This window comes from Lithobates pipiens, unplaced genomic scaffold (genome assembly GCF_037356315.1).
Source record: "Lithobates pipiens isolate NorthernLeopardFrog02 unplaced genomic scaffold, aLitPip1_a1.2 Scaffold_8, whole genome shotgun sequence".
NCBI classification, from domain to species: domain Eukaryota; kingdom Metazoa; phylum Chordata; class Amphibia; order Anura; family Ranidae; genus Lithobates; species Lithobates pipiens.
Genome location: NW_027507903.1, coordinates 16362713 through 16469790, shown reverse-complemented (window position 1 = coordinate 16469790; position 107078 = coordinate 16362713). Strand labels below are relative to the sequence as shown.

General features: G+C 45.2%; 1 protein-coding gene across 1 annotated transcript; it reads left to right on the top strand.

Annotated features, from left to right (window-relative positions):
- The first annotated feature begins 34572 nt into the window (after positions 1 to 34572).
- On the top strand, positions 34573 to 106181 carry LOC143964253 (ceramide synthase 2-like). Its single transcript, XM_077473952.1, has 9 exons — positions 34573 to 34694; positions 52930 to 53048; positions 63216 to 63273; positions 67998 to 68048; positions 76748 to 76840; positions 80164 to 80292; positions 86872 to 86978; positions 89755 to 89908; positions 101420 to 106181. The coding sequence occupies exons 1-9, from the start codon at positions 34605 to 34607 to the stop codon at positions 101534 to 101536; spliced, it is 918 nt and encodes a 305-aa protein (XP_077330078.1). The 5' UTR covers positions 34573 to 34604; the 3' UTR covers positions 101537 to 106181.
- Positions 106182 to 107078: the final 897 nt, after the last annotated feature.

The window sequence follows — 107078 nt, the reverse complement described above, 5'->3', positions numbered from 1 at the left end:
TCGCCAACGGTTTTGCATAAAACAGCTCGGATCCTCCTCTTCTCGGTTGCCTCTTCACCGCTCTTGGCTCCTCCCTCCCGTTGAGTGCCCCCACAGCAAGCAGCATCCTATGGGGGCACCCGAGCCGTGCTGCATCCCCATGTGTCTATTCAGACACGGAGATGCCGTTCGGCCCTGCCCCCTCTCTGATTGGCTAACTGACTTTGACAGCCGCTGGAGCCAATGGAGACACTTTTTGCGACCAGTGATATTATTACAGCGATCAGAGCTAAAAAATAGCCACGGATTACTGTATAAATTACACTGTCAGGGAAGGGGTTAACATTAGGGGGCGGTCAAGGGGTTAAGTGTGTCCCTTGGGAGGGAGGTGTTTCTAATTGTGTGGGGGAGAGGACTGACGGGGAGTAGAGAGAGATCTCCATTCCTGATCTCTAGGCACAGCAGATCTCTCTCTCTCTCTACTGTAAGAACAGGGATCTGCTTTGTTTACACTAGCAGATCCCCCCATTCTGGCTCTTGGGGGAGGGATCACGGGTGGCTGGCGGCCACGTGCGTCGGCGGGAGTGCGCCTGCTATAACTATTACACAAAGCGCTAAACCAGAGCCGCCTTGCCACAGTATTTCTGCGATGTCTGGTCGGCAAGTGGTTAAAAGCACTTCTCCAGTACTTCTGCCTCACTTCCTGGTCAGACTTTTAGGTCATGACACAGGAAGGAGTTGACCAGCTGAGGGTGGATGATGCTAATGAGGTCAGCTGGTCAACTCCTTCCTGTGCCATGACCTAAAGTCTGCCCAGGAAGTAAGGTAATGGAGAAGGTTTTTTTTTTTTTTAACAGCCATAAAGACAGTGAGGTAAGCATGTGTAGAATTCATGGAAAGCAGTTTTATTTTTGCAAGAGACGTATAATAATTCTATATTAGTACACAGGGGAGCTGGAATTTGGAGGGGGGGGGGGGGGGGGTGGAGGAGAGGAAAGTGAACTTTGCCTTTTAAAGAGGAACTGCAGTCTGCTCACATAATTTGTAATAAAAACATCTTTGCCATTCTGAAGCTTCCCTCCAACCAATTTGCATATTATTTTATATATAGAGTGATTCTGTACTTGCCAAATACACTGCAGCTATCTCCCCCCCCCCCCCCCCCAACTGAGTCTGTCTGCATCCATTTTAACTGTGGGCAGCTGAAGCTGCTGCCTGTTCACTTCCTGGATTTACACAGAGGCACACCTCCAGCTCTGCAGATCTCATTGGCCCTCTTATGACTCACCCCCCCCCCCCCCCCAATCCTGGAAAACTATCAGGAGAGAGAGAGAGAGATATGTGCATGATGTCATAAGCTAAGGGCAGCAATGGTGAACCTTGGCACCCCAGATGTTTTGGAACTACATTTCCCATGATGCTCATGCACTCTGCAGTGTAGTTGGGCATCATGGGAAATAAAGTTCCAAAACATCTGGGGTGCCAAGGTTCGCCATCACTGGTCTAGGCTAATGACTAGACAGGAAATAGGAAGTGGGCTGTGTAAGGTATTTACTGGCAAAAAAAATTTTTTTTTGCTATCCAAAGTTAAAGGGGTTGTAAACCTTCGTGTTTTTCCACCTTCATGCATCCTGTGTCCTGCCCAGCAGCATCTTTGGAGCGGCGCTCCTAAACCGCTCCTGCCCATTGAAATCAATGGGGCAGCTCGGCTATACCGCCGGCGTAGCGCTGCTGTAGCAGTGCTTTGCGCTGGTTTTTAACCCTTTCTGGGTCGATAGTGGGGGGTTAAAACCGCCCCGCTAGCGGCCGAATAGCGGCGCTAAAAAATAGCCTGGGCGCCGCCAGTGTGAAAGGGGCTTTAATAGATGGAAAGATGAAAAAAAAAAAATGACCGAAGTTCCGCTTTAAGGCAATAAATTGATTGGACAATGATCATAATCTGAGTCCAATCCAAGCTTTCCATTGTCACCCCGAAAATGATCATTTGGGGTGTCCTGTGTTACTCATAATCACACACATAGGTTGGACTTGATGGACTTGTGCCTTTTTTTCTTTTTTTTTTTTTTTTTGACCTCACCTAGTGTGTCACTATATATGTAACTATTGTCATCCTATGTAGCCGAAATGATCTGGTTGAGGAGACGTTCGTCTCATTTCTGTGGGAACCCCCCCCTCTATATTGTCTGAACACTGAGCTATGTATGAGAAGAGACAGCATGGAATGACGGATCGTTTTGTAGGTGACAATCGTCCTGGCTCTCTATGCAGGTTGTTTGGCGTGTCTGTGTGCCGGGACTCTGTATCGGCTTGTCTGCATGCTCAGCACACAGGGCTTGGCGTTTGGAAGCCTCCGGCCGTGTCTCATGGGGTATCATGAGTCACAGTTGACTTCCGTGTGCTGCTCACCAGATCAGACACAGGCAATCCGGAAGCACGGGGTGTGGAGCAAGAAGTGCCAGTTATTTAGGCTGCTTATAAAACTGCAGTGTGCCCAGTGTGCCCAGTCCTATACAGAACCTTTTTGGAATATTTACAGAGAGGTGATGCCTTGTCAAAAAATAAAACTTCAAATGGGAGGGATGGATGGCGCCGGTGTCTCTTATCCCAAAAGCAAACATTAGCAATCGGCACAGGTTATCTGAGCGGTCTGATGTCACCCCCACCTTACCCAAGAGGGGTCAGCGACCTGCTGACGTGAGCCTGCACCCTCCACATGAGCTCGTCACCTCATCTCACCGTCACCTCATGTCTTCACTTCCTCCGCCGTGCATTTATTTTATTTTTAACTCCTTTTACCTGTTAGGCTTCATTCACACATGCAACCAAGTGTCAGTAAAACCATAGCTCCTGACTGTCCCTGCTTTGATGGGGCTGTCCCTGCTTTGGCGGGGCTGTCCCTGCTTTGGCGGGGCTGTCCCTGCTTTGGCGGGGCTGTCCCTGCTTTGGCGGGGCTGTCTCTGCTTTGGCGGGGCTGTCTCTGCTTTGGCGGGGCTGTCTCTGCTTTGGCGGGGCTGTCTCTGCTTTGGCGGGGCTGTCTCTGCTTTGGCGGGGCTGTCTCTGCTTTGGCGGGGCTGTCTCTGCTTTGGCGGGGCTGTCTCTGCTTTGGCGGGGCTGTCTCTGCTTTGGCGGGGCTGTCTCTGCTTTGGCGGGGCTGTCCCTGCTTTGGCGGGGCTGTCCCTGATTTGGCTGTCTCTGATTTGGCGGGGCTGTCCCTGATTTGGCTGTCTCTGATTTGGCGGGGCTGTCCCTGATTTGGCTGTCTCTGATTTGGCGGGGCTGTCCCTGATTTGGCTGTCTCTGATTTGGCGGGGCTGTCCCTGATTTGGCTGTCTCTGATTTGGCGGGGCTGTCCCTGATTTGGCTGTCTCTGATTTGGCGGGGCTGTCCCTGATTTGGCTGTCTCTGATTTGGCGGGGCTGTCCCTGATTTGGCTGTCTCTGATTTGGCGGGGCTGTCCCTGCTTTGGCTGTCTCTGATTTGGCGGGGCTGTCCCTGCTTTGGCTGTCTCTGATTTGGCGGGGCTGTCCCTGATTTGGCTGTCTCTGATTTGGCGGGGCTGTCTCTGCTTTGGGGCTAAAACTAGCATTGATCTGCACTATTCTCCCCCCAAAAATATATAAATTTTCCCTCAAAGCCAATATGCTTTCTAAGAATGCAAGCAATCCCCCTCCCAATGTAACACCCCCCCCCCCACTCCTAGCACAAATCCCCCATCTCCCCCCCCCCCCCAATAAAACCTCTCCTCCTAGTACAAATGGTCTCCTTTTCAAACTTCCCCTTCTAGCACAAATCTCTCCTCCTATCACAGATAACGCTCCCCCACATCCCCCCTCCCATCACAAACGCACCCCCCCCCCATTCTTTCCTTCTAGCACACACGCTGTCCCTTCCAAATGTTCCCTTCTTGTGCACAAATCTCCCCTTCCAAATTCCCCCCTCCTAGCACAGATTCTATCCCCTCCTCAAATCCCCCATCCCAGCACAAATCATTCCTCCTCCTAGAAAAATAATTCACCTCATCACCGCCTGGTAAATGCCTCTTTTTTTAGAGAGGAACTGCAGTCTGCTCACATAATTTGTAATAAACACATCTGTGCCATTCTGAAGCTTCCCTCCAACCACTTTGCATATTATTTTATATATACTGTGATTCTGTACTTGCCAATTCTCCCTCCACTGAGTCTGTCTGCAGCCATTTTAACTATGGGCAGTTGAAGCTGCTGCCTGTTAACTTCCTGGATTTACACAGAGGCACACCTCCAGCTCTGCAGCTCTCAAGCTCTCTTAAGATTTAACAGATGGAAAGATGAAAAAAATGACTGAAGGTCCAATTTAAATCCTCCCCCCCCCCAACAGTGTCCTCAGTACAATGCCACCCCCCCCCCGAAACTTGCAGGGGTGTGAACTCCCCATGTGGCACCCCCTCCCTCACGTGAGTTCACTGCGCCAGGGGCAGCAGCCCTTCTTGCCAACCCCTTGTTCCAGCCCTGCTGCCCCCTGACCACCCACCTGAACGGTGAATGCAGCTGCTCACTGCTGTACACACGGCGTTTTCGTGATGTCATAAAAATAAAAGCGCATGTCGCTTTCATGCAGCTGTTGCTGGTACCACATGCGACTAATACAAGGCCAAACTGCACCCTCCCCGCAATCGCATGCTTTCTACAAGATTGCAATGTGATAGTACAGCATTTAAAGGGTTAAATCATGCAATCAGGAGACAACTTATCACCCCCTCACCCACCGCCGGTCAAACGTCTCCAAGACCCCTTTCACTCTGGGGGGCGATTTGCAGGCGCAACAGCGCTAAAAATAGGGCCTGCAAAGTGCCCTGAAAGAGCTGCTGCTGTGTAAAATTGACTGCGCTATATAAATACAGTGGAACCTTGGTTAACGAGTAACGCAGTTAACAAGCGTTTTTGAAAGGCGAGCAACTTTTATTTTTTGACTCGGTTTGCGAGTGTTGTCTCGCAAAATGAGCAGACTTCAAGCTAATGGGGTGTGCAGTACCGCATTTGGCCAGAGGTGTGTGGGGCACCGGTGACACTCAGAACGGTTCAGAGCCGTTTGGAAATACTCGGAAGCACTCGGAAATACTCGAACACTAGGACACACTCTGTTCCCGAGTGTTTCCGGGCCTTTCCGAGGCTTTCCAAGTTCAGCCGAGCTGTCCCCGAGGCTCTCCGGTGCCCCCCACCTCTGGCCACATGCGGTATTGCATGCAATAGAAAAACGAATTATCTTTGTTTCTGTCGACTTCTATGGGGAAAGTCGCTTTGATATGCCAGTGTTTTGGATTACAAGCATTCTCCTGGAACGGGTTATGCTTGTAATCCAAGGTTCCAACGTACCTGTAATAAACCAATCGGCAAAAAAAAAAGTGGGGCTTTCTCAGAGTACGGTGGGGGGGGGGGCGCAAGTGAGGAAGCCAGGGAGGTAGGCTTGCCAGGGCAGGTGAAGGTCCGCTATATAATGTCTCTCCAGGCAGAATAAAGAAAAAAAAGTCATATACGTTGACTCTCATTGCTTTTATGCCAATTGTTATAAGTTTTAATGTAAATAAATGACCTCAAGATCCTGTGCTGGGTCAACAATGCTATTTAGCCGCCATTTAAATGGCTGATGCTTGAGATGATTCATGTAGTATTTACTTCCTGGAATCCATCTGCCCTTAGCTCAGGCAGTAGGGTGTGCTTAGCTGAGAAAGCCCCTCCTCCCATGAAGACTCCTGGGATGTATGACATCTGTTTTGGCCTAGGCCAGAAACAAGGAAGCAACTGAAGAAATAAAAATACTTTAAAAAAAAATTGAAAACGAGTAAATATCATTCACCTTTCTATCTATTTGCTATGCTGGTAGCATTAGGATTAAAAAAAAGTTTGTAATAGTTGAGAGAGTTTAGTTTCTCTTGAACACTGGCAAGCGGTGGGGGATGCAGATTGCAGGCAGTGGGGTGCAGTGCAGAGATCCACTCTTAAAGTGGTTGTATAGTCCTTTTTGGGACTTTTACCTACAGGAAAGTCTATAATAAGGCCTATAATAAGGCTTACCTGTAGGTAAAAAAAATATCTCCTAAACCTGTACGGTTTAGGAGATATTCCCCTCGCAATGCGCCGCTGACTGCAGCAGCGCATGCGCACAGGGGATTCCTGGCTGAAAGCCCGGCAGACGACGGACCCTGCCTGCGTCCCATCATATAAGGTCCCCCATCAGATAGTGTCCGCTGTGTACTGCGCATGCGCAGTACACAGCAATACAGATTCCAAAAATAGCTGAGGATGAACGGCGCCTGCGCCGTGAGTCCAAGTTCTAGCCCTACCATCCAAGTGGACATAGAGTAGGAATAAAAAAGAGCCAAGCGCAGCGAGGCCGAGCCCGAAGCGTGGCGAGCGAAGTTTGCCCGCGAGGGGCCATCTAATTTTCACAACCCTATGTCCGCTTGGATGGTGGGGCTACCACCTCCACTCACGGCGCAGGCGCCATTCAGCTTCGGAGATTTTCCGAAGCTTCTTCTGCCCCGTACTGCGCATGCGCAGTACTGGGCGGACGCTATATGATGGCAGGACACCATCTACCAGAACACCGGGAAGAAATCTCCCACACGCATGCGCGGGAGTGACGATATCGCGGCTCCGGCCACTCACAGCGCCGGAGCCGCGATACCCAGAAGATACGCCGAGGGAGAATGTCAGCTCCCTCGGGGTGGATCGGACCAGATGTCGGGGCCTCGTTCTAAGGTAAGTATTTCATAATGAGCTAGTATGCGGTGCATACTAGCTCATTATGCCTTTTCCTTTGCAGGTAGAAAAAAAAACACATCAGCGGGTATACAACCGCTTTAAAGATGAACTCTGAGATAAGAAAACATTGTCTAAATCCATCCATCATGTGTATTCTTCATTGATAATTGGGGTGCTTTGTGTATTTCTTCCTGAGCAAGATTCTGGGAGGGCGTCCGTGGTCGTCCTCCCAGAAAAAACACGACCGCGCAGTAGCCGTTTTTCGGCTATGGCCCGGTCGGCAAGTGGTAGCGATACACTGAAATGTTAGTGACTAAAAATAGGGTTTTCAGCGTTGTGCCAATAATGGTTGCCAAAAACTCCTGCGATTTTTTTTTTTTTTTTATTTTTTTTTATTTTTTTTATTTTTTGTTTATTTTATTTATTTATTTTTTTGTTTTTTTGTTGCTGCGATTTTTGCCTTTCTTATGATGTGTTTTTCATAGGTCATGTGACTCAAACAAATGCATCAAAATTGCAGCACAATGCGTTTTTAATGCATTCTTGCTGCGTTTGCAGTGCATTTCAATGGGGAAAGTGTATTTTTTGGTTGCGGTTTGCCAAATATGCACCAAAGTGCCGATAATGGGCAATAATAAATTCATAGTCACTATAACTGATGATATTAATTTTAAAAGTCGAATATAATGTATTTATAAATAATAATATACATATTTTTAAAACCGTCAATTTCTGTCTCGGCCAAGTGCATCCTAAATTTTTGGTTTTCGGCACCAAAATTAGCATTTCGGCGCATCGCTAATTTAAACCATATCTCAAAAAAAATTGCTAAAAAAAAAAAAGCATATCGATTGTGACACGTACTGTAATTGAATGTTCTTAAAAACGACCTTTTTGCTTTTCAATCTGCAGCTCTCTAATTTCCTGTAAAATGCAATATGGCAACCTGGAGGCGTTCTGTACACAGATGGTGTAGAATGCCCCCCCCCACCCACCCCCTGCCAGGTATGTCATTTCCTGCTTGTGTGATTGGCTCAGTGATAATTTCCCAGAAGGCTGCCCTAAGATACAAGTCAGATTTTTGGCATCCCCTGCAACAAAAATGTAATTTTTTGGTGAAATACTCCTAGTAGGAAATCGCGTCTGAAGGGATGCAGACCCTGCCACAGTGCAGAGCAGCAGCAGATTGATAATTCTATACTAATGCCCATACAGATACACTCTGGCACATGGACACAGACAATCAAGAGGCTTTTGACTGCCTCCTCACTGCCCGCTTTAACCCCCTTGACTCCGGCACTGGCGCAGTTGTGGGGCGCTTGGAGAGCGGCCCTATAAACTTGTAGCGCCCACCGATAGCGGTGCAGCTGCAGCATGTGTACACTCACAACCTCTGCTTCTGCAGATGTTGGGGGGTGGTAAAAATGCATCTCAACTACAGGGTTTTACTGACCCCCCCTGGACCTCACGTGTGCACGAGCCCTATGGAAATGGAAGCCGAGTCCAAGCAGGCACAACTCTACAGAAGTGAATGAGGTGACCTATGACACCTTTCATGTTCCTGGAAAAAAACAAGCAGCGAGGAATAATAAGGTCTCTGTATGCCAGCAGTTTGCATAAAGTAAAACAATAAGCAAAACCAAACACAAGCAATAACAATGACTAATGGTGTTGGAGGATATGTATCGCAGACTTGTGAGGATCAGGGCTACAAAGCCGCCGGCAGGAACGTCCTTCTCCAACGTCTATCCGGATCAGGTGACGAGGTGATGGCGGGGTAGATGCCCACCTGTTCTTCCAGCATCCGCCTGCCCCGTGCCCACCTGTTCTCCTCTCCATGCCACCTTACATGTTCCAGCTCCGCAGAGACAACCTTGGAAGTTTATGGAGTGCTTCCCGGCCCTGATAAGATTTATTGCTCTCGGGGCAATTAGATTGTGTCTGAGCATCTGGCTGTCCTCCAGAACTTATCAGCAGCCTTAGGTCAGCCATAGAGGGAGATGTCTCCTCAAGAACAATCGCTGCCCATTCTTTCCGGCTCAGCCATTGTTTGTGTGTTTTGCCTTAAAGTGACAGTAAACTCATGAAATTCTATGGAAGCGTGTATTCCTGCCCCCCCCCCCCCCCCCCCAGGCCTTTTCTGGCATTTTTTGTTTACAATCAGATTTATTTTTTTTTTTTGCTAGAAACTTTCTTAGAACCCCCAAACCTTATATATTTTATTTTGAAGCAGAGGCCCTAGAGAATAAATTGATGGGTGTTGCAATATTTTTTTTTGTTCATTTCAAAGTATTTTATTATTGATTAAAACAAAGGAACAAAGTTTGACAAAGGCGTTCCGTACAACCAACTGTCATACAATAACAATTGGAATATACAATGTATCCATAACAATGAGGATGGTGCCATCATGAAAACCTATATATGGATTAGTTTAGGACCATCCCAAGATGAAAGGGGTGTAATTGAGGGTTCCCAGTGGCGTGGCGGGAGGGCTCCACCCCCCCCTCCGGCACCCCGAGTGGGATCAATCTGTGTCCGGTGGGAGGAGCCCAGACCCCACACCCCCCCCAGTCACCCTGCTCCTTATACAGGTAAACGATCCTCTCCTATGGAGGCATAAAACTCAATACATTAACGGTGAGGAAAAACGCATCACCCTCCACACATCTGTCAACATATGGGGGGGATCCCCAATCATTATACCAGGCCCTTTGGGGTGCGCAAGCACCCCCTAGTGGCCATTTGTGCTACTGATGTAGCATAACGGCGATTTGCGCAGCCGAGCCATGCTGCCGCAGTACAATTGAAGGTGGCACTGATGGGGAGCCACTGATATGCCTCACTGATGGGCACTGATTAGGTGGCACTGATGGGGAGGCACTAATATGCCTCACTGATGGGCACTGATTAAGTGGCACTGATGGGGAGGCACTAATATGCCTCACTGATGGGCACTGATTAGGTGGCACTGATGAGGAGGCACTAACGTGCCTCACTGAAGGGCACTGATGGGGAGGCACTAACGTGCCTCACTGATGGGCACTGATGGGGAGGCACTAACATGCCTCACTGATGGGCACTGATTAGGTGGCACTGATGGGGAGGCACTAACATGCCTCACTGATGGGCACTGATTAGGTGGCACTGATGGGGAGGCACTAATATGCCCCACTGATGGGCACTGATTAGGTGGCACTGATGGGGAGGCACTAATATGCCTCACTGATGGGCACTGATTGGGTGTCACTGATGAGCAAAGATGGGTGGCACTGACTGGCATCACTGATGGACACTGATTGTTGTCACTGCTGGGGCTGCACTGATGGTCAGTGCCCTGATTACCCTGTGAGGAAATGCTGTCAGTGTTAGGCGAGGAGAGCCGCCTAAAGAAACTTCCGTGTTTACATGTGATCAGCTGTGATTGGACACAGCCGATCACGTGGGTAAAGAGCTGTGTCATCGGACGGAGGGCGGGAGGTAGTTAAATGAGTAAACAAGCGAGTAAATGACTGCGCTCCAATGTAAAATGTTGTATTGACGCTTTACTGCTCTGTACTCATCGCCGTATTACTGATCTTTCCTCATCTATGTGCAATGTGTCCCATAGACTACAATGCATCTCATTTCCCATCAATTGTTACTCCCGTGTGCAACAGGCCTAAGGGCTCGTGCACACAGGACGTTTTTACAGCTGCTGTTAGGTGAGTCTGACGTGGTTTTTTTTTTTTTTTCTTTAATTGCCTCCATGTTGGCCTGTGTGTCCATGCACACACAAACTTTCAGAGGCGTTTGGAGACAGTAGAAAAAAGAAGTTAGCCTGTGTGTCTAGTAGCAGAGGTTGTCAAGTTGTAAAAGCGAAAAACACCCAGAAACGCTGTAGCAAGCGTTTAGGCGCATTTTGGTGTTTTGGTATTTTTTTTGTTTACGTTATAGTGAGGTTTTTTTTTTTTTTGGTGAAAAAAATCCACAAAAACGCCTACAAACGCTTATCAAAACAAAAACACGGCTGACAGGGAGTTTTTAATGCAGCTTTTTCCTGGCAGCAGCGCTGGCGTTGTTGTTTTTTTTTTTTTTTTTTTCTTTTTTTAAAACATCCTGCGTGCATGAGGCCTAATGGTTCTAACTTTTCATACTTTATCGTAAACATTCCCGAGATCGCCGTACACATAACCTAGTGGCAGACTGAGTGCAAATCCTCTGTAACCTGAACAAAACAAACTTTCTCGGTTTTCGCAAGAGATTTGGAATCACTTAATAGATTAGAAGAGATTAACCCCTTGTTGGCCATTTCTTCGTGCAGCACGTTGGTTGCAGTGATTTGCAGATAAGTGGGTTGTGAAGAATCGGTTAATCCTCAATGCCGGGTAGTTCAGGGTGACCTGTGACGTAGGCTGCCTTTAACACTTTAGCTCAGGGCTCGACAAACCCCACAGGCTGCCTGGGCTGCCACCCGAATGCTCCCGGTGTTTCGGCGGATTTTGTAACAGAAGTGACGTTCTGTCGCCGCCATCTTGGTACACCCCGTACTCGGCCACACTAAGCCTACTTAGTATTTAGAAGTCCGCGACACTGTTTTGATGTTTAATTTTAAAAGCAGAGGGTCTTCCGTCAGATTATCAAACCTGTGAGATCAGCAGGCTTGCCGCCGCTTTTAAAATTCAACCTCAAAACCGCGTCACAGACTTCTAAATACCACATTTCATGACATAAGCCCAGTTTAGTGGTAAAAATAAGTGCGAAATGCGAGATTTACGGTGGGTGTAAAAAGATGTCCGCTTGGCGACTTCAGACTGTAGGCTTAGCGTAGAGTATGGGGTGTACCAAGATGGCCGCGATGGAACATCTCTTCCGCTGCATGATTCTCACGGGTTGCCTAATCTGACAGAACACCCGCACTGTTTATCTCAAGCTCTGCTTGCCCATCTGCCGGCCTGGGAACCGGTATAGCGAGTGCCGCCGCATAGAGGCGGCGGGGGGGGGGGTGAGGGAGGAGAGAGAATGCCCCCCATGTGAAAAAAAAGGAGGCCTGATGATTATTATTATTATTATACAGGATTTATATAGCGCCAACAGTTTGCGCAGCGCTTAACAAAATTAAGGCAGACATTAGAGTTACATTACAGTTTGGTGCAGGAGGAATCGGAGGGTCCTGCTCATTAGAGCTTACAATCTAGGGGGGAGGGTCAGTTGATACAAAAGGTAATAGCTGTGGGGGGTGAGCTGATGGAGATAGTAAAATGATTAGTTAGAAGCTGCCATAACCCTGGTATCCTCTTCTTCGGCCGGCGGTCCGCTACAAGATAAAAGTGGTCTCTGCGGTGCGTTTGCCGCAAGATCACTTTTATCGGAGGCGGGAGAGGGCCCTCGCCTCCCGCCGCCCTCTGGTGGTGTCCTCCGCTGCTTACTGGAGCCGTCGGCAGTGGCGGAGGCGATCGGGTCCTCTCTGTGGCTGCGCATGGAGACCACCGAGGGGAAGATGGCCCCCACCCGTCTCCATGACATTGCAGTGCGGAAGCGACGTCATAACGTCACTTCCACCCACATAAAGGGCCATTTTTTTTAAATCCCCTTTTTAACTTGCCGACCGCCGGACAGCCATCGTGTGCGCGCTGGTCGGGACCTCCGTGAGTCTGATCAGCATTTCCCCGTTCTGCCTAGTGACAGTGTCGCTGATCTCTGCTCTCTGTGATCGGGAGCGGTGATCAGTGACGTGTCACACACATCCCCTCCCCCCCACAATTAGAATCACTCCCTAGGACACACTTAACCCCTACACTGCCCCTTAGTGGTTAACCCCTTCACTTGCCAGTGTCATTTACACAGGAATCAATGCATTTGTATAGCACTGATGGCTGTATAAATGACAATGGTCCCAAAAATAGCCAATGTTTTCGCCATAATGTCGCAGTCATGATAAAAACCGCAGATCGTCACCATTACTAGTAAATAAACACTTGGCAGGGTGCCTACGCCTGAAAATGTTGATTGCAAAGCACATGTTTTTATATATCGCCGGATAAACCGGAATGAGAGCAATAATTATAGCACCAGACCTCCTTCTTATAGGGGGCTTTTAAAGTGTCGCCTATGAAAAATATAGGGTACCTCGCTGCCACCTGTTGGTTTAATGGCTTTTGAGGCATTGGCTCAGTCCATATATACGCTGCATTTACATCTGCTCCTGAAGAAGCGAGCAGCGACTTGCGAAACGCGACGAGTTAAACGATGCATGTGTATTACTGTACATCAACAATTCTAAATATATATGCATGTGTCTGCTTGGTATTGTTGTTTTATCCCCGCCAAGTGGTTTGGCACCTCTGCTCATGCATTTATTTTATATATACGATGAATGTTATAGATTTTTAAAGAGGAAGTAAACCCTGATGGGGTTCTATAGCACCGATCGCTGTATAAATGACAATGGTCCTGAAATAGTGTCAAAAGCGTCCAATGTGTCCGCCATAATGTTACAGTCATGATAAAAATCGCAGATCGCCGCCATTACTAGTAAAAAAAAATAATAAAAATGCCATAAATCTATCCCCTATTTTATAGAAACTATAACTTTTGCGCAAACCAATCAATATACAACTTATTGCAATATATTTTTTTTTTTTTTACCAAAAAATATGTAGAAGAATACATATTGGCCTAAACTGTGGAAGAATTTTTTTTATATATATATTTTTTGGGGATATTTATTATAGCGTAAAAAATATTGCTTTTTTTTTTTTTTAAATTTACGGCCTTTTTATGTTTATAGCGCAAAAAATAAAAATCGCAGAGGTGATCAAATACCACCAAAAAGAAAGCTCTATTTGGGGGGGGGGGGGAAAGGACGTCAAATTTGTTTGGGTACAACGCCGCATGACCGCGCAATTGTCAGCTTAAACAACGCAGTGCCAAACCGCAAAAAAAAAAAAAGCTCTGGTCAGGAAGGGGGGTAAAATCTTCCGGGGCTGAAGTGCTTAAAACGAGTAAATTTACTTTTTTTTCCTATCTCTTTATTAGGCTGCATTCACACCTAAGCGTAGCGTCTTCGAGTGGTTTTGACGCACTTTTGCGTGACTTGCGTGTTTGTATGCAGCGTTTTTGGGCTTTGCTGTTTTTTTTTTTTTTTTTTTATTTGTTGCTAGGTATTTCAGCTTTTTTAGCTTTTGCATTGGCTTTTATTTCCTATTTTATTATTATTAATTTATTATAATTTTTTTTTCGTTAGGGTAAGGGGTTCGAGTTCAGTTAGGATTAGGAGTTGGGGTTAGGGTTGTTTTTTTTTTTTTTTTTTATTTATTTTTAATTTTTTTTTTATTATATTATATTTTATATAATTATAATAATGTTGTAAAAAATAAATAAATAACCTTTCATTATCAAAGCAGTGCTGTCATTTTCTGTAAAATGCAACTTGGCAACCACCATCTGTGTAACGAACGCCCCCCAGAAATTGAATTTCCTGCTTGTATGATTGGCTCACTAATTTTCCGATTTAGGGCATCTCCTGCAACAAAAATGTCAAAGGAAATCACGTCTAAGGCTTGAAAAAGCTCGGTACTGCTTTTTTTTTTTTTTTTTTTTTTACACTACAGCCCATTCGTTGTAATGTGCCTATGCACACAGGTGCGTAAATGAGCGCTATGTATTCTTTAAAAAAATAGTAATAGAAAAATCTGCATTTTTGGTCAGTAAATGACTCCTTCATTCACATAAATGGACACGATTGTGCACAAATGTGCGCTAATGGGGATTATTTGTAATCTGCAGGACAACGTGAGAATGAGTTTGCGGAAAAATGTGTGGAAAAAAAAATAAAAATCTGAAAAAGTAGATGCTCCAAACAGGAGTATCGTGTGCAAGAGGCCTAAAGGGTTGCAAACCCTGCAAGGTTCCTCGTGAGAGCCCTGCATGTGCATCAGCTGATTGATAATTATAAAACCACCCTCGTACAGATTCACTCGGCACATAGACACAGACAAACAGCTATTTCTTAAGAATAACAATAGGTAGGAAACTGCAACAAAGTTTAAAATCCCGGCAATGTACATAGATCACCCAGAGGGGAATGTTGTTTTTTTGTTTGTTTTTTTTGTTTTGGAGTTACTCTTTAACCACATGTTTACTGGCCACTTAAACACCCTCCTGTCCAGACCAATTTTCAGCTTTCAGCGCTGTCGCACTTTGAATGACAATTGCGCGGTCATACAACACTGTACCCAAATTATAATTTTTTTCCCCCCACAAATAGAGCTTTATTTTGGTGGTATTTGATCACCGCTGCAGTTTTTTTTTTTTGTTAAAGACCACATTTTTAAAACATTTAAAAAAAAAATTTTTTTATATTTTGTTATAAAATTTTAAAACGGGTCATTTTTCTCCTTCATTGATGTATGCTGATGAGGTGGCAGTGATGGGCATTAATCGGTTACACTGATAGGCAGCACTGCTGATTTACGCTGATGAGGGGGCAGCGATGGGCACTGATGGGTGGTAGTGATGGGCACTGCTAGGTGGCAGCGATGGGCACTGATGGGTGGCAGTGATGAGCACTGATCAGTTACACTGATAGGCAGCACTGCTGATGTACGCTGATGAGGTGGCACTGATGGGTGGCAGTGATGGGCATTAATCGGTTACACTGATAGGCAGCACTGCTGATTTACGCTGATGAGGTGGCAGCGATGGGCACTGATGGGTGGCAGTGATGGGCACTGATCAGTTACACTGATAGGCAGCACTACTGATGTACGCTGATGAGGTGGCACTGATGGGCACTGATAGGTGGCAGCGATGGGCAGTGATGGACACTGATCGGTTACACTGATAGGCAGCCCTGCTGATGTACGCTGATGAGGTGGCACTGATGGGTGGCAATAATGGGCACTGATCGGTTACACTAATAGGCAGCACTGCTAGGTAGCGCTGATTGGCACCACTGGTGGGCATTGAGAGGTGGCACTCATGGGCATTGATAGGTGGCACTGGCAGGTGGTACTGGCAGGGGGTACTCGTGTGCACAGATGAGGCATCATTTCCTCTCCCTCTTCGGGACCGATGTCCCTTGCAGATTAGCCGGTGATCAGCTTTTTTTTCAGCACGAGGAGAAAAAAAAAACTGATTACTGAGCTTTTGTTTACATCATGTGATCAGCTGTCATTGGCTAACAGCTGATCACATGGTAAGGGGCCGGGACCAGCCCCCTTACTTGGATGGGTGATCACCCGAGTCTCAGTGACTCTGTGATAACAGCGCGCTCCGTGTGCGCCCAGCAGGAGCGTGCACAGGAGAGGCCGTCGTATGGAAATTCAGGTCCGCGCTGTGTCCGTCATTCAGCTATAGTGCGGACGTTAAGTGGTTAAACTGAAAAAATATATATATCTTTTCATTACGGTGAAGGATGGGGGTAAATACCATTAGAGCATGAATACATGGAGGATGAAGGTCTGCTTTTAATTAGCACATTTAACTTGGAAGGCTCAATTCACCGAACCGATAATGATCATTGTTTGCTATATTTATCATTCTCCTCCGCAATAAGAGCCGAATTTCGCTCACACTGCTGATAATAATGATCATTATGGCAGAGCTACACGTGCAATTAGTTGAATCGAGCTAATTATGCTAACAAGTAAGAATTAAATATACACTAGAAAACCCTTCTTATAACAGCAGTACATGAAGATGATGAAGGTTTGAGAATAATCCTGGCCATTTCACATTTGTACTCAGTGCGGTTCATTGGGGTGCCATTCAGTGTGTCTGCTCTGTACAGTACAGGCCAACGCAGAATACACCGCGGTGTACCCCCCAACGCACAGGGGGCTGTACCCCCCAACGCACAGGGGGCTGTACCCCCCAACGCACAGGGGGCTGTACCCCCCAACGCACAGGGGGCTGTACCCCCCAACGCACTGGGGGCTGTACCCCAACGCACTGGGGGCTGTACCCCAACGCACTGGGGGCTGTACCCCCCAACCCGGGGCTTTACCCATACACACAGGACGCTGTAACAGACAAGCTGCCGCTCCAGGTGGGCTAACTGCCAACATCCTCTCCACTTTTCCTGTGTTCATGTGCCAGCCCAGTGAGTGTACAGTCCAAAGGTCCAGGCGGCTGCAGTCTGACAAAAATCCAACTTTATTGGACTTCAACCGCTGATCTCCCGAGCGAATTCTGACAAATTCCTTCATACATGTAAACAATCAGCATCGTGTTTTGTTGCCTCACAACCTGGAACTAACATGGATTGTTTGAGGATTTTCATCATTTCATTTACAGAACATGCCCACAACTTTGAAGATTTATTTTTTTGTATTGTGAAGCAATTAGGACAAAATAACAAAATAACAAAATGCACATGTTCTGTGCATAACTATTCACCCCCCCCCTAAAGTCAATATTTTGTAGAGCCGCCTTGTGCGGCTATCTCAGCTCCGAGTCGCTTTGGATAAGTCTCTATGAATCTTGCCACATCTTACCACTGGGATTTCTGCCCATTCCTTCTTGCAAAACTGCTCCAGCTCCTTCAAGTTGGATGTTTTTGCGCTTGTGAACAGCAATCTCTAACTCTGACCACAGATTTTCTATTGGATTGAGGTCTGGGCTTTGACTAGGCCATTCCAACACATGTACATGTTTCCCCTTAAACCACTCAAGTGTTGTTTTAGCAGTGTGTTTGGGGTCATTGTCCTGCTGGAAGGTGAACCTCCGTCCTAGCCTCAAATCACACACAGAGTGGGACAGGTTCTGCTCAAGAATATCCCTGTATTTAGCACCATCCATCGTTCCCTCAACTCTGACCAGTTTCCCAGTCCTGACTGCTGAAAAACATCCCCCCAGCATGATGCTGCCACCACCATGTTTCACGGTGGGGATGTTGTTTGGGTAACGTGATGTGTTGGGTTTGCACCAGACATAGCGTTTTCTTTGATGGCCAAATTGTTAATTTTTACTCTCATCAGACCAGAGCTCCATACATTTTGGGAGTCTCCCACATGGCTTTTCGCAAACTCAAAATGTGCATTTTGTTTTTTGCTGAAAGTAATGGCTTTCTTCTGGCCACTCTGCCATAAAGCCCAACTCTATGGAGCGTACGGCTCATTGTCGTCCTATGTACAGATACTCCAGTCTCTGCTGTGGAACTCTGCAGCTCCTCCAGGGTTACCTTAGGTCTCTGTGCTCCTCTCTGATTAATGTCTTCCTTGCCCGGTCTGTGAGTTTTGGTGTGCGCCCGTCTCTTGGCAGGTTTGCTGTTGTGCCATGTTCTTTCCATGTGGTTATGATAGATTTGATGGGGCTCCTAGGGATCATCAAAGATTTTCATATTTTTTTTATAACTTAACCCTGACTTGTACTTCTCAACAACATTGTCCCTTACTAGTTTGGAGAGTTCCTTGGTCTTCATGGCAGTGTTTGGTTAGTGGTGCCTCTTGCTTAGGTGTTGCAGCCTCTGGGGCCTTTCAAAAAGGTGTGTATATGTCAGTGATGGTGAACCTTGGCACCCCAGATGTTTTGGAACTACATTTCCCATGATGCTCTGGCACTCTGCAGTGTAGTGGAGCATCATGGGAAATGTAGTTCCAAAACTTCTGGGGTGCCAAGGTTCGCCATCACTGGTATATGTAATGACAGATCATGTGACAATTAGATTGCACACAGGTTGACATCATTTCACTAATTATGTGACTTCTGAAGGTAATTGGTTGCACCAGAGCTTTTTATGGGCTTCATAACAAAGGGGGTGAATACATACGCACATGCCAATTATCAGTTTTTTTATTTCTGAAAAATAGTTTTATGTATATATTTTTTTGAATTCTGATCCATCACATATAATTCAGATATATAGATATAGATATATATATATATATATAGAGAGAGAGAGAGCGATATAAAAAAAAATATATATAGAGAGAGAGAGAGCGATATAAAAAAAAATATATATAAAATATATATATAGAGAGAGAGAGCGAGAGAGAGAGATAAAATATATATATATATATATATATATATATATATATATATATATATATATATATATATAATATAGAGAGAGAGAGAGAGAGAGATAAAAATATATATAGAGAGAAATAAAATATATATATATATATATATATATATATATATATATAAAATATATATATATATATATAGAGAGAGATAAAAATATATATATAGAGAGAGAGATTAAAAAAAAAAAAATATATATATATATATATATATATATATATACATATATATATATATATATATATATATATATATATATATATATATATATATATATATAAAATATATCTATAGAGAGATAAAAAAATATATATAAATATATATATATATATATATATGTGTATGTATAGAGAGAGAAAAAAAATATATATATAAAATATATATAGAGAGAGATAAAAATATATATATAGAGAGAGAGATTAAAAAAAAAAAAATATACATATATATATATATATATATATATACATATATATATATATATATATATATATATATATATATATATAAAATATATCTATAGAGAGATAAAAAAATATATATAAATATATATATATATATATATGTGTATGTATAGAGAGAGAAAAAAAATATATATATAAAATATATATAGAGAGAGAGAGAAAATATATAAAATATATATATAGAGAGAGCGATATATATATATATAATCTTTTATTTTTTATTTTTTCTTGTGTTATTGTTTAATATTTGAATAAAAAAAATAATAATTTTTCGAACAACAAATGTTCTGAAAATTTTCGTACAAATTTTCCTTAGACTTTTCCTAATGCTGTGTACAGCAGTCTGTCCGACAACAATAGCAGGGCGGGGGAGAACGCCGTGACATTGCTTGTGTTGGTGTGGCGATCTGTCCATTTTTTTTTTTTTTTTTGTCGATCCGTCCACTGGGTTGAACAAAAAAACTAAAAATAAATTTGCAGTTTGTACCGGGCTTTCGAATTTTCATCAGAAATTCTTTGCACCTATAGATCGCTTTAGGCTGCTTGTTTAGAGGAATGAAAGAATTCTAAGCAGTTGATAGAACAAATACACAGAGATGTGTGACCTGAGGCCATAGGAATGTTAATATCCTCTGGGAACCTCTCCCAGGAGTACTTATCGGGGTCAAGTGGACCGGTTTAGAAGAATAACCCAAACGGAGCTTCGTATGAACACTTTTACATTTTTATAGAGTGGGACAGGAATGAGAGGTTTGTGTTGGGGAATGGAGAAGATTTTCAGGAATTTTTACACTGTTAAAAAAACAAAAAACAAATCGCCGGTTTAGCAGCAAAAAAAAGGTGCACAGAGGTAGAAGCTGATAAAACTGTGTTTTTCGCCTGGACTAGATAGTCATTTAAAATGGCCCCTCCTATACTTAACCACTGCAATACCGGGCACTTTCACCCCCTTTCTGCCCAGGCCAATTTTTAACTTACAGCGCTGATGCATTTTGAATGACAATTGCGCGGTCATGCAACAAATGATTTTTTTAAATCTTTTTCAGCACACAAATAGAGCTTTCTTTTGGTGGTATTTAATCACTGCTGGGATTTTTATTTAAAAAAAAAAAAAAAAAGACTGAATTTTGAAAAAAAAAAGTTTTTCTTTTCTGTCAGTAAATTTTGTAAATAAGTAATTTTTCTCCTTCACTGATGTGCGCTGATGAGGTGGCACTTATGGACACTGATGAGCAGCACTGGTGGGCACTGATAGGCGGCACTGGTGGGCGCTGATGGGCGGCACTGGTGGGCGCTGATGGGCGGCACTGGTGGGCGCTGATGAGCAGCACTGGTGGGCGCTGATGAGCAGCACTGGTGGGCGCTGATGAGCAGCACTGGTGGGCGCTGATGAGCAGCACTGGTGGGCGCTGATGAGCAGCACTGGTGGGCGCTGATAGGTGCCAGTGGTGGGCGCTGATAGGTGCCAGTGGTGGGCGCTGATAGGTGCCAGTGGTGGGCGCTGATCAGCACTGGTGGGCACTGATAGGTGGCAGTGGTGGGTGCTGATGAGCAGCACTGGTGGGCACTGATAGGTGGCAGTGGTGGGTGCTGATGAGCAGCACTGGTGGGCACTGATAGGTGGCAGTGGTGGGCGCTGATGAGCAGCACTGATGGGCATTGGTGGGTGGCACTGACTGGCATCACTTATGGGCACTGACTGGTGGCACTGCTGGGCCCTGATAGGCAGCAGTGGTGGGCACTGATAGGTGGCAGTGGTGGGCCCTGATGAGCAGCACTGAAGGGCATTAGTGGGCGGCATCACTTATGGACACTGGTGGCACTGCTGGGCACTCATAGGTGGCAGTGGTGGGCACTGATGAGCAGCACTGGTGGGCACAGGTAGGCGGCATGGATAGGCAGCACTGATGGGAATTTATGTGCAGAATTGATGGGCGGGACTGGCTGGCATCACTTATGGGCACTGATTGGTGGCACTGCTGGGGCTTTCCTGTAATCAGGGCACTGATGATCAGTGCCCTGATTACCTGCCCAGGTCTCTTGCAAGGAGATGCCACTGATCGGCTCTCCTCACCACACCCCCTGTCGGTGTGAGGAGAACCGATTCACGGCACTTCCGTATTTACATGTGACCGGCTCTGATTGAACACAGCTGATCACAAGGTTAAAGAGCACGGGGATCGTTACAGAGATCGGGGTCGTGCCATGTCCTAGCAACACAGAGCGACCACCATTGCACGATTGCCGCCGCTCTGGGCCACCGTCCTATGGCGTCCTCCCAGAACGAGAGCCGTACCGTCCTGCCATCGGTGGCTGGGCAGCAAGCATTAAAGTGGTTGTAAACCCTTACAACACACTTTGACCTACAGGTAAGCCTAGAGTAAGGCTTACCTGTAGGTCCAAGAAATATTTGCCGAAAGACAGGCACCGCTGTCTACGGCGCATGCGCACTGAGCGCGGCGCGGACAACGGCGATATGCCGCGAGTGGCGGCTCCCGTGCGCATGCGTGCGAGTGACATCATCGAGGCTTCGCCGAATGACCGCGGCGGAGCAGCGAGACCCACCGAGAAGATGGATGCGCCGGACTACAGGGGACAGCGGTAACTTCGCTGGCTCCTGTGTCAGGTAAGTGACACATAATGGACTACTATGCGATGCGATGCATAGTAGTCTATTATGCTTTACCTTTGCAGGGAATGAAAGAGGAAGTAAACTCATCAGGGTTTACTTCCTCTTTAAAGTGATGGTAAAGTCGCTGTGCCTAATTACTAGAATCCCCTCTGGTATATGAAGCCATGTTGCACATATAAACATTATGCAGTTCAGTACCTTATTTCAGAGTGCCGCTGACTTATTTTTTTGGTAGTTACTGGAGTTGGGCTTTTAGGCTCATCTCATACCCCTGCGATGTGAGAACCCATGCGAATACAGTACTGGTTCCCGCATCGCATACAACTCGCAGGCAGTTCACACTGCCCTATGCAGACCGCTGCGGGTGTCAATACAAAGTTAACAGTTGACACCCCCAGATCGGTTTGCATATCGCAGTGCGAACTGTCAATTCGAACAGGAATCGAATCGCATAGGTGTGAACACCCATGCAATCCGATTCTAATGATGACCAAAGAAAAATAAAAAATAAAAAAAAGGGTCCTGCATGACTTTGGTCCGAAAGCGATGCAAATTCAACAATACTATCTGTATGTCTGAATTTGCATCGCACAGGCATGGCATTTGATTTGCACAGCAGTGCGGTGCGAATCGCTTGCGATGTCTGACATCACAGCAGTGTGAACCGGGCTTATCTGTTCTTTCCTTGTTGTCCTGCATATGTTTTATAGCATCACAATGTAAACACAGTTTTTTAGGGGTTTTTGTTGTTGTAGTCACATGACCTCAAAGCCCGGTCCCTAGTGTTGTGTAATGTGGAGGGCTGACGATGGAGATGAATTCCGTAGGGCAGTGATGTCACCAGAGTGAGAGATTGGAACTTTGTGGTCACGTGACCACATAGAAAAAAAATGCTTCAGGCAACATGCACACTGGCTTATACAAAACTCTCCTGAGCATTTTTTTTTTCTGCTTCTAGAAAAAACGCTCCAAGAAACATTTTTTCTTTTTCTGCTCCTAGGTGTTTTTTGGGTGTTTTTCTGCTGTAAGCCTCAGCTCTAAAAACCGCCCAACAAGACAAATCCCATTCATTTCAATGGCTGCTGTTCACATCTGAGCGCTCTGTCGCCTGAAGCAAAACGCCCGTCGCTGCAAAAAAATACTGGAGCTTCTTTTTTGGCAGATTACAGACGTTTTCTGCTTTTTACGTTTGGTGACCTTTTTGACCCGTACAAAATCACGGCATAAATCACGCGACTTTCTGCCTGAAAACTGTACGCTTGGGTGTGAATGTAGTGTTCATAGACACATGGGGCACATAGGATAACACTAAGCTTCTAGGAGCAGAAACAAATGACAGCTTATAGGAGCTTTAACCACTTCAGCTCTGGAAGATTTACCCCCTTCATGACCAGGCCAATTTTTGCGATACGGCACTACGTTACTGTAACTGACAATTGTGCGGTCTTGCGACGCTGTACCCAAATAAAATGTCCTTTTTTTGTTTTCTTTTCACGATTAGTGTCTCCATTGGAAGATTTCCCCTCTATTATTTTTGTGGGGACAACCCAAAATTTGGGATTATCGTTTACTTTCCCTTTCAATGATAATGGTAAACCGGACAAACCGACAGCCCACTAATGGGGGCACAGACAGTAATAAAGACCTGCCAGGCAGTCCATCTCAAAACGAAAAAAAAAAAAAAAAAGTTTTGCCTTTTTAGGCATACTTTAATGAGCATTTAACACAGTGTGCCCGCTGTCGACTGGCATCACAGAGCCGGCCCAGGCTGGGAAAAGATTGTGACTATATGGTTGGGATCCACCCAGTAGCCTGTACCGGTACCTGGCAGGCTGCACCTGGGCCGTCCCCACTAAATGTCCGGCCTGTTAGTGCATGTTATGAATTCACATGCACCCGGCCATGGACATTTTAACCCCTTCACACTAGAGGTCGACCGATATGGGTTTTTCTCTGGCCGATGCCGATATTTAGAAATCATGGCGGCCGATAGCCGATATATGATGCCGATTTTTTTTTTTGGGCCGATATGTTAGGCCGATTTTATTTTAATTTATTTATTTGTTTCCTTTTTTATTTATTATTTTTTTTTAATCCCCCTTGATCTAACACACCTTTCCCATTGGGGCGTTTTTCAGGCGCTTTTGGGCTAAAAATAGCGCCTGTAAAGTGCCTGCAAAATGGCTCCCCTGCAGTCTGTGTGAAAGACAGAGTGCTTTCACACTGAGGCGATGCGCTGGCAGGATCTTAAAAAAGTCCTGCAAGCAGCACGTTTGGAGTGGAGTGGTTTGGACTCCTGCCCATTGATATGAATGGGCACCACTGCCGAAGCGCATGCAATGCGATTTGGCAGCAGTGCTTCATGGGCGCATTTAACCTCTTCCTTGGCCGCTAGCTGGGTTATATGTGCCCCACTAGCAGCCAAATAGCACCGCTAAAATGATGGTAAAGAGCCGCTAAAACTTGCGTTTTACCATCAACGCCTGCCCGCTCCAGTGTGAAAGCAGCCTTCATAAGTAATACAGAAAATTTCTTACATTTTAAACATTTATTAAACAAAACAAACCTCCAATCAGTTTACTTGTATGTATGATTTAGATTAAAAAAAAAAAAAAAACCTATATATTAAATAAAAACGGGTAGTCAAAACTTTTGGACGAAAAAAAAAAATGGGCTAACTTTACTGTTTTTATTTTATTTTTAAATAGTGTATTTTTTTCCCAAAAAAATGCATTTGAAAGACCTCTGTGCAAATGCCGTGTGACATAAAATATTGCAACAACCGCTATTTTATTCCCTAGGATCTCTGCTAAAAAAATATATATAATTTTTGGGGGGTCTAAGTGATTTTCTGGCAGAAAATACAGGATTTTTACTTGTAAGCAACAAGTGTCAGAAAAGATTTAGTCTTTAAATGGTTAAACTGAGAACTTCTACACACAGAGATGAATTCATTCATTCAAGTGTAAACATTGTATCATTTTGTTCTTTTCTTGGCAGCCTGCCCAGAGAGGAGGAAAGTGTTGCTATGACGACTCAGGCAACTCACACTGACTTCTATACAGAAGTCATTTCAAAGTCCCACTGCAGTTCTAAATCGGCTTTTTATCAGCACAATCGGCCGATGCCGATTATTTAAAAAACGGCAAATATCGGCCGATATATCGGTCGACCTCTACTTCACACCGACCGTATGCAAATATGCAGCCTCGGCTTGAAGGGGTTGTAGCGGGGTGATGCCTGCAACTGCAAGCATCACTCTGGTATCGTTCTTTAGAGCCGGTGTTTGGGTTTCCTGAGATAACCGATGCAGCTAAGCAGCCATTCGGCTGATATCTCAAGCAGCGGGAGGGTCCGTCCCCCTCCCGCCACCTTCTGAAGCTGGTCTGCCAGCTGGCCACACATCCGGATGAAGCTGGAATCTTCTTTGATAGGGTCTCGAAACTAGTAACCCGGAAGCAATGTCATGCAAGCTATAAAAGGGATCACATTTTCAAAGGCATAGTGTAAAAAAAAAAAAAAAAAAAAAGTAAAGTGCATCATCCCTCCGTGCTTACACGGCTGGGGGGGGGGGGGCTGTGTAATATGCAGAGAGGGCTGTGTAATGTAAAGGGGGCCAGAGGTGCAGAGGGCTGTGTAATGTAAAGGGGGCCAGAGGTGCAGGGGGCTGTGTAATGTAAATGGGGCCAGAGGTGCAGGGGGGCTGTGTAATGTAAAGGAGGCCAGGGGTGCAGGGGGCTGTGTAATGTAAAGGGGGCCAGAGGTGCAGGGGTCTGTGTAATGTAAAGGGGGCCAGAGGTGCAGGGGGGGCTGTGTAATGTAAAGGAGGCCAGGGGTGCAGGGGGCTGTGTAATGTAAAGGGGGCCAGAGGTGCAGGGGTCTGTGTAATGTAAAGGGGGCCAGAGGTGCAGGGGGCTGTGTAATGTAAAGGAGGCCAGGGGTGCAGGGGGATGTGTAATGTAAAGGGGGCCAGAGGTGCAGGGGGCTGTGTAATGTAAAGGGGGCCAGAAGTGCAGGGGGCTGTGTAATGTAAAGGGGGCCAGAGGTGTCTGTGTGTGTGGGGGGAGGGGGGGTGGCTGTGTAATGTTATCTTTTTTAGCAGGTGAATGTGGCCCTCCATGCATTCACATACATTGAATCAGGCCTTTAAGTGGAAAAAGGTTGCTGATCCCAGACTTAAGTCATCATTTGTGACAGACCTGAAGATAAATGATTGGAGGGTCTTTGCAAGTCGCCACACAGAATCTTAAAGCTGGTGATTTTGATAATTATAGGGATGTGGGTTTTGGAAAATGGATATTAAAAGTTTTTTCTTTATGTATGGACTCTTGGTGGGCCAAATTAAAGGGTGTGCTGATCTCTGTGATTATGCGTTACGGTTCTTTTCTAGCACATAAAACTGCCGAGAGGTACGTGGAAACCATTGTGGCAGCGAATTGTAAATTCTAACGGCTTGATTTTGGTGCCAAGCCATGTCACAAAGAAATGTGTTCACTCCCAGGGTGGCTTTTATACGCCTCGCGCTTTATGTTGGGCCAGAAAAGAGCAAAACGCAGCACTCTAGGAAAGGTTAAAGGATAAGCTCACCTTTAAAAAAAATTTTTTTTCACTTGGAGCCTGGAAAGCATTGCACCCCCCGATCAGTAGATCGCAGGTTCCATGCAGGACTCCTGCAGGCTTGTCGGTGAATCTGTCTGTTCGTACCTCGTACGGGCAGGCAGATGCACACTGACAGGAAGAGACGATGAAAAAAGACGGCTCTCTGGTAAATCACCATAAAATGTTATACTTTATTCTAAAATGGTGAAGAACAGCTGAGTAGAAGGCCAATGTATTTCGGCTGTTAGGCCTTAATCATGGCCGAAACGCGTTGGATGGCTGTACTTCACTGTTTTGTAACTTTTTATAACCTTTTATGCGGATTTACCTTTTTTTTCCTGTAAATTGTGTGATGGAGGTTATCAGAAAACCCTTGGCCTGAGTTCCCGGAGCTTTGGATCATGGAGGTGTTGTTTGTTGCACTGTCACACCTGTTCCAGTGGCATCACCTGCGCATGCACAGTTTTTCTACATGCATGGCACACTATCCATGCTGTGATCTTTAGGTCACCTTTTCACGATAATGTAATCCTCTCTGTCCATAGTAGTCCTTACTACTCCGTACTGCACAGAATTGTAGAAAGTCTATGAAGGGGGAGGCACAGTATATACACATGTATAAAACTTCAAATATGCACTTCCTTAAAAATCAACTGTAATATATAATATACACCCAACAAGCTTTTTTTTGTGTCTTACATACTTTTACATCCTTAGCCCTTGTACACACGGTCGGACATTCCGACAACCAAATCCGTCGGATTTTGGCCGAAACTGTTGCATACACACTGTCGAAAAAAAGTTGTCGGAAAATCCGATCGTTCGGAACGTGATGACGTTATTTCGTTACGACGGGACTACGTTCAGGCTAGTAGCCAATAGCTTTGATGTAGGAATTTGATCTGAGCATGCGTGGGACTTTGTCCGATCGGAATTCTCTACACATGATCCGAGTATGTCCGTTCGGAGCATTTTGCCGTAAAATTTTACCAACAAGTTGGAAAACTTGGTCCGTCGGATACTCCGACGGAAACGATATCCAACAAAACGGTCAAACACATTCCGTCGGAATCTCAGACCGTGTGTACACGGGCTAATACAGTTCAGTGAAGAGCTGTCAGCAGATCCCTAGCATGCCTTGCCAGATAATGAGCGCATGAGGTCAGCCAGGGAGCAGGCAATGCATGTTGGGACTTGTGGTATCACAGGAGCTCCTTGCTTATCACCAGAATTAAAGAGGAAGTAAACCCCAATGGGTTTTACTTCCTCTTTTGCTCCCCAAAAGGCCTGCATAGTAAAGGCATAAAAGGCTAGTATGCATCGCATACTAGCCCATTATGTGACACCTGCAAACGAAGCCCGAGCTGTCCCCTGTGCAGGCTGGGTCCATCTTCGCCCCTCTTCCTTCTGGGGTCGCGGACTCCGGCTCTGTGACTGGCCGGTGTTGCCACGCTGGCGGAAGAAATGGCATGATGGTGCGTTTCTTCACAGCGCATGTGCGATGACGACATTGGCGCAACTACAAGTGAATTATCTCCTAAACGGCGCATGTTTAGGAGATGTTTCCACTATCTATAGGTAAGCCTTATTCTAGGCTTACCTATAGATAAAAGACAAACAAAAGGGTTTACGAATACTTAAAGAGGAAGTAAACCCTGATGAGTTTACTTCCTCTTTGATTCCCTGCAAAGGTAAAGCATAATGGACTACTATGCATCGCATAGTAGCCCATTATGTGTCACTTACCTGACACAGGAGCCAGCGAAGTCGCCGCTGTCCCCTGTAGTCCGCCGCATCCATCTTGTTGGTGGGGTCTCGCAGCTCCGCCGCTGTCATTCGGCGAAGCCGCGATGACGTCACTCCCGCGCATGCGCACGGGAGCCGACACGCGCGGCAGCTCCGTTGCTGAGAATGCCGCACTCAGTGCGCCTGCGCGCCGCTGTCTACGGCGCATGCGCCGTAGACAGCGGTGCCTGTTTTCGGACAAATATCTCCTAAACCATATAGGTTTAGGAGATATTGCTTGGACCTACAAGTAAGCCTTAATCTAGGCTTACCTGTAGGTCAAAGTGGTTTGTAAGGGTTTACAACCACTTTAAAAGTGGATGTAAACTGGGTTGTTTTTTTAAATTAAGGCTCGCACCTTGTACAGTATAGGATTTCATGTCATCTGTGCCCAATCTTGCCACAAAGAGTTAATCCAGCTCTGAGCAATCCTCTTATATATATATTTTTTTTTTTCAGTAAGATAAAAACTGAGAGAGAAATACCAGTCAGTTCTTCCCCTTGCTGTGAGTGACAGTTGATTTACATATCTCATGCAGGCGTCATGTCTGACCGGCCAATTGCCAAGCACCATCAGTGCCATGTGCGAGGAGCATTCAGATGATGCGCAGCAGCCAGAAAAACACAATATTTCTTCTTGTTTGCAAGCTGAATGGGTCATTAGGGGATCCAAGGGAAGGTGTGTGTATACAGTATAGGAGGGGGGCTGGGCAAAGTGCACCGGTTTAAAAAAAAAAAAAAAAAAAAAATTAAATGTGCTGTGCTTCTATTAAACTCACCATGAAAAATAAAACAAATCCCTGTAAAAAAATAAATAATTAAAGAATCAAATCGAACTCTGAAATTCATATATACGGTACAATAAGTGATATATACAATTCTCAGTGACCATGCAATCAGAACACTGTGTGTGAAATAATGTGATAGGTCTGTGCAGTCCTTAATTCCTCATTGTCCTGCTGGCAATTTCCACTCCTCTGTGCGCTTCATTAAAGTGCTCAGTATTATGCAGCCGGTGACAACTCCCCACCCGTCCTTCTCCCCTCTGGGTGTATTCTCACCTTAATGCCGGTGACCTCACAATGGAAGTTTGGTGAACACTCACTTTAGTCCCATTTGGACTAAAATGTAAAGTTGTCCTGGTTCCCTTTTTGTCCTTTCAAGTGCCGCTATTTCTCACCATAAAATCTGCGCACGGTAATACCTTGATTTACGAGTAATGTGATATACAGGCATTTTGCAAGATGAGCAACGGGGGTTTTTTTTATTTTTTTTATTGTAACTTGAAATGTGAGCGCGGTCTTGCAAGACGAGCAGTAGACGGATCCGTTTCACTGTTTTAATGTATAAAAAAAAAAAAAAAAACAAAGTGGAATTACTCACAATGTATATCCCGCGTTAAGGAGTCTGGTGTTCATCCATGTAAAGCCGCTGATGTATACAGTAAAGTCATTGGTGTATACAGTAAAGCTGCTGTTGTATACAGTAAAGGTGCTGGTGTATACAGTAAAGTTGTTGGTGTATACAGTAAAGTTGTTTACAGTAAAGTCGCTGTTGTATACAGTAAAGTTGATGGTGTATACAGTAAAGTTGTTGGTGTATACAGTAAAAGCTGCTGTTGTATACAGTAAAGTCGTTGGTGTATACAGTAAAGTCGTTGGTGTATACAGGAAAGCTGCTTTTGTATACAGTAAAGTCGTATACAGTAAAATCATTTGTATACAGTAAAGCTGCTGTTGTATACAGTAAAGTCGTATACAGTAAAGCCGTTGGTGTATACAGTAAAGCTGCTGTTGTATACAGTAAAGTCGTTGATGTTTACAGTAAAGCTGCTGCTGTATACAGTAAAGTCTATGTATACAGTAAAGTCATTGGTGTATACAGTAAAGCTGCTGGTGTATACAGTAAAGTCATTGGTGTATACAGTAAAGCTGCTGTTGTATACAGTAAAGGTGCTGTTGTATACAGTAAAGTCGGTGTATACAGTAAAGTTTACAGTAAAGTTGATGGTGTATACAGTAAAGTTGTTGGTGTATACAGTAAAGCTGCTGGTGTATACAGTAAAGCTGCTGTTGTATACAGTAAAGTCATTGGTGTATACAGTAAAGTCGGTGTATACAATAAAGCTGCTCTTTTATACAGTACTGTATGGGAGCAGAGGTCCAGGAGCGTTGGTGGCTCTCAGCGATTCCTGGAGAACTCAGACACTCGGGAACTGTTGACACTTGCAGGTACTCTGCGCGTTATGCCCGCCCAGCTAGGAGTGTCTGAGTTCTCCAGGAAGCACTGGGAGCCACCAGCGCCCCCTGGACCTCTGGCCACATACAATACTGTATACATCAAAGTCATCGGTGTATACAGTAAAGCTGCTGGTGTATACAGTACTGTATGTGGCCAGAGGTCCAGGGGGCGCTGGTGGCTCTCAGTGCTTCCTGGAGAACTCAGACACTCTCAGCTGGGTGGGGCGGGCGCAACGCACATTCAGAGCACCCGCAAGTGTCAACGTTTCCCGAGTGTCTGAGTTCTCCAGGAATCGCTGGGAGCCACCAGCTCCCCCGGACCTCTGCTCACAGTAATGTATACACCACAGAAAATACATTTTTTGGGGACTTTTTAAGAGCATACATATACAAAAAGAGAAATTATATATATATATATATATATATATATATATATATATATATATATATATATATATATATATATATATATATATATATATATATATATATATATATATATAAAAATACATTTTATTCAATTAAAAAAATCTATAAACAAGATAAATTGATCAGTAACAGATACCACTATACGTGTAAATTGTTGTCTCTACATGGATACAGAGATAAACATTTACACGTATAGTAGTATCGGTTACTGATCAATTTATCCTTGTTTATAGATTTTTTAATTGAATAAAATGTATATTTTTCTGTATATATTTCTCCTTTTGTATATGTATGCGCTTAAAAAGTCCCAAAATATTTATTTTTCGGTGGTTTTTCTACTTTAAGAGGGATGTGGCGCTTTCAAATTGAGTTTTTCCTTTAGACTTGCTCTATAACTACATTTCTCCTTTTTGTAATACACCAGCAGCTTTACATGGATGAGCGCCACTCCTTAACGCAGGATATTGTTTTTAAAGGGATTGTAAACGTTTTATTTTTTTGTAAACAACAAACATGTTATACTTGCCTCCTCTGTGCAAGGGTTTTGCACAGAGGTTTCCCCCGATTCTCCTCTTCTGGGGTCCCCCAGCGGCGCTCCTGGCTCCTACTCTTCATCAGGTGCCCCCAGGGAGAGCTGCATTCCATGGGGGCACTCGCGTGGGCGTGCTCTCGAGTTCCGCTACTGCGGGGCTCGGCCTCGCCCCGCCTGGCTCCTGCATCATTGGATTTCTTTGACGGCAGTGGGAACCAATAGCTTCTGCTGCTATCCATCTATCCAATGAGGACCGGAGACTGGGCTGTGCTAGTCCCCATCACTGGAAAGATCGGGCTCGGGTAAAATGGGGGCTCTGGGGGGGGGGGCAGCTGCACTACAGAAGGTTTTTCACCTTAATACATAGAATTTATTAAGGTGAAAAACTTTGAGGGGTTACAACCCCTTTAATATTGTGAGTGTAATGACACTTCTTTTTACATGAAAACTGTGATCTTTCTACTGCTCGTATTGCCCCTGGACATCTGCCCGTGTAGTGTACACACCTTACACTTAATACTGTACTGTAGTTTGTATTGCCGTAATAATTTTTCTATGAATAAATGGTTGTGGAGCGAATCATCTGAGTTTCCATTATTTCTTATGGGGAAATTCGCTTTGATACAAAAGTGTTTTGGATTACAAGCATGTTTCTAGAGCGAATTAGGCTTGCAATCCAAGGTTTTTCCTGTATATTCAAAAATAAATCCTCTCCAATAGTGCTTATAACTTTTTTCAATTCTAAATGGTCTTTTATTAAAGTGCAGAACGATGACTCACGTTTTTCGGGGGGGGCTTGGAGCGCACCATTCTGACATCTGCTGTACAACGATCTGTAGTCCGTTATCTCCGTGACACGAGCTGCTGATGTACAAATCTTCCCGCCGGGTACAATCGCCGTACTGTCCTCTTTGCCTCTCCCCTACACGTTGCGCCACAGATGCAGACACGTGGCTTCTTCAGGGGGAAAATTGTTGGAGGGTTCACTTAAACCACTTGCCTACTGGCCACTCCCCCCCCCCCCTCCTTCCTGCCCAGGTTAATTTTCAGCTTTTGGTGCTCACTCTTTTTAAATGACAATTGTGCGATCATGCAACACTGTACCCAAATTCAATCTTTATCATTTTTTTCACACACATAGAACTTTCTTTTGGTGGTATTCACCCCTGGGTTTTTTATTTTTTGCTAAAAAAAAATAAATAAAAGACCAAAAATGTTGAAAAAAAAAGTTACTGGTTTCTGTCAGTAAATTTTGTAAATAAGTAATTTTTTTTTCTCCTTCACTGATGTGCGCTGATGAGGCGGAACTGATGGACACTGATAGGCAGCACTGATGAGGCAGCACTAAAGGGCACTGATTAGGAGGCACTAATATGCTGCTGCACTGGTGGGCAATTATAGGCGGCACAGATAGGCAGCATTGATGGACACTGATCGGCAGCACTGATGAGGCAGCACTAAAGGGCACTGATTAGGTGGCACTGATGAGGAGGCACTAATATGCTGCACTGGTAGGCAGTTATAGGCGGCACAGATAGGCAGCACTGATGGGCAGGCATTGATGGGCACTGAAAGGCAGCACTGACTGGCATCACTAATGGCCACTGGTGTCACTGATGGCCACTGCTGGGGCTGTACTGTAATCTGGGTACTGATGATCAGTGCCCTGATTACCTGTACAGGTCTCCCTCGCGAGGAGATGCTGTTGAACGGCTCTCCTCACACACTGCCAGTGCTCAGGCATGCAGGCAGGAGGGTGTGCTTAGCTGAGGAAGCCCTTCCGAAGACTCCTGGGATGTATGACATCATTCTGGCCTTGTGCATTACCAAAAATAATTGTAATAAAACTATTAGAGCAATGGGTGTACTCGCATAGAGACATACCATATTTATCGGTGTATAACACGCACTTTTTTTTCCCCTTAAAATCAGGGGGAAAACGTGGGTGCGTGTTATACGCCGATCACCCGCCGATTGCGAGCTCTTCTGCCTTTTCTGCCGGTCTCAGCAGCTTTTGGCTATTTTCGGCCGTTCTTGGCTATTTTCGGTTCTCTGCGGCTTTCAGAAGCTGCCGAGAACAGCCGAAAATAGGCGAGAATGTTTGTTTTTTTCTTTAAAATTCCCTCCTAAACTTGGGGTGCGTGTTATACGCCGATAAATATGGTAGTTAACAAGCATATCAAAGCATCAGCAATAGCATATGATATCTGTGGGTCTGTAGTGAGAGACGAGGATGTCCGAAGGACCAGACGGTATTGTGAGGAGGCTAACGCGTTTCGAGGGAGAACCCGCTTCTTCAGAGCCAAAGCGGTGAATGAATCTTCATTACTTTGGCCCTGAAGAAACGTGTTCTCCCTCGAAACGCGTTAGCCTCCTCGCAATACCGTCTGGTCCTTCCGACATCCTCGTCTCTCACTAAAGACCCACAGATACCGGTCGCTATTGCTGATGCTTTGATATGCTTCTTTTTTTTTGTTTTGTTTTTAGAATTTTATTTATTTTCTTTGATATGCTTGTTAACTACATCTCTATGTTAGCACAACCATTGCTGTAATATTTTTATTAAAATTATTTTTGGTAATGCACAAGGTTGGTGCCCCCCCCCCCCTTTCTTTTTTTTATATGTTTAGGCCAAAATGATGCCCTACATCCCAGGAGTCTTCAGAAGGGCTTCCTCAGCTAAGCACATCCTCCTGCCTGCATGCCTGAGCTAAGGGCAGGTGGAAGCCAAGAACCTTACTAAAGTTCCAAGGACACCCCATTGTTCTGAGGAGCGCAGCAAGGCTGTTGACATCCTACCTATAAGGGTTGACTACACCACACATCCCTAGACCCAGCACCCAAACACAGGAGGATTGTTTTGTGATTTTTTTTTTATTTTGGCCTAGGCCAGAAAACAGGAAGTAACTGAAGAAATTTAAAAGAATAAATAAAAAAATAAAATAATAAATAAATAAAATGAAAACAAGTCAATATAATACACCTTCTTATCTATTTACTCATTCTAGCAGCATAAGGATTAAAATAGTTCATGCTGATTGATTGAGAGCAAAGTTTTTCTTCAAAGTTATGCCAGTTCATGCGGAGTAAATAACATTGTTTGTTTTTTGTTTTGTTTTTTGTAATATTTCAAAGTCTGATTTTAGTTTTATGGATTTTTATTTTCACAGGGCCATTGCTACACCTGTGGCCAGAGCCATGGGGATAAAGAGCGAGGTGCGACTAAAAGCGCCATTTAATCCAATCCTGGAAGACTTTTATATCACCGCCTCCAAACACCCATCTCAAGTAAGTTTAGCTGTTTTTTGCCTTTTGTCTGTTTTTTTATGTTGTTGTACAATAAATGGCTTGTGCCAAAATGAGCATGACCTTTTTGTTTCTTACTGGTAAAGGTAAATAGAATGGTCACATTTCCGTCTCGGTATTAAAGAGCGCTCTCTATAAACTGGACACGGATTGGAGAAATTTCTGACCAAAACATCAGTGATTTTTTATTTATTTTTTTGTGTGCAAGTTCTTTGCTTAACCACTTAAGGACCAGGCCTCTTTTTCAGATTTGGCGTTTGTTGTGTTGTCATGTTTAACCACTTAGAGACCGGACCATTTTGCTGGTCAAAGACCAGACCACTTTTTTGCGATTCGGCACTGCGTCGCTTTAACTGACAATTGCGCGGTCGTGTGACGTGGCTCCCAAACAAAATTGACGTTCTTTTTTCCCCACAAATAGAGCTTTCTTTTGGTGGTATTTGATCACCCCTGCGGTTTTTATTTTTTGCGCTATAAACAAAAATAGAGCAACAATTTTGAAAAAAACGCATTATTTTTTACTTTTTGTTATAATAAATATCCCCCAAAAATATATAAAAAAACGTTTTTTGCCTCAGTTTAGGCCGATACGTATTCTTCTACATATTTTTGGTAAAAAAAATCGCAATAAGCGATTATTGATTGGTTTGCGCAAAAGTTATAGCGTTTACAAAATAGGGATAGTTTTATGGCATTTTTATTAATAATTTATTATTATTTTTTTTTTTTACTAGTAATGGCGGCGATCAGCGATTTTTTTTTTTTATTGTGACTGCGACATTGCGGCGGACACATCAGACATTTTTGACACATTTTTGGGACCATTGTCATTTATACAGCAATCACTGCTATATAAATGCAGTGATTCCTGTGTAAATGACACTGGCAGGGAAGGGGTTAACCAGTGAGTGGCAGTGTAGGGGTTAAGTGTTCCTAGGGGTGTGTTACTAACTGTGGGGGGGTTGGGCTTTCATTTAGTGAACACTGATCTCTGCTCCAATCACATGGAGCAGAGATCAGCGTCACTAATTGCTAGGCAGAATGGAGAAATGCTGTTTACACTGCATTTCCTCCATTCAGCCGTCCTGTGGAGCCGATCGCGGGTATGCCCGCGGCGATCGAGTCCGCGGGACCCGCGACCGGACTCACGGGGGTCCTGAGCGGCATGCGAGCGTGCCGCCAGCAGCGTGCTCGCGATGGCAGGGCGGCATTGAAGATTGGACGTACCTGTACGCCAATATGCTTGCCCGTGCCATTCTGCCGACGTACATTGGCGTGCGCTGGTCAGGAACCGGTTAAAACAGTTTTTTTTTTGCTAGTAAATTACTTAGAACCCCCAAACATTATATTTCGTTTTTTTTTTCTAACACCCTAGAGAATAAAATGGCGGTCATTGCAATACTTTTTTTCACACCGTATTTGCACAGCGGTCTTACAAGCGCACTTTTTTTTGGAAAAAAATTCACTTTTTTTAATAAAAAAATAAGACAACAGTAAAATTTAGCCCTTTTTTTTATTTTTTTTTATTGTGAAAGATAATGTTACGCCGAGTAAATTGATACCCAACATGTCACACTTCAAAATTGCGCCCGCTCGTGGAATGGCATCAAACTTTTACCCTCAAAAATCTCCATAAGCGACATTTAAAAAATTCTACAGGTTGCATGTTTTGCGTTAGAGAGGAGATCTAAGGCTAGAATTATTGCTCTCTCTCTACTGATCGTGGGGATACCTCACATGTGTGGTTTGACCACCGTTTTTATATGCAGGCGCTACTCACGTATGCGTTCGCTTCTGTGCGTGAGCTCGGCGGGACGGGGTGGTTTACATTTTTTTTTTATATTTTTTTTTGTTATTTATTTTACTTGATTTTATTTATTTTTACACTTTTAAAAAAATAAAAATAAATGGATCACTTTTATTCCTATTAGAAGGAATATAAACATCCCTTGTAATAGAAAAAATCATGACAGGTCCTCTTAAATATGAGATCTGGGGCCAAAAAGTCCTCAGATCTCATATTTGGACTTAAATGCAATAAAAAAAAAGTCATTTGAAAAAATGACATTGAAAAAAATATACGTTTAAGAGGTATGGGCGGAAGTGACGTTTTGACGTCGCTTCCGCCCCCCTATGGTATAGAGATGAGTGGGGGCCATCTTGGCCTCACTCGTCTCTATACCCAGTAATGGAAAGGACCCGATCGCCTCCGCCGCTACCGACGGCTCCGGTAAGCGGCGGAGGGCGGTGGGAGGGGGGGTGGCACCTCTCCCGCCACCGATAATGGTGATCTTGCGGTGAACCCGCCGCGGAGACCACTGTTATCGTACACAGGACCGCCTCCTGTAAAGAGGGATATCTCTGTTGTGGCAGCAGCTGCCTCCGTTGCCGAGATATCCCTCTTCAAAGTGCCGACGTATATATACAGGAGGCGGTCCTTAAGTGGTTATACGAGTAAAGAGACCTGTATACCTACACAGCCTGATAATCAGGGGGATTAGGTTGCTTTTGACTTAAAGTGATATTAAAGCCTTGATTTTTAATTTTTTTAATTTTTTTTAAATGAACAAACATGTTATACTTCCCTGCTCTGTGTAATGATTTTGCACAGAGCAGCCCCGATCCTCCTCCTCCTCCTCCTCCTCTGATCCCATGCCAGCGCTCCTGGCCCCTCCTTCCTGCCTGCGTGCCCCCCACAGCAAGCTGGACAATGCTAGTTATTAAGGATGAGCTCCGGCGTGTTCGCATACTCCCCGTGCAGAGCCCGCCAGGAAGTCGGCGCAGCACTGCGCTAATCACAGGCAGTGAGACATTGCCTGATCTGTGCAACCGCACATCGGGGCAATGTATCGCGGCCTGTGAGTAGTGGACAGCTGCGCCGACTTCCTGGCGGCTCTGCACGTGGACCATGCGAACACGCCTGAGCTCCTCCTTATTAGTTATATGGCTATCACGTTGACCCTCTGGCTTCAATACTTCACTGACCCAGAACAATATGATAATAAAGATTAAATGAGAAGTTCAGGAGCGAAAAAAAAACAAAACATACATACTAATCTAAATGCCTGTAGCATTGATCTGAAGCTGCATCTGCCCCCCTGCTGCCTCTAAAACCGAGAACTGAGTGATCAAAGATAGCTGATCGCTCAGTTCTCAGTCATCAGTGAGACTGTGACTTGTCAGTCTCCGATCTCTGCTCTGCACCCCCCCCCCCCCCACCCCGTGCTCACTGGCTTTGCAGGGGTAAGAGTTGCTGGCTCAGGCTCTCAGCCACGTGCTGAGAGGCTGTGCCAGCTCCCAGCCAGGCATCTAGGTGAATCCCGACATCAAAGTCGGGATTTTTCCAGAGTCTGAACCGGGTGAGTGACATCAGCTGACAGTGGACTAGCCTGCTAAATGTGGGTCACTGGAGTGCAGAACTTAATACTTCTCCTGTGACCCGCAGGAGAAGTATGGCCAAAAGAGCTTTGCACATACTTCTTCTTTAACACAGATTTACCAGAGACAGACTGTAGTTTGTTCCGCGTAATTACTAGTTTTATGTAACCACTGGGCTTACTGGTAAGCTGTGTGCCTCTTTAATGTCTCCCCCCCCCCCCCCACAAGACTAAAATGAACACGGATACCTGAAGTCCAAGCATTTACACAGCTAGCAAAGGATGATAATTAAGGCTATTTTAGTTAAAGAAACATATAATTAATGCCTAACTGCCACTTCTATTTCGGGTAAAATAAACTTTTCCCGAAATAAATATTGGGGATTCCATTGCTGCTTCAAAAAACAAAACAAAAAAAAAACGAATTCCCTGGATGATATAGCAGCCCGCTGACTTCAGTGCTCTTTGAATCATCAGTCTGGAACAAGTACACAGATCAAAAGAGTTAAAGTGGAGGGCCACCCTAAAAAAAAAAAAAAAAAAAAAATAGCATTAATATTCTTAAAAAAAATTATAATAATAATTAGAAATTTTTTTTTTTTAACTTGCCAGAAACCCCTGTTGCTAGGCAGTCTTCCTAATCTGCCTCTTCCTACTCTGCTGTGATCTTCAGTCTTCTCTCCTCCTCGTCTTCTGGGAAATGGGGCGCGCTGTGTTCTGGGAACTGTGTGTGTTCTAGAACACAGCGTGCCCCATTCACAAAGCGCCGCATGACTCGCGCATGCGCAGTAGGAAACGAGCAGTGAAGCCGCAAGGCTCCAATGCCTTTTTCCCTAAGTGAGGATGGCGGCGCCGGGACACGATATGAGGGGGGGGGGGGATACATCACGGGCGCCCTGGACAGGTAAGTGTCCTTATTAAAAGTCAGCAGTTACAATGCTGACTTTAAAAAAAAAACATTCAATAATTTAAATTTTTATGCTAGCAATAGTAAATAGATAGGAAAGTACATATTTTTTTTTACATTTCTTCAGTTACTTCCTGGTTTCTGGCCTAGGCAAATGTTGTCATACATCCCAGGAGTCTAAAGGGCACTTTCTCAACTGCCTGTATTCCTGAGCTAAGGGCAGATGGATTCCAGGAAGTGAATACTATGTGAATCATTTGCCCTTACTCAAGATGGCTGCTGCTGGGGGTGGGGGTTTCAAAGTGATTAGTCAACAAAATAAAGACATGGATGGATGGGGGAAGCTTGCTTTGAATCTTAACTGCTTCCCGTCCTCCTCACGCTGATATATACGTTGGCAGAAGGGCACATACAGGCAGAAAATTAGGTACCTGTATGTTGCCCTTTAAGAGGTGGGGCGTGGACTCGATCGCCGCAGGGATACCCGCAATCGCCTCATGGAGAGGAAGAACGGCGAGATGCTAAAGTAAACAAGCATCTCTCCGTTCTGCCTAGCAACAGTGTCACTGATCTCTGCTCCCTGTGATTGGATCAGAGATTAGTGATGTGTAAAACATAGCCACGCCCCCACAGTTAGCAACACGCCCCTAGGACACACTTAACCCCTTCACTGCCAGTGCCATTTACACAGGAATCTGTGCATTTGTATAGCACTGATTGCTGTAAAAATGACAATGGTGTCAAAAATGTCCGATGTGTCCGCCATGTCGCAGTCACGATAAAAATCGCTGATCGCCATCAATTAAAAAAAAAAAATGAATAAAAATGCCATATTTTGTTAACGCTATAACTTTTGAGAAAACCAATTAATAATCACTTATTGCGATTTTATTTTTATTTTTTTTAACCAAAAATATGTAGAAGAATACGTATCGGCCTAAACTGAGGAAAAAAATTTTTAAGAAAAAATTTTGGGGAATATTTATTATAGCAAAAAGTAAAAAATAATGCATTTTTTTTCTCCAAAATTGTCGCTCTTTTTTTGTTAGTTTTGTTTTGTAGCGCAAAAAATAAAAACCGCAGAGGTAATCAAATACCACCAAAAGAAAGCTCTATTTGTGGGGAAAAAAGGGACGTCAATTTTGTTTGGGAGCCACGTCACACGACCGCGCAATTGTCAGTTAAAGCGACGCAGTGCCGAATCGCAAAAAGTGCTCTGGTCAGGAAGGGGGGGTAAATTCTTCCGGGGCTGAAGTGGTTAAAAGAGAAATATGGGTTTAAAAAAAAACAAAAAAAAAACCTTATACTCGCCTAGGTGGATGCAGCATCAAATCCGCCTCTGCAGTGAGAATTGAGCGATCAAACATCACTGATCGCTCCCTCTGCTCTGAGCAAAGAGTCGTGTCTGCCGGTCAGCGGCTCTCTGCTCTGCCCCTCCAGCACATGTGCTGTGGATCCTGCCAAGTCCCCCCCCCCCCCCCGGCCTGTAAGGGGCGGAAGGGAGCGGGAATTGGAGGGGCATACAGAGCGTATCGCAGCTTCGGGGTATGGGATAACAAAAGGAGGCTCACAGTACCACAAAATGGCAAACGCCCTCATTCAGAGTCCCAAATTCCTTTTGCTATTACTCTGCACGGGAGAGCCGCCCTGTAGCAGTCTGTCTTCTGTGGGGCGGTCAGTAAGTGGTTAAAGACATTAATTGTTCTCAAACTGTTACGGGCAAAGTTCTGCTTTTTTAAGAAGCTTTTTTTATATATATATATATATATATATATATATATATATATATATATATATATTCTGTAGGTTTAGCAAAAGCAACATAAACAATATCACAACTATTAGAAACAGTTATGTTTTTGCCCCTACTTCCTGCATGTAAATTTAGCCACAACTATCGCATTGTAGTAAAACAGAGCATTGATATGCGGGAGCTTCCTCATCTGCTTTTCTTCCCATACCAAGTACAGTGAGACGCTGTTCACTTTGATCCGGACTGTAAAGTTGTGGTGAGAAGTGATCACATTTTTTGTTGAAAGTTGTGCATGATTGTGAAACCATCTGTAACGGTTGCAGTTCCTGTATGTGCAAACCGTCTCTCTGTGACACACCGCGTTATCCGGAGCCAAGTGAGTGCTGGTGCCAATGCGGAAAATCCATTCTCGGTCTTCTTTTGAATTTCTGAGACGGTCCAAGGCTTTCTAGATTAGTCTGAGACCCTCTAGAAATCTCTCAGTATGCGAAAAGTCCGTTATCTTTATCTACCAATATGTAGGAGCCTTTTAAAGTGATATTCATTGAAGACGTGCTTTGAAATCCCATCTCAAAATGTTGGGGGGTATGGGAATATAATAAGAGCCCTTTCACACGAGCCGCGTGGGGGGGTGGGGGGTGATATTTCAGCGGTAACGCAGCAATATTTTTAGCGCCTCTTTACCGTAGTTATTCGCCCGCTAGCGCCCCACTATAGGCTGAAAAAGGGGTTAAATCTGCCCACAAACCGCCACCGGTATCGCAGCGCTGCCCCATTGATTTCAATGGGGAGCAGCGGTGAGTTCACAGCTCAAAAAAAGCTGCTGGCAGGACTTTTTGTGGCGCCCTGCCAGCGCACCGCTCCAGTGTGAAAGCCTGTTATTTTTAGCACCACTTTACCGTCGTTTCAGTGGCGCTATAAAGGGGTTAGATCCGCCCGCGTTTTGCCAGCGGTATCACAGCGCTGCCCCATTGATTTCAATGGGGAGCAGCAGTGGAGGAACGGTGAGTTCACCGCTCCAAAGAAGCTGCTGGCAGGACTTTTTGTGATGCCCTGCCAGCGCACCGCTCCAGTGTGAAAGAAAAGGTGCCGCTTTTTTCAGGCGCTTTTTTTTAGCCCTGTAGCGCCTGAAAAACGCTAGCAGTGTGAAAGGGGGGTCTAAAACTGGAGCAGTTGTTCAAAGTATCCAATCAGCTTCTAGCATCAGCTTGCTCAGTTAAAGTGGTTATAAAGGCTTTGCATTCTGTACATTTAAAGCGGAGTTCCACCCAAAAATTTAACTTCCGCTTTTCCTGTTAATCCCCCCCCCCTCCGGTGTCACATTTGGCACCTTTCAGGGGAGAGGGAGGAACAGATACCTGTCTAATAGAGGTATTTGCTTCCACTTCCAATGATAGATCACCGCAGATTCCGTGGCAATCTACACCATGTTTCTACACCATGTTTGGCCCCTAATAAACCGCCCCCATACCCCCCCCCCCCCCGGGAGACACGCAGGTCCCAGAAGACAAGCAGGGACCAGTGAGGACGGCTTCATGCAGCTTCCCTTGCAGGCTACCCACTTGCTTACTGGGCTCTTATACCCCCTTCCTGCCCTGTGTCATTTACTGGTCCCTCCTTTGTCTTAAAGGGGAGTTCCACCCAAAAATGGAACATCCGCTCATTGTACACCTCCCCCCCTCCAGTGCCACATTTGCCACCTTTCGGGGAGGGGGGACAGGATACCTGTCTTTAACAGGTATCCTGACCCAACTTCCGGGAGCCTCAGCCGCGTATATTTGCATCACTGCTCGGGCTCCCTCCTCCTTCCCCCGCCGCCGGGCCAGTAGGAGAGAGGATCGGAGCCTCGCACATGCGCAGTAAGATTCCCGGCGTGAAGTCTTAAGGCTACATTTCCGGGTTCCCTTGCTCGCAATGGAGGCGGCATGCACCCGACAGCTGATGGAAACATCAGCTGCGGCGCCAACATCGCTGGACTCCAGGACAGGTAAGGCCCCTTTCACACATGCGGACAGTATGTCCGTATTTCATCCATCCATTTGCGGATAAAATACGGACATACATGCATTCCTATGGGATAAACATCCGCAGACACCCGCTATCGACCGCCTCCGCTAATGTCCGATTCTGCAGACAGAGGAAAATCCTATTTTTTCTATCCGTCTGCAGAGTGGATTGGATGAACACGGACAGACGGTCCGTGTTCATCCGATCCCCTATAGAGGAGAACGGAGAGCTGACAGGGCGGTCCCTGCACAGTGTGCGGAGACCGCCCTGTCCGCCGCTGGCTCAGCGGGGACAACGGAGCGATCCCCGCTGAGTGAGCGGATCATCACGGGGCGGACCATTACTGATCCCATCCCGTGTGAAAGGGGCCTTAGTGTCCGATTATTAAAAGTCAGCAGATGCAGTATGTGCAGCTGCTTGCTTTTATTTTTTTGCAGCGGTGGGCGCACCCCCGCTTTATTGAATAGAAGTCAGCGATTGGTACATTTTTTTTTTTTTTTTTATTTCATTCATAGCTGGAGCATAGTACACTGTGTGTGTGTTATTCCTGTTCATTCATTCTGTGCAGCCGAGGCCGAGATGAATCTGTGTCCTCAGTCCCTCTCTCTGTCTCAAAAGTGAGACAAACCACTGATATTTCACCAAAGCCAAAAGTGAGACATCAGGGGTCTGTTTAGACCCAATGGGGGTCCTAAAAAAAAAATATATATATATATATATATATATATATATATATATATATATATATATATATATATATATATATATATATATATATATATATATATATATATATATATATATATATATATATATATATATATATATATATATATATATATATATATATATATATATATAAAAATTAAAAATTTAATTGTAATAAAAAAAGTAAGAATATAAAACAAAAAAAAAATATTGACACCAGTGGACGGACTACCAAGGTCGCACTTGCGTCTGAGCTCTGGTTTTCCGCCACTGTGGGGGGGGGGGGGGGGGGCCCAAGAGGGCAGAAAGGTGGCCCACTGCAGGACAACAATAAAGGGTCCCATGATGGGAATAAATGGCCCCAGGATAAGTGGGCATGTCCCGGTCAGGGGACCCTTCATAGTTTCTTGCAACTGGGCCTTGATGGTTCTACTTACACCACTGCTGTGTAGTTAGCTGTTTTGGCCGGAGTCCAGCTTTACATAAAACATGCAAATCCACTTTAAATGTGTTTGTAGTGTACAGGATCACTTTTAACAGAAAATTAAATAAACATTTTGCTACATTTTCATATAGAGAACGTTTGATCGCCCGAATGATTTGTCTGTGAAAACACAACACGTAGCACACATTGTACAGACATGCAAATCCTGTATTGTTTCCTGGCACAGTGCGTTCCTGTAATCAGGATCCCCGGGGTCGGTATGTGGCACAAATTAAAAATGAAACCTTCACATATTTCCAGCAAGTAGTAGCTGTGATCTCAGCTGTGCCCTCTGTGGAATACGATCCGCCCTGGAGAAACACTCCAGATGCCACTGGGAATAGTTGAAGTACAAATGTGCTTCGTACTGATATGGTAGACCTACCCGTCCAGAACACTTCTTGTGTCAACTGTGAATAACACCGCCTCATGCCATTTTTTTGGCTTCCTGGCATCCAGTTCTGGCCATCATACTAACAGCAGGGCATGCATATGTATTAAAGAAGAATTATCACTTTTTTTTAGGGCTTGTTCACACTTGCAGTTTGAAGTTGGATCTCTTTTCACAAGCGGCTTCCAAGCAATTAGCAGGCGATACTGTGCCTCCTGAATGCCCACTTTTTTTGACAGCTGAATGGGCATTTTACTGTATATGCGGGGCTTTTTTTTTTACTCTGAGATTAGGTGCAGGAACTCTCTCTCCCCCATTCCAACTCCCCAACCCCGTCCCCAGTTCCACCATTCCTCTGGGAAGGTAAATAAAGTGATGCAAAATAAATGGTGTGGTCAGGGGATGTGTAGCAAGCATAGGACAGGACTGAGGAATACATAACATACAAAAAAAAAATAAAAAAAAATGGGGGACATGACTTACATTTACTGTCCCTGTGACAGGTTCCTTGGCTCCAAAAAAAAAAAACCCCTAAAACCCCCTGTATAACCTAAAAAAATCTGTCTGATCCTGCCTGGCTAGCCCCCCCCCCCCCGTACACTGACCACAGTTTATCATGGCTGCTGAACCCTGACACAGTGGTCAGTTTACGTACCTCCGTCATCCGCAGCTCTCCTTTAGTACAGTGCTGCACCCTTACCACATAGTGCTAAAAATATACACTTTCACTGTACTAAGGTCCGGGCATCCAGGACGATCAAAGGATTAAATGTGTGCCTAACCTGTGTTTGTGTCCTGTGTGAGGAGCTTTTACTAAGAGATGTGCTTTGCAGGGAAATAGAAACCCAACACATCCCTGCTGACAGGACAGAGCTCTGTATTGTTTACATTTACAGAGTTCCATCCTGTGTTCCTCCTCGCTGGTCAGCAGGTGCCAGCGGTCACCCATTGGCCGGCACCCGCTGATCAGCTTGTGCTGTAACTAATCGCAGCTCAAGCTGTGCGCTCGCGCTCTCTACCCGGAAGAGCAGGATCCCGTATGTATGCAGGTATATATACAGTTGTGCTCATAAGTTTACACACCCTGGAAGTTATGATTTCATGACCATTTTTCAGAGAATATGAATGATAACACAAAATTTTCTTTCACTCATGGTTAGTGTTTGGCTGAAGCTAAACTGTGTTTACTCTTTTTAAATCATAATGACAACAGAAATGACCCTGATCAAAAGTTTACATACCCCAGTTTTTAATACCCTGTATTGCCCCCTTAACATCAATGACAGCTCATGAAGTCTTTTGTGGTATTTGTGGATGAGGCTCTTCATCATCTTCTCAGATGGTAAAGCTGCCCATTCCTCTTGGCAAAAAGCCTCCAGTTCCTGTAAATTCTTGGGCTGTCTTGTATGAACGGTACGTTCGACATCTCCCCAGAGTGGCTCAATGATATTGAGGTCAGGAGACTGAGATGTCCTCTCCAGAACCTCCACTTTATTCTGCTGTAGCCAATGACAGGTGGACTTGGCCTTGTGTTTTGGATCATTGTCATGTTGGGATGTCCAAGTACGTCCCATGCGCAGCTTCCTGACTGATGAATACAAATGTTTCTCCAGTATTTTTTGATAACATACTGCATTCATCTTGCCATCAATTTTGACCAAATTTCCTGTGCCTTTGTATCTCACACATCCCCAAAACATCAGCGATTCACCTCCGTGTTTCACAGTAGGAATGGTGGACCTTTCATCATAGGCCTTGTTGTCTCCTCTCCAAATGTAGTGTTTATGGTTGTGGCCAAAAAGCTAAATTTTGGTCTCAGCAATCCTAATGACTTTGTGCCAGAAGGTTTGAGGCTTGTCTCTGTGCTGTTTGGTGTATTATAAGTGGGATATTTTGTGACATTCGTGTAGTAATGTCTTTCTTCTGGCGACTCGACCATGCAGCCCATCTTTCTTCAAGTGCCTCCTTATTGTGCATTTTGAAACCGCCACACCACATGTTATCAGAGAGTCCTGTATTTCACCTGAAGTTATTTGTGGGGTTTTATTTGCATCCTGAACAATTTTCCTGGCAGTTGTGGCTGAAATTTTAGTTGGTCTACCTGACCGTGGTTTGGTTTCAACAGAACCTCTAATTTTCCAATTCTTGATTAGAGTTTGAACACTGCTGATTGGCATTCTCAATTCCTTGGATATCTTTTTATATCTCTTTCCTGTTTATATTTTTCCCACAATTCTTTTGCTTTCCCCATGACTCAGAATCCAGAAATGTCAGTGCAGCACTGGATGAAAGATGCAAGGGTCTGTCAGGAGTCCAGAAACTCATTAACCTTTTTATACACACACACTAATTACAAGCAAACAGATTGCAGGTGAGGATGGTTACCTTTAACAGCCATTCAAACCCCTTTGTGTCAACTTGTGTGCATGTTCCATCAACAGACGTGAGGCACTTACCCTGGATGCCGGCACTAGCACACAGAAGCTGGTGAAGGAAGTGAGTGGTACAGAAAACATCCTCTTATATCTTTGATGTTAAATGACAGGCTGGTGAAGACTGGGCCGCTGGAGGTGGTGGAAAGGCATTCCAGCACGTTCAGACTGAAAAAAAATCACTGTGTAACAAGCACTTGTCTGCAACGTGGCCCCATTCGCTTGATTGGGTCACATTTGGTGATGCTCATGCTTTCCCAACGTGACAGGGAGGTATCATTTTTGTTGTGGCTTCAGAGTGTACAGCCCTGAGTGAATGCATGTTCTCTTTTTAGTTGGACGGTAAAACCATGGCTCAGCAGCTGGTTTTTACTGCTGCCCGTGTGAAAAAGACCTTTACAGTATTTAGTTCCTGATGGAACAAAGTACATGCAGTAATGTGTCCCATCTTCCTTGCTGGCCTGTAAGGCCACATTCGCACCTGTGAACGGGCCCGACAGCGTTTACATGCGACAACTCCTGAGTAGCTGCACTGCTGCTTAATGAACACAGGAGGTTGCTTGCTCAGCATGGGTGCCATTCATGGAGTGCTTTCCACTTTCTCAGTGACTGAAAAGCGTTCTCTGATTGGATGAGGTAGAGATCGTTATGTCACGGCCCCCCCACCCCTCCCCACCACTCCCCACCTCATCCAGTCAGTGATTGCTTTGTATGGGCAGAAGCAATATTGTAGAAGTATTTGGAAGGATTATTAAAAGGTGATGCCAACCTCCTCGGGAGCAGAAATAATAGAAAAAACAGTAGGCATAAGAATATACGGCGATGTGATTTTTAGGTGGCACGGTGAAGGGTTGAATTCCTCATTAACAAAACTTGCAACAGTTTCCTGTGTTTTTGTCGCCTCTGAGCCCATTATTGGCTGGATACAGCAGTTTTTCAAACATCTGTCAGATGTGTCATTGGTGATCGTATCCCACTTACAGGAAATACGGAGGCTGCCGGTGCTGATTCTGCAAATCCTAGTTTCCTGGTGTTAATGTGAACCTGCTCACCTCAGTCCTTTCTGTGTTACTCACACAAAATATGTATGTTGATTAGGGATGCACCGACGCATCAGCTGCAGAAATTTATCAGCCAAAAATAGGGTTATCGGCGCTTTGCCGATAAGAAAAAGAGAAAAGGTGCTGATAATGGCATGCTGCGTCCTATTGACTTCAATGCAAAATCCTGTCCCATTGGGTTCAATGCAAAATCCTGTCTCATTGACTTCATTGCATATACTCCCCCTATTGACTTCATTGCATAAACGCTCCCTATTGACTTCATTGCATAAAAGCTCCCTACTGACTTCAATGCAAAAGCTCCTTCCTATTGACTTCAAAGCAAAAGTTCTTCCCTATTGACTTCAATGGCAAAGCGTGCCCCTGTGGCCTTCAATGGCAAAGCGTGCCCCTGTGGCCTTCAATGGCAAAGCGGGCTCCCTGTGGCCTTCAATGGCAAAGCGCGCTCCCTGTGGCCTTCAATGGCAAAGCGCGCTCCCTGTGGCCTTCAATGGCAAAGCGCGCTCCCTGTGGCCTTCAGTGGCAAAGCGCGCTCCCTGTGGCCTTCAGTGGCAAAGCGCGCTCCCTGTGGCCTTCAGTGGCAAAGCGCGCTCCCTGTGGCCTTCAGTGGCAAAGCGCGCTCCCTGTGGCCTTCAGTGGCAAAGCGCGCTCCCTGTGGCCTTCAGTGGCAAAGCGCGCTCCCTGTGGCCTTCAGTGGCAAAGCGCGCTCCCTGTGGCCTTCAATGGCAAAGCGCGCTCCCTGTGGCCTTCAATGGCAAAGCGCGCTCCCTTCAATGGCAAAGACGCCATGTTCCTGGGACACGGCACAACCCCGATCTCATTAAAGAGACAATGACGTGGCTCTTACCCATGTGATCGGCTGTGTCCAATCACAGCTGATCACATGTAAACAAGGAAGTGCCGTTTATCAGGTGAGGTAAGGAGAGCCGATCAGCAGCATCTCCTCACGGAATATGCGAAAAGGTAATCTGTGCCCTGATTACAATGCAGCCCCAGCAGTGCCCGTTAGTGACACCCAGTCTGTGCCCATCAGTGCAGTGTATCAATGCTGCATATCTGTGCCCACCAGTGCCGCCTATCAGTGCGTATTAGTGCTGCATATCTGTGCCCACCAGTGCCACTCATCAGTGCCACATATCAGTACTGCATATCAGTGCCCACCAGTGCTGCATATCGGTGCCACCTCATCAGCCCACATCAGTGAAGGAGAAAAATTTCTTATTTACAAAATTTTCTGACAAAGTAAGAAACCCTTTTTTTATTTTTACTTTTTATTTTTTTTTCAAAATTTTTGGTATTTTGTTTTTGTTTTTTAGCAAAAAAATGAAACCCAGTGGTGGTTAAATACCACCAAAATAAAGCTCTATTTGTGTGAAGAAAATGATTAAAAATGTATTTGGGGTACAGTGCTGCACAACGGCACAATTGTCATTCAAAGTGGGACAGCGCTGAAAGCTGAAAATTGGCCTGGGCAGGAGAGGGGGGGGGGGGGTGTTAGTGCCCGGTATTGAAGTGGTTAAATAAATGTTAACATCTTCCAATCGTGTGCCAAGTGAGGTGCCCCTGATTTGGTCTTGTCTGCCCCCTGATCACTGCCAGCTACCAGATTCCCATTGCCCACAGACACAAGGACCCCGGCTGCCCCCAGACATTACACTGGATCAGCTGTTTAAAGGGACAGCTTTGTTAAGCTAACAATAGGAATGTGGATCTGTTGGATTATTGTGCCAGTGTTTTCTCTGTGGGTGACGCTCTCAACATCACATGTCGGGTTTACATCGCAGACAAAGGTGTAGATCAGATGTTACCTTTTACTAAGCCTGGATGTATCACATGACCTAAAATAATAACGTGTTGTGCTAAGAAAAAAGCAACATGTGTTCACAGTGCAAAATAAAAAAACAAACATATATTATTACATACACTATATCACTAAAAGTATTGGGACACCTTCCTTTACACGCACATGAACTTTAATGGCACCCAGTCTTAGTCCGTAGCGTTCAGTATTGAGTTGGCCCGCCCTTTGCAGCTATAGCAACTTCAGCTCTTCTGGGAAGGCCGTCTACAAGGTTTAGGAGTGTGTCTATGGGAATGTTTGACCATTCTCCCAGAAGAGCATTTGTGAGGTCAGGCACTGATGTTGGACGAATAGACCTGGCTCGCAGTCTCCGCTCTAATTCATCCCAAAGGTGTTCTATCAGGTTGAGGTCAGAACTCTGTGCAGGCCAGTCAAGTTCCTCCACCCCAAACTGGATCACCCATGTCTTTATGGACCTTGCTTGGTGCACTGGTGCGCAGTCATGTTGGAACAGAAAGGGTCCATCCCCAAAAACTGTTCCCACAAAGTTGGGAGCATGAAATTGTCCAAAATGGCTTGGTGTGCTGACGCCTTAAGAGTTCCCTTCACTGGAACTAGGGGGACAAGCCCAACCCCTGAGAAACCTTTTCAGTAATTTTGAGGTCCAGTAGGTCTTCTGTTGGATTGGACTGGCCTTCCATCCCCACCTCCATCAATGAGTCTTGGTTGCCCACGATCCTGTCACCGGTTGGCTACTTTTCCTTCCTTGGACTACTTCTGGTCGGTCCTGACCACCGCAGACCGGGAACATCCCACAAGAGCTGCCCTTTTGGCGTTGATCTGACCGAGTCGTCTAGCCATTGCAATTTGGCCCTACAAAGTCGCTCAAATCCTTAGGTTTGCCCATTTTGTCTGCTTTCAGCACATCAGCTTCAGGGACAACATGTTCACTTGCTGCCTAATAAATCCCACCCACTTTCAGATGCCATTGTAACAAGATAATCCAATGTTATTCGCGTTACCTGTCAGTGGTCATAATGTTATGGTTAATTGGTGTATATAGCACTAACAATATATTCTGCACTTTACATACGGTCCCTGCCACGTTCACATCCGTCTCTGCCCTCAATGAGCTTACAATCTAAGGTCCCTATCTTGTATACATACACATACTAGACAGGAGCCGGTTAACCTACCAGCATGTCTTCGGGGTGTGGGAGGAAACCCCCAACCAACGGAGGACCCCAGTGCTGCAAAGCAAATATGATGAGCTTTAAGCCAGGGCTGGAGAAATTTGCTTTTCAATCTTGGAGCCAAAAAAAGTCAGGAGATGTTTTTTTTTTTTGTTTTTTTTTTCCGGACGGCCCACCGTCGCTATACGTCGGCTGTTTGAAGAGGAATACCATTGTTATGGCAGCAGCTAGCTGCAGTTTCCCATAAGAGTGGTCTCTGCTGTAGATTCGCTGCGAGATCACTTTTATCGGCGGCGGTAGAGGCCCCCCCCCCCTCCCACCGCGCTTCGTCGCCCTCCAGCTGTTTGAAGAGGAATAACGTTGTTATGGCAGCAGCTAGCTGCAGTTTCCGATAAGAGTGGTCTCTGCTGCGGATTCGCCGTGAGATCACTTTTATCGGTGGTGGGAGAGAGCCCCCCTCCTGCCGCACTCCGGCGCCCTCCTTACTGTGGCCCATTGGCAGTGGCGGAGGCGTTCGGATCTTCACCCTTGCTGGGCATGGAGAGGAGTGAGGGGAAGATGGCCCCCCATCTATCTCCATAACGTTGCGGGGCGGAAGCGACGTCAAAACATCACTTCCACCCATAGCTCTTAAAGGGAAATGTTTTTTTTTTTATCTATTTTTTTTTTAATTACAAATATTTATTTTTGCATTTTGGTGTAAATGAGATGTGAGGTCATTTTGATCTCATATTTAAGAGGTCCTGTCATGCTTTTTTTTTCTATTACAAGGGATGTTTACATTCCTTGTAATAGGAATAAAAGTGACACAATTTTTTTTTTTAAACAGTATAAATATAAAAAACAAAAAGGTAAAATAAATGTAAAAAAAAAAAATTAAACACGCCCCGTCCCGACGAGCTTGCGTGCAGAAGCGAATACCTACGTGAGTAGCGCCCCGCATATGAAAACTGTGTTAAACCACGCATGTGAGGTATCGCCGCGATCGGTAGAGCGAGAGCAATAATTCTAGCCCTTAAACTCCTCTGTAACTCAAAACTTGCAACCGGTAGAATTTTTTTTTTAAATGTCACCTATGGATATTTTTAATGGTAAAAGTTTGTCGCCGTTCCACGAGCGGGCGCAATTTTCAAGCGTGGCATGTTGGGTATCAGTTTACTCGGCGTAACATTATCTTTCACAATATAAAAAAAAAGGGCTAACTTTACTGTTGTCTTATTTTTTAATTAAAAAAAAAAGTATTTTTTCCAAAAAGACGGCTGCGCAAATACGGTGTGACAAAGTATTGCACCGACCGCCATTTTATTCTCTAGAACAGCCTTTCTCAACCTTTTCAACACAGAGGAACCCTTGAAATAGTTCTCTGGTCTCGGGGAACCCCTTCTAAAAATTCTAAAAACTCATGATACATTAGTGTGATGGTCAGTGGGAAGAATGGTCCTTACACTTGTAGTCATTGGGAAGAATTAACTCCTTACAGATAGCTAAAAAAATCAATGGTGTTGGTGGGAACTTATCTGAGAGGCAGAAATTGCCCAATGCTGAAGGAACCCCTACAACCTCTGGAGGAACCCTGGTTGAGAATCGCTGCTCTAGGGTGTTAGAAAAAAAAAAAGTATAATGTTTGGGGGTTCTGAGTAATTTTCTTGCAAAAAAAAAAAACTGTTTTTAACTTGTAAACAACAAATCTCAGAGGCTCAGTCCTTAAGTGGATAACTAACAAACCTCAGGCTCGGTTCACATCCAGTGCCTTGAAAAAGTATTCATACCCCTTAAAATTTTACACATTTTTTCATGTTGCAACCAAAAACGTAAATGTATTTTATTGGGATTTTATGTGATGGACCAACACAAAGTGACACATAATTGTGAAGTGAAAGAAAAATAAATGGTTTTCAAAATGACGGAGTGTCCCTACCACAGCCATAAAGATTACATACTCGAGCACTGATTGGGTCACAGGATAATTCACCTGGCAGTACGGCTGTGGGTAGTGGGAGGAAACTGAAGTATCAGGAGGAAATCCACAGGAAAATATAGAAATGCCAGGCAGATGGTGTCGGTGTCAGTGCCATGTAAGTAACTGTAGCTTCTCTTTTATAGGCGGACGTTTATGGCTTGGCAAAGAAGATCAACCGCACAACATTGCAAGTGGAGCGATGGTTCAGGAGGAGACGGAATCAGGACCGGCCTGCCGTGATGAAGAAATTCCAGGAATCCTGGTAAGAAAAATCAAAATTCCGAATCGTTTAATATCAATGTGTTCCGTGACCCCTTACCAAACCACCACTTGCCGCCCGCGCTATAGCCGGCTTAAATTGCTGGGAGGGCATCCATAGACGTCCTCCCGTTCTCAGGCTGGGGGCGAACAGGCAGCACGCTCTGTGAGACCTGGCTGATCATAGTTCAGGTAAAGGGCCAATTGCAGCACGTCGGCCATTGACAGCTGGTCACAGAAATAAACAGATGCCGGGTATCTTTTTTTTTTTTTCCCCCCTTCATGCTGTCGGAATGAAGGCAAAAAAAAGCTGCAGCTTCTGTTAAAGGGAGGGACATCAGCCACCTTGGCACCCTAATGTGCTGCAAATCAGTTCCTCATCATCAGTGCAACCTATCGGTGCCGCCTCTCCGTGCCGCCTCTCCGTGCCACCTATCGGTGCAGCCTCATCAGTGCCCATCAGTGCAGGAGAAAAATTTGTAAAACAAAATCGGAAAAAACATTTTGTGGTTTTGTTTTGTTTTTTTCACAATTTTCGGTCTTATTTTGTTTAGCAAAAAAAAAAAAAAAAACCCAGAAGTGATTAACCACTTCAATACCGGCCACTTATACACCTCCCTGCCCAGACCAATTTTCAGCTTTCAGCGCTGTTGCCCTTTGAAAATTGCGCAGTCGAGCTACACTGTACCCAAACTTATATAATTTTCTTCCTGCAAATAGAGCTTTCTTTTGGTGGTATTTGATCGCCTCTGGGGTTTTTACTTTCTGCTAAACACATAAAAAAACAAAAGACCGAAAATTTTGAAAAACAAAATTTTTTTGTTGTTTTTTCTGTTACAAAACTTTGTCGATAAGTAAGTTTTCTCCTTCATGGAAAGGCACTGCTAAGGCGGCACTGATGAGGTGGCACCAATGAGGTGGCACTGATGGGTACACATAGGCGGCATGGATGGGCACTGATGGGTGGCATTGTTGGGCACTGATGGCACTGATGTACACTAATGGATGATACTGATGAATGCCAATCAGTTATGCCTATTGTGGGCACTGATTGGCATCCCTCGTGGTCTAGGGTGGCATACCTGATGGTGACATCCCTGGTGGTCCAGTGTGCGTATCCTCGGGGGGGGGGGGGGGCTGCGCAGCACAGACCCCCCCCCCCATCAGAGGAGCAGCCGATAAGCTCTTATGTACTCGCATATAATAGATGCGAGTGAAGAAAAGCCGATCGTCGGAGCTTCCTGTTTTCATCGTGATCAGCCGCGATTGGACACGACTGATCAGAGTTGCGGTGTGTCAGACTGACACACTGCAACAACAATCGCCGCAATGCGCACCCCCGGGGGCCGCAGCGGCTTGATATCCTGCCGACGTCATGTGACGTCCAGTCAGGATATCAAAACCACTTTGCCGCCGTCATTTTTTTTCAGTGGTTAAATCCCACCAAAAGGAAGCTCTATTTGTGTGAAGAAAAATGATAAATTTTGGTACAGCGTTGCATGACCGCGCAATTGTCATTCAAAGTATGGAGGAGCTGAAAGCTGAAAATTGGCCTGGGCAGGAGGGGGTCAAAGTGCCCGGTAAGGAAGTGGTTAAGTGGCCCCCGCTCTTCCATATGTTGAGAACTCCTGCACTAAGGGGTCTACTTGCACAAATGAGCTCAGCATTCTCAGAGCCTTCATGAATAATCGCCATATTAAAGTGGAGGTCCACCCTAAAGTGGAGCTTCCGCTCATTGGAACCCTCCCCCCCCTCCGGCGCCACAATTGGCACCTTTCAGTACAGGTATCTGCACCCACTTCCGGCGTAGATTCTGCAGAAGGTACGCCCCTTTCCACAGAATCTACGCCCCTTTCCGAAGGTCCCCCGCTGCCTGCTGGGAAACACGGATCCCAGAGACAGCGGGGACCATCCTTATTGCGCAGCGCGACTCGCGCATGCGCAGTAGGGAACCGGGAAATGAAGCCGCAAGGCTCCACTTCCTGATTCCCATACCCAAGATGGCGGCGGCAGCACCCGAGAGACGATCGAGAGAACGGCTTCGGGTGCCGACATCGCGGGTGCGCTGGGCGGGTAAGTGTCATTATTTTAAAAGTCAACAGCTGCAGTATTTGTAGCTGCTGGCTTTAAAAAAAAAAAAAAACGGCGGAACTCCCGCTTTAAGGCTCAGTTCACACTGCTACGATGGCAAACGTGTGCGACTTTGCCTGTGGCCCCGCCTTGCGACTTCTTTCCAACTGTGTTGCATTTAGGAGCTTGTCTGTGGGCTGAAATCGCACCCAAGTTGGAGCAAAGTAGTGCAGGAACTGCTTTTTCAAATCAATGCGGCACCGCAAAGTCGGCAGCGCTCCGATTTGAACACGGCCGTTGCCGACAATGGGGTGAGACTTGTCATGCGATTTGACCTGTCGATTCGCATGACAAGTCTCTCCAATGTGAACGAGAGCTAAAGCCCCATACACACCATCAGATTTTCTGCTGATTTTTGTCGTCAGGTTTACCAAAACCATGTAGTAGAAGGGCCTGCCGGATTGCATACAAATTGAAACTCCTAAGATTTGACCTCATATTATATGGTTTTGGTAAATCTGAAGAAAAAAAATCAACAGAAAATCTGATAGTGTGTATGAGGCTTAAGGCTGGGTTCACACTGCTGCGGCTGGGAGAACCAGATGTGATTCGCACCGCACTGCAGTGCAAATCACATCCGATCTCTGTGCGATGTGAGTTCAGCCATACAGACAGTATGGCTGAATTCGCATCGCACCCGCCGCAAACTCGCACAGGACCCTTTTTTTGGTCCACAGCAGAATCGGATCGCATGGGTGTTCACACCATGCGATCCGATTCCTGTCCGAGTTTGCAGATCACACTGCGATATGCGAACTGATCTGGGGGTGTCATTAAGGTTTCACTGACACTCCCAGCAGTCTGCATAGGGCAGTGTGAACTGCCGGTGGGAGGCATGCGATGCGGGAAAACGCAGCGGATTTGCGGCGCTCCCGCATCGCTTCAGTGTGAACCCAGCCTAAGGGACATTTACTAAAATGGGTGCGCGCAGAATCTGGTGCAGATGTGTATGATAGCCAATCGGCTTCTAACTACAGCTTGTTCAATTAAGCTTTGATGATAAATCCTGGGAGAAAAAAAAAATTTAGAGGGTGCAAAAAGGCAAAAATGTGTCCACTTTATTAATATAGTTTACACTGTATATTAATTAGAGGTTCTATTTTTGCGTTTTCCGCCCTCTACATATATGTATTTTTTTTATCATGTATTCCTTTTTACTAATTTTAGGAGCAGCATTTGGTGTCTGTGTGTATATATTTGTATATATGTATACGTGTAAAATATGTGTGTGTATATAATATAATTTTTTTTTTCTGATTTACACTGTGGCGCCGACAATCCCATATTTCCCTTTTTAATATATAAAAAAAAATATATATATATATAATTCATATATTAAAAAGGGAAATATGGGATTGTCAGCGCCACAGTGTAAATCAGAAAAAATATACGTGTGTATATGTGTGTGTAATACATATATATACACACACACATATATTTTTTTCTGATTTACACTGTGGCGCCCACAGTCCAATATTTCCCCTTTTAATAAATGCTGGAAGCTGATTGGTTACTTCTATGCACAGCTGCACCAGATTTGGTATGCTCCAGTTTTAGTAAATCCCCCCTCCCCCACCCCCCCCGGTCTTGTATGTATGTAGATTGAGAAATATGGATTCATGTGGCTGTAATGCGTTTAGTTGTGTATTTCTATGCCGGGCACAGGCTGGTCTGTGAGCCGGAGAGGAGTGCATGGAAATCCTCACTGACACCAAACTATTTGCAGGGCTGAATGTGCGGAGTGGGCGACCACACCCTGCTGGCACAGCCCGGGCCTGTGATTCAGCATCGCTCTCCTGCGACTCGTCATGTGTTGCTGTAAATAGCTCTAAGCCCAGAAAGGAAACTCTATGATTGGCTTCTCCCGTGGGATTTCTACAGACAGCTACATCCTGGGACTCGGCACCAGACCCTTTTTTATTCCTTTCTTGGGTGACGCTGCGGATCGCCCGCATGGAAGGGATTATTTCCAGTGCAGTTTTTAACACGACGTAAAACTTTTGTGAAGTTTTTGTGATAAGGAAACGCTTACAGTGCTGGCAATTTCTCATCATCGCAGGTCTGATCACATGTGATAACCAAATCATTTGTAGATCTTGCAAATATTGGGTCTCCTGCCTGGGGCAGTTGCTTTCCTTTTTTTATTTTTTATTATTAAAGAGAAACTGCAGTCTGCTCACATAATTTGTAATAAGAACATCTTTGCCATTCTGAAGCTTCCCTCCAACCACCTTGCATATTATTTTATATATACTGTGATTCTTTACTTGCCAAATATGCTGCAGAAATTTCCCTCCACTAAGGCTGGCTGCAGCCATGTTAACTGTGGGCAGCTGAAGCTGCTGCCTGTTCACTTCCTGGATTTACACAGAGGCACACATCCAGCTCTGCAAGTTTCATTGGCCCTCTTATGACTCACCCCCCCCCCCCCTTCCTGGCAAACTGTGACTGATAGTCAGCAGCTCTCTGCTCGTGGAGCTGTGAGAACTGAGTGATCGGCACTGCTCGATCGCTCGTTTCTCAGTGTTCGAGGCGTCGGGGAACGGATGCAGCATCGGACTGATGCTGCATCTGCCTAGGTAAGTATGAATGCAAAAAAAAAAAACATACGTCTCTCTTAAATGAAAGCTTTTCTAAAGAAAAACTTTTTTTATATTTGATTTGAATGAGTTTAACCACTTCAGTACCAGGCACTTAGACACCTTCCTGCCCAGCCTAATTTTCAGCTTGTAGTGCTGTAGCAATTTGAATGACAATTGCGCGGTCATACAACACTGTACCCAAACATATTTTGTATCATTTTGTTCCCACAAATATAGCTTTCTTTTGGTGGTATTTGATCACCTCTGCGATTTTTGTTTTTTGCGCAACAAATAAAAAAGATCGAAAATTTGGAAAATAAAACAAGTTTTTCTTTGTTTCTGTAAATTTTTTTTGTAAATAAGTAAGTTTTTTTCTTCTTCAATGATGGGCACTGATGAGGTAGCACTGATGGGCACTCATAGGCGGCACTGGTGGGCACTTATGGGTGGCACGGATGGGCGCTGATAGGTGGGCAAGGATGGGCACTGATGGGTGGCACTGATGACACTGGATGGCATTGCTGGGCATCACAGTTTTTATTTTGCTACATGGTGGTTCCAGTCAGTGCCCATTTGTGAGCACTGACTGGCACAGATTGGCCATCATTTGTACATGTGGATGGCCATCCACATGTTGCCCACTTCTCTGGTGATCCACGCGGCTTCCCTGATGGTCCAATGTGGGCATCTGAGGGGGGCTGCGCTGAACAATCAGCGCCAGCCCCCCCTGTCAGGAGAGCCGCTGACCGGCTCTCCTCTGCTTGTCTGTCAGACGCGAGTGAGGAAAAGCCGATCACCGGCTTATACGGTTTACATCGTGATCAGCGGTGATTTGACACGGCTGATCACATGGTAAAGAGCCTCCGCCAGGGGGGTACCATACTGCTTTATATCGGGGGGTACCATACTGCTTTATATCGGGGGGGGTACCATACTGCTTTATATCGGGGGGTACCATACTGCTTTATATCGGGGGGGTACCATACTGCTTTATATCGGGGGGTACCATACTGCTTTATATCGGGGGGTACCATACTGCTTTATATCGGGGGGTACCATACTGCTTTATATCGGGGGGTACCATACTGCTTTATATCGGGGGGTACCATACTGCTTTATATCGGGGGGTACCATACTGCTTTATATCGGAGGGGACCGTACTGCTTTATATCGGAGGGGACCGTACTGCTTTATATCGGAGGGGACCATACTGCTTTATATCGGGGGGTACCATACTGCTTTATATCGGAGGGGACCGTACTGCTTTATATCGGAGGGGACCGTACTGCTTTATATCGGAGGGGACCATACTGCTTTATATCGGAGGGGACCATACTGCTTTATATCGGAGGGGACCATACTGCTTTATATCGGAGGGGACCATACTGCTTTATATCGGAGGGGACCATACTGCTTTATATCGGAGGGGACCATACTGCTTTATATCGGAGGGGACCATACTGCTTTATATCGGAGGGGACCATACTGCTTTATATCGGAGGGGACCGTACTGCTTTATATCGGAGGGGACCGTACTGCTTTATATCGGAGGGGACCGTACTGCTTTATATCGGAGGGGACCGTACTGCTTTATATCGGAGGGGACCGTACTGCTTTATATCGGAGGGGACCGTACTGCTTTATATCGGAGGGGACCGTACTGCTTTATATCGGAGGGGACCGTACTGCTTTATATCGGAGGGGACCGTACTGCTTTATATCGGAGGGGACCGTACTGCTTTATATCGGAGGGGACCGTACTGCTTTATATCGGAGGGGACCGTACTGCTTTATATCGGAGGGGACCGTACTGCTTTATATCGGAGGGGACCGTACTGCTTTATATCGGGGGATATCATACTGCTTTATATCGGGGGGACCATACTGATTTATATCGGGGGGGACCATACCGATTTATATCGAGGGGGACCATACTGCTTTATATCGGGGGGGGGGGGGGACCATACTGCCTTATATCAAAGGGCACCATACTGCTTCATTTAAGTAAGTACCATAAGGCTAAAACAGTAAACTTTTACTGTGGCACTTTTATTTGTGAAGCAGGAAAAATATAAACTGCGGTCTGCCCGTTCCATAGATCCGCAGCCTGCGGAGGGGTCTCGTAGGGAAGTTTTCCATTACGCTAACTGACTTTAAGGGCCTCAGATTTAATGTAGTGTAATTAGAGACAGCATGAGCCCTCTGGGGGCTGTAATTACCGATCACCAGGAGAGCAATCCGATGTAATTTCTCCATGCAATGCTACACTTGCCAAGAGCCACTTTAATCTCCTTCCATAGACAATGGGCACATGGGGGTGACCCCCCGCCCCTTCCCCCCAATCTGCTTGTGTAAGGTTTAATCATGAAATGATTAATATAGGTGGAATGAGAACTCAGCGATGGAAGACATTAAGGACGATGTTGCTGAGTGATCGTAAGACAGGAGACGGCTGTATAGATGATGCAAGATTGGAATGGAGCGTGTAATGATCCTTCCTTCAATAATCTGCGCTTTTCATTCTATACCTTTTGAAATGCTAGACGAGATTGTAGATGATTGACAACTTCATTCCCTCCGCTTTTCATGCACAGCCTCCTGACTCTTTGATATTGGAAGAATTTTAGGGATGCAATATATCAAATTTTTTTTCTTTTCACGACTTTGCCAGGTACACAAGACTGTATTGTACATTGAGATTCACATTATTATTATTATTATTATACAGGATTTATGTGGCGTCGACAGTTTACGCAGCGCTTTACAACATTGGGGCAGACAGTATGCTTATATACAGCTTTAAGCAGTATCTGAGAACACTATTTCACTCATTTTTAATATTCAAAGCAAACTTCCCCCACCCATCCATGTCTCCATGCTTTATTTTGCTGAGAAACTGCTTTCAAAAACACCCCCCCCCCCCCCCTCATTATATTTAGCTGCAGCCATCTTGAGTAAGGGCAGATGATTCTGTTTCAATAGTATTTATTTGTTTTTTACAATAAGATAACGTGCAAAAAGTCTGGGGGCTAGCCTTTGGCAATTGTAACAAGGGTTAGTTTACAAAAATAGGCAAAAAACACGAGATAAACAAAACAACAACAAAAAAACCATCCTTAGAGCGGCTATACCAGCAATAGATAGGCATGGTCCAGAGGCTGTCACGGGCAGAGGGTCCTAGGGAAGTTCTCAACAATAACTGCCTCCCCTTGGGCCCTGCAATATCCATATAATGGTATAGTATACATCCTATATAAGTTCAAATAAGGAGGGTCTAAGTAGAAACCAAGGGGTGGTTGGGTAGGAGAGAGCCGCAGACAGAAAAGGGGTCACTCACCCAGCAGATGGGGGATGTAAAGAAAAGCCAGAGTAGACTACGGGGTAAAGGAGGTAGAGGCCAAGAGATGGGAAAGGGAGGGGAGGAAATAAGGCCTCAGGAGCATTGAGGCCGCCCATCTTAAAGTGGTTACAACCCTTACCGACCAGTTTTCCCTACAGGTAAGCTTATGAGGTTTACCTGTAGGTACTGGAAAGGTTTAGGAGATATTTACCATATATGCTCGGCGCAAGCACAAAGGGCACAATCGTGCCGTTTCTATAGGGCCTGTGCCGTGACCGTAGGCTCCCATGCACATGCGCGAGAGTGACGTCACGCAAGCCCGACCGGTCACAGAGCCGAAGTACGCGGCCCTGGAAAGGAAGAGGGGTGACAATGGATGATTCCACCAGCGGGGGACATCGCAGGCTTCGTTTGTAGGCAAGTGCAACATAATGCATACAAGCCTATTATGCTTTTACTTTGCAGGGGAATAAAGAGGACATAAAACCCATCAGGGTTTACTTCCTCTTTAAGCGGGGCTGGCTTGGGGGAGAGTCGGGAAGGCAAATGACAGCCACGGTTCTCAGTTCTTGAGGAACTTCGCATGGGAGTTGTTGCAAAGGGCGGTTGATGTAGCATTTACTCACTGGAATCCATTTGCCCTTAGCTCAGGCATGCAGGCAGGAGGGTGTGCTTGGCTGAGAAAAAGCCCAGCCTCTCCTCTCCTCCTTCAAATGAAAGAAAAAAAAAAGCCCATGAAGACTCCTGGGATGTACGATATGTATTGGCCTAGGTCAGAAATCAGGAAGCAACTGAAGAAATGTAAAAAGAATACCGGCAACTCGATTGCTTCTTCTTAAATCTTTATTTAGCGTTTTGATGTCGCACCGCTGTTTGTGCTCATTAAGATTTAAGAAGAAGAAATCGAGTTGCCGGCATTCCTTTTGCAATTTTGATGTATGGGACACAATGGCCTGAGCACAGTTATTCAGCTCATCATCCTGTAAACATGCGGTAGAGCTTGGGTGAGTCTTTTTCTACATTAACTGAAAAAATTTGTAAAAAAAAAAAAAAAAAAAATTCAAACAAGTAAATGCAACAGGCTCTGTTCACATTAGAGCGTCTCCAAAATCGCAGGATTTCCAGTGCGACTTTGGAGCGTGATTGAATGCGACCTTTTGGTGCAATTTTGATCTGACTTTATATTCTATGGCTCAAAGTGGCATCAAAAGTCGGGCAGGCACCTTTTCAAAGTCAAACTTGACGTCGCACCAATTTTGCCATTGAAAAGAATAGGGTGCGACTCGTCTTGCGACTTTGCTGAAAGTCACATAAGTGTGAATGGTGCTGAATGCTAGCGGCATAAGGTTTAAAATATTTCATGTGGTTTTTTGTTTTGTTTTTCAATGACAATGGGCCAGACTAGCACTGGAGCCGCGGTCGCTGTCTGACGTTTTAGCATGTTCTGGTAATTATGATGTCATGCTGACCTGGACATTTTATAGATGGGCAGCTCCTATCCTCATATTGATTAGCAGTTCCAAATTAATAACTACTGCAGTAGGGAACGGACACAAAAGATACGCTCCGCATCTTTCCAAATAATTGTTCTGTTTTATTATGACACAATTGAAGGTTTTTATACACATGATTACATAGGTATCACATTAATATTACAATTGTGCTTTTATGGTAACAAGGGGCGTAACATAGGCAGGCTAATTCTAATCAGGACTCAAAAGAATGCAAACATGTACTGAAAACATTATTAGTGTCGTGTGCCCAGTGAGGGCTATGTGCAATACATATAAAATAGAATACAATTATATACAGAACCTACAAATTTCCTTTACAATGCTAACCCACACGCGGTGACCACGTCACCGTCCTGCATAATGTGTATTTTCCCATGTGTTCGTTTTTTATTGTCTCGCTTGTATGGAGTGTGATTTCATTTTCCTGTATTTTTTTCTGAAAAATGTTAGACTTGAAATAAAAAAATTAAATAAATTAAATTCATGTTGATTGCGAGAGTTTAGATCCGCTTTAGTACAAGAGATTGGCTAAATCTGGAAGCACAAGTATAATGGCAGCAATACAGATTTCCCTCTGAACTCACACCGATCTGTTCTCTTTCCAGCTGGAGGTTCGCCTTCTACCTGTGCGCTTTGATTGGAGGAGTCGCCGTCCTGTATGATGTAAGTCACATTTTGTGTCTCATGTTTGCCGCCCTAGACAGTACTTCATTGGTGGGAGACGAAACCTGTATGCAATGATGCGAGGTGGGCAGTGAGAGATTAATATGTCTTCTCTCTGCTGCCTGGCGCACTGCAGACAGAGACCGCAGCGAGTGGCGCCTGGGAACAGGGGGAGGAGGTCTGCTCAATATCGGTAAGTTTCTGACCGATATCGATAATTTGAAAAATGTGACCATCGGCCTCTCCAAAAATCGGTTGTCCATTTTTTTTTTTCTTTTCTTTTTTTTTTTGTAAAGGTGAGGTCACCCTTTAGCCAGTTCCCAACCGGCACACGCCGATGTACGTCGGCAGAATGGCACGGGCAGGCATATTGGCATACATGTACGTCCATTTTTAAATGCTGCCCTGCCATTGCATGGGCGGCATGCTCGCGTGCCGGTTGGGACCCCCGTGAGTCCGGTCGCGGGGACTCGATCGCTGCGGGTTATACCCGCGATCGTCTCACGGGGCGGCTGAATGGGCAGATGCCGTTGTAAACAGCATCTCCCTGTTCTGCCTAGCAACAAGTGATGCTGATCTCTGCTCCATGTGTTTGGAGCAGAGATCAGTGTTCACTGAATGAAAGCCCAGCCCCCCCACAGTTAATAACACGCCCCTAGGAACACTTAACCCCTACACTGCCACCCCTGGTTAACCCCTTCACTGCCAGTGCCATTTACACAGGAATCAATGCATTTGTATAGCATTGATTGCTGTATAAATGACAATGGTCCCAAAAATGTGTCAAAAATGTCCGATGTGTCCGCCGCAATGTCGCAGTCACAATAAAAATTGCTGATCGCCGCCATTACTAGTAAAAAAAAAAAAAAAAATATTAATAAAAAATGCCATAAAACTATCCCCTATTTTGTAAACACTATAACTTTTGCACAAACCAATCAATAATCGCTTATTGCGATTTAATTTAATTTATTTTTTTACCAAAGATATGTAGAAGAATACGTATCGGCCTAAACTGAGGGAAAAAAAAGTTTTTTATATATTTTTGGGGGATATTTATTATAACAAAAAGTAAAAAATATTGAGTTTTTTTCAAAATTGGCGCTTTATTTTTGTTTATAGTGCAAAAAATAAAAACCGCAGAGATGATCAAATACCACCAAAAGAAAGCTCTATTTGTGGGGAAAAAAAGGACGTCAATTTTGTTGGGGAGTCACGTCACATGACCGTGCAATTGTCAGTTAAATCGACGCAGTGCCGAATCGCAAAAAGTGCTCTGGTCTTAAAGCGGAGGTCCACCCTAAAGTGGAGCTTCCGCTCATTGGAACCCTCCCCCCCTCCGGCGCCACAATTGGCACCTTTCAGGGGGGAGAGGGGTGCAGGTACCTGTACAGTACAGGTATCTGCACCCACTTACGGCGTAGATTCTGCAGAAGCTACGCCCCTTTCCGCAGAATCTACGCCCCTTTCCGAAGGTCCCCCGCTGCCTGCTGGGAAACACACAGATCCCAGAGACAGCGGGGACCATCCTTATTGCGCAGTGCGACTCGCGTATATGTGCAGTAGGGAACCGGGAAATGAAGCCGCAAGGCTCCACTTCCTGATTCCCATACCCAAGATGGCGGCGGCAGCACCCGAGAGACGATCGAGAGATCGGCTTTGGGTGCCGACATCGTGGGCGCGCTGGGCAGGTAAGTGTCATTATTTTAAAAGTCAGCAGCTGCAGTATTTGTAGCTGCTGGCTTTAAAAAAAAAAAAAAAAAAAAACGGCGGAACTCCCGCTTTAAGCCAGCAAAATGGTCCGGTCTGAAAGTGGTTAAGCAAAGTAGATTCTGCAGACAGTCTTTGGAGAACAATATTTTAACCACTTAACAACCGCCCATTCCCGATTAACGGCTTCAGGGCGGTTGTTTAACTCTAAGAGGCCGTTAATTAACGGCCTCCCAGAATTCTGCTCTCGCGCGCCCCCTGGGGCGCGCACACGAGAGCATCCGTGACCGCTGGGTCCAGTGGACCCGGCGCATCACGAATCACGGTAAACGGCCGCTCATCGCGGCCGTTTACCACGTGATCGCTCCGTCAAATGACGGAGTGATCACTTGTAAACAAGCCGGCGTCATGTTATGACGCCGGTTCCTCCCTCCCCTCTCTGTACCGATCGGTACAGCGGAGGGGGAAGAGATCGGTGTCAGCAGCGATGTGGGCTGCATCTGCAGTGCCCACATCGCTGCTCACCGAAAATTAACCCCTCAATTCCCTGCAAATACTCTGCATTACTCTGCAATTCCCTGCAAATACTCTGCATTACTCTGCAATTCCCTGCAAATACTCTGCATTACTCTGCAATTCCCTGCAAATACTCTGCATTGCTCTGCAATTCCCTGCAAATACTCTGCATTGCTCTGCAATTCCCTGCAAATACTCTGCATTACTCTGCAATTCCCTGCAAATACTCTGCAATTCCCTGTAAATACTCTGCATTACTCTGCAATTCCCTGCAAATACTCTGCAATGCCCTGCAAATACTCTGCAATGCCCTGCAACACTCTGCATTGCCCTGCAACACTCTGCATTGCCCTGCAACGCTCCGCAATGCCCTGCAACGCTCCGCAATGCCCTGCAACGCTCCGCAATGCCCTGCAACGCTCTGCAATACCCTGCAACACTCTGCAACACCCGCCAATACCCTGCAACACTCTGCAATGCTCTGCAACCCCCGCAACACTCTGCAATGCTCTGCAACCCCCGCCGATACCCTGCAACACTCTGCAATGCTCTGCAACCCCCGCCGATACCCTGCAACACTCTGCAATGCTCTGCAACACCCGCCAATACCCTGCAACACTCTGCAATGCTCTGCAACACCCGCCAATACCCTGCAATGCTCTGCAACGCAGTACTCTGCAACACCATGCTCTGAGATACCCAGCCATAGTCGGTGATACCCTGCAATACCCAGCCATAGACATCTCCCGCCGCCCTCCGCCCTCCGGTGCTTCTACCGAATCGCTAATACGATCAAAGCCAGAATCTTTTTTTTTTTTTTTCAGGCTTCCCAGCTTAGAGGTGAGATGTGGGTCTTATTGACCCCACATCTCACTGTAAAGAGGACCTGTCATGCCATATTCCTATTACAAGGGATGTTTACATTCCTTGTAATAGGAATAAAAGTGATCAAAAAAATTATTTTTGGGGAAAAAAATGTCAAACTAAAATAAATAAAGTAAAATGAACAATAAAAAAAAATGCTTTTTTAAAAGCGCCCCTGTCCCCATGTGCTCGCATGCAGAAGCGAACGCATGCGTAAGTCCCGCCCACATATGAAAACTGTGTTCAAACCACACATGTGAGGTATCGCTGCGAACGTTAGAGCGAGAGAAATAATTCTAGCCCTAGACCTCCTCTGTAACTCAAAACATATAACCAGTAAAAAAAATGTAAATCGTCGGGGATTTTTAAGTAGCGACGTTTGCCGCCATTCCACGAGCGTGTGCAATTTTGAAGAGTGACATATTAGGTATCTATTTACTCAGCGTAACTTCATCTTTCACATTATGCAAAAATTGGGCTAACTTTACTGTGTTTTTTTTTTTTTAAGCACAAAACAGTTTTTCTTCCAAAAAAAAGCATTCGAAAAATTACTGCGCAAATACCGTGCGAGATAAAAAGTTGCAAAGACCACCATTGTATTCTCCAGGGTGTTTGCTAAAAAAAACATATATAATGTTTTGGAGTTCTATGTAATTTTCTAGCAAATAAATGATGATTTTTACATGTAGGAGAGAAATGTCAGAATTGTCCTGGGTGCTCCAGAACACCTGATGGCGCTCCATGCATGTTGGGCCTCTGTATGTGGCCACGCTGTGTAAAAGTCTCACACATGTGGTATCACCATACTCGGGAGTAATAGCAGAATGTGTTTTGGGGTGTAATTTGTGGTATGCATATGCTGTGTGTGAGAAATAACCTGATAATATGACAATTTTGTGAAAAAAAAAAAAAAAAGTAAAAAGAATCTTGATTTTGCAAAGAATTGTGGGAAAAAATGACAACTTCAAAAAACTCATCATGCCTCTTACTAAATACCTTGGAATGTCTTCTTTCCAAAAAGGGGTCATTTGGGGGGTATTTGTACTTTTCTGGCATGTTGGGGTCTCAAGAATTGAAATAGGCCGTCAGTACTTCAGGTGTGATCAATTTTCAGATATTGGCACCATAGCTTGTGGACTCTATAACTTTCACAAAGACCAAATAATATCCACCAATTTGTACTTATTTTTACCAAAGATATGTAGTAGTATAAATTTTGGCCACAATTTATGAAGAAAAAATTACTAATCTGCTAAATTTTCTAACAGAAACAAAGAAAAATTAGTTTTTTTACAGAATTTTCGGTATTTTTTCTTTTATAGCACAAAAAATAAAAAACCCAGCGGTGATTAAATACCACCAAAAGAAAGCTCTATTTGTGTGAAAAAAAGGACAAAAATTTCATATAGGTCCAGTGTTGCATGACTGAGTAATTGTCATTCAAAATGCGAGAGCACCGAAAGCTGAAAATTGGTCTGGTTATTAAGGGTGTTTAAGTGCCCAGTGGTTAAAAGAGCAATAGGATCTGGGACCCAAACAATTTTGTATTGCCCCTGGCAATAACTCTACCTGTATTGAGAGATATTATCTGGACGCTGTGCTAACCGCTTATTTCCATCCTCTTTCTTTTACAGAAACCCTGGTTTTATGACGTGTGGGAAGTGTGGGTAGGCTACCCGAAACAGGTAAGACACTGAAACACCGACACCCTGTCTAGAAGTAAAATGTTGTGCCTGGCAAAGATACCGAACACATTGTATCAAAAGTCTAAAGTTTTGTTAATAAAGGGTATTGATTAAACTTTAGGAGGCTGTGCTTATTGCACCGCAGCCGGTGTGCGCTGGGGGAAACACGGTGCTGATATGCCAATCTCGGCACATCACACTGTGTTTTTACTTCTTTTGTTTTTTTGTAGAACTTTATTGAGATGTCAATATAGTTTTATTCACTGCAGCGGTGTAGTAATGTGGTGGTTTACATCACAACATTCCGCACGAAAAAAAAAGGGACTGCATGTAGTACACGGCATTGCTGTGGTGTGAACTGACAGCATAGTAAACAAGGCATTTTGTGCTGTCTGTGCCGGCCATTCTCAACTAAGGTTCCTTCAGAGGCTGCTAGGGGTTCCTTGGGCTGTGGCTGATTGACCCCCTCCTTGATTGTATGTGTACAATGTTTATATAATGAGAAAACAACACAGGGAGGGCTGTACAGTAACATTGCCGTGCCTGCAGCGGTAAACGCCGCTATTTTTAGCGGCGTTTTACCGTTGGATTTGCAGCGCATTTTGGCCGCTAGCGGGGCGCTTTTACCCCCCGCTAGCGGCCGAGAGAGGGTTAAAACCGCCCGCAATATGCCGCAATAGCGGCATTTTGCTGGCGGTAATGCAGTGCTGCCCCATTGATTTCAATGGGGAGCAGCGGTGGAGGAGCGGTAAACACACCGCTCCAAAGAAGCTGCTGGCAGGACTTTTCCGACGTCCTGCCAGCGCACCACTCCAGTGTGAAAGCCCTCGGGCTTTCACACTGGAATGAATGGAGCAGCAGTTTGAGGGCGGATTGCAGGCGCTATTTCTAACGCTATATCACCTGCAAAACTCCCTCGGTGTGAAAGGGGTCTAACTGATCATTGTGGTAGCCAAAGTGTTCCACTGATGGGGAACCCGTCCTCCCGGTTCCCGATCATTATTACAGGACCCAGAGCTGTCTGTGACAGATCAGTCTCTGTACTGGGAGTGCGCTGTGCAGCGCGCTTTCAGCACAAACACAGTAGTGCGTATATGCGGCCCCAAGGATAAAGACCCCCTTCAGTGAGGTCGTATGTGTGCATACACTCGATAGAAAGGGGTAAAAGCAACTTGACAAGTAAAAACAAGTTTGTAATTGAACTTTGCCTTTTGTGGCATGGGGGATTGTTCATCTCAGTGGTAGATGCGTTTTCATATCGTGAGTCCACGTCAGACAGGCGTTTATAGTTAAGGGCCTAGTAGCCCACGTTTATTAAATGATAAAAACGAAACAAAAGTCCACTCAGGAATCCCACGCGGGGGTTTAAACGTCATTCAGACACAACTGAAAAAATAGCCCACCTGGCTACTCTTCCACAGCACTGCTGCTTTACAGGTAGTGGTCCCTCAAACCACCAGCTCTTCCAGGCCCACAATCTTCGATGCACACACCTTCGGGCTTCACACACAGACACTGACTAGGAGCCACTGCTCCAACCTACCTTCCTTCCCCCTTCTGCTCTCACCAGCCCCTCGTTCATATGGGCTGTGTGCAGCTGTGCACACACCCTGCTTGCCATCCTCAAGACCCGGACACAGGGTTGAAGATCCTGTCCCACCCGTGACTGTCGGGGATCTCCAAACTACAGAATCCCATCCGGGGGGCTGTGTGCAGCTGCTCTCACCAGCCCCTCGAGACGCTCGCTAGGAGCCACGGCTCCAACTCCACCTTCCTTCCCCCTTCTGCTCTCACCAACCCCTCGTTATATGGGCTGTGTGCAGCTGGGCACACACACTGCTTGCTATCCTCAAGACCCGGACACAGATCCCGTCCCACCGGTGACTCTCAGGGATCTCCAAACTACAGAATCCCATCCGGAACTAGCAAAACCTGGAGAAAACACATTTAACCTCTAGACTGTAGTCTTGCAGTCCGCAGATATGCAAACTCTGTGTCTTTTACCTCCAATTTCATAGGGACAGAGCCTCGCTGTCTGCCACACTTTGTACACCTTTGTATAACACCTATATCCCTTATCATCCTAATCCTCCTTAATTAACTCCTTCTCTGTTCAACTATTTTTTCCTGAGGATTTAAATTTTTTTTAAATTTTATTAACCACTTGCCAACCAGCCGCCGCAGTTTCACTGCGGCAGAACGGCACGGCTGGGCGAAACTATGTTCTGTTACATCGCTTCGTCCTGTGGCCACTAGGGGCGCATGTCTCTGCTCACCCCCGGAGCTGATGCGATGACCGCTGGGCTCCCACGATCGCTCGTGACACACCGAGAACAGGGATCTGTATGTGTAAACACTTGATCCCTGTTCTCTGAGGGGAGAAGAGACTGATCGTGTGGTCATACAAAGTATTAACAGCGATCTGTCCTCTCCCCATGACAGTCCCATTCCCCCTTCAGTTAGAACACAGAGAGGGATCACCGTTCCCTCCCCCCCTTGATTGCTCCCTAGAGTTAACCCCTTCCCTGGCAGTGTAATTTATACAGTAATCAGTGCAATTTTATAGCACTGATCGCTGCAGAAATGCCAATGGTCCAAAAAATGTGTCAAAAGTGTCCGATCTGTCCGCCATAATGTCGCAGTCCCGATAAAAATCACCGCCATTACTAGTAAAAAATAATAATAATAATAAAAATGTTATAAATCTATCCCCTATTTTGTAGATGCTATAAATTTTGCGCAAACCAATCAATATACGCTTTTTGCGATATTTATTACCAAAAATATGTAGAAGAATACACATCGGTCTAAACTGAGAAAAAAAAATAGTTAAAAAAAAATGGGGATATTATAGCAAAAAGTACAAAATAGTACGTGTTTTTTTTTTCAAAATTGTCGCTCTTTTTTTTGTTTATAGTACAAAAAATAAAAAAAATGCAGAGGTGATCAAATGCCACCAAAAAAATGCTCTATTTGTGGAGGAAAAAAGGATGTCAATTTTGTTTGGGTGCAGCGCCACGCAATTGTCAATTAAAGCGACGCAGTCCCGAATCGCAAAAAATGGCCTGCTCATTGAGCAGCCAAATCTTCCAGGGCTGAAGCGGTTAACAATTATTATTTAAACATAATTACGTAAATCTTGGTTGCGCTGCCCATATCATATCATAACATATACAGTAGATATCTATCGCAAGATTCAATCAATATTACAAGAGATATATCGGAAATACCTTATTGAAGTGCTACATAAAAAAAATATCAAGTCAACGGTGTAATTTGATTCAGACCCCTTTCACATTGGACCCGCCCGTGCGTTAGCGGTAAAGCGTTGCTTGTTTTAGGGGCGATTTACCCCTGTTTAAGTGTCACTTTTTGGCCGCTAGCAGGGCACTTTTTACCCCAAAAAATCACTTCCGAAACGCTGCCCATTCATTGCAATGGGCAGGGGCATTTTTGGGAGCGCTGTATACAGCGCACCCAAACCACCCCAAGCATGCCGCTTGCAGGACTTTTCCGATCGTCTCGCAAGCGCACCGCCCCTCTGTGAAAAGCAGTCCGGCTTTCACATTCGGGCGGCAGTGGTTAGGCGCTTTACAGGCGCTATTACTAGTGCTAAAACGCCTGAAAATTACCTCCGGTGTGAAACGGGTTAGTTAAGTGACTGACCCCCATTCACGCTGACCGTACGCAAATATGCCGCGCCCACTGGACTGGGCTTTTTTTTCGGTGGCATATTTGTGTACTTCCCTTTGTGCTTGGTGCCCGCCGAGAGCCCCTTTGCCTATTTCTAAAGATTGGGACCTGGAAAGTCTGATTTCTGTTCACCTGATCGCTGCGATAGCCACTGATTGGCCCGCCCCCCTGTTTCCTGTCTCTGTGAATGGACGAGACAGATGCATTGTATCATTCTCTGTCCTTTTGCAGAGATAGAAAAAAAAAAAATAATAATCAAAAATTTAAAAGCAAAATACCTAGATCAACATTTGATCTGGGTCAGCCCCAGGGTTAGTGCTTGAGTCAAGGTCAGGGTCAAAAGTTAGGATCATTATTTATTTTTTTTTGGACAGGATTTTCTTTTTTTCATTAGCGTCAGTGTGTTTTAGGCAGGATAAAAAAAAAAAAAGCAAAATGTGCTCTTACTGTTTTTTGGGCACTACTACGGATACAAACATCAATTAACATACACATATGTGGTATCGCTGCGATCGGCAGGAGCAGGAGAATTTTGGGTCGTTCTTTGGTAGGTTATGGTAGTAGCAAGAAATATACAGTTCCATATTTTTTATTTTTATTTTTTTTGTATTTTTTACTATTTTGGGCCAGTTTTCCTTGGATAATAAAAATCTGAAAATATCCATTACCATTTACCACCAAATGAAAGCCAGATGTGTCCTGAAAAATAAAACGCGGTATAATCCACCTGGATGCACAAAGTAGTTGTTATGGTATTTACAGGTTTAACCACTAGTTGACCAGCCGCCGCAGTTGTACTGTGGCAGCATGGCTCGGCTGCGCGAATCGCCGTTATGCTACGTCAGTAGCATAAACGGCCACTAGGCGGTGCTTGCGCTCGCTCCCCAAGCCGATGCAAGTGCCCGGCGGTCTCGATCGCCGCCGGGCTCCCGCGATCGCTCGGGACACACTGAGAAACGGGAGCTGTGTGTGTAAACACACAGTTTCCAGGTCCCTGAGCAGTGAACTGACAGATCGTCTGTTCATACAGAGTATGAACAGCGATCTGTTAGTTTCCCTGCACAGTCCCCTCCCCCTTCACTTAGAACGCTCCCTAGGATACATATTAGCCCCTTCACTGTCAGTGACATTTTTACAGTAATCAATGCAATTTTAATCGCACTGATCACTGTATTAATGCCAATGGTCCCAAAAAGTCAGAATTATCCGACGTGTCCGCCATAATGTCGCAGTCATGATAAAAATCGCTGTTTACATCGGCATCTCCCCGTGAGACGATCGCGGGTATCCCCATGGCGATTGAGTCCGCGGGACCCGCGACCGGACTCACGGGGGTCCCGACCGGCACGTGAGCGCGCCGCCAGCGGTGCACGCAATGGCAGGGCGGCATATAGAAATGGACGTACCTGTACGCCAATAGGCCTGCCCGTACGTGCGTCGGTCAGGAACTGGTTAAAGGGATATACACATACTATGCTGAGGATCATCACCCTTTCATCCATGGAGGAGAGGATGCATGGAGGATTTTGAGCGCTAGATTTTATTTTTTTTTATTTTTTTTATACTGTTTCTTACCCTTTTTGGCTAAAAAAAAAACATTTGCAAGACAATACTTCTAAAAGAAAGCCTTGTTTGTCCTTAAAATGTTACTAAATCCACGTAGTGGAACAGTAAAATCTTTTCGGATCTGTGGGTGGATGCCATCTGGTCCAGGTGCTTTATCCACCTTTATTCTGTCTTAAATATTTCTGGACCATATCACTTTTGAGCCTTTTGTGTGCCAATACCACTTCCATAATGGACATGAGCTCCCCCATGCTCCTTTGTTTACACAGAGCTGAAGAAAGTATTTTGCCTTCTCTTTATCCCCAGTCACCCACTCTAGATTATTTTGTAAAGGGCCTACATGCTCAGACCTGACCTTTTTCCTATGAATATATTTTAAGAATTTTTTTGGGGTTTGTCCTACTATTTTTTTGCAATCTGTCGTTTGTTTTGAATTTTTGCATTCTTGATTTCCTTTTTACATATTCTGTTATATTCTTTGTAGCATTTAAACGATGATGGTGTTCCTTCATTTTAATATTTTATTTTCTTATTATTTATAGCCTTCTTAACTTTGGCCGTGAACCACATTTGTATTTTATTTATTTTATTTTTAGCCTTTTACACGTCTTGCCCATGGGAATATACTTTTCAGTGAGTTTGCATAGTCTCTTTTTGAAAAATGCCCATTTCTGTTCTGTGTCCATTGTGGGTGTGTATACAGATCCTAAATGACAGCCCAATCCCTCCCTCCTCCCTCCTCCATGCCCAGTAACTAAAAAAGAACACAGTGGATGGGATGTCACATCTTGATTGATGGATGATCCGCCTCCCATAACAGCATGAGGACACAGGCTGTAGTGGAAATCTCCTCCTACCTGAACACTCAGGACTCGGGTGGACCCTGCAGTTTATCACGTGATTATGGTATACAGATCAACCAAAAAGGTATATAGTGGCAGTGTTTTAATGTAAAACGAAGATTTATAAGCTGTGGGCACTGGGGGGGGGGCGCGCGCTCATGAATTATTTTTATATTACTGGGTTTAGTAACACTTTAAAAAAAACAATATATGTATTCCTTAAAAGGGAAGTATGGGGTTAGGGGTTACTGCACATTTATACTTGCCTAGGTGGATCAGTCCGTTGCTGCACCTGTCCCCCACCAACTCGAACGCTGAGAACCGAGTAATCTAATACCGCAGATCACTTGGTTCTCGCAGCTTTCCGAGCGGAGAGCTGCCGACGGTCTCTGCTCTGCCCTCTCCTCGCGCACTGGAGCGCTGGGCTTTGGAGGAGGTGGGAGCGGCCGGCTCAGGATCTCAGCGGCTTGCCCCCCAATCCCCCCCCCCAGATATGTCATTTCTTGCTTGTGTGACTGGCTCACTGAGTTTCCCAGAAGTCTGCACTAAGATGCAAGTCAGATTTTAGGCTTCCTGTGCAAAAATGTAATTTTTGGTGACATGCTCCCAGTGGGAAATTGCATCTAAAGAGATGCAGACCATGCCACTTTCCTCATTAGAACCCTGCAAGTGCAGCAGCTGATTTATAATTATAAAATGACTCCCATTCACGTTCATTTTGTACACGTACACAAAGAAACAAACAGCTATTTCTTCAGAGCAAAAACAGGTAGGAATCTGCAACAAAGTTTGTTCAACTCCTTGCAGTGTGGCTCACCCAGATGGGAATGATTTTTTTTCCCCCCAACAAAAGTGGAGTTACTCTTTAAGTAATGATGACATTTTTACAGAACAAACAGGTCAGAGAAGAAAATCTAAATATTACTCTGGTCCTTACAGGTGCAAGAAGTGAAGTGGTTAAATTGAAGATTGAAACCGTTTTATTCCTTCCTACTTTATCCAAAACGATTAGCTCGACATACACTTTTCCTTTCTTGTAGTTTTTTTTTTATATATATATATTTTTATTTAAAGCGGAGTTCCACCCATTTAAAAGTCAGCAGCTGCAAAAAGTGTAGCTGCTGACTTTTAATAATCGGACACTCACCTGTCCCATGGTCCAGCAATGCGGGCGCCTGCAGACTCGCTCCCCTGGGCGGTGCTAGCATTGTAACTGTAAGCACCAGGCACGCACTACGCATGCGCAAGCCACTCTGCGTGTTGTGAATGGCCGGGCAATTGTGGCATGTCGGGGGGGTCACAGCACGTAAAGCGGAAGCTCCATTTTTGGAGGGAACTCTGTTTTAAAGTGGTTGTAAAGGGAAAACATAAAAAACACAAACATGTCAATACTTACCTTCTCTGTGCTATAGAATTGCACAGCATGGGCCCAATCCATCTCTTCTCGGGTCCCCCATCCATCTCTTCTCGGGTCCCCCATCAGTGGTCCTGACTCCTCCTCTCTTGCTGGTGTCCCCAATAGAAAACCGATTCCTGTGGGGGTCACTCGTGCGGGCTTGCTCCCAAGCAACACTGCTGTGTCTTTCGACACAGACAGCATGATTCGGCCCTGCCCCCGCTCCCTCGTCACTGGAGTTGATTGACAGAAGTAGGAGCCACTGGCTTCTGCTGCTATTGATTTGCCCAGGGAGGAGGGACAAAGCCAGGAGAGCCACAGCTAGGTCGTGATTGGGTTTAGGTAAGCATAAGAGGGGTGAGGAGGTGAGTCTGTGACACAGAACGTTTTTTTTTTTTGTTTTTTAACCTTAAAGTGGTACTAAACCCACAACAGTAAAATCAGTCTATATATGCAGTAAAGCATGCTTTTTATACTCACTGTGGAACCTAAGGGGTTAATCCTCTGCATTGTGTAAAAAGACATTGATCCTGTCTTTTGATCCCCCCCCCCCCCCCCTCTTCCATAGTCCCCAAACCATCTCCTGATAGTACAGAGCCTTGGAGGCACTCTGCACATGCTCAGTTTGGTGTGTAGTGCTAGAGCTAGAGTTTTTATTTCCTTGGGAGAGTGTATTGAATCAGCACAGGGCCAATCAGCACCGTCCAGACAAAGGGTCAGGGGTCCTAGGGGTCCTGCATTCTCATAGGACACGCGGAGGAGATCCTACAAGCTTTAACCAGACACTGATAGAAGTCACAAGACTGCTATATACTGCTGATGAGAAAAGGTATTTATCAGTTTATATTTACTAAAATAATTACATTTCCATGTTCTGTGTACTGTGGGAGACCAGATATAGTGAATGCAGGGTCCTGGGTGTAGTAACCCTTTAATGCATAGAATGTATTAAGGTTAAAAAAAAAAAAACGCTGTAAGGTTGTATTCTCCGATTTTTTTTATTTATTTTTTTCTTTTCTTTCGTAATGAAATTCCCTTTCAGTACAGACACTTTCTTCTTTGGTATGTCCCAGTTTGTTGTAATTCTAATAGGGTGGTTCAACCTTATGTGCAAATTGGCTTCTCAAGTGTGTGCGTGACATGTTTGCGTAGATGATTTTGTTTGACACGTATTATTTACCTATGTCTTTTGCTTTTGGCAGGAAGTGCTGTCATCCCAGTACTGGTACTATGTGTTAGAGCTGAGCTTTTATTGGTCCCTGCTGTTCAGCGTCGCCTTTGATGTCAGAAGAAAGGTGAGACAATATTTCCATTCTAAATACTGTTCTCCTGTTTTAAATGTTTCTGTGGCTTTAGTATTGCACTAAACAGTCATCCGATCAGCTACTACAATTCCAGCATATAGCATAGTAAATGTTTCCATCCTCCTATCCAGCAACTTGTGGAGGCAGACAGAAAATCAAAATGCGACCAGAGACTCCGAATGTAAATCCTGCAATGCTCCTTCTTGTACGCTGGAGGAAATTGGAAGCTTTTCTTTTTTGACCTTGCTTAAAATTCAGACTGGCTAATGATATAGATATAAAATATATATAAAATATATATATCAAATATATGAGAGAGATTCTCTCTCTCTCTCTCTCTCTCTCTCTCTCTCTCTCTCTCTCTCTCTCTCTCTCTCTCTCTCTCTCTCTCTCTCTCTCTCTCTCTCTCTCTCTCTCTCTCTCTCTCTCTCTCTCTCTCTCTCTCTCTCTCTCTCTCTCTCTCTCTCTCTCCTCTCTCTCTCTATATATATATATATATATATATATATATATATATATATTATATATATATATATATATATAATATATATATTATAATATAATAAGCTCCTGAATCCGCGTACATATGATCAAACAATCTGGTGGACTAAGAAAGAAATATGTCCACCGGACTCGCATTTCGGCGGACAATACGGCCATGTGTTTGCTAGTCCAGCAGACAATACGGCCATGTGTGTGCTAGTCCAGCGGACAATACGGCCGTGTGTGTGCTAGTCTGCCGTACTTTTGAAATGAATGGACTTTTCCCACCCGGAGAAAGGTCCGCTCGTTTTGAGCTCGGCTCCAGGTAGCTGGGACCAGCGAAGGAGGCGTCGCTGGCCCCGTAACCTTGTATGGAGTTAAAGGGGAAGCCCTACGCGGAAAAAAAACGGCGTGGGGGTCCCCCTCTAGGTCCATATCAGACCCTTATCTGAGCACGCTACCCTGGCCGGCCAGAAAAGGGGGTGGGGATGAGCGATCGCTCCTCCTGAGCCATACCAGGCCACGTGCCCTCAACATGGGGGGGTGCTTTGGGGAAGTCCCTGTGTGGGCGAGTCCGTTCATTTCAAAAGTCCGGCAGATAGTCCGGCGGTATGGCGGATAGTACGGCGGACTAAGTCCGCCGCAAAAGTACCGTGTGTGGGCAGGTAGCTCATTCGGAAAGTCCGGTGGACAGTACGGCGGTTTGTCCACCAGACTAAGTCCGCCGGATAGTCTGATACGTGTGTACGCGGCACAAAGCTTCCCACCAACGACTTTGCATATTATTATATATATATATATATATATATATATATATATATATTACACTGTGATTCTGTACTTGCCAAATATGCTTCAGAAATCTCCCTCCACTGAGTCTGGCTGCATCCACTGTGGGCAGCTGAAGCTGCTTTCTGTTTTCCTGGATTTACGCACACACAGAGGCACACCTCCAGCTCCACAGCTCTCATTGGCCCTCTTGTGACTCATCCCCCCTCCCTTCCTGGCAAACTCTCACAAGAGTGAGCGAGAGAGCTGTGCATGATGTCATAAGCCTAGGCTAATGACCAGACAAGAAACAGGAAGTTGGTTGTATAAGGTATTTACTGGCAGATAAAAAATGTTTTACTATCCAAAGTTAAAACAACAACAAGGGCAGAAGATTTAATAGATGGACAGATGAAGTTCTGCTTTAAGTCATCCCTTGTTGGCAGTTAAATCCACATAAGAAAGTTCTTCAATCTGAGGCATAGCCTGTAATTGCCCATTAGGAGAGCCACCAGCTTGATCATTCACTGGAAGACTGTCAGGGAAAGGTGCCCATGTCATCACCGTGCCCTTTTTTGTGCCGTTCATAGCATGGCACCTTTGAGTCATCCCAGTTAGCAATAAAATCCTCATAGAAAAGTTCTTCAAACTGTGTGAAGTATAGCTTGTAGTGCAGGGATGTGCAATTAGCGGAACTCCAGCTGTTGCAGAACTACAAGTCCCATAAGGCATAGCAAGACTCTGACAGCCGCGAGCATGACACCCAGAGGCAGAGGCATGATGGGACCTGTCGTTTTGTAACAGCTGGAGGTCCGCTAATTGCATATCCCTGTTGTAGTGAAACCTTAGATTATGAGCATAATCCGTTCCAGGAGAATGCTTGTACTCCAAAGCACTCGCATTTCAAAGTGAGTTTCCCCATAGAAGTCAATGGAAACAAAGATCATTCATTCTGCATTGACTTCTATTGCATGCAATGCTGCATGTGGCCAGAGGTGGGGGGAAGCACTGGAGAGCCTCGGAAATACCCGGGGACAGCTCGGATGAACTCAGGCTCGGAAACACTCGGGAAAGGCGTTTTTCCCAGTGTTTCCTAGTATTTCCGAACGGCTCCGAACCGTTCCGAGTGTCACCAGCGCCCCTCACCTCTGGCCAAATGCGGTACTGCACACCCCATTAGCTTGAACTCATTTTACGAGACAACACTCGCAAACTGAGTCAGGATTTTTTTTTTAAACTGTTGCTTGTCTTTCAAAACGCTCATTAACCGCGTTACTCGTTAACCAAGGTTCCACTATAATTGCCTAATAGGGGAGCCACCAGCTTAATTAAAGACAGTTCCAAGTACTATCCTAACGCTCAAATGGAGCTCAAAGAATTAGAACCTGTCCATTTTCTGTTGAAGTGATTTCCCTTCCTATGTGGGCTCCTGGACAGGTAGTGAAGAGCGTCCTCTAGTGGTGACACAGACAGACATAAGATCATTGTTATGTAGAGCAGGAAAGAGTTGAAAAACATCTTTTATTTTTTATTTTTTCAAAAATCTGTGAGATTCTCCCTCGCCTCTGTGACAAGTAATAAAAGTACAAACAAATGGCAACTGCCCCTACCTATAACTGGCCTTTGCAGAAAGGAGAACATGGAAGGGGCGACGTCTGTCAAACAAAGATTCCCAGCTCACGTGCCAGCCTGCAAAAAAACCGAACGGACCCCCCCCCCCCCCAGTGCACTGCGGTGCCGTGATGTGGCCGCTGTCACTTACGCATCTATTTGCAAGTGTGTGCTAAACTAAACCCCCTGTTTTAATGTGAACTGTTAGACGGGATCCATTTGATTCTGTTTCAGGCTGGCTGGTAAGTGAGCTAGGAATATTTTATTTGTTTTTTTAACAAGTAATGAAAGCCTGACGGAGGTTCTAACCTTTCCCCCCCCACATAAACATGTTTGTTTTCTGGTGCTCCTGTCTTTAAATGGAGACACAACCCAAATTAGAATGCAAAACTTTGTAAAAACTGTTTCACTTTAAAATAAATCCACAGCTTAGCGTTATTTTGTTATTGCAGGACTTCAATGTACAAGTTGTTCATCACTGTGCAACCATCTTTTTGCTGAACTTTTCCTGGAGCGTCAAGTATATCCGAATGGGAACGCTGACTATGTTGGTGCATGATGTTTCCGACGTCTTGTTGGAGGTACAGTAGAAAATGGCACTTAAAGAGAAATTAAAGGATTTTTTTTAAAGTAACAAACATGTTATACTTACCTTACTTGCAGTGGTCTTGCACAGAGCGGCCCCGATCCTCCTCTTCCTGGGCCCCTTGCTGCCACTCTTTGCCCCTCCCTCCTGCCGAGTGTCCCTATAGCAAGCAGCTTGCAATGGGGGCACCCAATCAGGCTTGCTCACAAGCCACGGCTCTGCATATTCATTTACACACACAGCCCGCAGCTTGGCCCCACCCCATTTCTCCTTATTGGCTCCCTCAGTGGACTTTAAATAAAAGTATATTACAATCAGTATAAATAAGGGACATGAGAAGCCTTAAAACTTTGGGGTGTCCAAATGCAATCCAAAGGGGGGGGGGGGGGGGGGGTGTTAACAAAGCATACAAATACCAACAAGCCCATGAAAACAGAAAACTGGGGGCTCCCTACGTCCAACGCTGGCATCAGATGTGGCTGAGATGTCCACCTGCTAGAACTTAGAGAATGTAGAAACAGAAGACCAGGTGGCAGCCTTGCATATCTGAGAAACAGTTGCTTGAATCCGTAAAGGCCCAAGAAAGACTCACAGGTCTAGTAGACTGCACCTCGATGGAGTAAAACCTGATCCTTAAGACTAGGGTTGCACCGATACGGATGCTAGTATCCGTATCGGTGCCAATACCGAGCATTTGCACAAGTACTTGAAAATGCTGTGATGCCTAATCTGATACATGGGCAGTCATGTGATGGGGCCCGTTATAAGCACCGATCTCCCTGTATAGATTTCAATAAAGCAGCTGAAAGCTGTAGGAGAGAGAGGACGTGAAAAGGCTGTCAGCTGCTTTATTGAAAGCCTTACGGGTAGATCGGTGCTTGTAACGGCCCCCACCACCGCACCGATCACCCCCCACTGTCTCCTGACTCCTCCTCAGTTTCCTCCTCCTTGCTCCTAAGGTGCCCCACCATGTCCTCCTCTGCTCCCCCTCTTTGTCCTTCTCTGTTCATTCTCCGCTCCCCCTCCATGTTCTTTTTTCAGCTCCCCCTCCGTGTCCTTCTCCGCTCCCCCTCCGTGTCCTTCTCCGCTCCCCCTCCGTGTCCTTCTCCGCTCCCCCTCCGTGTCCTTCTCCGCTCCCCCTCCGTGTCCTTCTCCGCTCCCCCTCCGTGTCCTTCTCCGCTCCCCCTCCTTTTCTTTCTCTGCTCCCCCTCCGTGTCCTTCTCCGCTCCCCCTCCGTGTCCTTCTCCGCTCCCCCTCCGTGTCCTTCTCCGCTCCCCCTCCGTGTCCTTCTCCGCTCCCCCTCCGTGTCCTTCTCCGCTCCCCCTCCGTGTCCTTCTCCGCTCCCCCTCCGTGTCCTTCTCCGCTCCCCCTCCGTGTCCTTCTCCGCTCCCCCTCCGTGTCCTTCTCCGCTCCCCCTTCGTGTCCTTCTCCGCTCCCCCTCCGTGTCCTTCTCCGCTCCCCCTCCGTGTCCTTCTCCGCTCCTCCTCCGTGTCCTTCTCCGCGTCCCCCTCCTTGTCTTCCTCCGCGTCCCCCTCCTTGTCTTCCTCCGCGTCCCCCTCCTTGTCTTCCTCCGCGTCCCCCTCCTTGTCTTCCTCCGCGTCCCCCTCCTTGTCTTCCTCCGCGTCCCCCTCCTTGTCTTCCTCCGCGTCCCCCTCCTTGTCTTCCTCCGCGTCCCCCTCCTTGTCTTCCTCCGCGTCCCCTTCCTTGTCTTCCTCCGCGTCCCCTTCCTCGTCTTCCTCCGCGTCCCCTTCCTCGTCTTCCTCCGCGTCCCCTTCCTCGTCTTCCTCCGCGTCCCCTTCCTCGTCTTCCTCCGCGTCCCCTTCCTCGTCTTCCTCCGCGTCCCCTTCCTCGTCTTCCTCCGCGTCCCCTTCCTCGTCTTCCTCCGCGTCCCCTTCCTCGTCTTCCTCCGCCGTCCCCTTCCTCGTCTTCCTCCGCGTCCCCTTCCTCGTCTTCCTCCGCGTCCCCTTCCTCGTCTTCCTCCGCGTCCCCTTCCTCGTCTTCCTCCGCGTCCCCTTCCTCGTCTTCCTCCGCGTCCCCTTCCTCGTCTTCCTCCGCGTCCCCTTCCTCGTCTTCCTCCGCGTCCCCTTCCTCGTCTTCCTCCGCGTCCCCTTCCTTGTCCTCCTCCGCTCCACAGCCCCCTTCCTAGAGATCTGTCAGGATGGAGAGAGGAGGAAGGAGCCACTAAATATGTAATTAACCGGCTCCTTCCTTTTCTGTATGTCCATTCATAACGGAGCAGAGAAAACTATTTACGATGCTTCCGTTTATAAATGTAGAGAAGCCTCTGTCTCCTCTCCATTCATCTTCCGTGCAGCTGAGGCTACAGAGAAAGAGACCGAGGAATCTTTGTCCTTCGTCCCTTTCTCTGTCTCAAAGGGGAGATTTCAGAGGTCTATTTAGACCCCTGGCATCTTACATAAGCCCCCCAAACAGGGTTGATAAAAATAAAGGAAAAATTGTAATAAATATTTTGAAGTAAAATTGTAAAAATAATAAAAAATAAACAAAAAAAACTGACAATACCGCCCCCCGCCCCCCAAACAAAGAAAGCATTGTAAAAAAAATATATATATATAAATTGTAAAAAAAAATAATAATAATAAAATAAACTACTGACACAGTCCACACCTCATCAGTGCCTCCTATCAGTGCCCATCAGTGCTACTGTCACATGACATTTAAAAAAAAGTATCGGTGTCAGCGAGTACTTGGGAAAAAAAAGTATCGGTACTTGTACTCGGCCTTAAAGTGGTATTGGTGCAACCCTACTTGAGACAATAAGCTTGAATGATGGTCTGCTTGAGCCACCTAGAGATGGTATAAGCCAGGGTACCCTTCCAGTCCATTCAAGGTGACTGAATTGAGCTGGAACCAGAGAGGGACAGAAGAATAACAGACGCTACCTTAGGCAAGAGGAAAATCCTGGTCAACACCATCTGTGCAAGACCAGAAAGGGTTCCTTGCAGGATGAAGCTGCCAGGTCTGACACTTGCCTTGCAGAGGTGACGACTACCACCATGTGAGACTAGAAAGAGGAAATTTTGTAATGGTTTCTAATGGCAGCTTCTGAAGCATAAAGGGAACCAGATACAGTGCCTTGAAAAAGTATTCATACCCCTTTAAATTTTCCACATTTTGTCCTGTTGTCAACATAAAGGTTTTTTTGGGGGGATTTTATGTGATAGAACAACACAAAGTGACACACAACTGTGAAGTGGAAGGAAAACGATAAATGATTTTACATTTTTTTTTTTTTTTTTAATAAATAAATATGTGAAAAATGTGAGGCATGCATTTGTATTCAGCCCTCTTTAGGCCTCTTTCACACGAGACGGACTCCGCTTCCACGGAGTCCGCCTCTGTCTGTCAGCTCAGCGAGAGATCTCTCCATTGATCTCCGCTGAGCCGGTGGATGACGGGTCCCTCTCTGCTCACTGAGCGGGGGAGGGGCTTGTCCAGCACCGCTGGTCTCTATGGAGAGATCGGATGAAAACGGACAGCATGTCCCTTTTCATCAGATCTCACCCGATCCGCCAGCGACGGATCTGGACGTAGGGCCATCCGTCTGCTTTTAGCGGATCAGACCTCAGCGGACATGTCTCCGCTGACATCCGTCGCTCCGTAGATCGGCATGGAGCGCCCGTTCAGGTCTGCCGTCAAAACGGACAGGCAGACCTGAATGGTCCGTCAGTGTGAAAGGGGCCTAATTCTGATACCCCTATCTAAAATCTAGTGGAACCAATTGCCTTCAGAAGTCACCTAATTAGTAAACCGAGTCCACCTGTGTGTACTCTTTCTGAGATTTGTTGTTTACAAGTCAAAAACTGTTTTGGTTTTTTTGCTAGAAAATTACTTAGAACCCCCAAACTTTATATATATATATATATATATATATATATATATATATATATATATATTTTTTTTTTTTTTTTAACACCCTAGAGAATAAAATGGTGGTCGTTGCAATACTTTGTCACACCGTATTTGCGCAGCTGTCTTACAAGCGCACTTTTTTTGTAAAAAGTACAATTTGAGTTAAAAAATAAGACAACAGTTTATAGCCCAGTTTTTTTTTATATTGTGAAAAGATAATGTTACGTCGAGTAAATTGATACCCAACATGTTGCTCATCAAAATTGCGCCCGCTCGTGGAATGGCGACAAACTTTTACCCTTAAAAAATCTCCATAGGCGACGTTTAAAAAATTCTACAGGTTGCATGTTTAGAGGAGGTCTAGGGCTAGAAATATTGCTCTTGCTCTACCGATCGCGGCAAAACCTCACATGTTTTCATATGCGGGCGCTGCTCACGTATGCGGTCGTTTCTGCATGTGAGCTGTGTGGGACAGGGCACGTTTAAAATATATATATATATATATATATATATATATATATATATATATATATATATATATATAATTTTTTTTTTTTTTTTTTTTTTTTTTCTTATTTTATCATTTTATTTTTTTATACTGTTCTTTAAAAAAAAAAAAAAAAAAATGTCACTTTTATTCCTATTACAAGGAACGTAAACATCCCTTGTAATAGAAAAAAACATGACAGGTCCTCTTAAATATGAGATGTGGGGTCAAAAAGACCTCAGATCTCATATTTATACTAAGATGCAATAAAAAAATTTTTATTTTTTTTTTCAAGATGTCATTTAAAAAAAAAAAAAAGGCCCTTTAAGAGCAATGGCGGAAGTGACGTTTTGCATCTGGAACACAGTGCGTTATACTGTATGAAGTCTCAGCTACATACAGTTTATACCGCACAACCAGCAGCCTCACAGGTTAGTGAAGGACATAGTTGGTTTGTGCCAAGCTGAAGTGTGTGGAAAGATGGAGTTCTTCTTTAACCACTACAATACAGGGCACTTTCGCCCCCTTCCTTCCCAGCCCAATTTTCAGCTTTCATCGCTGTAGCGCTTTCAGTGACAATTGCGCGGTCATGCTACACTGTACCCAAATGAAATTTTTATCATTTTGTTCGCACAAGTAGAGCTTTATTTTGGTGTTATTTATTCACGACTCCGTTTTTTATTTTTTGCGATATAAGCGCAAAAAAAGCGGAAATTTGGAAAAAAAACAATATTTTCTTTTTTCTATTTTAAAAGAAATCCAATAAAATCAAATTTTGTCATAAATTTAAGCCAAAATGTATTCTGCTACATGTTTTTGGTAAAAAAAATTCAGTTAAGTGTATAATAATTGGTTTGTGTGATCCCGGACATATGTATGCAAATGATCATGTACATATGTGTGCAGGTGATCACGTACATATGTGTGCAGATAATCATTGGGACATGTGATTTTAGTGGGACATATGTGGGGGACATGTTTTTATTAGGGACATGTGTTTTTATTATTTGGGGACATGTATGTTTTGGGGACATATGTGGGGACTGTGTTTATACTGTGTGGTGTGTTTACACTAGACTGGTGATCGGTGAGTAAAAAGTTGTAAAAAACAGCTCATACTCACTGATCACCAGCCGGCTGCAGCGATCTGCTCTCCTCTCCTCAGCGATGACTTCTGTGTGAGGAGAGGAGGAGACGATTGCCTATCAACCGGCTGTTTACATCACATGACGGCCGTGATTGGACACGGCCGTCATGTGATCAGGAGGGCCAATCACAGAGCCCTCCTCCCGATCTGAGATGCGCCGTGTCCGGGTGACACGAGCACATCGGGATTGCGCCGCTGCGCGGGCACGATCCCGCTCCTTCTGAAGGACGTTCCTGAATGTCCTTTCAGAAGTAGACGGCTCCCACCCGGCCGTATATGTGCATTGGCCGGGTGGGAAGTGGTTAAAGTGAAACTAAAGCATCAATTTAAAAAAATCTGCAAGCAGGCAGGCTCTCTACTACAGAATAGGCATGCAAAAGGTCTCTTGTGCAATAAAAATAACCTACCCGCCAGCACGCTTTCATTTATGGAATGTACACTGAGCTGCGCAAGCACAGCTTAGTATACATTTCAGCACTGCGGCTGTGTGCTGGGATGACTGCTGTTCTGCGCATGCGCAGGGGCGATGACATCCTGCGTTGGCCAATAAAGACAGCTACAGCCTGGCACCAAGAGGAAGAAAGACGCCAGCTCCAGAGAGGGGCCGTTGAAGCAGAGGTAAGTGTTGCCGACTTTTAGTTTTGCTTTAAGTGAGTCCAGGGCAAAGTGCCTCAGCTTTGGACCAATAATGCCATGAGCAATCCGCAGGCATAATGACCTAACCTGGAGCACTGCCGACTGCAGGACTGTAACACAGAGAACGCTAATCTAGCCACTCGCCACCAAATCATCTACATGTACGTCATTTGACTTCAAGTGGTTATACCGGGTTGATACCCGCAGCTACAGGCATAATCCCGGTATTGTTTTTGTTTTTTTCAACAGGCGGTTGATTTTCTTGTAAAAGCCATCCTAGCGGCTAATTGGCCACTGGACGGCCTTTACCAGTAGCAGGAGTTTGTCTTTCGTTCCTGCATTAAGTTTCGTTCTATTGCCTTCCGTGAGCACTGACAAAATGGTTTCTGTATCAGTATTACACTTCATGTGTACATTTCCTTTTTTTCTAGGCCGCGAAAATGTGCAGTTATGCTCAGTGGAAGAAGTCATGTAATGTGCTGTTCGGTGTATTCGCCCTGGTGTTCGTGGTCAGCCGACTCATTGTCTTCCCTTTTTGGTAAGTTGGGCAAATAAATACACCATTTTTTTTTTTTTTTAAGCCATTAATGTAAATGATTCAAAAGCTTTAAGCTGAACTCCAGGAAATGAGCACTTTGTGCAACATGCTGAATTATTAGGGGTATAAAAGAGAACTTTGGGATTTAGGAAAAAAAAAAAAAAAGATACTCATCTAGGTGGAAGCAGCATTGGTCTGATGCTACATCTGTCCCCCACTGGCTCTACACTGAGAACTGAGCAATCAAAGACCGGTGATCGCTCAGTTCTCAGCATTCTGTGAGCAGAGGACCAGGGACTGTCTGTTTCTGGCCCTCTGCTTTATTACCCCCCCCCCCCCCCCGTGCTCACTGAGTGGCTGAGCCATCTGACAGTCTAGGGTTCTGGGTGGACTTCTACGAAAAAAAAAAAATTGTCCTAGAATCCACCTTCACCTAAATAAAGTATCAGCCGATTCGTCAAATGAAAAACGGGATGCCTACCGTATAAGCAAAAAGCACCATGTAATAGAAAAATTAGGGACAAGAGAGTCCCATGAAGGGGTGGACTTCTAGCCTGTCGTTTTCACTGAGAGTGGTTGGCCTTTGGGTTGTCCTGTGTTGATGTGTGCCTTTTTTTGCTGCTAGTTACTGATTGACTTGCAGCAGCATTTTGCGATAGAATCACGAGCTTCAGTTGCTGCCCATTATTTAGTGTAGCTGCCAACATCGCAGTAATGAATATAAAATGCTCCTACTTATGATGTTGGCTGCTACAGATCACCAAAGAAAAGGGTGATATTCATTACTGGCACATCTCTGCTACTGAATCAGGTATGTGACTTTGCGGTTCATGAACTCTTTCAAGGCCTAAGCACATTACATTGGCTCTACACACAAAAGAGTAGAAATTAACAGTAATGAAGGACATTCCTCAACTAGTACAGGAGTCCTTGTTTGGCAGAACGTTTTCCTCCAAGACTACAGGTGCACTTTAACCACTTTTCCCACCGTGCTATAGCCAAAAGATGGCTACAGAGCGGTCATCACAGTTCTGGGAGGGTTTCTATTGACGTCCTCCCAGAATCCCACACCCCTGGGGTGCACATCGGTGCACTCTGTGATTACTGTGTCCTTTGGACACCTCTGATCACAGATCAAGGTAAAGGGCCAAGCACAGTGGCCCTTTACCATGTGATCAGCTGTGTCCAATCACAGCTGATCCCATGTAAACAAATGCCACTTATCGGCAGTTCCTTTCCTAGGCGCTGTGACAGTGGGAGGAAAGGAAAGCCAATAACCGACTATCCTGAGGCAGCGCACATTTACACCAATAGTGCAGCATCAGTAAAGCAGAAAAATGATCTATTTGCAAACGTTTTATTAAAGCAGAGTTCTGCCAAAAATATATATTTTTAAGTCAGCAGCTGCAAATAAACGTACCTGTCCAGGGCGCCCGCGATGTCCTCACCCGAAGCCGATCTGGAGGCGCCGCCATCTTCGTAAGGGAATCGGGAAGTGAAGCCTTGCGGCTTCACAGCCTGGTTCCCTGCTGCTCATGCGCGAGTCGTGCTGTGAGTCCTCACTGGTCCCTGCTGTCTTCTGGGACCTGTGTGTCTCCCAGAAGACAGCGGGGGGGGGGGGGCGGAGGAGGGGCTAGACGTGGCATAGATCACCACGGAGCCTGCGGCGATCTATGCCTGCAAGTGGGAGCAAATACCTGGATTATAGAGGTGTATGCTCCCCCCTGAAAGGTGCCAAATGTGATACCGGAGGGGGGGAGGAATCCGATCAGCGGAAGTTCCATCATAAATCATAAAAAATTATTATATACCTCCAAAAGAAAGCTCTGTCTGGCTAAAAAAAAAGCAGGGCATGGGACAGCATTACTGCAGTCTTATCAGCTGAAGCCGATGGGACTCGCACAGGCAAACACTAGAATAATCAGCACAAGTAAATACTATGAAATAAAACAAGTCAGCTATGAACAGGGAAGCAGGGTTACCATAGAAACGTTGGATTGAGAAGGAGGCTTGGTTAACAGTACAGGAAGTGCTCAATGTAAGGGGCGGAAACGCACTCTACTCTGGACTCAGAAAACTGTACTTAAGATGGCGCTGCCTAACCCCTGGAAACAAGTTTTTTAAAGTTTTTTTAAACCGTAAGTAATATGCAATTTGGGCTGGATTGCAGTGGCTATAGTTTGATAATTACTTATTATAATGGACTAAATGAAAAGAAGCATCAGAGTGGGAGAGTTTACTTCCTCTTTAAAGCGGAAGTCCGCCGGGACTCCACGTGTATCCATCTGTAGATCGTCTCTCGGGTGCTGCCGCCGCCATCTTAGGTATGGGAATCAGGAAATGGAGCCTTTCGGCTTCATTTCCCGGTTCCCTACTGCGCATGCGCGAGCCGCGCTGCGCAATAAGGACGGTCCCCGCTGCCTCTGGGATCTGTGTGTTTTCCCAGCAGGCAGCGGGGCACTTGCGGAAAGGGGCGGGCACTTGCGGAAAGGGGCGTAATATACGCCCCTTTCCGCAGAGAGCTATCCCGGAAGTGGGTGCAGATACCTGTACTGTACAGGTATCTGCACCCCCCTCCCCCCTGAAAGGTGCCAATTGTGGCGCCAGAGGGGGGGAGGGTTCCGATGAGCGGAAGGTCCACTTTAGGGTGGACCTCCGCTTTAATGCAGAGAATGCATTTGGGTTAAAAAAAAAAAAGCATTTTGAGCAGTGATATTGTAATGTCCTCCATCATTTTAGCAGTTGTTTAATAAATGACACTCTCCTTATTTTGCAGGATTATTTATGCCACAACGGTCTATCCCTTGTATTACTGCCCACGATTTTTCCTCTACTACTTCTTCAACATGGTCATGTTTGTGCTGCAGTTCCTTCATATATACTGGGCATATCTCATCTTCAAGATGGTGAAAAAGATGCTTTCTGGAAATGTAAGTTTTGCAACAGTCATTTGTAGTTGAGATAAGATGTAGTGAAGTACATAAAATAAAGTCTGCAACAAGCTAGATAAAAGCACCTCATTGAGCATTGTAACGGAAAACTGTAGCAACCTTGAGTTTCCTAGTCAGTTGCTTGAATAGCATAGCAAGCAGCTATTAAATAGGTTTTAAATTATGAAATAGATGTGCAATGCGTGAAATTAATTATTCAACCAAGAACCTTTCAACACAAACCCACCTCCTCCATTTACGCTTTCAGAGTCCATAAACCCTCACGATTTTGTAAGAGTAACATCAGTTAGTTGCAAAACTCGTAATGTGCTATTGCCATGTCCAGGACTAGGCCCTGATACAGCAGTTACAGGGTTGACCTTTGGAGATTTAGGACCCAGCCAAAGTTCTGTAGGATTTTCACCGTCTGTTGCACATTGGCCTTAAGGCCATGATATTCCGGAATGGGAAATCCCCCTTTTTCCCAGGAAAAGCTTTGTGGACCCTTTGGTTCAAGGTGCATGAATGGCATTCTTTGGAGTGACCCTCTATTCCCCTCTGCAGGTTTTATGGTTAAAGGGGTTGTAAAGGTAATTTTTTTATTTTCTACATAGGTTCCTTTAAGCTAGTGCATTGTTGGTTCACTTATCTTTCCCTTCGATTTCCCTTCTAAATGTTTTTTTTTCTTTGTTTTCTTTGTCTGTCTAAATTTCTCACTTCCTGTTTCACCCCAGTAAGCTGTTCAGTAAGCTGTTCTGGCTGACTAACCACCAGCTCGGATGATGGTGAGAAGTTTACTGAGGAGAAACAGGAAGTGAGATATTCAGACAAAGAAAAAAAAACATTTAGAAGGGAAATCAAAGGAAAAGGTAAGTGAACCAACAATGCACTAGCTTAAAGGAACCTATGTAGAAAATAAAAAATTTACCTTTACAACCCCTTTAATGTTCTGAAGCTCAGGGTGATTCGACTTTAGGACTGGACCCTCCTAGTCTGGTCCAGGTCCAATCCAACAATGGCACAGTGGTGGCAAACCAGGAGTCAGGCAGGTCTTCGAGAAGTGGTGCTCATCATGAATTGGACAAAATTTCACTTTCAGCCAAGGTCCGCGGTGCATATTCCAGGAGTGGAAAATTGGTGACTGGGCTTCTTACACCACCAACAGCCCCAGAGAAGTGTTTTTCTTACTCGGTCTCCAGTGGTAGTGGCAAAAAACGACTGCCATTCAGACTCGCCAACAAACTGGACAAAGCCGTGTCCAGTTCCAGGGATCTGTGGGCCATTAGGAGTGGTTGCTGTTGTCATTCTATGGAATCACTTCAGGCAGATTTTTGCTTTCCACCCCCCCCAACCCCCCCCCCCCCCCCCCCCCCCAGCTCCTACCTCATCTGCTTTGGAGAATAAAGAGTGAAGGCATACCAGTGATTCTCATTGAACCGAACTGGCTCAGGAGGGCATGAAACATGGACATAGTCAGGTTCTAACAGATTCTCTGTGGGTCCTATTGGATCTCCTTGACCTTCATTTTCAATGCTGTCCTGCTTCATGTTTGGTGGCTTTTACAGCTTGGCTGTTGAAGCCCAGATCTTGAGGGATAGGGGCCTTTTGGATTTTGTGATTCCAACCTTGCTGAAGGCCAGAAAGCCCTCATCCTATAGGGTTTACCACTGCACATGGAAATAATACTTTGCTTGGTGCGAAAAAGGGAAGTTTCATCCCAGGAAATACTTTATGGCAAGGGTTTAATCCTTCCGTCAGGATTGGATAAGTCCTTGACCCTGAGGACTTTTAAAAGTGAGGCCTTGTGCCTTGACAGTGCTCCTTCAGACACTACTATCTTCCAGTTCCCTGGTTGGGGCTTTTGTACAAGGAGTGACTCGCATTGTACCACCTGTACGCTCTCCTTCGTCTCCGTAGTGTCTAAACCTGGTGTTGTCAGGCCTTCAGCAAGGCACCATTTGAGTTTTTTGGCAAGGTTACCTTGTTTGTGGCAATCACTACAATTAGGAGAATGTTTGCACTCACAGCCTTATCCTCTAACACCCCTTTCACAATGAGGCGCTTTTCAGATGTTTCAGAGCTAAAAATGGCGCCTGAAAAGTGCCTCTCATGTCTCCCCAGTGTGAACGCCCGAGTGCTTTCATACTGGGGCGGTGGGCTTGCGGTACGTTCTGAAAAGTCCTGCAAGCAGCATCTTTGGGGCGGTTTGGGAGCAGTGATAAGCGGTCATTCAGGTGCTACGCTAATAGTTTTTTGAAACTATCGATGCCCCCCCGCTGAGACCACCGTCTATGGAAGGGAATTTCACATCTTTGAGGCTCTTACAGTAAAGAACCCTCTACGTAGTTTAAGGTTAACCGCTTGCCGGCCAGCCGTCGCAGTTGTACTGTGACAACATGGCTCAGCTGCACGAATCGCCGCCATGTTATGTCGGTAACATATTCTGCCCCCTGCTTGCCCACTGAGCCGATGCGAGTGCCGGGCAGTCGTGATCACCACCGGGCTCCCTCGATCGAACTGGAGTTTCTGTGTGTGTAAACGCACAGTTTGCGGTTCTCTGAGGGGAGAACAGACAGGTCACTGTTCATACTCTGTATGAACAGACTATCTCTTCCCCTGCACAGTCCCCTCCCCCCCTTCAGTTAGAACACACACTAGGGAACACAATTAACCCCTTGATCGGCCCCTAGCGTTAACACCTTCACTGCCAGTGCCATTTTTACAGTAATCAATGCATTTTCATAGCACTGATCGCTGTATAAATGCCAATGGTCCAAAAAATGTGTCAAAATTGTCCAACGTGGCTGCTATCGTGTCGCAGCCACATTAAAAAATCGCGGATTGCCACCATTACTAGTAAAAAAATAATAATAAAAATGCTATAAAATTATCCCCTATTTTGTAGATACTATAACTTTTGTGCAAACCAATCAATATACGCTTATTGCAATTTTTTTTACCAAAAATGTGTAGAAGAATACATATCGGCCTAAACTGAGGAAAAAAATAGTTTTTTATATATTTTTGGGGGTTATTTATTATAGCAAAAAAGTAAAAAAATACAGTTTTTTAAAAATTGACGCGCTTTCTTTTTTTTTGTTTTATAGCGCAAAAAATTAAAACCGAGGTGATCAAACACCACCAAAAGAAAGCTCTATTTGTGGGGGGGGGGATGTCAATTTTGTTTGGGTGCAACGTTGCACGACCGCGCAATTGTCAGTTAAAGCGACGCAGTGCCGAATCGCAAAAAATGCTCTGGTCAGGAAAGGGGTAAAATCTTCCGGGACTGAAGCAGTTAAACCTCTTTTCTTCTAATATTAATGAGTGGCCACGTGTCTTGTTAAACTCCCTTCTGCAGAAAAGTTTTCTCCCTATTGTGGGGTCACCAGTACGGTATTTGTATATTGAAATCATATCCCCTCTCAAGCGTCTCTTCTCCAGAGAGAATAAGTTCAGTGATCTCAACCTTTCCTCATAACTAATATCCTCCAGACCCTTTATTAGCTTTGTTGCCCTTCTTTGTACTCGCTCCATTTCCAGTACATCCTTCCTGAGGACTGGTGCCCAGAACTGGACAGCATACTCCAGGTGCGGCCGGACCAGAGTCTTGTAGAAAGGGAATACCATTTGTTCTTCAGGGAATAATACCATTTCTGAAAAAAAAAACGGATTCGATTAGTGAAACATTTCAACTATTTGTAAGAACGGAGGTTCAGGTCCACATCCCAACAGGGGCGGACTGACAACTCATGGGGCCCCCGGGCAATAAGAGAAGGTTATGGGGCCCCTGGGCAATAGAAGAAGGTTATGGGGCCCCTGGGCAATAGAAGAAGGTTATGGGGCCCCTGGGCAATAGAAGAAGGTTATGGGGCCCCCGGGCAATAGGAGAAGGTTATGGGGCCCCCGGGCAATAGGAGAAGGTTATGGGGCCCCCGGGCAATAGGAGAAGGTTATGGGGCTCCCGGGCAATAGGAGGAGGTTATGGGGCCCCCGGGCAATAGGAGGAGGTTATGGGGCCCCCGGGCAATAGGAGAAGGTTATGGGGCCCCCGGGCAATAGGAGAAGGTTATGGGGCCCCCGGGCAATAGGAGAAGGTTATGGGGCCCCCGGGTAATAGGAGAAGATTATGGGGCCACACAGTACACACACAGTACACACACACACACAGTACACACACACACACAGTACACACACACACACAGTACACACACACACACAGTACACACACACACAGTACACACACACACACAGTACACACACACATATACACACACATATACACACACATATACACACACACATATACACACACATATACACACACACATATACACACACACACACATATACACACACACACACATATACACACACTATACACACACTATACACACACACACACATATACACACACTATACACACACACACACACATATACACACACTATACACACACTATACACACACACACTATACACACACACACTATACACACACACACTATACACACACACACTATACACATACACACACTGAAAATGTACTGGAGAGGCAGGGCAGCTATAATCTTGGGATTTTTAAAAAAAACACATATTTTTACATACTGTCCCTGGTTTTATTGAGGCTGGCAACCCTGATTGGGGCCCCTTAGTGGCATGGGGCCCTCGGACAGTGCCCGAGTGCCCGAATGGTCAGTCCGCCCCTGCATCCCAAATACAAAAAAAAAGGAACCCGTTTTTTACAGGTTAGACGACACAATACCATAGTACATGCTTTAGTAGTTTTCTTAGATTTTGGCCAGTTGACAGATAATTTAGCATTTTAAGATGCATTTAATTTCACATTTTATGCTACTCCAATGAACTGGAGTTTTGTTTCCATCTTCGCATTATTCGCTCAATTACAAAAACTTTATATTTTCCATTTCTTTTTTTTCCAGCACATATTGTATGCATTTAAGATGGGAGGAAAGAGGAGAAAAGACACACAATAGTTACAAATACCCTTTAAATTAGCAAGTCGGAAGATAAGCAATACATCTAATCCATTTCAAATCAATTTATGTTAACACCATTCCTTTTGAACAGTGTGACATTTCACTCCGTATGATTAAAGCCATTTTCCACTAATTGCAGGCACTGAAATGGTATATTTAGCCGCTTGCCTTCCCCTCCCCGTTGGGGCCAATTTTCAGCGCCCGATGGAAGAAAGCCCCCCTGCATGTTCAGGCATCCACAGGCTTATCCTGTTGCTCTTTGTGCGTGTGCCAAGTGAGGATTTACAAGCAGAGTTTTGCAGTAAGCCACAAAAGCTCACACAAGCCAGGCAGTGCCTGCAGGAAACTTACAAGCGCACAGACAGGAACAAAGGAATGTTCTGCACTAAGCAGAATGCTTGATGGGAATGTGCTGCTCATGTGCAGAAGCCAAATATTAGAAAACAAAAGTTATTTGTGGTGTGAAATACACGTCGGCTCTCAAAACTAGAACATATAATAAGGTTCGCCCCTAAACTAGGTAAAAAGTAGATTTGATGGCGCTGATGTACTAACACATTGGTATGTTTTCCTGGGATTGAACTTGGGGCTGGCCCCTTCTGCAGGTACAGCTATGTAAAACCTTAACCTCTTGCTTACCGGGGACTTAAACCTCATTTCTGCCCAGGCCAATTTTCAGCTTTCAGCGCTGTCACATTTTTTTTATTTTTGGCGACCACGAAGGGACTCAAACCCTCAATCTGCTGTCACATTTTGAATGACAACTGCGTGGTCATGCTACACTGTACCCATATGACATTTTTATCCTTTTTTTCACACAAATAGAGCTTTTTTTTGGTGGTATTTAATCACTACTGGGGTATTTATTTTTTGCTAAACAAGCAAAAAAAGACCAAAAGTTTTGAGAATTTTTTTTTGGTTTCAATTTTGCAAACCGGTAATTTTACTCCTTCATTGATGTGCGCTGATGAGGCTGCACTGATAGGCGGCACTGATGAGGCGGCACTGGTGAGGCAGCACTAGTGAGGCGGCACTGGTGAGGCAGCACTAGTGAGGCAGCGCTGGTGGGCACTAGTGAGGCAGCGCTGGTGGGCACTAGTGAGGCAGCGCTGGTGGGCACTAGTGAGGCAGCGCTGGTGGGCACTAGTGAGGCAGCGCTGGTGGGCACTAGTGAGGCAGCGCTGACGGGCACTAGTGAGGCAGCGCTGACGGGCACTAGTGAGGCAGCGCTGACGGGCACTAGTGAGGCAGCGCTGACGGGCACTAGTGAGGCAGCGCTGACGGGCACTAGTGAGGCAGCGCTGACGGGCACTAGTGAGGCAGCGCTGACGGGCACTAGTGAGGCAGCACTGACGGGCACTAGTGAGGCGGTACTGGTGGGCACTAGTGAGGCGGTACTGATAGGTGACACTAAAAGGCAGCACCGATGATGAGGCACTGATGGTCTTTTTTTTTTTTTTTTTTTCTCCTTAGGCTTTCTCTGTTTTACATCACATGATCAGCTGTCATTGACTGACAGCTGATCATGTGGTAAAGTGCCGGGATCGGCCCCTTACTCCGATCTGTGATCAGCCAAGTCTCATTGACTCGCCGATCACAGAGCAGGCCATGGCCCCGCAGGGGTTGTGCAGGCAGCTCATGCAGGGGAGGATGTACACGTGAACCCTCCCGGCAATTTAGGCAAAAGACTGCTACAGAGCAGGTGGCAAGAGATAAAAAAATGAGTGTCTATACTATTTTTAAAATCCATTAATACTCTGTCTCACCCTGCTCCGCACATGCTCAGTTGCTCTCCATTTTTAGGGATTGTTGAGTTTGTAGAGGCCGATCTGCTGAGAGCGGAATTAAACCCTCCTATCCTTTACAGCCAAAGAAGCTGCTTCTGTTTGAACTGCAACTGTCATTGTGCTGCACATGTGATCAGTCATGACTCCAGCAAATTGATGGTTTGACAGTTTGGTTGAGAACACAAGTAAATCAAACAGTTGTTTTTTTTGTTTTTTTAAACCGGTTAACCAAAAGTTTTCGTCTCGCTTTATGATTTAATGCTGGGGCTCTGGGCTCCAGCAAGAAGAAATAGGAGAAATGCTGGAGGCAATTTAAAGCACACACTGGTTTGGTAGCATAATTATTAAAGTGGAAGGCCACCCTAAAAATAAAAATAGCATTAATATTCTTAAAAAAAAAAGAAATTTGAATTTTGATTTTTTTTTTAACTTGCAAGGAAACCCCTGTTGCTAGGCAGTCTTCCTAATCTGCCTCTTCCTATTCTGTGGCGCTTCCTCCTCTTTGGCGAGTGGCCCCATTGCCTTCTAGGACATGTGTGTGTGTCCCAGAATACGACTTGCGCAGTAGGAAACGGGCAGTGAAGCCGCAAGGCTTCACTGCCTGTTTCCCTTAGTGAGGATAGTGGTGCCGGGACACGATACGAGAGACGTATCGGCCTTGGGGGGGTGGGGGGAGGGGGGTGACCTCTCGGGCTCCCTGGACAGGTAATTGTCCTTATTAAAAGTCCGCAGCTACAGTGTTTGTAGCTGCTGACTTTTAATTTTTATTTAATTTTTTCAGGTTGGAACATGTTTTTTAAAAACTTTTTTTTTTTTTTTTCATCAAGTTGTTGTTATGGGTAAAGTTCTGCTTTAACCACTTTCCTACCATCCACTTTCACCCCCTTCTTGCCCAGGCCAATTTTTACCTTTCAGTGATGTTGCACTTTGAATGCGCGGTTATGCAACACTGTACCCATATGACTTTTTTTTTTTTCATTTCATCACACAAATAGAGCTTTCCTTTGGTGCTATTTAATCACCACTGAGTTTTTTTATTTTTTGTTAAATAAACAAAAAAAATGCCAAAAATATTGAAAAAAAATAAACTGTTTTTCATAGTTTGTTTATAAAATTTTGCAAACAGTTAATGTTTCTCCTTCACTGATGCGCACTGATGAGGCGGCACTGATAGGCTCTGATAGGCTGCACTGGTGGGCACTGATAGGCTGCTCTGGTGGGCACTGATAGGCTGCTCTGGTGGGCACTGATAGGCTGCTCTGGTGGGCACTGATGGGCTGCTCTGGTGGGCACTGATGGGCTGCTCTGGTGGGCACTGATGGGCTGCTCTGGTGGGCACTGATGGGCTGCTCTGGTGGGCACTGATGGGCTGCTCTGGTGGGCACTGATGGGCTGCTCTGGTGGGCACTGATGGGCTGCTCTGGTGGGCACTGATGGGCTGCTCTGGTGGGCACTGATGGGCTGCTCTGGTGGGCACTGATGGGCTGCTCTGGTGGGCACTGATGGGCTGCTCTGGTGGGCACTGATGAGGTGGCACTGATGGGCTGCTCTGGTGGGCACTGATGAGGTGGCACTGATAGGCTGCTCTGGTGGGCACTGATGAGGCGGCACTGGTCAGTGACACTGATGAGGAGGCACTGATGGGCATGGATTGGCAGCACTGGTGGGTACTGTTGGGGCTGCACCGATACTCAGGACACTGATAATCAGTACCTTGATTATCAGGGTAGATTCACACAAGCTGGTTATTGGCTCTCTTCTCCTCATGCTGTCAGCGGGAGGAAGGGAATGCAGATAACCGGCTTGTATTTTCATCATCGAATAGCTGTATGACAGCTACAGCGAGGCCAGCTAGATCTGGGAGGGCGTCACACGAAGACCTCCCGTGATCACGCCTGCTGCTGCGCGCTCTGTGAATGATATGTCCTTAGGACACAGCTGATCACAGATCGGGTGAAGGGCAAACCACAGTGGCCTTTTACCACGTGATCAGGGCTAAAACCTTTCTCTTCTCCACCTAGACAAATAAGCTTTTAACCCTTGCAGTGTGGGCACTGCAAGGGTTAATATTGAATAAGGGTTAAAATATTGAATTCTGTAAGGTGGGTGGGAGAGGGAGGCAGGAGGAAAATAATGGAGGGACCTAGATGGCAGTGAAGATCTGCTTCATGAGCTGAAGTCTTCATTAGATGCCTGCTATACATATCTGCCTTTGCAGTGAAGTGATATATGATGCCTCTGATATTTTTGCAGGATTCTATTTTGCATGTTGGTGTGATTGTATTTCATACACAAATCTGAAGATTCGGTATATCGGGTAGTACGGCCATCACTCATGCAAATGACTCCTGAAATAAGATTAGTTAGCTGCAAATTCCAAACAGACTGGTAGACTTGCATGAATACGGAGGAGCAGAGCTCATAGAAGTTAACAAGCAAATATGGTTGCCCCATATCTATATATACCACCGATCTGCCATAACATTATTACCACCCACCATAACCCATTGACTCCACTTGACCTCTGAAGGTATGCTGTGGTATGTGGCACCAAGCCGTCATTAGCAGATCCTTTGTGTTATGAGGTGGAGTCTCTATGGATCAGATTTGTTTTTCCAGCACATCCCACAGATGCTTGATTTGGATTGAGATCTGGAAAATTTGGAAGGCCCAAGTAAACCTCTCAAACCCATTGTTTTGTTCCTCAACCACTCTTAAGTATATCAGACCAGGCCACCTTCTTCCATTGCTCCGTTGTCCAGTTCTGATGCTCACGTGCCCATTGTAGGCGCTTTTGGCTGTGGACACGGGTCAACATGGGCATTCTCACCAGTTTGTGGCTACACAACCCCAAACACAGAAAACTGCGATGCTCTGTGTGTTTTGAAACCTTTCTATCAGAACCAGCATTAACTTTTTTTTTTTCAGCAATTTGATCTACAGTAGCTCTTCTATTGGATCGGACTAGACAGGCTGTGAACACATGAGTCTTGGCCGCCCGTGACCCAGTCGCCAGTTGGCCGTTTTTCCTTCCTTGTTTCGCTTTTGGACGGTCCGGACCACTGCAGTCTGGGAACAATCCGATGAGAGCGGTAGTTTTGGAGTTGCTTTGACCCAGTTGTCTAGCCATTACAATTTGGCCCTTGTCATAGTCGCTCAAATCATTACACTTGCCCATTTTTTCTGCTTTTAACACATTCACTTCAGGGACAATATGTTTACTTGCTGCCTGATAAATTCCACCCACTTTCAGGTGACGTTGTAACAAAATAATACAATGTTACGCACTTTACCTGTCAGTGGTCATAATGTTATGGCCGATCGGTGTATACCGTATATACTCGAGTATAAGCCGAGATTTTCAGCCCCTTTTTTTAGGCTAAAAGTGCCCCCCTCGGCTTATACTCGAGTCACCGCCGTCTGCCTACCTGATCTGCGTGTCGTGCAGACAGACGGCGGCCATTCCACTATTCAAAAGCCGCGCCTCCCTGTCTGTGATAGGCGGAACACTCAATTTCCCAGCAGTCAGTGTTCCGCCTATCACGGACATCCGCTCATCCTCATACTACGGACAAGGATGAGAGGATGTCCGTGATAGGCGGAACACTGACTGCTGGGAAATTGAGTGTTCCGCCTATCACAGACAGAGAGGCGCGGCGTTTGAACAGTGGAATGGCCGCCGAATGGTCTGTCACAGACGAGGAGGAGAGGTGCGGCTTTTGAAACCTGGCATGGCCGCCGTATGTTTTTTATACATGCAGATCGGTGCAAAATGGCACACAGAGGCTGCAGAAGGACAAAGAGGCTGCAGATTGGCACAGGTAGGCTGCAATGGACACAGGGATGGACACAGGGAGGTATGCAGCTGCAGATGGGCATTGTTGACCCTTTTAAGCTGTAACAGTAGCTGCTGCATGTCTCACCCTTGGCTTATACACGAGTCAATAAGTTTTCCCAGTTTTTTTGTGGTAAATTAGGGGCCTCGGCTTATATTCGGATCGACCTATACTCGAGTATATACGGTAGTCTCAATACAAACTTTTACACTGAAGCGAGGTTTTTAAAACATTAAAACTCAATAATGAGATCAACAAAGCATGAATGTAATCTGCACTAAATTTTATCTCTGATGGAGACTCTTTACCACGTGATCAGCTGTGTCCAATCATATCTGATCACGATGCTAACAGGAAGAGTCGTGTATCGGCTTTTCCTCACAATGTGCTCTCCTGACGGGGGGGGGGGGGGGTCTGTGCTGATTATCAGTGCCGCCCTCCCCCCGAGGATGCCCACCAGGTATGCCACCCATGGTCACCAGGGATGCCAACCTGTGGCCAAAAATGATGACAGTCAGTGCCCATCAGTAATGCCTGCCAGTGCCTCCTTTACAGTGATGCAAATTAGTTCCACCCATCAGTGTAGCCTTTCAGTGCCACCTATGAGTGCCCATCAGCGCTGCATGTTGGTGCCACCTCATTGGTGCCACCTTATCAGTGCCTGTCAGTGCAGCCTCATCAGTGCCCATCAGTGAAGGAGAAAACTTACTTATTTACACATTTTTATAACATAGAAAAGCCTATTTTGTTTTAAAAAATGTTGGCCTTTTTTAGCAAAAAATAAAAATCCCAGAGGTGATCAAATACCACCAAAAGAAAGCTGCCCGGTGTTGAAATGGTTATATCCAGTTGGGTGTCTGAATAGCTAACCAAGTGTCTGTTCTTTCCGTAGATGTCTGGCGATGATCGCAGCGATAACGAAGAAGACGACAGCGAGGAAAACGAGGACCAGCCATTGACCAATGGGGACGGCAAGAAGCCCATAGTAAATGGCCAACATGATCGTTAATTGCCAAACGTCGCTGTGCGCAGACGTGCAGAGAAAGGGTTAAAGTGAGAACTTGATTATCTGTATCTGCATTTGGTTTTTCCAGACAGACACTAAAGCAGGGGAAGAGGGGCAGGGGGGGCTTGCAGCTGGAGCAGCACTATTCATCGGGAGGTGTAGGGTCCTGATGGGACCAACTGCGTTCCAGAGGCGACACAGCCAAAGTTTCAGTCCCAACCATAAACTAACACAAGAAAAAAAAAAAAAAATAGAATGAAGACCTTGTTCTGCGTGCATGAAGCAGCAAATAAGAAAAAAAAAAGAAAAAAAAATCGTTCGTCCTGCTACAGAGAAAGAAGAACAAATTACGGCCTCCTCTGGAAGTACAAAGGACACTTGAAGAGTGTGTGAGAGGGATGATAACCGAGTTCCTTACTGCTTTCCAGGCTGTTCTGATTACATCTGGTGACAACTAAAGAAGTTTTTGGATTCCTTTTGGGGTTTGGCTCAGAACAAGGTTGTCCCAAAATGCACCAGGGACACGGCGACCGCCACCGCCCCCCCCCCCCCAATAACGAGTCAGTGTTTCCTTCCCCGCCTCAAGGGGTTAACTTCCGCAGCGTTCCGAAAACAAAAACGAAGACACAAACTCCGCCTCCTCCTTGGCTTTATTTATACCACATCCAGGAACACAAGAGGAGCTCTGTATAGAATACACACAAGATTAGCTGTGTGCCTGCTGTGACTTCATCCTGGAGGTGTGTGTGGGTGGGGAGGGGGGGGGCAGCCGCATGACTTTCTGCCAAACTTGCTTCAGAGATGACCACAGAAAGAGCGGGCTGCGGAGCTCACCATTAACACACTTCACACCCCGAGCCTGCTTTCAAATTTTAAAAAAAGCAGCGATTTGCATTTTGGAACCTGCTTCTTACAAAACACGAGAAACTTCCGTAAGCCAAGTGTGCACACTCATAGGAGGTTGTTTTACTAAAGGCAAATAGGCCTGATTCACTTTGCAGGGGAACGTGGTAAAAATCCACTTTGCAGAAATTCCCCAATCACGTAGGAGGAATAAAAAAAAAACATTTTTTTATTTGGTTTTGCTTGCACGTGATTGGATAATGATTAAGTCAGCATAGCTTCCCCGCATTCACTATGTGAATGGGAAATGCCCTTGAAAGTGCAGACTCCCTTGCCTTTAGTAAATCAACCCTTTAGTGTCTCACAGGGACTTTGCAAACCATAATCTCATGCAAGCAACAAAAAAAAAGACAAAATATTAGTATTTTTTTGCTTGCACGTGATTGGATGATGTTCAAGTCAGCACAGCTTCCCAACATTCCCTAACTAATGGAAAATGCCCAAAAAAAAATTCTTTTTTTTTTTTTTTTTTTTTTTATGCAGATGTGTGTTCTGTGCAAAGTGAATTTTCACTAAGCTAAAGGATAATGCCCTCGGAAATTACAGACTCCCATGCCTTTAGTGAATCAACCCTGTAGTGTCTCGCGGGGACTATACAAAGAATACCCAATCTGTCATGCAAGCAAAAATAAAAAGTATTTTTTGGTTGCATATGATTAGATAATGGAAGTCAGTTGATCACTTTGCAAGCGCATTTTCCCTTAGCTTAGTGAATGTGGGGAAGCGCCGACTGCCATCATCCGTTCATATATGCAAGCAAAAATCGTGTTTTTTTTTTTTGTTTTTGTTTTTCCTTCTTTGTATGTTCTTTGCAAAGTGAATTTTCACCACTTTCACTAAGCTAAAGGATGATGCCCTTACAGAGTGCAGACTTCTTTGCCTTTAGTAAATCAACCCCGTCGTGTGTCAAAAAGACTTTGCAAAGAATACCCAATCTCATGCAAGCAAAAATAAAAAATATTAGCATTTTTGCTTGCATATGATTGGATGATGGTAGTCAGGTGATCACTTTGCAAGCATATTTTCCTTTAACTTGGTGAATGTGGGGAAGCTAGCTGTGCTGACTTCCATCATCCATTCAAATGCAAGCAAAAACGTTTATTTTTTTCTTCATTGTATGCAGTTGGGTGTTCTGCGTTCTTTGCAAAGTGTGTTTTCACCATTTTCACTAAGCTAAGGGACGATGCCCTTGCAAAGTGCAGACTCCCTTGCTTTTAGTAAATGAACCCTTTAGTGTCTCACAGGGACTTTGCAATAGTGAATGCGGGGAAGCTTTGCTGACTTCCATCATCCATTCACATGCAAGCAAATATATATATATATATATATATATATATATATATATATATATATATATATATATATATATATATATATATATATATATATATATATATATATATATATATATATATATATATATATTATAATTTTCACCACTTTCACAAAGCAAAAGAACAATGCCCTTGCAAATTGAAGAGCTCCATTTTGCCTTTAGTAAGTCACCCACCCATCGATTTTCATTGCTTGAGCTGGTCTAGGAATCTGGTCCAGGCCCATGTAACCTCCGCCTCAATGGAAACCTGTCATGAGAGTAACAAAGTGCTGACTTCTGAAAATGCTAATGTTACTGGAAGTCATACTGACATTTGTACTCAGATAAGGAGGTCTGACTCCCCCCCCCCACCCCCCGACTTGCAAATCTGCAAATTTTGCTTGAGAGTGTTGACTCCAAAAAGCAAAAAAAAAAAAAGTAATTTGGTTGACACAAGACCTCGTTTACACAGGGGTACCAATGCATGCGAAGGACCAGCTTTGCCCACACGGGATGCACAGGTGTTCCACTCATCCCCGTGTCGGCAGTCCCATTCATCTCTATTGGGATTCAGCAGGCGGCACAGGCACAGCCACTGTCTCCAGTTTGAAAGCCGTGCGAGTGCACATACCCGAGTGCAGACTGTGTGCGTTTTGGAGCCCTGCACATGCACTGCCTTTAGATTGGGAGCAGCCGCATGGGTGTGCAGGCAGCGTGTGTTTAGGACCGTGCACTGCTGTCAGATTGGGTGCAGCCGTGTGGGTGCACAGCCCGGAGCACAGACCATGTGTGTTTGGGGCTGTGCACGGCTGTCAGATTGGGAGCAGCAGCTGTGTCCCTGCAGCCGCAGAATCCCAATAGACATGAATTGGACTGCCTTCACGGAACACACCTGTGCATCCCCATGCAGGCAAACACAGCCCTTGCATGGGTGTAATCTGTAGTATGCCCCATGTGAACGAGGCCTAAAAATCAACCCGTAACTGGTGCACAGTGTGTGTTTGGGGCCATGCACGGCTGTCAGATTGGGAGCAGCGGCTGTGTCTGTGCAGCCGCTGAATCCCAATAGACATGAATGGGACTGCCTGCACGGAACACACCTGTGCATCCCCACGCGAGCAAGCGCGGCCTGCGCACAGGGTGTACGCTGTAGTATTACCCATGTGAATGAGGCCTAAAAGGCAACCCGTAACTGGTGCGCAGCTCTGAGCGCAGACGGTGTGTGTTTTGGGGCCATGCACGGCTGTCAGATTGGGAGCAGTGGCTGTGTCTGTGCAGCGGCTGAATCCCAATAGACATAAATAGGACTGCCTGCACAGAACACACCTGTGCATCCCCATGCGGGCAAGCACGTTCCTCGCGTGGGTGCACTCTGTAGTATGCCCCATGTGAACGAGGCCTAAAAGGCAAAGCCAGGACAGGTCTAGTTTCTTAAGGCAAAGGGCAGTGTGCACATTGTAGTGGGCAGTCATTAGTTATCGGTCAGGTCACTGTACATCACTTCTCTCTGCACCGCCTGTTCCACAGACCCCCCCCCCCCCCTCGTTGGTGCCGAGAGACACCCCGAAATGTCTAATGGGAAAAGACGGCAATGTAAACACGGCTTTATCGCATACATATAACCTAGATGTATTTTCATTTTTAGTTAATTTCTAATACCCCTGAAATCAGTTTCTATATATATATATATATTTTTTTTTTTTCCTTTTGCTAAATGCTGCAACCTAAACCAGCATAATCCAAGCCTGTGCCTTCCCCTTCCGCTGGACCTCCAGATCTTCTTCATTTCATTCAGTGCTGCCTTAATGTACATTGGGCTGCTGGTAAATAAACCTGCAGCCTTTGTATAGGTCATTGGGCCTGCTAAGTGCTCTATGAGGCCGGGTTCATATGTGTCCAGCTGCGATTTGCAGCCCAGGGTGGGGTGCGTTCCGGTTCAGGTGCGAATGCGTTCCGAATTTTTTTTTTTGCCTGAATGCGCACCTGAATCGGATCCAACGCAAAGGACCCTTTTGGAATGCGGACCGCCGCCCCAGACCTGTGAGTCGTTCACACTCGCATGTCATGTGAATTGAATGCGGCGAAACCTACATTCCATTCGCACATATGTGAACCCGGCCTTCAAGTTTTGTTAACCTGTTTGGCTTAAGAGCCAAAAGACTTTATTTTTTTTTTCTATTAATACTTAATAGAGTGGCAATTTGGGTTTATCCCCCCAAAAAAAAAAAAAAAAAAAAAAAAAAAAAAACAACATATAAAGACCAAAGCTTTGTGGATTGGAATAAAAAAAATAACATTTCAGTTCAGTATTGTCTGCTGCAGACTGATTAGGAGATAGCTGTTTTATGTCAGTGCTAAATAGTCTTTTACACACTAATTTTCTATTTGTAATTCTGTCCACTTGTAAATAAAAACGCCAATTGTGTTGAAGCCGCATACAGAACTGTTTTATTTTTTTTAATCTATTTTTTATTAATGTTTTTAATATAAAGTGTCTGACTGTGAAGTATGAGCCATGTGTATGAAATGGTCTTCCTACTGTCAATTCATATAGTCATGGCCAAAAATATTGACGCCCCTGCATTTCTGTTAGACATGTGCACTGCCATTAAAAATGTGTTCCTTTTCGTTTTCGTTTCATTCATTTTTTTGTGTTTTCGTTTTTCGGGTCATTCGTTATGATCGAAATTCAATAATGCAAAAATTCCGAATTCCGGAAATTTGAAAATTCATAGTCGGAAATACGAAAATTCGGAAATTTGAAAATACAAAAATTCACAAATTTGAAAATCCAGAAATTCAAAAATCCGGAAATTAAAAATAACTATGAAATTGTAGGTATTGGAATTTCCTTTCAAATTTGTTTTAAATTAATAATTGCGCTAATATTAACCTACTAATATTGCACAGTGTACCACCAAATTAAGTGAATAATTATGAACAGTGAACCATACAAAATATATGAAATTCCTTCTGTGTAATGGTAACAATGGAGCAAACCTTTGGCCACAAGTAAAAGAATATCGCATTCCACTGTGTACAAACCAAAGTCTCTGCCAATAAATTCACATAAGTGGGACTAGATAATCAAGCCTTAATGAGTCTTCTGAGTAACAGATGGTTCATTCATAGATTGCACTTCTGATTCTCATGCGTGAACTTCCAACTTTCAGCAGGCTTCCATAACATGAAAAATAAGGAACAAACAAGACCACTGCGCAGATAATATAACAAAGTGATCCCTATTTAGTTAAGGTGGACCTCACTCACACTTACCGCAGGATAGATCACATATGAAATGAAATTTGGCTTTCAAATTTGTCCGTT

Bases quoted from the DNA above. Each gene is read 5' to 3' on its own strand.
- LOC143964253 (XM_077473952.1), top strand. From the start codon at position 34,605: ATGGGGATAAAGAGCGAGGTGCGACTAAAAGCGCCATTTAATCCAATC. The intron at 68,049-76,747 runs GTAAGACACTGA...TGCTTTTGGCAG, and splicing joins GGGTAGGCTACCCGAAACAG to GAAGTGCTGTCATCCCAGTA. The intron at 89,909-101,419 runs GTAAGTTTTGCA...TTCTTTCCGTAG, and splicing joins AAAAGATGCTTTCTGGAAAT to ATGTCTGGCGATGATCGCAG.